The following is a 144,179-nucleotide window of genomic DNA, read 5'->3' as shown; positions in this document are numbered from 1 at the left end:
TGGCTGAAATCGGTCCATTATTTCACCTAGCCCCCATACAAATGTCCTCTCGAAATAGGACTTTATCGGTCATAAATCTTTAATTTATATATGTATCTAGACAAATTTCGCTCCAAATAAGTTTTATATATACAAAATTCATGTCACCAAATTTTGTTACGATCGGTCCATAATTAGTCATAGCTCCCATATAAGGCCCACTTCCGAAAATCATTCACGAATATAAATTATTGATATTTTAAAAGAAAAATATTTTTACTCATTTACTTGGTGTAGGGTATTATATGGTCGGGCTTGACCGACCATACTTTTTTACTTGTTATATGAATTAATATGAAAAAACGTACTTTTAATAACGGTTTTCTTTATAACTCCTGAACTAATCGAGTCTCCATCGAAATTCTTTTGCACGAATATAGTAGAGAGTTTAGGTGTTCTCATACAATGTTCTTTTTTGAATTTTTAATACCGCGATCTTCAATATTTTTACATTGAAATATATACTCCGACTATTGACCTTTAACCTTTTGGAAGTATACAATTTTATTCACACCATTTTAAGGACAATATCTTTGGCTTTAAAATGGAGTCAAAAATTATGCTGGTCTTTGAATAGATTCAAAAAATGGTAGAAACAAATTTTTCAATTTTCAAATCGAGATATTTTTACATCGGAATGAGTTTCCATTGAATGAGAAATATATTGGATATATTATGTGTGTTCATTAAAATCGGAGATGGTAAATCCGACAGCTGTCCGCTTTCACATGGATCTTCCCATATGTTTTATCTTTGATGAAATAATATTGTAAGTTTAAAAAGTAGACTTATAAAGAAATTTCGAAAATTTCCTGACAAAAATTTATTGGGAACTTTTAAAAAAATATTCGCCGGAAATCCAATAAATATTTGCCCGAGTATGAACCCTATTACGAACCTGCTCTGACTCTAAAAATATCCAAGAATCACGGATCTTGGTAGAAATTTGTTTTTTTTTTTTGGCAGGTACATACATACTTTTCCATGATTATTTTGCATAAATGTAGTAGTTGTGGACTTCTTGGCATAGACCTTTGACTTCAAATAACGCCATAAAATTAAATCCAATGGTGTTAATTAACACGATCTAAATGATCACCGGAATGAAAGAGAACTCCATCAGGAAATGCCTTGTGCAAAAATTGGTTGACTAGCCTAATGTGAAAATGTACTTCATCGCTTAACTGCACAAATTGCTGACAACTCCCTTTTATTTTTATCCATTACTTATAATGAACCGATTCGAAATATATTTATATTGAATTGGATATAATCGTGGTTGTCATAGAATCCAAACATTGTCGGAATCGGTTGGGAAAACAAGATGTATGTTAAAGTGATTTTCGGAAGAGGACCTTATATGGGAGCTATTGCCAAATATAAACTTACCGTTTATACTTTTTCACAAGTTTACATTCCAGCTAGACGGACGAACATTGTTAAATCGACACATAAAGTGATTCGGTATACTTCAAGGTGTTAGACTTATATTTTGGATGGTACAAACCTAAGCACAAACGCATAATACTCTCCCCATTACTATACACTATACTATCTCCATTATTTTGATTGTGGAGCTTATTGAGCTTTCAATATTCAGTGCTAATAACCGGATAACGTTATCTGAAATTGTTGAAAATAACACCAAACAGTTAATTTTAATCAAAACGTGTTTTTTCGTCGAAAGATCAATGATATTAAAATTTTAAAATGATTTCGGACATATGAACACCGCAGCAGTTCTTGACAAATCTAATTACGAACAATGTTGGCCTGCAAGGCGTCAATCGTTCCTGGTTTATCAGCATAAACTAGTGACTTCACGTCGCCCTACAGGAAATAATCTAGATGTGTCAAAACGCAAGACCTTGGAGGCCAATTAAGTTATCGACAAATTTTGATTTTAATCTATATCTGTATCTGTATATCTATATAATATACTAGGGGATACCCAGCGTGTGCTACTACGATAAAAATTCAATTCAAAAACAGGGACCACCTCGATTTTTTACCTATTTTTGATCTATATCTGGATTACTAAGTCATTAATATAGACAATATGGATATCTAATGATAGATATTTCAAAGTCCATTGCAACGATGTAGATAGGCTATAGTAAGTTGGACCTACAATGGGTCAAAATCGGGAAAAATATTTTTTAACCCGAATTTTTTTTTATCAAAAAAATTTTTTTGTCGTAAATTTTTTTCCCAAAAAAATTAAAAACTAAAAAAAAAATTTGAAAAAAATTAGAAAAAAAAAAAAAAATTTAAAAAATTAAAAAACAATTTCGAAAAAAAAAAAAATTTGAAAAACAATAAAAATATTAAATTTTGTTTACCTAAAAATATTTTAAAGTATAATTTGGTGAAGGGTATATAAGATTCGGCACAGCCGAATATAGCTCTCTTACTTGTTTTTAGAAGAATTGTAGTCCTACCTCAAACGATGTGTAGATGAACTAAGAAGGGATTTTTGAAAATTCGAATTTTAAGGCGGTAAAAATTGGTAAAACCGGGTAAAATCGGCATCTCTATATCTCCGGAACTAATAAAGCTAGCACTAAAAATCGAACTTAATCTAAATTTATGCAAAAAATAAGTGGACAGGTGTGTGGTACTTTTTTTAGCTCTTGTACTTTTAAGGGGATAAAACTGGCAAAATCCAAGTTTTAGTACTTTTTTGTATCCCATATAAAAAGAATTTAATTTAAATGGAATTGTATCCTACTAAAAAAATTCAAATGGATTTTGTAATTTTTTGGAAATTTGAACGTTTTTCTTTTTGGTACTTTTTCTACATTAATCTATCTTCTATATAAATAAAAATCAAATGTTGTTCGTTGGTAATTGCATCAGTAGAAAACGGCCATAGCCCAACTTAGGTTTTTACGGAATGAAAAATTCACCACGCCCACATTTACGCCCACTTTTTTCGATTTATTTAAAAACGGCTACACCGATTTGGATAATTTTTTGTTTAAATGTTCATAGTAATCCAATTTAAGTTTTTACTGAAAGAAAAATTGACCACGCCAATTTTTTTTTCGATATATCTAAAATCGCAGGACGTCTGGACCGATTTAACTAATTTTTTTTAATGTTCGCAATACATAGTCCGCAAAAGTTTTTACATAAATAAAAATTGTCCACGTCCACTAATACGCCCACTTATTAAATACATATGCAAAATACATCGGTCTGTGATCAATCATATTTCAGACCAAAATTCGATTACTTATATAAAAACTCAAAATATCTAAAATCGCTAATAACTTGGCCAATAAGCGTTTAATCAAGAAAAGGAGCTCGATCTGTGATCACTCATGTTTCTAGCCAAAAATCGATTTTTTATATAAAAACTCACAATATCTGAAATAGCTAATAACTTGGCCAATAAGCGTTTAATCAAGAAAATGAGCTCGATCTGTGATCACTCGTATTTCTGACCAAACATCGTTTTTTTTATATACAAACTCAAAATATCTAAATTCGCTAATAACTTGGCCAATAAGCGTTTAATCAAGAAAAGGAGCTCGATCTGTGATCACTCATATTTCTGACCAAAATTCGATTATTTATATAAAAACTCAAAATATGCACATTGATTTACATGTATGCTGTTGTTGCTTGGACATTACAACGTCTGTCGGGTGGGTTAGTATGGTATAAAAATGTTTATTATAAAACCCCTCTATTAATAATGAATTTTTAGCGATCGCCATATGGCACGTATCGCCATTTTGTTGAAACCATATCTCGCCTGGATCAATGTCATCCATATTTTCAAACAAAAAATCATTGATCGTGATGTGGTAACGATATCCATTGACCATAACATGAGCTCCGTCATTATTCGAGCTTAAAAAACACCCTTTATACGAATTTTTACAGTAAAAGAATAATTAATTGTAGAGGAACTTACGGACAAAATTCTTGTATTCATATTTTTGGGAGCTGTCTAGTGTATTTGCATTAAATACAGCCACTATGATAAAAAGTACCTAGAACTACTATTTCTATTAGCACTAGCAGTATTTACTACAACCACTAACTTGATAACTTGTAATAGAGACAACTTTGTTAATTCCAAACAGTCTAAATACAAAATATAAACATATTATGTACATAAGAACATATGTACATATGTACATTAGAGTGACAATCAGTTGTATGGAAAAAAATTTTGGTTAAAATTTTGAAGAGTGCCGGGTGGAATATTGTGACACTAGGCCTAAATGTTAAGTGCTAAAAATTTGAGCCAAATCGGGCAACGATTTCTGGACGCGCATCGAGGTCAAAGTTCAGATATATGCAAAATTTTACTGTTAATATGGAATAAATAGGTGAAACTCGTTAACTTTCTGCATTGTTTTCTAGAAATGTGTAGATTTATTTATATTAATGAATATTACATTAAAAATTTTTTTTTGGAAATTAACCCTGTATCTCCTTTGGTTCAAAATGACCCAAAAACTGTATTATCGCCAAAATTAGAGAAAAATGCAAATTTTTCAGTTTTTGAAAAAATTTTGCTACTAAATAAATACTTTTGCAATTGAATTCAAAAGAATCGAAATATGTACGTAATTATCGTTGTAATGAGATATAAATGACAAAATTTGATTAAAAAATTTTAAAGTTATTACAAATTCGCCAGCCCATTAACGTGTTTCAGGCCACTTGAACAAAAAATTTAGGAAAAAAATTAAGATATTTCGAGAAAAATTAAAATAAAAGCTCATTTTTACTTAAAATATGTCCATATTTACTTGTATATGAGTTTTTGTCTTCGTAGGATACCGTTAACCTATTCGAAGGTATGGCCAAAAAAAATAATTTTGTTTAACGGCTGTTTCAAAACTCCATTTTCAAATTTTTAAAAATTTTGTTAAACAAATTTCAGATTTTTTCGATCATCACATTGGGGTTTATTGAGATCAAAATAGGGAATAAAAATATGAAAAAATTGTGTCAATACCTCTTACAGTTTTTCCGTACCTGCGATTTAAATTTTGCGTTTTTCAAGAAAAACTAATTTTTTGTCCATATTTAGGCGAATGAGTCCAATTTCCTTAATGTTATAAATTTTAAGTAAAACCTATTCACAATATTATAGTCCTTGTAATTTTAAATATGTTCTGAAAGTTTTACTAAAATCGGAAAACGATAACCTTTGAATCGTGAAGGTCAAAAGTCAAATTTTTCAATATTTGGAATTTCTAATGAAAATATACTGAAATGTTATATATTTTTGGGCCGATTTTCATGAAACTTGAGGAAAATATAACATAAAGTCCAGAATTTAAAATAACAGCACAAAAATGGAAATTAACCCTTAGCAGCACTTGGGGTCCAAATTACCCTCAACTTTTAAAATCACGAAAAACACAACGATTTTGACCCCAAGTCCTCTTAAAGGTTAAAATCCATTTTTGCACTGTTGTTGTAAATGCTAGACACCAGTATATATTTTCCTCAAGTTTCATGAAAATCGGCCCAAAAATATATAACATTTCAGTATATTTTCATTAGAAATTCCAAATATTGAAAAATTTGACTTTTGACCTTCACGATTCAAAGGTTATCGTTTCCGATTTTAAATTTTTTTTTTTTGCCATACCTGCGAATAGGTTAACGGTATCCTACGAAGACAAAAACTCATATACAAGTAAATATGGACATATTTTAAGTAAAAATGAGCTTTTATTTTAATTTTTCTCGAAATATCTTAATTTTTTTCCTAAATTTTTTGTTCAAGTGGCCTGAAACACGTTAATGGGCTGGCGAATTTGTAATAACTTTAAAATTTTTTAATCAAATTTTGTCATTTATATCTCATTACAACGATAATTGCGTACATATTTCGATTCTTTTGCATTCAATTGCAAAAGTATTTATCTAGTAGCAAAATTTTTTCAAAAACTGAAAAATTTGCATTTTTCTCTAATTTTGGCGATAATACAGTTTTTGGGTCATTTTGAACCAAAGGAGATACAGGGTTAATTTCCAAAAAAATTTTTTTAATGTAATATTCATTAATATAAATAAATCTACACATTTCTAAAAACAATGCAGAAAGTTAACGAGTTTCACCTATTTATTCCATATTAACAGTAAAATTTTGCATATATCTGAACTTTGACCTCGATGCGCGTCCAGAAATCGTTGCCCGATTTGGCTCAAATTTTCAGCACTTAACATTTAGGCCTAGTGTCACAATATTCCACCCGGCACTCTTTGAAATCTAAAAAAAAAAAATCGGCTGTCACTCTAATGTACATATGTAGAGAAAAGAAACCAAACATGTATCGCAAATTCTGAAAACATTTTATGTAATTTCAACCGCAAAAACAATACAGAGGAAACTGACTACTGACATTACAAGACACATACACGGATCAGCAGACTTTTGTACTCCTTCGCAACGAGAATGTGTCAACACATGAAATTATATTTTCCTACATTTTTTGCTTTTAAGTTTTTCATTATTATTTCTTCTATTTTTGGAAAAAGGAACTACAACAGATAAAAGAAAACGAAATATAGAAACAACAGAGAAAACATAACGATGAGAATGCAAAGAAACTTTAACATCACTGCAACAGTTGTGGGGCCAAAATTAGGAAACTAGCAAGGCAACAAAGCCAATGATAGACAGACAGACTGACTTGCCAGCCTGACGATAACAAGCAAAACTGCATTCAACATTGTAGGTCCTCATCTTGAGAGCTGAGCAAAATTTAGACACGACAAACAAAAATGAATGCAAAACACAAAATTGTGTTGCCTGCTCTACAATTGAGTTGATTTGCATACAATTTTAAAGATTTAAAAGAAAAAGCTAAAACGTTAAAGGTCCTTTCTGGGGGGGAGGAAAATACTCAAATCTACTTTTACTCGTATGGTGACTAGTTGAGGGTGTTAAATCTTGTGACAACCATAGAAATATTTTAATGCACACACTTCTTCTACACACTCATGCATTCATAGAGATTACGGAAAATACAGTGAGCATTAAAATTGTGAGGGTAATATAAACCTGTGCTCAAAAAAAAATAGTTTTGAAGAGGTCCAAAGTTGTTTTATTTGTCTGTTTTATTTATTTGTATATTCTGGATCATTATAAATAGCGGAGTCGATTAAGCCACGTCTCACAGTTGGGGATTTTAAAAAAAGTGGAATTAATTCTGTAACATCTAAACGAATAGCCCGATTTTAATAAAATCCCATGGCTATAGAGGAAGTATTGGTAAGTTCTAATTTTGAATTTGGGCTTATAACACCAAGGGGCGCCCGAGCCACAATGCCCCAAATTTTGTATTCCCATATTTTTGAAAAAATTCTTTTATAATTTTTTTAATTCTTAAAAATTTTGTACATTTTTGAAAAGAGGACATAATTTCCTACACGTTGATATATAATATGTATATCTCTTCTTTTCCGCTAGTAAAATTAATGGCTTCCAAATACATAACTCACAGTACTTAGCTTCATAGCTGTTAAATAATGATTACTAATCATAATAATTACTAATTAGATTATTTTTTTTCAAAAGGTGAAGTAATGATTAAATTACGATTATATTGAGATTCGCACGATTACTAATTGATTACGATTACAAATAATCAAAAAATAATCAAGATTACTTGCGATTACGAGAAAATAATCAAAAATAATCTAAAGTAATCAAAAAATAATTCGACTATTTTCAAAGATTACTTTTGATTATTTTAGATTATTTTCCAAAAATTTTGCATTTACATCATTTTATTTTGAAAAATTTGCATTTAAAACGTGAAAAAATAAAAAAAGTAATAGGCCGCCAACATTCGGACTCGAACCTGGATTTCTAAAGCGATAGAGCAAGACACATACATTTCACCTATCGAAATAATTCGTATTGTCAGAGTTATATTCTGGAATTTTATGGGGATAATTTTTGTGGAAGATCTTAATCCTCTATCTCTTCCGTTAGCAAGTTGTTTTGATTTTATTCAGAATTTTATAGCAAAACTAGCTTATATTTTTAAAAAAATTCAGCACTCCATAGGCTCACCATTCTTACCATTGCAACAGAGTTTGTCATTTATATATAGATGTTGAGCGAAACGTGTAATGTTAACCAATTAAATCACACAGAAAACAGTTCGGTTGGAAATCGTTTACAATTATTAATATTTAATTAAAAGGACTAAAAGTTTATTATAACTATGGAAAATGTATTAATTCAACAGATTTTCCATATTTACAGCTAAAAATATACATTTGTAATTGTATTACGATTCCAACAATTGTTAAATTGGTTTATGTAATCAATTTGTGTGAGATTAAAATAAATTGAAGTTATTCGGTAACTTCAACCGATGTGAATTCGGGTTTTAATAGTAAATATGGTGGTTACAATCAAATTCTCGGTTGTATTAAAATATTTTCTCCTAAAAGTATGCTTCTAGTTAAAGTAACCAAAACTTATTCAAACTAATTTAGAAAATTCGGTGTTTACAACCGAAAAAATAAGTATATAATCCAATCGAACATTTGTTGACTTATTTGACAATGAAAAATATTTTATTAAAACAAACCAGAAAATAAAATATGCAAAAAATATTAAATTCAAAAACATAGCCAAAAATATTAAATAGACTGCATTTGCGGTTATAAATCTCTAGAATGGTAAGTTCATATGAAATTTTATTAGAAACATGGTTTAATAAGTATAAGGACGAGATCAAATTTTTGGTGAAATATTTTGAATCTCCTTGCTTTTCCATTCGATGCCTATTGAACTGTTACGTATTTGGTAATATTAATTCTACCGTTCCTGGTCTAACCGCCTATTTTAAAGATCAATCTTTGTATTTTGTATTACTTGTTTTTGGAAAATAAAATAAATTCGGTACTTGCAATCGATTTATGCATTGGTATAGTAACCGATTGAATTTGAAAAAAATCGGCTGTCATAACAAATTTATATTCTCTGTATACTAAAGTGTCATTAGGACCTCAAAAATTCGGTAATTGCAACTTATTTATTTGATAGTAGATGTAACCGACTAAATTCGATTGGCGACAAATTCGGTTGCCATAACGAATCTGTTTTCTCTGTGATATTGCTAACATCACACGTTTGGCTCAAAATATTTCCTTATTAACCTCAAGTGAAGAAACAGTGTATTAAAAAGGGTATACAAATATATTTAGACAAAGTTCAAAATTTTGCATATTAAAATGAGATATATGACAAGATTTTAATATATATTTGCGATTAATACATTTTCCTGATATGAGCAATAGTCAGAAAATCAAGTAGTATGATTTCTGTCTACTTGAAACTAATTTCTGTGGAATTTGTTAATGTTTATATGCGTTAATGTATTTCTGGATTGTGGGACTTGAGCTATGACCTATTGTGATTCGATTGTCATTAAAAATATTTTTAAGTGATGTCTATGTAATCGAATTTCATCTTTACAATAAAATATGAGTATTCTAGTTATTATCGCAAGTGGAACGTGATTTCTAAGTATTTGAGGGCTAATTTTGTAGAATTTCATTTAAATAACTCTATTATCAAGAGTGGACCATATATGGGAGTTATGGCATTATAGACCGATATTTAAAAAGCTTGAAGTATGATTCTTGAATACAAATTAATGATCGGTGTAAAATTTTGGTTCAGTACATATTTTTTTTGATATTTGTGTAGGTTAATGTGTATTCCGGAAGTTATTCTTTTATGGAGGCTATGGTCAATTATGGGCCGATCATCATAAAATTTGGTATAGCGATTTTTATATATGTATATTGAAATTTTTTGTTTCGAATTTCAACTTGATAACCATATTTTTAAGAAATTTATGCATGTTTAGGTGATTTTCTGAAATGAACTTTATATGGGGGCTATGGCCATATTATAAATTTTAAACAAAAATCTATGATTATTTTTTATCTTTTGGCTGATGCTGACTTAACGGTTCATGGTCTCTTTCGGTTCCTTGCAGGTCCTCCACAATATTAAAATTTTGTAAATAACTTCCTGAAGTCCTTATTTTCAATATTTCATAAAAAATATAAATCTTTTTTTAACGATTTAAAGCCTTGGTCAACAAGGGGTTAAGTTATACATTGGTGAAATATATATAAGATTCGGCACTGCCGAATATAGCTCTCCTACTTGTTATGAAAAAATATATAATTTTGTTTTATTTGTTTAGAATGCAAATTTTTGAAAATAAAATGATGTAAATGCAAAATTTTTGGAAAGTAATCTATAATAATCAAAAGTAATCTTTGAAAATAGTCGGATTATTTTTAGATTACTTTTGATTATTTTTAATTATTTTCTCGTAATCGCGAGTAATCTTGATTATTTGTAATCGTAATCAATTAGTAATCAGAAATTGTTCTAAAGAGAATTATATAATCAATTAAATTATTTTTGAAAAATAATCTAATTGATTACTAATCGTAATCCAAAATTAACAGCTATGCTTAGCTTCATCTTGTAGTTGTCTCGCATTTTTGTATACATATTTTATATCAATGTGTAGGAAATTATGTCCTCTTTTCAAAAATGTACAAAATATTTAAGAATTAGAAAAATTATAAAACACTTTTTTCAAAAATATGGGAATAAAATATTATAGCTGATTTTTTTGCAAAATTTTAATTTTTAAAATGCAATAACAGTTTTTTTATGAATCGTTTTTAATGAAATTTTGAAAAAGATATTTGTGAATTGTTAATGACAATCCCACTCCCAATTCCCAAAAAACTTTCCAAAAATCCCAAAATTGGGATTTTTTTGATTTATTGAAGGGACCAAGCTCAGGGCTATGAAAACCCCTTTGCACAATATTGAAGAACATATTGGGACATACAAAACAGGTCTTAATTTTATGAAATCAGCTATGCGATTTGAGAAAATGTTGTCTAAAGTTTAAATTTATGTAAAAAATAGGTCTACTTCGGAAGGCTCTGGACCACGTAATAATACGAATTTTGATATTATTTTGCTTTTATAATATTTCCCGAAGTTTTGTCTTTCAGAAAAATATAAATACACTATTTACCTTTTTCTTATTTTCTGTATAATTTAAAATTAATGTAAGTACTTTTTTCGAAAAAAAATGGCTAAACTTTTTTATTTTTTTTAAGTTTGAATACATAACTTTTGACTCAGGAGATGTTTTTAAACAATTCTTTCTTACTATTATTAATAGAGAAAGTTCGGGTAATGTGGTATACCTATTTTTTATTTGACCATAATTTTTAGAATCTTAACTCGATTGGTACAGTTCTCAGTTGCTGTTCTACTACAAGTGTTAGGTTTACATCCTTGAAAGTAAAAAAGTCTTTTAAGTTCAAGTTGCAGAGAAATTTGGGAAAAAGAGAAAAAACCCATAAACAAACCATTGAAAAAATTGGCGGATAATGTGGTATACCATGTTCTGTTCTTTTAATATTGTATAATAAACCACATACCCGATGAATAGTATTTTAATCATAAAACTGTTATGCTTGGTACCGTTACTCCTAGGCTCTTAGTTTTAGAGATAAGTAGCTATACCGCATTACCCGCCTATACCATATTACCCGAACTTACTCTACATGTCTTTTTAATTCAAAAAATTTCGGTTGCTATTTAAAATCGAAAAAATCGGTCCTGGAAAAAAACCAGGACAACCTCGATTTTTAACCTATAGACAATATGGATATCTAATGATAGATATTTCAAAGACCTTAGCAACGACGTATATAAGACGTAAGTTGGACCTACAATGGGTCAAAATCGGAAAAAATTTAACCTGAATTTTTTTTCATCAAAAATTTTTTCTTCCTAAATATTGAAAAACAAAAAAAAATATAATTTAAAAAAAATAAATTTTTAAATTTAAAAAAACAATTCGAAAAAATTTGTTTTACAAAAAATTTAAAAAAAAAAAAAAATACTTTGGAAAAAAAATTAATTTTGTTTACCTAAAAATATTAAAAACTTTTATAATTTGGTGAAAGGTATATAAGATTCGGCACAGCCGAATATAGCTCTCTTACTTGTTTTCAATTGCTTCGGCTGTAGAGACCTCAACTGGGGATCCAAAACGTTAGGCATCTTACGTGCTTGTACGGCCACAACGAAATTCAGTAAACCACTTCTTTACCATTGAAATTGATGGGGCGTCCAAAACGTTCGGCATCTTCCGTGCCGAAATTCCGAAATTCAGTAAACCACTTTTTTACCATTGAAATTGATGGTGCAGAGTTCCCATAGAATTTATCATGATTAGCCTTTATTAGAGTGCTAAATGGGCGATATCCTCAAGTCAGGAGGTAGTCTGCTATCAATGGCTGGCAAACACAAACTCAATGATGCAGCTTGTTCAAATTTTGACAGGAGTCAATTGACAGATGCCTGTTGAAAGAAGCAATGTTGCCCTTTCAGTTAAGAGCCGGGACTTATTGACCCACCTTAGTTATTTGACAGTGTGTAGTTGCTATATTGGAATTATTTTTCGATACAAAAGCTGAATCGATCACAACTGTGGTAATTAGGCCCAGTTCTTAATGTCCGTTTCCTTTTACAGTTCACTGTTCAAATGCTCGAGTACTCTCATTGTGGTGTATTGTAAGAGTACTTAGAACCATTATAAATGTCAACATATGTGTCACTGCAGGCAGGAAGACAAACATACACATTTGTTTCTATTTTTTTTTCTTTTTCGAAAAAGTTTTGTTTCTTTTTGTTTATAATTTTTTTTGTCTATTTTTAACTTGCCTCACCAACATATGGCAGTGGAAGGATATTTTTTTTTTTGAAACATTGTGTATTTTTGAATTCTGCACTACTGCATGTTTTTTTCAAAGTTTGTCCTTGTTTGTTTTTGTAATATTTGTAAAGCAGAAGACTGATTAGGTTTTCGCAAAAATATCTTTTGAATTCAATTAAATTTATGTTTTATATGGACATTATTGTGTAAATGGTAAATGTCGCAATGTCAATGATTTTATGGAATGCTTACAAGTTGCGGGGGAAATCTGATTAATTGCATTGATGCAGTCTTTCAATTCTCAAATATTTGAAGTTGAAATAATCTATCGCTTTAAAAAGATATAATGGGAAAAATAGTTTTGAATTCAATAGTTTTGTTCATAGAGAAATATACAAAGAGCGTAAACTCTGCTGTCATAGAAAAAAAGTGAAAATATCTTGAGAACTGCACTTGTCTCACGAATTTTTTTTAAATTTTTGAAACTGCTGATTTCTTCAATCCCGAATACTATAAGTATTTTCGTACTCTATGGACTCCAACTAAACAGAATTGATATATTAGAACATAGAGAAAAGACATAGAGCGGAAACTCTGCTATCATAGACCTAACTCAGTTGTCAAAAACCTAAGTGGTGCATTGTAGATGTAAGATAAAGGCCAATTGTTTCACTTTTAAGCTACGATTTTTGTACTTCGCAGATAAATAAAAGGTCTTTCATTAAGAGATTCCTATCTTTAAACTTAAATAAATATCATCAACATTTTGTATTCATTTGAAAGGCATTATTAGCATTATGTATGTAATATAATATCGTGCAAATGTCTACCACGGCATCGCTAGGTAGCGCGCATCCTAAATAACAAATTTTCCATTACTCAGGCTGAATTTGAACGATGGCATGGGTTATGTTGGCGTTGAGGGCCGTTGTGGTTTGTGGCTTATTTGCATAGACTTAAGTTCTCATAACCTCCACGTGAGATAACCATCCTCTCAAGTTGCTCGTAGAGAATGTCCAATGTGGCGTGAGCTGTATGGGACGTAGAGCCATACAGCTCAGCCATGTTGAAACCACATGTCATTGGTGTTCATATTATCCAATTTAGGCCAAAAGAAGTTGGTAATCATCGACCTATAGCTCTAGCCAGGGCACACTAAAAATGGTGATGAAACAGCTGATTATTTTTTTTATTCAGTTTGAACTGTCAATTCACTTGTGGTTGTTGTGGCGAAAAATACAACAAACCCAAAAGCAAAAACAACAACATGCAACTTTGACAGTTCACCTACTTTTTAACAAAAACAAAGTACCTGTTGTTTTTGCATTGTTGTATTTTTTATTTTTTTGCATTGTTGTATTTGTTGTAGTGATGCAGTCACCTTTCTAAGTGTACCCTGGCTCTAACCGCTAACGATGTTATCCACACTAAACAGTGACTTACTTTGGACTCTCTTGGATCTCATGTGGATTGTATCGTCCCAAATTCGACAATTTTGTTTGTTGATGTTCCCATTTATTCATAAATGTGACTTATCGCGTAAATTCGGCGTAGCGCGCGTTTTGTTGCCCAACCGAACATCAATTTTGATAAATCAATTTTATCATTTGCACATGTTGTTCAACGCTATATCAGTCCATTGTTATTTGGTAAAACAAACTGAATAAATGACAGCCAATACGACGTAGCTTCAATAGTATGACTGCTATCGAATGTCAAAATTTGGAAGACAATTTATAATTTCCCTATAAGAATATCACTCGTATTATCCTATCAGGTTACTCTTGTTCGTACATTTTTTCCTAATCCGTTTAATTTAATTAGGATCACACCAGCTTAAGGATTCTGTAGTCTTTTCTTCTCATTTCATATTTTCTTTTTCGTTTGAGAAGAGCTCCAAGTTTTTTCGATGACCTACTTACGTTCTATCATCATTTTGATATGTATCCAGGACTCAAAGACCAACAATTTGAACATTTTGTTTACGTTGACACTGCTCGTCTTCTGTGACTTTCAGATTTCTAACATCTGATAAGGCTCATTACCGATAAATGAAGTTTAATGAAGAACTGCAACTTTACCTAATGTTTATCAGTCCCAGAAGCAGCAGCTTTGGAGACATTTAAGAGCCTTGTTGGAAATTGTCGTATAGTTTACTTGTTGTAGATATTTTAAAGTTAAATTCCTCATCACATTTACATTATTCACTTATGAGTATCTAAAATGTTGTCTAAGGGATTCTACTTCAATATTCTTTACGTAATGATTTATAACATTTATCAAAATCAATAAAGACGAACGTGTAAAATTTTAATGTCTCCAGCAAAATTGAGAGCCGCATCTAATCAATATTTTTAAAAATATTGAGTGTGTGATTTAAAAAAGCGGGATTTTTTCAAATTCTTAGCTTTTCTTTTGAAACATGAGCTATGACCTTTTCCCACCTTTCTGGAAACATTTGGATACCCAGTCAAAAGAACTTCTCATCATTTGAGGCCAAGAACGAATAAAACCAATTTCGGATACCCCGTAACCCAGAGAGAGCGTTCTGCATCGATCGAAATAAATAGTAGTCCAACGGGACTATAAGGCGGGTGAGGCAAAACTTCACAACCTTACTTCTTTCTAAATAGTTTTTAACTGGTATTGCAACATGTCGCCGTGCGTTGTCATGATGAAATATAACGGTTTCATGTCTGGCCGCATATTCTCGGCGTTTTTCGGCTAATGATCGCTTCAAACGAATCAGTTGCGTTCGGTACAGGTTCCTTGTGATGGTCTGGCCAGAGTTGAGCAGCTCATAATAGATAGGACCCTTTTGATCTCATCAAATACAGATCATTACCTTAGCGCCATTGATATTTCACTTTGGTGTCAATTCGGCTGGTTTCCCGGGTTTTATTTTTCATTGCAAGTATTGATTCGATGCAAAAATTAGTTTCTTTTATAGCGTTCGAACTTCATTTCTGACATGCAAAATCATCTTTCAAGGTCTCTCGGCTTCAATTCGTATAGTACCCAATTTCCCTGCTTTTCGACGAATCCAGCTAACAAATGTTTTGAAATTGGTGCTTGAGTAGCTCCCAATAATTTTGCAAGCTCTTTGTTGAGTTTGACAACAATCTTCATGGAGTAATGCATCTAATTCTTGGTCTTCAAATCTTTTTGACTCGCCTGGGTGATCTTTGTCTTCCGTTTTAAAATCACCACTTCTGAACACATTCACCATAAGATTCGGTGAGCAATTGGTGTGCTTCTGCGCACTTTTTTTGTTCAAATTAAAGAAGTAAAGCAAAACTTCCCGCACATGGCGCTTTGTTGGTACAAAATTAATCATTTTGAAAGCAAAGAAAAACTTTGTTGTTTAAACTATAATGTTCGATAACTAAATGGAATAAATGACAGATATGTATCCTTCAAAATGATATATAAGTTATTAAAAACAAAAACCGTGTTCAAAAGATAAGCCATCTATTGTAAATCTCATATATCCAATATTTTTTAAAAAATTATCCTCTTTAGCCCTATTTGTATCCCTATAACATCAAGGAAATAAATACACTTTTTAACTGGATTTACTGAAAATTTTACATAATTTTACTCCGCATTAGAATTCAAGTACTTATGAACTAGAACTTTGACTGCGTACCGGATATGACTAATGTATTTTTTTACTTTGAAAATTGGGAAACTTGTTCATTCTTCAGCTCTATTATTCATATGTGAAACAAAAAGTACCCTTACTTATATGTATAATAGTAAGTTTACGAATCAATATCATGCCCGTTCCCATTTTTCAGAATGCATAATTAAACATCTTTCTTATTTGTGAGAATCGCAAAATAGCAACCGCGGAAAAGTTTTAGGAAGAAAAGTCGAGTACTGTGTAATACAAGGATAGTGTCACACCACTTAGAAGGTCTAAGCATTTAAATTAATGTACATATATACATGTTTACCTAATATGGAGGTCAATTCAAATAGCTCTATGTGAGCTGATAAATATAATACAGAAATCTCACTTAAGGTATTTATAGACGGCAATACTGAGTATTAACACTTTTCAAATTTAAAATATTATTGAAATCAGTCGGTATTTCAAAAAATTGTTTCGAAAAAACATTTATTGTTTACACGATAGTATTACAAATATTTTATTTCTTTGTTGATTGATATTTTTCTGAAAATTTTATTTTTATTTTATATTTTCTTGACATTTTTATTTGCCTTATTTATTTTTATAAATACATACCCGATACATATGAAAATAAAAAAGTTTTTGAATTGTTTTAAACAAATTTTCAATACCGACCGTAAGTCAAAAAAATCATTTGTATTTTTTGAAAATCTAATACAAATTTTGTTTAGACGATGAAATTTTATTATGATACTTGAGTTTTTGACAAATATTAATACTCAGTATTGCCGTCTATAAATACCTTTAGATGGGCTACAATGGTGAAATCGTGGCTTTCCTGAATGTTATGGGAGTTATTTTATAATATCATAGCTATTCGATGTGCGTGTTTCTAATATTGAAATTATAGGGTAGAAGGGGGACCATACGCCACATGGGCAGATTTGTCATTTTTAAAATAAGACAAAAAAAATATTAACGTATTTTACTGTTTTATTATACTAGATATTTATTGTTTATTTCACATAACTTAGCAACAAAAAAATTAAACATATTTTGACTGATTTTTTCTATATTTTATCAACATTTTGCTCTACATCACAGTGATTCCTTGTATCTGGCGTATGTGCCCCAGGGGGAGTTTTGAGGTTTAATATAATTTTTTTTCATACTTCAAATTAAATGACCGAAAAAATGATTGTCACTTATTGTTTAATACTATTGACATTCTATCACCAACCAATATCTTTTTTGTATCACAAAAACTTAATAAGTTAGCACAAAAAATTCGCACTCTGAAATATTTTCACAGCTTGTTGAAAAACCATTAATCGCGTCTGGCTCATATCATATGTAAAATTAAACTTTCCAACTTTCAGGGATGATAAATAATCGATAAAGGAATACATAACTTGATAATGTAACAAAATCGATTACTCGGTTTTTAAGTTATTGGGTGTTGCCAGATGTGCCCCTATGGCGAATGATCCACTTTTGCTGCTTCGATCTCTAAATTAGGTCTTGAATATCCAGTTTCAAAGAGATAAAAATTATTTGATTCTTCTTTCATCAGTCCTTGTATTTTTGCTCGGTGCACGGTGCTTTGTCTCATAGACAAAAATCAAAAAAAAGTTTTGTTCTCAAAATATAATAAAATATATGTTGATCGATAGCTAACAACACAGCTCAAATAAATTTGTAAGAATTGGTTTTATTTCACTCTCTTAGACTTCACCAGAGGTCGCTAAAGTCAGTCAAATTTAAGAAAAAATTAATGAATAAAAAATGAATTGAATAGCTTCAAGAAAATATTTCTCAAAAATTTATTTTTGTAAAAATTAGTTTAAATTTTTGTTTTTTAAGTTCTTTAGTGTTTTTCAAAATCGTCAGTAATAAAATTTTTATTAAAAATTTCGACTATAATTTTTTTTATCGCTCAAAAAAATACATTTTTAAAAAAAAATTCAAAAATTACAAAAGTTTGTTGGAATTTTTAAAAAAACGTATAAAATCGTACATTTTTTTATTTCGTTTTTTCTTAGTATATAGTTTTGTTAAAAAGGCTGTAAAAAGATTAGTACCAACTTTTTGCCACAACTTAAAAAAAAATGCATTTTAAAATAGGTCTAAATTCTCAATTTTTACTTACATTTTGTGTATTATAGAGTAATATTGTTAAAGTTATGTTTCAAGATATATGAAATAATATTAATATCTTAAATTTAATTAAAGAAATAGTCAAAATGTATTATATGAAAATCAAATTGTGCATCAAATGTTTCAAATCAAATCGAGAACAAAAATTTGGCATCAGATACCCCTTGAGGATCCGCCCTACCTTCAAATCTTAAACTCAGCTATACCTCCTCTATAGCCGTGGAATTTTATTAACTTCGGACTGTTGGTTTAGAAGTTACACTGTTGGTTCGAGAGGACTTTTGTATGAGGGCTAGGTGAAATCATAAACCGATTATGACCAAAATTAGCAAAGTTGTTCCTTGGCTCGAAAAAGTGATGTGGACCAAATATTATGGTAACATGTTTAAAATTGCGACATATATGTACATACCTTGATTAACAAATTTACTTGGACAGATGGACAGACAGATGAAGACGAACAGACTGGCGGATGGACAAAGCTTATTCAACCTAAAAGTTATTCGGTAAATACAAATAAACATACCAAGTTTCATTACAATCAGATCATTTTTGCAAAAGTTATAGAATTTTTACAATTAAGGATATATGGAAGGACCAATAGTCCTTGCTGCAATCACAATAAAAATTAACAGAAAGATTGGAAGCTTAGTGCGTATAACAAATGCAGATTTTCATGATTTTTAGATCAATTATGTAGCCAAAATTAAAAATTATATTTTTAGTGTATATGGGAGGTAGGCGTGTCCTTGGTCCGATTTTTTCCAAAAATTTAATTTTTCTTAACTAAGGTATTTTATATTGGCGTACCAAATTTCAAAACTCTACGACAACTCCTTCTATTTTTGTCCCATCGTTATATGGGGACAAAGCACTGTGGGTCGTCCACTTTTCCAGCTTCCTTGTAGATTCAATTTATTGAGCTTTGATCCTTTGAAAACAATTCCCTATGTTGGCCATAGGAAAGTTTAACTTTTTTGGTATTGGTTGTCACATCCTCTATTGAATCTACAATCGATGAAATTATACTGATGAAAGTTTGAAATAAACCAAAAGTATCGAAATTTTCGAGCTGTGAGATTTGTTACAGTGAGAAATATCTTTATATATATAATTCTTCTGTACGTGTGTTAGTAACTAAACTCCTCCTTAACGGCTGGGCCGATTTCGATGAAATTTGTTGTGTGTGTTTGAGTAGGTCCCTGGATGGTTTAGATCAGTGATGTTCAAAAATATAAATGAAGATGTATTGGTGAGAGAGCTACCCAGCAAACATAATGTCAAACACTTAAAATAAGAACAAAATAAAGAATGTTTAGATTTAGAATTTTTGCCAGATATAACCGATTTATTAAATGAATGTAATTTAAATTTTAAGGAAATAAAAGAATACACATTATACGACCGAAATTCTCTAAAATTTTTTATTTATTTCTGACTTTGTTGTTTTGTGTTCATTTGTAATTGAAACGCGTGTGTTTGCTTTGCTTCGTCCAAAAACCAACCAACAACAATGCTTAATGAATTTCTGAAAAAATGAGACATTTGTTACGCTCTTTTAAAGAGAACAAGAATATGTGTGTTGTTACTCAGCGCGAAAGCACAATGAAATGAACATCATTGGTTTAGATTCACAATTGACCTATATAGGAACAATGGGCATGGCACCTCCCATACAAAGTAAAAATTTATTATTGCATATGTGGAGTACTATTATAGTGGGAGTTTTCAAACTTTGTGTGAGCTATGGCAGAACAACGTTTGCCGGGACAGCTAGTAGGAATATAAAAATATATCTACATTTTGCTGCTTCGATTTCTATACCTTTAACTCTATTCAGTACGGAATCGACGATCAGGTAAAATATAAGTGGAGATAATGGACAACCTTGCGAATACATGGCTACGAATACTTTGTGGTATTCACGTAAACAGCATGTAAAGAGTTGTGAGTTTTTCAGGAATTACCTTATATCAAAATACTTTTCATTTAATAGAATCTTAGAGATAAAGTGGAGAACGCAATTTCATCAGTTATTTAACTATTACTCACGGTTGTTCGAGCAAGACTTCGTAACCAAGAACCCCGCTTATTCGTTGTGGATATCCTGGAGCAGATCGTCGAGTATTTTTTCAATTAGTTTATTTACCACAGTTAATACAGTGAAATCTCTACATTCCGCCATCTATCAATAGTGGCCTGAAAGAAAGACCACATAGTCCTATCCACATAACAACTGGACCACATAGTCCTATCCACATAGTCCTATCCACATAACAAACGGTTCGTCTTGCAAGTTTGTCGGATTTGAGAAGGGTATTTATAAGTTTTTCATTCCGTTTGTAATTTCCACAATATAATTTTCCGACCCTATCTTCTTCTTTATATATATAATTCTTCTGTGCGTGTATTAGTAACTGAACTCCTCCTTAACGGTTGGGCCGATTTCGATGAAATTTGTTGTGTGTGTTTGAGTGGGACCCTGGATGGTTTAGATTCACAATTGACATATATAGGAACAATGGGCATGGCACCTCCCATACAAAGTAAAAATTTATTATTGCATATCTAGAGTACTATTATAGCGGGAGTCTTCAAACTTTGTGTGAGCTATGGCAGAACAACGTTTGCCGGGACAGGTAGTAAATTATATATATTCTGGATCCTTATAGATATCGGAGTCGATTAAGCCATGTCTGTATGTCTGTTGAAATCAATTTTCTGAAGACCCCAGATATCTTCGGGATGCAAATCTTCAATAATTCTGTCATACAAGCTTTCGAGAAATTTCCTATTTAAAATCAGCAAAATCGGTCCACAAATGGCTGAAATATGAGGAAAAACCCCGGACAACCTAGATTTTTGACCTATATCTTGATTATTAAGACAATATCTAATAATGATGATCTAAAAAATGAAAAAACCTACTTTGGAAAAAAAATAAATTTCGTTTACCTAAAAATATTTCAAATTTGTATTTTAAAGTATAATTTGGTGAATGGTATATAAGATTCCGCACCGCCGAATATAGCTCTCTTACGTGTTGTAAGTATTTTTGTTTGTTTTTCAAATAATGAAAACCAGAAAAAATTAGCCACTTAAGACCGCTTTCAACTTGTCCCACTAATCATTTTAAGCAGGTCATTAAATATTCTTTATTGTTTCTTAATAGAAACATTGTATGTGCTTGTAACAGCGTCATGTCGTTAGCTAATCGCTAAATTCTATTTAAAATCCCTCAAAATTATGACATGTACTATGACAAAATGAATTGTTTTCAACTTTACCCAAGAGTAACTTCTTCCTAAATGAAATCTTACATAGTCGTGCTACATCCTTGTTATGACATTTATACACACGTTGTCACTTCACTTGTCATTTCTGATTTAACCTTAAAAATATCACAGAAAGTTTTTATAGATTTTACTTTCGCTGTTGTTGTTTTGTTGTTTCTTGTTTCAGACATCCTATTGCGTTTACGTTGGTGTCACTCATGTGGCAGGATATTGGCAATCCGCAATTTAACTTTGTTGATGTTCTGTTGCTGCTGCTGCTCCTGTAATTCAGTGCTGGTGTAATTCTGCACTTTTCTATTTTCTTTCTTTCTTAACATGACTTCCTATTCACAAAAGTACACCATCTATAGATGGTGTTTGTGAATAGAGTTGTTGTCATCTTAGCTGAAAAGGATGTTTACATAAAAGTTAACAAAAAGTTAAAACAGTATTTGGTCAAATTGGATTATACGAGATATATAGATATGTATTGGGTAGTTCTTCTTAATTTTGGTAGAAGACTAGATCATCAGGAAAAAACTAGAGCGATCAAGTAATCTTAAAAACATAATTTTGCCTAAAGCAGAGCGAACTTGTGGTGAAAAAGTCCCATGTTAATATCCAGCATATCTACAGATTTTGGAATTCACATCTGAACTTAAAATATTTAGAAGAACACGTCCTTAAGCTACCTTTGCATTGTCTAAGTATTCACATGATTTGAAAAACTGAAATGCGTTCAGAGATTTAATATATTCTTCATCTGATTCAGAAAAGCTTCTCAAATGCAAAGATAAAGTCTGCTATTCTTCATTGGACATATAAATTTTTCTAAACTAACTTTTTTAACATTGAACTTAAGTGGATCTCATGATGTCTACAACAATATTTTAGAAATATTTGCATCATTCCTTTTCCAATGACCAGCTTCTGTAACGTTGATGTGTTCATGTCATTCAACACTTTTTTTGTATTTATTTTCAGAGACTAAATGTTTTGTAAACATGCAGTTAATAGTTTATATTTCGTGTTTAGCTTTTTCACTGCGAGATACCGACTTACATATCTACGCATCTACACTGGGGGATTCCACTGAATTAAGCAACCAGCCACCAACCACTCCAGTTCTTAATCTACTCCTGTTGGTTTTGCAGAACTTCAAACATTTTAAAGGGTGATTCATTAAGAGCTTTTTTTAATTTTATATTAAACATCAGAATCTTTGTTATGGGCCAAAAGAACAATATGTAGCAGACAATTACTTCTTAAAATGAATGTTAGATATTTGGAAGGTCCAATTTTCGATCATTTCTACCGCTCTCTCACGAATAATGCGAGTAATGTTGGCTTACAAGTCTCGCCTCGTAGCTGAATTATAGACTAAGACTTTCAAGTTCTCATAACCCAAAAGAAAAAGGACAGATATATGATATCACACGATCTAGGTCCGGAACGCAAAATTAGATGTAGCTTGAAGTGCACGAAAAACATTTGGAGACGTTTTGTATGTCTTTACGTGATGAATTGTCAAATAATATCGAGAAAACCTCTAAATGAATCACCCTTTATTTACTACTATAATGTACATTTGCAACAATTGTATGTTTTTAAGCGTTCAACTTGGGAATTGAGACTAAATTTTTAATAATCTGTAGTCATAACATATTTGTTAGGAAAAAACGAAAAAAATAGGTTGAGTAGTGGAATATTGCCTCAATCACATTTTAACACATTCAGTTATGATCTAAGTTAATGTTTTATTTTGCAGTTAGAAGTTGGGTGTGAAACTGTAAAGTTTTATAACTACATATGTATGTATTCCAACAAACAGTAACGCAACTTATCGAATGGTGTAGATCCATATAATATTCAATGATCCAATTCAATGGATCTGTACTGAAGATTGAGATCGTAGAAAATAATCCAAAATTAAAAGAACCAGTATTTCTGTCAATAGAAATATATCAATCAGAGCTCTTTCAGGCGTGTTACGTCTATAAATTTCTGTCCGGAATGATACAGATGTTAGGTAGTTTAAGAGAGGTCAAAATTATTAGATAATCTCTGAAGTTCGTGATCGCATAGAACCGAAGACATTAAAATGTCTCTAAAATATTTAGATAGTAATCCAAAATTTCAAAATCACAAGCGAAAGACGGAATAAATCTTTTAGATGGATCAGCCCAGGGCACACTACAACAATACAAAAACAACAGGCACTTTGTTTTTGTTAAAAAGTAGGTGAACTGTCAAAGTTGCCTGTTGTTGTTTTTGCTTTTGGGTTTGTTGTATTTTTCGCCACAACAACCACAAACGAATTGACAATTCAAACTGAATAAAAAAAATAATCAGCTGTTTCATCGCAGTCACCTTTCTAAGTGTGCCCTGGATCAGCCTTAAAAAAGCGGGATATTCACAACAAATGCGAAATGCAAGTTCACAATTATTATCCCCTGGTATTGTCGTAAAACATGTGTTTCTCCCATGGCAGAACAAGCAAGGTACAATTACTAGAAAGTATGTTCTCTATTATACATTCCCTATAACGTCAAACAAAAGAAAATGAAAAATATCAAAAGGAAATGTCTAAAAATAATAATTGAATTTAAATTTTTGTTACGAAACAATTAAATTTCAATCATTAATTTACTAACAATTGCAGAAAACTAATAAAATATTAAATAAGTGTGTAAGTTTTAGTTAAATCGTTACAAATTTATATTAGTTGTGTTCGCGTACTTGATAATTTGTAATAATTTGTACAAATTATCAGTGGAAGTTACGGGATTCCGTTCGTTTGCTTTTATAAACTTGTAACGAGAGAGCAAGAGAGTGTTAAAAGTGACAGTTCGTAGATAGAGAACATGATATTTTTTACTGGACATTTTTTGTCCAGTAAAAAATATCAACATAAAAAATATGTTTAAACATATTAGGTCCGTTCATTTACTTTCCCAGTAAATACTTGCAACGAGGGAATAAAATCAAAATTTACAAAATTACTCTCTTAAATTCTCAAAAATAGTAAAAAGTAAATGAACGCTTTTCCAGTAACAGTTGTTTTATACACATAATTTTCTTATTTTATTCCTTTTAAAATGTATAAATACTCACATTTTCTTCAATTTTATTGATAATTCTTTTTTTTACATTTTTTCACCACAAAAATAAAATTGTAAATAAACAATAATACAAAACATTTGAAATATAAGCTGCTAACTATTACGAGTTCCAAATAGAACTTGTAATAGTTTGCAACGAGAGAACACTCTCTAAAATTTATACGCTCTTGATTTTTTCTCTACTTGCAAGTTTTTTGAGTTAATGAACGCTTTTCCAGTAACAATTGTTACTAGTAACAACTTTTAGTTATTGAACAGAGCTATTGTTGCAAATGTAAACAAAACAAAAAAGTTGAAAATTATGACAATTTATAAGTCTTGCAAAGAAATGAAGTAAAATAACACAAAACAAACGTTTTAAATTGATTTATAATAAAATACAAATTATTTTTACAAATTGTTGTTCGCGTAATTTTTTGGATATTTTTTTAGATTGAGAGTAAATGTATTTTTACGCTCTAAATTAAAGTTACTGGATATTTTTTATTAAACAATTTTAGACAATTGTATATCGGAATTAGATGGACTAGAGTGATGAACCGTGAGGATTATATTTTTGTTTTGTGGACTATGCTATTGTTTTGATACGTCCGTTGTTTCCAAGGTTTCCAAGATTCTCTGATGAAGAAGTAGATGCGTCTTAGATTCATCCTTAATAGCTATAAAAACGATGGGAATAGGGTTCTGAGAATACGTTCCCTCAAGTTTGTCAGAGCCGGGCATTGACAGAATACGGAGCAAGTCGACCTCGCGATAACACAGGTGGGTTAATCATCTGTTCTGTGCAGTCTCATATAATTAGTAACTGCTGTACAGCCATCTTACATTTAGCAAAGGAGACACCAGAAAAGGGATCGATCGCCTCCTCATTCATCATCGCACCCCTATTGGCCACTTCTAATACCCTTATTTCCATTGTGCCCAGAGACCCATATAAAAGTTTATTTTGTTTGAGGATACAATTTCTCATAATTTTTGTCCTGAGTTGAGTACTTACTAAGCTGGATAATAGGATAAAAGGGTCCTTTTTGAAGGTTGTTATAATTTTTTCATATTTCACGCAAAGGAAACATATAAAATATTGGTATCATATGAATGATCTTTGAGAAGCACACTATGTGAACTGGAACTATGTATTTCATATATATTTACCGATATGGTATTTTCAGTTTTTCAAAATTAAATTTAGTTCTAACTTTATATTGAATTTTTTGAATCCTATTTTCTTCCCCGATCTGAAGTTAACTATTGTTCCACACAATCACAATATGGATATCAAAATAGGCGTAATTTCATAAGATTTCTATTCCCAGTAAAAAATTATACAACAATGAAGTAGTTTAGGCAGGAGTTCAAGTGACAATTTCAAACAAAATTCATTGATTAGAGAATTGGTTCCAGAACCGTTCCAAGTAACAGGTACTGGCTTCGTTGTGTGCCGAAGGTGACAAAAACGAAAATCATTAGTCGCAACGCGAAACTAGAATGAGTACTTGCTATATGAATGTTAGAACGCACTAGTTGTGAAACTAATACAGATTTTCCTGGGAATATCCATAAAAAACCTGTTTATCATTGGATTCAGGTCATCAAATATTGACGCCAGGACAAACATGATTTTGTGCATGATTTTGACATGTAAGAAAAGAGGTCCATACTGGGGGGCAACGTAGTTGAGTAGTGAGCGAAAAATTGCCTTATATAATTGTCTGCTCATGCCCCAGGAGGTGCCATCAAGATCTTTTTGCACTTTATTTTGGAATTTCACTTTCTTCCTTAATCCATGAAATGAAAATTGACATTTCTTTGTCACGATTATCAGTCCAGCATTTGACATCGTTGAGCAGAGTGAAGTTCGAGATGTCTATAAGCAATCTGTTTAGCAATTGAGATCTAAGCCGTAGATATGCCATGCGTTTTCCAGATGTCATATTGGGATGTCAACAGCTGGGGTTCTACAGACTTTGCTACAGGACCAAGAGCTTTAGAGGGGTTAAATATGAAGATAATCTTGGTTCTCCCATAGCGACGAGGTTTTTGTTACCATTGAATCCAGATAGACTTGCAGTGGTTGAGGTGGTTTACCATTTATTGCAGATATGCTCATTCACAGTCCTCAATTGCACAATTCCCTTATTAGTGGGCTGCAGGCACGCAAGTGATCGGGTTTTTCTACCAGGCTTTCTGCTTGAGATGGTGGAATTCTGAACAAAAAGCCTGCCGCTTGAGAACAGTATGTCTAAAAACATGCTCATTCTTTCTGCAGCAATATTGTTTTAAAAGCTATTTCAGTTAGATTCGTTATAGTTTACAAACGAGCTCTACGAATTTGCTTGGTTTCTCTACAGTGATCAAGACGGGAATGTGTGCAGTTTGTGTTTGGCATCTGGTGCAACGGTCATACAATAGAAATGTCTGGAGATCTTAAAAATCTTCAAGTTACTCTAGTACATAAGTCATTATTGATCGCACTGATGTCAGAATCGTATATCTGGTCCGCAATGAAAATACCTCGGAGATCGTTTGGCAATTGAGAATACCAACTATCTTGATGTGCATTTAAATCGCCAAGTACATTTTGTTCAGCTTGTATATGCTTGGGTGATAACTACCCCGATGCAGACAACAGTTAAAAATGTGAAGATTTTAATTTTTACATGGAATACTGGAGTGGCCAGAGAGGTTTCAAGAAAATAAGCAGCAGTTTTATTTTATCACACAGCCAAAGAACAAGAAACAAATATATGTATTGGCAAAATAAAAGCAAATTATTTATTTAATAGGAGTAATATAAATTTTATTTAATAAAACCATTGCAATAATATGTTTTAGTATATAGTTTTTTTATAGCATTTTCCTTGTTTAATAATATAATAATTGTAATTGTAATAGTTTTAAAGAACAAATAAAATAATAATACAGAAATATCTCAAATACAAAATGTATTATCCTTAATTTCGATTCGTTTATTTAAAAAAAGGAATGATAAATATACGCGATAATAAAAAAAAAAATATAAAAGAAAACAAAAACCAAACTGAATTTAATAATAAAAATAAAACAGTGTGTGTAAATTAGTAAAACTTCAAAAGTTTAAGCATTTAATCGAAACTTATTAATTCAGCGGTAGCAGGTTCTTCGACTGCAGGTGGAGCTGCTGGTTCGGGATCATTTTGTGGGGGAGCTGGAGCTGATTGAACAGCTTGTATTTGAGATGAGGCCTGTGGTGTGGGTAAGGGAGCAGCTGGTTGAGCTTGTGGTATTTGTTGCGGTGCTGGAGGAGCGGCCTGTTGTTGTTGTTGTGGTGGCGGTTGTGGTGGTGCAGCTGTGGGACTAACAATGTTGGGTATGGGTGATTGTCCGTGCATAATGGTTTGTTGTTGTTGCAACATTACATGGGCTAATTGTGGTTGCTGTTGTGGTGGCATGTGTTGGTGTTGTTGTTGTTGCTGCTGCTGCTGTTGTTGTGTAGTAGGAGGTTGTTGGTGCTGAGTAACAGTTGTCTGCTGTTGATCTGTCATTTGTGGAGCTCTTGCCATCATATTATTCATTGGATTTCCCATTTGCTGCTGATTTATTGGTGGTTGTTGCAGCATCATTTGCGGTGGTTGTTGTGGCTGCCCAGGCATAGTAGCATGAGAGTACATGCCAGGCAATACACCCGTCATGCCCGCCTGTGTGGTATAGGGCGGCATACCAACAACACCGGCCCCTGCTGTAGTGGGATTAGGCGAGTATGGATTATAGACACCAGGCATTTGAGGTAAAGGTGAACCTTGAGGTGGCATACCCGCCATATTGGGCATGAAAGGAAATGCTGTCTGATTCATGCGATATTGGGCCATTTGCTGTTCCTGGCGCATTTGCATTTCACGCTCCTGCTCTTGAATGCGATGCAAAGCCAATTGTCGTTGATATTGTAAATATTCCTGTTTCTTTTTGCGCATTATCTCCAGTTTTTGGGCCATCTGGATTTGACGCTGGCGTTCCTGTTCCTCGGCCATGCGTCGTAATTTATCAGCATGCTCGTTGCGTAAATCATCTAATGCGGCACGAGAATCTTTGATCTGCACCAATTTGTCTTGCAATTGTTCATACCACATGCGCTTGTCATCCAATTCCTTGATGTAGGACAGCTGCTGGGAGTGCAGGCCGGTTAGGGTCATGAATAGCGTTTGCACTGAACTGTCATTGGAGATGCTGCGACCACGACTCGAATTCGATTTCATGCGATTCACAAATATCTCCACCTGAGTCCTCATATTGGCAGCAAATTCATCAATCTTTTGTTCATCCGTTGACTTGGGTCGAAAATCATTGGCGTTCAATGACATCTGCTGCTGTAGACCCTGCTGGGGTTGTGGTGTTGGCGGCATGGGACTGGGTGCCGAGGGACTAGCCATGGGTGATTCACTAACTTTGCGCTGCTCCCAATAAGAACGATTTAAATATTTGGCCAAATCGGGATTCGTTTCTTCGGGTTGTGGTTCCTTGGGTGCTGGTGGTGCTTCAGGACTGGGTGTACGTTGTGGCAAGCGATAAGACGAGGCCGTTAAAGACTAAATGTTTGTTGAAATAAAGAAAAATCCCAATGAAATACATTAAATTGATTTCAATAAGAAGCAAAACAAAATAAATCATAATTTGCTTTGTTTTCATTGCATTTACTAGAGAGAGAGATAAGATAAAATTGTGTAAGTAAATGTGTTTCGGAAGTGTGATAAGGTAATAACGAATTTAAATTCGCCTACACAGGTCAATATTTGTTGGAAAATCCTCAAATTTACAGACAACAAATTATATTCAAATTGTATGTATCCACCAAAGCTGGCGAGTACTGGAACAATTTGTTTTTGGTGAAAAAAATTTGAAATATAACATTAGAATTAAAAACAAGAGAGAGTATTCAGCTGTACCGAATCTTATACACCCTTCACCAAAGAAGTTAAGATAAAGATTGAACAACATTTTGGTGAAAAAACATTTTTCCCAATTTTGACAAATTATTAGTCCGAATTTCTATACGTCGTTGTAAATGTCTATCATTAAATATCCATACCATCTATGTTTATGACTGAGTAATCCAGGTATAGATAAAAAAAATAAGTCAAAAATCTAAGTTTTTCCTTATATCTGAGCCAATTGTGGGCCGATTTTCCCAAAACTGAATAACAACTGAACCAGCACTATTTGGAAACATTAAAATATCTTAGTTCTCCTAAAAGTAGATTTCATCTTACAAACACAACAACAAAACATAGAACGCCATCACTTCTGATGGTAGCGTACTCGTATAGTTAATAAAGATTATATGTATACATACATGTTGTTGTTGTTGCTGCTGTTGTTTTTTACTTTCTGCTTCGGACTGACTCAATGCCAAAGCCAATTGTAGTTCTTCTTCCTCTTTCAATTCTTGCTCCGTTTTACGGGGAGGCGTCTTTAAAAAACAAATCAAAACAAAAATAAATTTTTAACACAATCTCCAAACAAAACACAACAAAGAAATGTTAAAAAAAAAGAAACAAACTTAAATAAACAAGCTAAATTAAATAAATAAATAAACATATCTTACCTGCACTTGCTGAGCCAACGAACTGTTTAAATACTCCACCGGCAATTCACTGTCAGCTGTGCGTGCAGTGGCCGCTTTAACAGTAGTGGGACGTTGCAATTGCACAAAACAACCATCACAAACACGTACCTTAAACAAACACAGCCAGAACGAAATCAGTTAGTTTTTTTTCTACACCCACCCAGAAAACCAGTACATACCTCTTTTTCAATACCAAATTTAGGTAAAGGACACTGTTTACTGGTGCATTGACCGCAAAACACCTGACCACAATTGCGGCAGTGATGTTTGCGATTAGTGAATGAAAAATCATCACGACAACGATGACATTTTTTACCATCCGACCAGTTGGGTGCGGTGTCCATGGTGAACATGGCATCGGCTTCTTTTAGTTCGGGAAAGGGGTGACCTTTGGTTTTTAATATGGTCATAGTATCCTAAAATAAAATACAAATAAATGTTATTTGCAAAATTAAATGAAATAAAACAAAACAATAATATGCCACCTCATCGGACGACACATCATCTACAATAAAATCTTCTTCTTCAGAACTCATTGGAAAGTTTTTTTCATTAATTTAAATTTATTTAATCAAATAAATCACACACAATTTATGTTGCTTTTAGTTAAAGGTTAAATTAAATACTAATGTTTGTTTTTTTTTCTTTGCATTTGCCATAAGGTTCTTAATTAAATTAACTAATATTTAACAACCCTCAATGACTGACTGACCAGTGAGTGTCTTGTTATTATCGCTTCACCATGAGTGGCAATGGAATATATAAGTTTGTCATTCCGTTTGTAATTTACACATTTTTTCATTTGCGACCCGATAAAGTATGTATTCTGGATCATTATAGATGGCTATGTCCGCCGATCCGCCTGTCTGTTGAAATCAACTTTCCAAAGTCCCCAAATAACTTACAAACATAATTGATACATAAATGTGTCGTGTATATTCCTAGTTCAATTGTTATATAAAATCGTGAAAATCGGTTCACAAATGGCTGTGATATAAGCAAAAAACTACGATAATCTCAATTTTGTCTACTTATTTTTATAACCTTCAATATAAATGGTAAGGGTATATTCGTTTGCTATTTAAAATCTTGAAAAATGGCCCACAAATTGCCGTAAACTGTTTCGAATACCTCGATTTTTTAAATCTCTTTTTTACCAACAATTATTTTAACCAAACTTTCAGCTAAATTTTGTTTAATATTTATCTTAAAGTTTAGTTTGGTGTCGGGTATATAAGATTCGGTACAGCCGCTCTTGTTTTTTTTTTTTTTTTTGCTCTTTTGTATGTTACAAAGTATTGTAGAAATAGTTATACTGAAATGTTGTCTCTTCAATTGTCTATCGCGGAAAAAACACTAATTCTGCGTTAAAATATTAAAAACAATTTTTTGAATTCATAAGAGCCGTCATAGCGTCATTTCAATTGGGCAAACGACAGTCGAAAGGATATATTTAAACATATATTCGCGTAAATCAAAAACGGTTTAGTTTATTGAATAAATTGAAAGAACCGAAAATAAAATTACATTTTGAAAGATTTCTCGATCCGAGTTGAAAGATTTTTGTATACATATGTATCTAGTAGAGTTGGGCATAATCGTTCTTTTTACTGATTGGTCGTTTTTGTTCAGAACAAATAAATGAACAAGTTCGTTCTTTTTGTTCAGTTGTTCACTTCTATTCTGTGGTGTTTGACTGAACTAAGTGAATGAACAATTGCTGTCTTAATGTTTTAGCAGTGAACAAAACGAACAGGGCACTTTTGCTTTTGGAAAATGAATTTGATTTTAATAATAAAGAAAGGAAGAAGGAATTATATAAAATTCAAACAACATCAATCCCATTTAAATGCGTTTTCAAAATATAAGATTCATATAATGACAGATGACCAAAAGGAATAACGTGAATAAAAAGAACAATAAAGAACAATAAAGAACAAGATGATTGAACAACTTCACATTGTTCATTTGACTAAATTGTTCAATTGAACTTGTTCGTTCATGAACAAGCCAACTCTACTATCTACTAGAAGAGATCAACAAAAAACATCGCTATCGCATTTGAAAATTAAAATTGCAGTTGTAGTTCTTTACTTGTAGTTAAGCGTAGCTTAACTTGCTGTTAAGTTAAACATGAGAAAAATTTAACCGGGCTTTAACCAATGATTGTGTTTCTCACTAATGGATTTAATACTTTTAAATCAAATCATATATGCATTTCTCAAAATTTTTAATATAAATAGTGAAATACTTTAAATTTAAAAAAAATAAAAGTATCCACAACTTTTTGTTTGTAAATTTTAACTTTGTAAAAATTAAAAGTGAAAGTAAAGCGTGAAGATAAATTCGTATTTAACTAGCACAGACAAAAACCACATTTTTTAACATTGCTCATTTTCAACAGAGCACTCACTCACCGTAAATAAAAAAATACCTGAAATATTTTTTATATTTCTGAAATTATTTCTGATACATATTTCAGACGTATTTTTTATATTAAAATTCAAGTATCAAGACTGTTAAGTGATTAACAGTGCTCTATTGGGCATTTCGCGCCATGGCGATTTTGGTGTCAAAAAGTCAATTTTTCAAACAGTTAATTAATTAAAAATCAAATGATGCAGTTTTGTAGAGAAATGTTTAAAGATGAAATGTACACTTATAGTTTTAAGAAAAATTTAATTTTATTTTTATATTTTCACGCAATCCAGTGGTTTATAACATATTTGAAAAATATAACATTTCTACATCAATAAAAAAATTATACCATGAACCGTTAAGAAGATATGCCCAAATCTATAAGCCTCTAAAAATTATTTTATTTTTGATTTTCCATGGAGAAAAAAAATTTTGCCCCACTTTCCCCCAAGCTGTTTTTTTTAATAAAATTAAAGGTGGGAGTGTCTTTTTTGGATTAAAAAAAAAATATAGTTTTTGGAAGTTTTCGGAACATTTTTAACATTTTTGTCGAATAATAAACGAAATATCAAAAAAATTCTTATCTATGTATGGGTTTCGTGGGCGATGGGCGTGACCGATTTTATTGAAACTCGGTATGCGTTCCAAATTTCTAGAGTTTTGCTTAGATATAAACAATTTAATGCAAAAAAATCAATTTGGCGTTGGGCGTGGTCGATTTTGATAAAATTTTATTTTTTTCTTAGTTTGGTGCCAAATTTCAGCGCTCTACGACCACTCCTTATAATTTTTGCAAAAAAATGTATGAAGCCATCCCTCTGTGTGGCGTGACGTGACAATTGTGCGACGAAATGTTAAAAAAAAATAATGAAAAAGTTAAATTTGTAAAAAGTTTTTTTTTGTATTTGCGAAGTATGTAATTAAGTAACACTTTATTCAGACAAAATATTGCAACTAAGCAATATAATTTTTAGGTTAAGAAATAAGAAAAATAAAACAAGTAAGAAAGTATGGTCGGTCAAGCATGACCATATAATACCCTACTTAGTAACAATTTTTTTTAATTTCAATAATTTATTTTCGTAAATGATTTTCGGAAGTTGGTGTTATATGTCATATGAAACATATTTTTGTTGAATTTTATGTGGGTACCAACATTTTTAAGAGATTTATGCTCGTTAAAATGATTTTCGGAAGCGGGACTTATATTGGAGCTGTGACAAATTATGTACCGATCATCATAAAAGTACGGGAAATGACTTCCGTATATATAAATTTTATTCGTAGCGATATTTTATTTCAATTGATTAACTTTTAATTTTTTAGTCTGGGTGGAATTTTCAGTGGAAATGTCCATATATAGCCATGCTATGTTTTTTATACATCTCTTCTGGTCGATTCCGTATATCTTACAAAAATGTGAACAAAAATGTTGCCAAATTCAGGCCAAAAAATGTTGGTAATCATTGACAAACTTCATTCTCAAAGAAATATGGACCGATGCCGCCGCCTATATTTTTCGGGATGCATTGGACGCTCTTGGATCTCATGTGGATTGGTATCGTCCCAAATTCGGCAGCATTCAGCAAACATACGTCGTTGTTGTTGCACGCTATAAATATTTATGGTGATTTGACAAAAAGAAAAACTTTGACATGCAATTCGACAGCTTCAACAACATGGCCACTACCAAAGTTCGAAAGTCCCTATTGAATGTCCTTTTACTTTCAAAAATACAAATATGTATTCCCAAACACTTCATTATAGTTTTTAACTGGTATTGCAACATTTGGCCGAGTATTGTCATGATGGAATATTACAGTTTCATGTCTGGCCCAATATATATTTTATATATATGGGGGATTTCATGTCAAGTGAACCAACTTTTGAAATCGATGTCTTCCGATCGGGATGAAATTTGCACCAAGGTTAGCTCTATTGGATAGTAACTCAGACACAATTTTTCAACAACATCGGTCGAGAACTCTCTGAGTTATAGGGGTAAAATTTTGACAATTTGGTCAAACAGGGGTTTTTTCTTATCCATGTAACTTATTACCTATTGTTCTTAGCAAAATGTGTTCCAAATAGTATAGATAGCTATTTCTTCGATCTTTCGAAAAAAAATATTTAAAAAAAAAAATAAAAAATTTTTAATATTTTTTTTCCGAAATCAAAAACTTTTTTGACTTTTTTTTAAAATACGCTATTTTTTTTTTTTTTTTTTTTTTCTTAAAATAAAGTTTAGATATTTTCCTTGAACACCTACTTGGTCGCTTAGTGGGATGCGAGTGGGATATCTATCAAAATAAATATTTTGTAACTCAAAACATAAAATTTTTGACTTTTTTTGCAAAATCAAAAACTTTGTTGACTTTTTTTTTTCAAAATGGACCCTTTTTTAATCTTTTTTTTAGGTCAAACAAAAGCTTAGATATTATCCTTGAAGACCCTTTTAGTCGCTTAGTGGGATGCGAGTGGGATATCTATCAAAATAAATATTTTTTAACTCAAGACTTACAATTTTTGACTTTTTTTTTTGCAAATACGATTTTTTTTCCAAATGGGCCCTTTTTTTAAAATTTTTTTTGTAGTCAAAAGAAAGCTTAGGTCCATTCCTTTAAGATATTTTTAGTCCCTTAGTGGGATGCGAGTAGGATATCTATCAAAATAAATATTTTGTAACGCAAGACATACATTTTTTTAATTTTTTTTTGCAAAATCAAAATTTTTTTCCAATATGGGCCCTTTTTTAATTTTTTTTTTTGCTCAAAAGAAAGCCTAGGTCCATTCCTTTAAGATATTTTTAGTCCCTTAGTGGGATGCGAGTGGGATATCTATCAAAATAAATGTTTTAACACAAAAATTGTATGTCTTGAGTTACAAAACATTTATTTTGATATATATCCCACTCGCATCCCACTAAGCGATCAAAACCATCTTAAAGGAATAGGCCTAAGCTTTCTTTATAGCAAAAAAAAAATTACAAAAAGGGCCCATTTTAAAAAAAAGTCAAAAAAGTTTTTGATTTTGCCAAAAAATCAAAAATTGTATATCTTGAGTTACAAAATATTTATTTTGATAGATATCCCACTCGTATCCCACTAAGGGACCTAAAATATCTTAAAGGAATGGACCTAAGCTTTCTTTTGACTAAAAAAAAATTTTTAAAAAAGGGCCCATTTTGAAAAAAAATTCGAATTTGCAAAAAAAAAGTCAATAATTGAATGTCTTGAGTTACAACATTTTTATTTTAATAGATATCCTACTCGCATCCCACTAAGGGACTAAAAATATCTTAAAGGAATGGACCTAAGCTTTCTTTTGACTACAAAAAAAATTTGGAAAAAAAATCGTATTTGCAAAAAAAAAAGTCAAAAATTGTAAGTCTTGAGTTAAAAAATATTTATTTTGATAGATATCCCACTCGCATCCCACTAAGCGACCAAAAGGGTCTTCAAGGATAATATCTAAGCTTTTGTTTGACCTAAAAAAAAAGATTAAAAAAGGGTCCATTTTGAAAAAAAAAAGTCAACAAAGTTTTTGATTTTGCAAAAAAAGTCAAAAATTTTATGTTTTGAGTTACAAAATATTTATTTTGATAGATATCCCACTCGCATCCCACTAAGCGACCAAGTAGGTGTTCAAGGAAAATATCTAAACTTTATTTTAAGAAAAAAAAAAAAAAAAAAATAGCGTATTTTACAAAAAAGTCAAAAAAGTTTTTGATTTCGGAAAAAAAATATTAAAAATTTTTTATTTTTTTTTTTAAATATTTTTTTTCGAAAGATCGAAGAAATAGCTATCTATACTATTTGGAACACATTTTGCTAAGAACAATAGGTAATAAGTTACATGGATAAGAAAAAACCCCTGTTTGACCAAATTGTCAAAATTTTACCCCCTATAACTCAGAGGGTTCTCGACCGATGTTGTTGAAAAATTGTGTCTGAGTTACTATCCAATAGAGCTAACCTTGGTGCAAATTTCATCCCGATCGGAAGACATCGATTTCAAAAGTTGGTTCACTTGACATGAAATCCCCCATATATTTAATTTAAACAGAAATATGCTGTTTACTTTTAAAAAATCAGATATTTTGTTAGTTGTCTCTCAGATAAGATAATTTATGTCTACCCAGCTAAAAAAATTTAAAAGTATGTAGTTCAAAGTGAATGTAAGTAAAATCGAACAAATTTAAGTGTTTTTAAATTTAATATAAAAAATATATGAAATTAAATATTGTACTTTTGTTTAATATTGTTGTGAAAATTCAATGTGATTTGACTTTTTTCGAAAATCTTTTAAAATATCTTCCGCAGTCATAAAACAATAAATGGTTTTCACAAATGAAAAAACGTAATCAATTCATTGAACTTGCATAGGTTCTATGCAATCATTCAAATGAAAAGTCATATATTTAAATACTTGTATAAAAACATGATCTCCAAAGACACGCTTACGTAAAAATCATTCATGTTTCACCTAAATCGAACCACTTCGTAATCACTAAACTACTTATTTGTAATGTAATTTAGCTTCAAAATGATATACAGTGAGTGACAATACAATGGAAACTTTTGTTAAAAACTATCAGCTCAACTATGAACAAAAATCCCTGGGAGTTTTTTCCCTTTTCTCATTTTTCCTATTCGAATTCTGAGGGTATTCATTTCAAAAAAATCGATACTCTATACAAGAAAAAAAATTCCAAAAAAAGTTATATTTTTTTTGTGGAATTTGTTTATGTTTTTGTTGTGTAAAAGTATAAAAAATCAGAGTGTAATTTTCCCTTTTTTTAAATGAATAACCTTTCTATGTTAAAAAAAATGAAAAGGTAGACTCCCTGGGAATTTTTTTCATTATTGGGCTATATATTCCGTAATTACAATTTTCAAAAACATTACCTTTTAACAAATATATGTCTATTTCTAGGATAAATTAAAACTTACAAGATTTTCTAATAAAATATAGTAAATTTCAAAATTTATAAATTTTAACAAAAATACATTAATATACTTTTTAGCAGTGGAAACTTTTAAATTTCAGCGAGAATGAAAAAGCATCATGTTTTACCGTTATTTCAATCAATACTTATTTTATTTTGATAATTTTTTTATTTGAAATTTTTTCGTACAATAAGTTAATTAATTAGCAGATTCAAAAACTATAAACATATTTTGTGAAAAAATACTTTAAGGCAAGGTAATTTATTTATTTTTTTCAATAACCTAGCTTATTGGCCATAATCGGTTATAAATTTCTACTTAATAATAAAATAATAAAAAATCTCTTAAATTTAAAATTAGTTCTCAAACTGTTAACGGGAAAATGAAGCTGAACTTTTCTAAAATAAAAAAACCTAGCAGATTGACCTAAGATTTGTCATTGATATCAAACGGAAGTTTTTTTAACTTAATAAAATATAAAATTCTGTCATCTCTAAATTTGCTCTCTTTTTGTCACATATACCTACATAGTGCGATAGGGTTATCAAATAAAATGACTCAACTTACAAAGAATTATAAAAGATAGCAAACTTTGCACGGACATTTTGCTAACTAAACTAAGAATTATCATTTCAGAATGTGCCGCACAGTTATTACTACATTCCTCTTTATTTACAACTCACCTTAATCGCTTGATATTTATCAGAATTACGGAATGCATAGGCCCATGTCTGTACCAATTCCAACATTTTGCCACGAACATTCTCGTGGGTGGTTGACTCCAAAAATTGACTAAACATGGTGCAATTTTCCTTGGTGAAAACCTCATCATGCATGGGAGCACCACAGTTCTTAACAACACTCTCCAAAACCAATAGAGCATAGTAAGCCGTATGGGGATTTGTAGAGTTCATTTTCTTTTTAATGGCCATAAAGGCTGCCTTTGGACTAAAAATAAAACATAATTTATCAATAGATTAATAAATAAAAATAGTAATGAATTATTAGTGGAAATTACGTGGTGTCCTTTTGATTGATGGCATCGCAAATCAAAATTATGGAGGGCCATTGAGGCTCCAGTTGCAAGTGGCTGGTGGCAGTGTCTAGAAATTTATCAAAAATGTTTTTAACAATTTAAATAAAATGCATAATATATTGGCTGATAGATAGATACTAAAGAACAAAGTTATTGTTATTGTTTATTTTTTTGGTATAATTTGACCAATTTATTTGTATATAATTGATGAGTCACTTTCATTTTGCTCGTACTATAGGACATTTGGAATTTTTTGCAACAAAAACATTAAATTTCTTTTGTTGTTTTTTCGATTGTAAAAATTTACCTAGATTTTTATCAAATGCTGTACGAAACATTTTTAGTTGTTTTTAATTAGTTTATTCGTTAATTGTTATTATTTAAGACACTTTTTAAGGTGTTTAACAAATTCTAGGCAATTTTTAATGTTTAATAACTTTTTTTTCCACTTTTTTCACTATTGCACTGCAACTTTTCTCGATTTTCTTTTTATTTGTATGCTACGGAAGAAAAAATATATGAACCAAAAAAAATGCAGCTGTCAAATTAGATATTTAATGTCAAATGGGATTTTACTCGATTGCGTTACAGCGGTTGATTTGGTTTTAGTTTTATTCGTAGCACCCTGTTGTGTTGTAGTAGTGTTGGGTAAATTTGTATATAAGTGACGTGTAAAGTAAATTATGTAAAATATTTATAATAAATGATTTGAAATTCACATTTAGATCTATATAAATAGACCACACATTAAATCTTTATAACTAGACCACACGTTTTTTGTGGTACACTTTTAAGTATGTTATTGTCTACCAATATTGATGAAACATATGTGTTTTAAAAGGTTCTTTTCTCTATATATATACAATATAAAAAATTGTTTCAAAATTCTTTCCATAAAAGTGGTAGTAAACGTTTTAAAAGTAGTCGAATTTGGACGACCGGGCGATACTAGTATTATTAAAATCTTGTAAAAAGTTTAGAACAATTCATGATAGCCAGAGCATTGAATTTGAATAATTATGTTACTTCTGCAGGACTAGGGGACTTTCAATTATACGATATGTCCAACGCCGGCTTTGATAGGTCTACACATCATGAGTTTAATTACACATTTGAGTTTAATTAATTAAATTTAATTCACTAAAATCTTAATCCGTTGTCAGCCTTTCATTCCATAAATCCATTCCTAATATTTATTTTTTTAGATTCAACCTTTGTTTAAACTGAATTAATTTTAAAGTTAATTAATACCAGAATTTATTCAAACTTTCAATGATTACATTTTTGTTAAATCAAATCATTTACAAAATTAATTGAAAAAATTGTCTTAAGCCTTTTTGTACTAGATTTGAATTGAAGAAAAATTTAATCAAATAATAAATTTATGAAGCTATTTTGTTATGGATTTGAAGAAGAAATTTAAAGAAATAAGTATGTTCAATAAGAAATAAATTCTATAAATAATGAATTCATTTTTTAAATTTTCATACGAAAAACCCCAAATAAATAATAATAATAAGCGGTCTATTATTGCCGAGATATAAGGAAAAAATGTTCACTGTTTTTGGGGGAAAAACTAGAGTTCTATTTACGACTTAGGCACATATAGTAGTTGACAATACAATGGAAACTTTTCCAAATGTTTAACTATTATTATGTTTATTATATTTATATTTTATAAATACACTAGCTGAACCCGGTCCGCATTGCTGACCCTTAGAAAACATCTGTTTTATATTACATCTCGATCTCGATTTTGATATACAGTGTCGGACAAAGTTGGTGATTCAACCTTTAATGTTAATATATGTATGTGGTGGCATTTCGGCTGGTTCCAATGAATTCAAAAATTCAGTAGGATAATTGAAGGCTTGTTCTTCGTTCATTACTGTGTCAATCGATTTGTATTTCATTGTTTCGCCATGCAGTTTCAATTGAATTTGGTCATTGAGCATTTTAACATCATAATTATTTGGCCTTCTAAAAGGCATACTTACTCATTCTAAAAGATCCGATACTCATTCCACTCTGCCTGCTCTTAGAAGGTATTCAGGAAGCCCTATGAATCCCCTTCTAATAACAAGTGAGTAAATGAAAATAATCTATATCAAAAAATAAAATACTCTGCATCTCTGTGATTAATTCTCTTTGCAAATTTTCAACAATAAATTGCTTGTGGGCTACCAGTAGCCCATCATAAATAGGTTTTCTCTCAGCCCTCTAACAGCAGCGAGTACCCAAGGCCTTGGCTCGCAATGACACGCCGTGTAAATTTGAAATGATTTTGCCATGCGGCTAGAAGTCCTTGTGTCTGCAATATGAGGCATTTAGGAAGGCCTCTTTACTGCATATTTTTCCCGCTGGGACGTGAAAACAAAAACAACACTCGTATGTGTAACTTTTTTGAATAATATTTTTGTTTGAGTTTTTTTCTCTATGTTTTGAACCACTTGTAAACAATTGAGCGATATTAAATTTATAGAATCGCAAATTAACATTGTAGAAATTTGTCATGATAAAGGTTTTAATAGTATTGATTTTGACATTGCGTTTGTAACACATCGAAATACATATGTATTTGTCGTAGAACCAAAAAGTATAAACACCCAGCGGGAAAAAGATGCAGTAAAGAGGCCTTCCTAAATGCCTCATTTTGCAGACACAAGGACTTGCAAAATCATTTTGCCGCATTGCAAAATCATTTCAATTTTACACGGCGTGTCATTGCGAGCCAAGGCCTTGCATACTCGCTGCTGTTAGAGGGCTGAGAGAAGGCCGATAACGAAAACTGAAACTGAAAAACCTTGGAGTTCGTCACCGTCTCGTTTCTGAATTGTGTTCGTTTCAGTTGGATGCGTTGCAACTTAAAACAGAAACGAAATTATTTTTTAATTTTGGATGTCGCATTCCATTGTTTTTGACAAAATCTATTATTTTTTCCTCTCCCAATAAAGAAAATTTATGTATTTTTTTATTCATTTTGATTTTATTTAAATTTGAAATAAAAAAAATAATTAAAATAATTTCGTTCCTACAGCACCAAAAACAACCTACTTGAAGTTGTTTTCGTTCCGGCCCCAAATGACAGGTTTTTCCAAGGTCTATTAATAGACCTTGGGTTTTTCGTTACTGATCGGTACCGTTTCGTTTCCAATTTTCGTTGCCGATTTCTGAAACGAACTTTTTTTCGGTGCAAATGTATGGAATTTCGTTTTCGGTGCCGATTACGGTGTATGCGGAAACGTAGCTTTAAATAGACATAAATCTTTTGTAAATATCGGTATCAGGTTAAAATTAGACATAAATAATCCTAATATATTGTATGTATATAGAAATGGCAGAACCGAATTTTATGAAAATCGGTTTTCATATAAGGACCACTTCCTAAAATCACTTAAATAGGCATAAATCTTTTATATCACTTTGAAATTCTTAATTTTAATTTTATAAAAACAATTTTAATTAGTTTCGAGTGGGCAGAAATCTTACTAGTGGATTTTGTGACTATCGGTCCATAATTATACATAGATCCTATATATAAGGTCCACAACATTCTCCGATGTTACTGACTCATCGCACTGTTGACATTTTGTTGTATTATCTCTTACCCTTACTTGTTTTTAAACTATTGTATAATGAGCTATTCAATAAAATAACCAAATTTACAACAACATTTTGTAAATATAATTTATTCGATTGGTTCAATATTTTTTGTTTTTACTTCATAAGTACAATAAAAGCTAATCAAAAATATGTAACTTAAAACATTATCACACCATTATTTCATATAAAGTAACTTAGAAATACTTAGTAAATAATTGGGATATTCACACGGTCTACTATTAGGTCGTATTGTCATAATGTCCTAATATATTATAATAGTTGTTGTTGTGTTTTAAACAAAAAAATAATATTATTTTATGACAAAACAATAAACGTATGTAGTTCAAATAGTCTTATTAGTTTAGAACTGTTTTGTTTGAAACACAACAAAAAATTATTAAATATATTAGGACATTATGACAATACGACCAAATAGTAGACCGTGTAAATACCCCAAATAATAAAAATTAAAAAATAAAAATAATTAAATAAACCTTGTACTAAAGAGTTGTAAAAAATTAGGTTTTAAACTCATATTAGATTTTGAAAATATTTACTAAACTCTCCGATAAAAAGAAGAAAAAAACACCTTGTAAATTAACAGCCATAATAAAGAGATATGGAGGAGAGGATGGTTTAGTAGTATTGTAGTTAACATGATCTTTTTAAGATCTTGGCTGAGAATCAAGCAAATAATTCAATTATTTGTTTAACATTTTGTAAATATTTTTTTGAACTTATTGACATTATTATTATTATATTTTGTTCTTTAATAGATAATAAGTATGTACATAATAATGTACATATTTTATGTTAATATCTAGGCTTAAATTAAGGCACTTAACATAAAGCACATTCTCTATAACACACTGCTCTCTAAAATAACTATAACACTAAGCTAAATAACAAATGAATAGAATTAATAATATTTATACATATACTATATATTTTTGTTTAAATAAGAAGCTTAAACTATTTAATACTAATTTGTAAAATTCATATTCCAAACAGCCGTTTTATTTGTGTGTTGTTTATAATAACTTAAACTTTGTGCTTTCCTAAACTCAAGCCAAGTTTTATTCACGTTTAATTTGACGTCGTAGTGTAAAGTAGGCACAGCATTTATAGATCACCAGCTGTACAACTAATATGGATAAATTCATAGTAAAATTGCCATTTTCCATGCCAAAACTTTTTAGAACAGTAGCAGCATTTCTGCAAGCAAAACAAATTGAAAATTTTACAATTAAAATAAATAAAATGAAATTGACTTTGTAAAACTTACTTAAAATGACAATATAACACATTATCGGGACATATAGTATCGGCACGATTATTAGAATACATGGCCAGTATCATGTTTTCCAAACCGTAACGTATGGGCGATGTATACGATATGAGTCTCATAAAGTCGGACATGTGAGTCAGCAGTATCAAGAAGCCAGAGTAGATTAATGTGAAACAAGTTAAAATTGCCCCCACAAATGTGCCATTCTGTAATTAAATTGTTTCATGAATAATTCTTCAAATGAATGCATTAGTTTTCAAACACTTACCACCGGATTCAATATTGTACCCAATAGTACACCTAAACCATCAGCACATATTGTTACCATCATGCCGGTTAATATCATTTTAACATAACGTTCAAACTCTAAAGGCTGATCGGTCATTAGATACGTTATGGTTATATAAATGCTGGAAAAGATTATCTGCAATCATACATAAAATATGAAATTAATATTCGAAACAAATTCTCTAAATAAATTCCAAAACTTACATGCACCGGTGTTGAGGTAATTAAAGTGGCCAGATAAAATGTTTTCAATTTATACCAGTTATTAAATGATTCCTTCTTTATAATGCTAATTTCTTGGGGAACTGAAATTGTTAAAAAAATGTTTTCAATTATATCAGTTTTTGGAAAAAAAAAATTGTTTTCACTTACATCTCAATATGCCGGGCATAATGGTGGTATACCATAGATACAAAGTGTGCACCAGAAACGAACCAAAATTGGAGAATTGTTTATTGGCATTAGAACCAGAATCGCCGAACAGTAGGCCAATTAAAATGGCGCACAAAATATGAGTCAAGAGTTTTAAGTGTGTGAGAGTCTGAAAAGGAAAAATAATTAGTAAATAAATAGATTAATAATTAATAATAATAACAATAATAGGAAATCCAAAGAAATTGTTAATAAAAAATTCAAAAGTTCTGTAATTTTTATACCCTTCACCTTCGTGAGAAAGGTAAGGAAAGGATATATAAGGTTGCCATTCCGTTTGTAATTTCCACAATATAATTTCCCGACCCTATAAAGTATATATATTCTGGATCCTTATAGATAACGGAGTCCATTCAGGCATGTCCGTCTGCCTATCTATTGAAATCAATTTTCTGAAGACCCCAGATATCTTCGGGATCCAAATCTTCAATAATTCTGCCAGACATGCTTTCGATCGAATTTACTCGATATCAAATGTGGTAATTCGGCCCCAGGACAACCTTGATTTTTGACCAATATCTGGATTTAAGTCATTAATATAGACAATATAGATATCTAATGATATATATTTTAAAGACCTTTGCAACGACGTATATAAGACCATAGTAAGTTGGACATACAATGGGTCAAAGATTTAAAATTTAAAAAAATTAAACAAAAATTTTCCAAAAAATGAAGAAACTACTTTGGAAAAAAAATAAATTTTGTTTACCTAAAAATATTTAAAATTTGTATTTTGAAGTGTAATTTGGTGAAGGGTATATAAGATTCGGCACAGTCGAATATAGATCTCTTACTTGTTAAGCTTAAATTCACACATTTTTGAACTAGAAATACATACATAAATATTTGGTTTATTTTGAGGGAAAACGGTGCAAACAAAAATTGTGAAATTGTAGAATCCATAAATATAATATTCAAAAAAAGGTTTGTTCGTTAAAAATTTGAATTAAATCGGTGTAAATGTGTACGATGTTGAAATTTTAGCCAAAACCAGAGCATTAATAACATAATCAAATATTTGGAATCGGATGAAACAACTGGGAAATAGGTTTTCGATAACAGAGGTTGTTGTATCAATATCAGTGATCGGTAATCATCAAGGAGGAGGCGATTGTATCGTCTCTGAACTTGCACGGCTTCAGAGATTTCACCGATCGCCCTTCAATGATGTTCCAAACCCCGCAAACATACACTAAGCAGAGAGGAAGTTCGGCGAAACAGTCACAGCCGCTAGCTTCTTTCCAGCTGGTCGATTATTCGTAGTGTGGCTTCTCAGCAGAAGCAGCGGGACTCTCAGATGAGTTCCGAGGTGCCAACCCTGACTATCTAAGGATTGCGCTGTTGAATCGTGATAACATGTGTTCGGTACATCTGTTTGTATATCTGAAAGAACTGCAACTCAAGTTCAGGAGTTGGTAAGTTGCTCTCTAACTCGACGAAGAGGGTCACGATTAACTCTGCGGAGTAGAGTTAAACAAGTAGTTCCTCATGGCGGGGTCCTGTTTAACTACTACATATATAAACTCCCCGCATATTGAGACGGGACATAATATTGATGGCCTATGCGATCGTGTGAATGGTTAACTCGGAGAAATAAACAATTTTTTCACTGCACGTAGCCTGCAGCTATTTCCATTGAAGTCTTCAGCAAAACTCTTAACCACCTGGACGAAAGATGTAAATCTAAACCTTGGCGTCGTAGTCGATGAAGCCAAAATTCCGACTTTGAAAAAAACATTTTGAGAATCACCTTTGACAGCCAATTTAACAAGGTTCTCAAAGCGCTAGCCGGCAGCACATGTGGTAGGGATAAACAACCCTTGTTAGCTAGCTACAAGATGATTGGTCGGTCAGTTGGCCGAGTGAACTCGGGTCATTCCGGTGCGTAGAACCGGCTGTCGTGGGAATGTGGTCCGTCATCGTGGTCACCTACTCAACTAATCCTACTTCACGTAGTCCAATGGATTTATGAACCAACCCCGTTGAAGTAGCACAATTTCTTGGTCTGAAACTCGATGCAGAAACCCGAGATTAGAACATTGTATAGTTTTGGCTGTTACAACTACAACAACTCACCAACATGACAGGTTATTTATCAATAAACAACACGAATGTCAACGAAGTTGAAATTCGTAGGCCGACTACTGATCTATATCAATGGCTTCGGATATTCGTTGAGAAATAAGGACCATACTGAGGCAGCATATTTGAAACAAATATTTGATCAAATGCATTATATGTTGCTACTATCGCCTTCTTTTTCATCAGTTCCTCACCTTTTGATTGATATAGGTGGCGTGCAAGGAAACGTGAAGGAGGTTGTAGAAGAATTATCCCCAAAAACTTTCGGATTTTGCATCATAAAGATAAGTCTGCCTTCGATGGAGATGTTACGAATTGTTCTTACTTCCTTGGTCAAAGCGTGGAAAAGATGTAATGGTGGCCAGATATTGGATTATTTTGGCCCTACAATCATCTACGTATGAAACTATTGAGATATCTTGGGGGATATTTGTATTTTGATAGTTCGGAATCTAGAGTTTGACATCGAAGGAAAGAGTAGAATTCGTGATTTCATGTACAGCATGGAGTACTCTGGATTGACTGTATTAAAGGCTTTGGATAAGTTCAAAGCTCAAATAGTGCAAAAGCAACTTAATGCATTCTGGGTTCGCTAAGAAGAGCCTTATGTTTAGACTGTGGTCAGGGTAGCCCATATTCGCTCTATATTCATTGACATTATCTCTTAAATGCATTTTCGACCTTCGACTCCATTTAATTTTTTTTCCCCTTGTGTAAGTAAAGCTTCCTGAGACGGTTCATGTTTTACGTCGTTTGCATTTACCACGTGTCATTTAATTACATTCTACTATGATGAAGTTTAGCGTATACTTAAAGTATTTACTGTCGATTTATAACTCATTTGCGACCTTCGACACTTTTACATCTCTTTCCGCCACGTGTAACAATTCGCACTTCTAAAGCACAGCAGTACTCCATTAACTGATTAATTATAATGACTAATTTACGGGTTTTTGACTTTAAGATTAACGATTAAATTAAGTTTAATATACATACTCGTATGATGTTAATGAGTCGTCGATTATTTTATATTAATTTCCTAGTTGTTGTAAACAAACAAAAACAATACATTATTCAATTGCTGGCGAAGGAGTTAAATATACCCATTAAATAGTTTATATAGACATAGAGCTGTTCTTTCAATCTTAAAACATTTCTTATTTTAAATGTTTCATAAAGCATATTTCTAATTAGAAACCCCTAAACATGTAAATTTATCACTTTTTTATCAATTTCACCAATAAATCCCATTATCATAGGATAATTTCTACATATACGGTGAGCAAATTTAAGGTTATGAAGTTAATTGGCGTAAAAACAAACTGTTTTTTTTTTTTTGACAAATCCAGCTTTAGTGCTACCAATGTAAAGTAGAAATATGGTAATTAATAATGGAATATGATGTCGGGCAAATGCCTACCTCTAGCTCCTCGACAGGCGTCAGCACCAACAGAATTGTTTGGCTGGCTGTGTGTCTGGTTAGTGCCGACTTGCTGGAACCAAAGATAACTGATGGCAACATTAGCCAATCGTGTGCAAAAAAATCGTTAGTAAATTTTCACAATTTAAATTCGTTGTTCACGAGCATAGAATTCCATGCTTAAAATTTCCCAATTTTTAGTACAAACTTGGAAAATGTCAAGGAATGACAGCTCAATTTTTGATATTTCATAATTTGAAAGCCAATTTCCTTCATAACCTCAAATTTGCCCCATCAGACTGCAGTCAAAAACTTAAGTAAGAGAGTAATTTTTAATATTTTTATTCTTTCAACTTCGCCTCTAGTTCTTCCAAATGTCCCATATCATTCTTTAAGTTTGACTACAAATGCCAATTGATTGTATTTCCTTTGATCCTAATTGTAATAATAAAGTCTTCTAAATCTCGTGCAATACATACCCAATCTCGAAATATTTGCACATGACAACGGCCTATCAGCAACCATAGCCGCATCCATTCTGGCGGCGGATACATGTGCTTGTTCACCGCATGCGACAGTGATAAACGTTTTTTGCCATCAAATTGTCTCGTCGTATCAGACATTTTTACAATTTGTATATTATTTAAAGAGGATGATACCGATGATTCAATATCGTAATAGTCATTACGCCATTCTGGTAATAAGGCTGCCTTGGCCAAAGAATCTGTATAGTCGCCATAGTCACCATTAACGCATTCCAATACTGGCAGAGAAATATAAAAGATATTTACTTTTTTATATTTTATATAATTTATTATACTTACAATAATCGGCTGGATTATGATAAGATGGACATTCAAGACCCACTGATTTCAAATAGTCCACAGTTCTGCCGGGACTTCCTTGATAGGTGCAGTGGCCACGGCTCATAACATAAATTTGATTGAAGAGATTATAGATATTGCTGGAGGGTTGATGGATGGTACAGACAATGGTACGACCTTCATTGGCCAACAATTGCAACAGTTGGATGGTGTCAAAAGAGCTGGAGCTGTCGAGGCCTCTGTAAAATGGGCGCAAATAAAAATAGAGTTAAAAAAGGATTTATTTTAATTTCTGCTAATATTCTAATAAATCCAACTGGATATTAAAGGTCTGTGTTGATCGTACCTAACACCTACAGATTCTCTCTCAATTTTATTGTAAAATTTCAGCGGTCGTCAAGTAAACTGAGCATGTCTTGAGTTTATAGAAGAGAGAGGGAGAGGAAAATGATTCCAATCTCCTCTGCAAGCTCATGACTTGCGCAAGTAAACTTACACACGTCAATTTTACTTGCACAAGTCGTTAGTTTGTAGATGAGAGAGTAGAGGAGATTGGATATATTTTCCACTTTTTCTTCCTCTCTTAATATATGTAACTGAAATTTTGTAGATTGAAAAAACTTCCTAAAACCTCTCTTAAGTTTTTGTCAAATTTCAGCAGGTTTTTAATAAAACTAAGGTTGAAAATTTTGAATTTTGCAGAATATGCCGATTTTGTCTTGCTGATATTTTACAAAAATTATGAGAAATTCAGAAGGTAATCACTGATTTTTATTAGACTTAAGCTCTGTCTGTTTATTACACTTACGTGGTGGGTTCATCTAAAAACAATATGGCAGGATTATCAATCAATTCTAAAGCTATAGATAAACGTTTCTTTTGACCACCCGACAAACGATTACAGCGCGTATGTTTGGTGTTCGACAATTTCAAAGTCTCCAAAATTTGTTCTATCTGAAATTAGAATTATGAATTAAAACAATTAAAACAATTAAATATATTTGATGTGTTCCAGAACAAAATAAATTTTAGATTTTCTGTAAAACCTGTTAAATATTGGAATTACTTCCAACTCACCAATAATTTCTTCTCCTTTAAACTCATACACTCATTGGAGATTTTTAAACTAGTGGCCAGCATCATAGTTTCTTCGACGGTAAACAAGTTATAAAAATGATCATCTTGCATAATGTAACAGCACAATTTGCGGGCTTTGGGAGCATTGCCAAAATTAATGGTGCCACTGACACCAGTTTTTCTGCAAATTTAAAAAAAAATCAAGATATATTATTTAATTTCTTTGAATGCCCAGTAAATATTGAAAAACTTACGTAAATCCTGTTAAAATATTCATTAAACTTGATTTACCCGCACCCGATGGTCCCATAATGGCCGTCAATTGACCCGATGAGAATTTGCCCGAAATTCCCTTAAGTACAATTTTCTTTTCTAGAATGTAATAAAAAAAAAACATACAATAATATTAAACTTTTAACATTCTAGCTGCATGTGCTGTACATATTCAAAAGGTTAGTTGTTTAGATAAAGTGTTAATTGTTTAAATAAATATACAAATAAATAATACTACAATGTATTTACATACATACATATATTTTTTTTTTATTTTATACCAGTTTATAACATAGTAGGGTTAAAGAATGTTATTTAGGTATTGCTTATTGGAAACTTAAATAATTAATCTAAATAGAGATTGCACATTGGCTCTGATGATGGGTTTTAGAGAAAAGAAAATTAAAGGATGAAATAAGAGCTTTTGCTGCTAATGTTGACATTTATGATCTTTGGTTTCAGCAAGATGGCACCAGGAGAAACACAGCGGGCCAAACAACTCAATTGTAGCATGAGAAAATACCCTGTCCCTTAATTTCTCGCCTCTTTCATGCGATTTAACGCCGCTGGGCTATTTTCTCGGGGCATTTGAAAGGCGACGCTTACGTGAACAAACAACAAGCTCTGAATGATAAAATTCGGCAGTTTTGCAAAAGCTGGTTCAAAATTTGTTGAAAAGAGAGTACGTCTGCCGACAATCTAGAGTTGGATATTTGCCTGACATCATATTCCATTATTAATTCACATATTTCTACTTTACATTGGTATAAATAAAACTCAATTTGTTTATGAACAGTGTTTTTTTAAGCCAATTTACTTCATAACCTCAAATTTGCACCTATTAACGATTATGCCCTAATTTGTTCGTTCCGGAACGATGATCCAATTGTCGTTTAAACTTTAATTTCTAACAAATATATAATTGTTTGAGCAACATAATTTTGAGAATAAAAGAAACATTTCCAGCAGGAGTCAAAATCTAAACTCAGAAATTACAGTGGTTGACAATACAAAGGAAACTTTTCTATTGGATGTACGACTTAAAAATGCGGCGTATCTTTTGAACGCGGTTTTTGTTTTTAATAACTTATATACAATATCTGTAATTTTTTCTAACTTAGTTACCCCTGTCTATACTTCATAAATGGAGACTATACTTGATAATTTTTAATCTTGACAACCATTTTGACGTTTATCATGATAAAAATTTAGACAGGGATTATTGAACATTATAGTGTAAACAGCAAAGTTGTTTTTTGCTTCGAAAAGTTTTGAATTTTGTACCAACGAATCGTCATATGCGGGAAGTTTTGCTTTACTTCTTTAATTTGAGAAAAAAGTGACGCTGAGCACACCAATTTCTCTCCAAAGCTTATGGTTGATTTGTTACATGGGTTTCAACATGCGAGATGGTTTCTGCAGTACAGAAGTGGTGATTTTGACACGGAAGACAATGATCGCACAGGCCATCCAAAAACGTTTGAAGACCAACAATTGGTCTTCAAAGATTGTTGTAAAACTCAACAAGAGCTTGTAAAATCATTGGGAGCAGAGACCTGCGCCAAACGGCTGTAAGACGGCTGAGCCGAGCCGCCGAATAATTTCACAAGCCGCCGCCGAAATTTTTTCGGCTTAAATCGGCTTGAAAATAGCCGCCGTTTTTGATAAAAGTTCCTTAGGTCCCTTTCACACTAGGCAATTTAGTTGCGCAAGTCTCTTGCCCAACAACAAAACAGCATGCAAAATTTTCTTCTCCTTAACCCGAGATTACCTCTGGCATCTACAAACACAAGAGACTTGCGCAACTAAATTGCCTAATGTGAAAATTTTTGGAATTTCATTTCTTAAATTCTTTTACAATTTGAGTAATTATTTTTTTTGTCGGCTGACAGCCGGCTTTGAGCTGCCGCCGAGAATTTTTGGAGTCAGCCGCCACCGCCGTGAAATTTAGTCGGTGCAGGTCTCTGATTGGGAGCTACTCAAGCAGTAAGCGGCGAGCTGTAAGATTCATCCAAAAGCAGGAAATTGGGTACCATATGAATTGAAGCTAAGACACCTCGAATGTCGATTTTGCATGTCCAAAATGATGCTTGAACGCTATAAAAGAAAATAATTTTTGCACCGAATCATTACTTGCGCTTAAAACTGGATCCATTACAATAACACGAAGCGTAAGAGATCATATGTGAAGCCCGGCCAACCAGCCGAAACCACACAAAAGCCAAATATGGCTCTAAAGTTATTCTCTGTATTTGGTGGGAGCAAAAGCTGCTGAAATCTGACCAGACCATCACAGGAAACCCATACCGAAAGCAACTGATTCGTTTGAAGCGACCATTGGCCGAAAAAATGCGGCCAGACATGAAACCGTAATATTCCATCATGTGTTTGATGTCATTGTCGTGCTGGAACTCCAGTCACAGTATATTGTCTTATTTGTGTACTTGGGGTCGAATCTATTTCACTTCGGCTGTCTTACAAATGTTCTTTCATCACTGCCTCGTAAATTTTATTTTGATTCATCCGAAAAGAGAGCAGTATTCCAGTAATGTTAAAAATAATAGGTTTTTTTTTTCGCGGGGCGATAGCAACCAAGAATAAGAAATTATCACATATTCACATAGATTTAGTCTTCTTTCTTGCTGAAGTTTAAATGGTTCCATCGTTTTTTCAATGTCAAAAAGTGTAAACATGAGGTCTCTACACCTGAAACAATTGAAAACAATCACGATGGCCGATCGAAGATTGAAAGTGCGAGAGATTTTGAAAGCCATGGCTCAGTGGTTTTAATTTTGAATGATCACTTGGGTATGAGAAAGCTTTCCGTAGGATGGCTGCATTTGCTCACAATCGGGTGCACACATGTGCAGTTTCTATGGCAAAAATCCATGAATTAGGTTACGAAATGCTATTTCTCGAACGATTAAATCATCTCACAAACAAGTAAGAGTGCTATATTCGGCTGTGCCGAATCTTATATACCCTTCACCAAATTATACTTAAAAATTTTAAATATTTTAAGGTAAACAAAATTAAATTTTTTTTCCAGTTGTTTTTTTCATTTTTTGTAAAAAAAAATTTTTTGATTGTTATTTTAAATTTTTTTTTTTAAATTTAATTTTTTTTTTTTAGATTTAATTTTTTTTTTTAAATTTAAAAAATTTTTTTTGTGAAAAAAAAATTCGGGTTAAACATATTTTTTCCGATTTTGACCCATTGTAGGTCCAACTTACTATGGTTTTATATACGTCGTTGCAAATGTCTTTGAAATATCTATCATTAGATATCCATATTGTCTATATTAATGTCTTAGTAATCCAGATATAGGTCAAAAATCGAGGTTGTCTTGGTTTTTTCCTCATATCTCAGCCATCTGATTTTAAATAGCAAAATTCTCGAAAGCATGTCTGATAGAATTATTGAAGATTTGGATCCAGAAGATATCTGGGGTCTTCAGAAAATTTATTTCAACAGACAGACGGACATGGGTTAATCGACTCCGCTAACTATAAGGATCCAGAATATATATACTTTATAGGGTCGGAAATGAAAAATGTAGAAATTACAAACGGAATGACAAACTTATATATACCCTTCTCACGAAGGTGAAGGGTATAAAAATACTTATTTTGATGACCTCGACAAATCTTATTTTTTCAAAGGGATACAAAAATTGCAGAAACGTTGGACAAAGTGTATAGAGCTCGTAGTAGTAGTTGAAAAATAAAATGAATTTTTATCCAAAAACCTGTGTTTCATTCAAAAAGTCATGGACTTATTGACCCGCCCTCCTATTGTCACTCAATGTATATATAATGTGTAAATAGGACCAACTGACCAACAAAATATTTCCATCCGATTTTCAACTTTTATTCTATTTAAAATCTATCAAGCAGAGGATATAATTTATGATGTTTTGAAGTACTAAACCGAAATGATCGATAAAAACTACAAATATTTCCGTACTCTATGGACTCCAACAAAACAGAATTGCTACTTGAGAACCTCTGCATATTTTGTTCTTTCACTTTTTGTATCACTGTGTTATTAAATTGGTTAAATACACAATTCACGTGATTGTTCCCTAGAAAATCTAACACTATATATAACAGTTTTAATACTATTTAAACAAATGAATGAATGTATTTAACACCACGATTTAATAAAAAAAAAATTATAATTTTTTACAAACTGGTTTAAAGTGCAATAAATATAAACAAATATTTATCTTCATACTAATTGAAATTTAACTTGCAGTTAGAAAATAGCATTACATGTGTGTAAAATGCAAATACTCGTATTTCAATTTAGTTAGAAAAAGATTATTCAAATAAATTTAACTGTCATTTTATTGAGATAGTCCTACAAGTACCAGTATTATAATTAACTGTATATATAAAAAGTACCCACCCATTATTGTTTGAATACAAAAACCATCGGTCTAGCGTTTCTATACATGAGTTGTAATCAGCAAACCAATGGCCCAATAAACCAGTTTCCTTAGAAAGCATCTATTCTATTTCTATTAATATTTAATTAGTTGCATAATCAATATGATTTGTACATACATAAATATTTATTTTAATGTGTCTGATTTAGAAATCAGTAAATATGATTATTGGCTGCGACGTGAATATGACGGAAATTATTAGTGGGAGAAACCAAAGTCGGCATAAACGAATAAAGTAAACCGTATATAATAAATAAATATATCTTTCTTTTTATCCTAAAATACGAAAATTTCAAAAATAAATACAATCTGAAAAGAGACTAACTACACTTTTTGTTTAGTCTGATTCAAATAACATAAGATAGGGGCAGAATGGATATAAATCTGGCATTTCGGAATAAAATTTGTGTATTCGAGTTTAAGTTATTAAAATGGGCCCTACAAATGCACCAGGTGCGGCGCTAGGGAGCCTAAAAATTTGGGTACCTTGGACATGTAAAATTTTGAAACACGTGAAATTTTCTTGTTTCACATCCGATTTCAAAGATTTTTTCGTGTGCTATTTGTCTCTTATTATTTCCAAGTTATAGGCATTTCAAAATTGAAATTTTAAAATTTTGCCATACCTTGGTCCGCTTTTTTAAAAATGTAGGTCGTACTTTTGGACCGAATGGACTCGATTTTTTTTTTGTTAGACAACTAAATTATAAATAACACATTAATGATTTCTGTGCAATATCAATTATGGATCCAAAAATAAACGATTTTCAATTTAAATATTCAAAAAATAGTTGATTTTTGCTGTTTTTTGGGCGAAAAGTTAACTTAACTCTTTTTTATTAAAGAAAAAAATTCTTTAGAAGTACATAACAATTTTATGTTGTTCTGTAAGGTATCTTTACGGAGAACATTTTGGTATAAAAAATATGTCCTATTTTTCGAATATGTCGGTCCTACGCTCTTCAGAATTTGACCTATTTTTATCAAAATTTCAACTTTGGGCCACGTGTTCTAAAATCACAAAGCCTTGATGTGTTTCCCATTTTTTCCCAAAGTATTTTCCCAGCCCCGATGAAAATGTGGGCAAAATTGTAAAAAATATAATTTTTGGGATTTTCGGTCAAAATTTTAGGAATTGCGGGATTTTCTATGGCTTTTTGACAAGTTTTTTTTACACTTTGTTATTTAGAATGACAAATTTAAAAAACGTTGAAAATTTCATTGAGTTTCTAAAACTAAAATTTGCATTAACATTTTAATAGGATTGCAAATATTAGGAACAATTTGATCCACATTTATGCCGAACTACTGTTTTCAGTATCTCAATTAGATTCAAAAATAAGCCACTCCGTTTTTCAAAAAATATTACACTTTTTCGTACTAAAAAATTTGTATAAATTTTCTTAATACTATTTCATTCAACAACAAGTCAATGGTTCTGACTTAGTCACATTTTATAATAAAAGAAAAAATATAAAAATCTTTGAAATGAGCCTCCTAAGCGCCGACCCTGGAGCATTTGTAGGGCCCATTTTAATAATTTCCAAAAAATTTTGATTCTGTCCCATTGTGGAGTGTTAAAGTGAAGGAATTTCTGATGAACAAAATTAATAGTGTAGAAGGATTATAAGGGTTAATGTTACATTTACCCTCACTTACGAAAATGTTTAAATCAGTGGTCGGCATAAAGAGAACATGGAATATGAATTATAATAACCTGATATGCACTTTATTCCTGTGTTGTAATCTGACCAGTAATTGATGTTTGATTCTTTTTTGAAAATTTGTATAAACTTTGTTGACATTTATGTTGTTTACAGGTATATAAACGATCATGTTCATCCACTGGTGGCTATGAGTGCCGACCATTGGTTTAATAGATCTTTTGTGGATGGCAACTGAAATGAGGATGCGTTGTCAGTTTCCATTATGATATTACAGATGTCAACTGGCAACTATCATTTTCTGTTGCCAAAATTGGCAACGCAACTAAATTTCGGTTGCCAGCTGAGTATCGTAAGAAGACACCGGCCAAAGCTCAAATATGTTCCTTATGACTGGAAGCATACCATAGGCTGCTATGCATATCATTATACTAATCAACTTCAGTAGGACACCCCCAATAGAGACCCGGATAGAGAACAAGGTTAAGCGGTATTTACTAACAGATCGAAGAAGGAAAAGGGCATGTCTCCAATATGACCACTAGGATGTCTCTTAGACTTCCGGATGAATGGTTGTCTGGTTGGTTCTGGTTGTCTTGCTAGCTTCAGACCTTGTGTTGGCAACTGCCTCCTGGATATTAAGGTAATTTTCTATGTTCAGGCGGCGTTAAAAGATCTAAATGGCCAAAAGGTAAAATCAAAACATATACATGACTGGCTTAATAGAAGACTGTGAAGTCAGACTAGTTTGGGTACTAGGACACTGGGGGAAATTAGACTGCGAATGAGCCAGCAAGGCCAGTGCAAATATATTCTAGAAAATATGGGACACATTGATCAGGCGGCTTTAAAGGCTGTGAAAGGCCAAATGGTAAGATCAAAACTTATAGATAACCGTCTTAATAGAACACAATATTGAGGTCAACGAAACTGCAGATAAGGCAGGCACGAAGGTATCCTTAAGACTATAGGAGAAATGTGTGAAAACAACTCTGCTATAGGGTTATGGAATCCAACCAATCCTAGTTAGGTAGGTTGGACTACACAGTTTTAAGGGTGGAATATGGGAGGACCAGACTGTTATTCCATATTTACAGAAGTAGTACAAGGGTAATCACAGCAATGACAAGCAGAAAGGACGATAGCACTCACGCGATATCACCAGGTTGGTAAATGAGGACAAGCGAATTAAATGGTTGGATCATTTGAAGAACTGCAAATGATCCAACCTTCTTTGTCTTTCCCGACAAAGAAGGATGATAGGGTCGCGATTAAGTTTGCAGACACCATATCCGACCCTAAACGGTGCTTTTAGTCGACAATTTATTGAGCACCCCGTGAGAGACAAGGCGAATAGAAGTATTGTCCGCAAACTACATGATCTTTCAGTCTCGAACACACCACAACTTTACACGCCAACTGAAGTTAAGAAGCATTCAACACAGCTAAGCCTTCAAAGGCAATATGACCTCTTTTAGCATCAACATGGATGTAATATCCAGGCGAGCGTGGAGTCGAGTACATGACAATGGTTTTTAACCAGTCAGCAAGGAGCTTAACAATACCCGATATCTGAAAAATGAGTCGAGTGATCCCATTGTTTAAACCTGGGAAAATCGCGAGTGAGGGACAATCGTACAAGCCGATTTCCTCCAGTCACCTGTAGCTAAAACTACCAGCATTACCAGCATTATCCGCCATAGTCACTCAGATCTCACAGGGCTTAAATCAGCAGAGGACCCGTAGAGTTAAACAAGGAGTCTTCTACTTCTACCTCTTTAAACTCTCAGTGCCCCAACAGGGTGTGCAGGTAATCACCTATGCGGACGACTAGCCGGCAGCACTTGGGGTATGGACAAAGAAACCTACATACAAGACGATTGGCCGGTCAGTGGTTAACTATGCTGCTCCAGTGTGGTCGCCTTCGTTAAGTGATACTCAGTGGAGAAATATTCAAAACTGTCAAAATGCAGCCGTTACATGCTGCCTCCAAATTACCTCCGAACACCACCTTCACGAGGAAACTAAGGTTCTACCGTTCAGAGAACATTACGTCATGCTGACGCAAAAGTTCCTTCTGGGATGTCACCGGAGAAGTCATTTAAACTTCAACATCACACATTTGGAGTCTCCCCCGAGGCATGTCAGATAGGACCTTACAAAATACAGAGGTATATGCAGGATCCATTTGATCCCAGCTCGTATATGACAGCTTTGAACGACATTCACAGAGACGCTATCAATTCCGCGGTAGCAGGATACCGTATGAATGTCGTACTTGAGACATCAAAAACATGAGTCATTCTGGCATAACTAAGATCAGGATGGAGCAACAGGCTTAATGCCTTCTGGTCCCGCATAGACCGTGCCGTCCTAAACTTATGCCCAGCATGTGGTCAGGGTCCCCATGACACCCTCCACATTTTCAACTGTCCAGCCAGCCCTACTTCACTACATCCAGTGGATTTATGGACCCACTCAGCAGAAGTAGCACAATTTCTTGGACTTGATATTGCAGAACCACCAGATTAAATATTGTAAATTGTTCACGCTGCTACAACAACAACAAAGCACTCACGAAGCTATAGAGCAGACAGAATTACATATGTGGCCGGGTTCGAAAATTATACGAAAAATTAGAGGATATCGGTGGTTGGAAGCCAGAGGATCATCAGGGAAAAAAAAGTAACTTTAGGGCAGATAATATGAAACTAATGGAAGGGTAATTCTTTGGCTATATTCCCCTTTTACATATTCCCAAATTTTTTTTCATCGTTGAAGAGTTTCACAATGAACTCATTAGAGGTCTCCTAGTAGAAGTGGACCAAGTACACTAAGCTTGTGAACTAACTAACTGGCATGGAGGATCCGATTTCTTGCTATGGACTAGGTTTTTCCAAAATGTTCACTTTTATTTCAAAGTAATATGATTTCTATATTTTTTGTTTAGATCTCCACATTTCAAATTCAACAGTGTTTTTATAATTTAAAAAACATAGTTTTTCAAACTGACCTGTAACATAATCACATTACCACAATTACTGCTGTGTGGATCAGCGACTATAAACACAACGTTCACCAGGGCAGAATAACATTATTTTTTTTTTTTTTTGCAAAATTTATTGATTTATATTTTTACGTCAAATATAAATTTACTAAAGCGTAATAAAAACAAGATGCTACTTTTTACAACACAGACACAAGATTAGCAAAAACACGTGATCGAAACACAGTCATGGTAAATACATGTATAACTGATTATTTATTTGGATTTTTTAAACTAATATACAATCCATTATTTGTAGCAATTTTGTAAGCAAATCGGTAAGTGAGTCAAATTTCAAATTTTAAGATATTGCGCACAAAATTAATGTGGAAAACGTGGAAATTACGAAGAGTTAAAATTAATTTTGTAATTAGTTACTCCATGAAGTGGCTACAATCAACTGATTACGTTATGATGATTAGCTTATGATATAATATTCGAAAATCTTTAAATTCTAAAGTTATCGGGTTGCAATTAAAAATTTTAATTTTGTTTGATATTGATTTATATTTTTGTTGTTGTTGTTGCTTTTTAATTAAAAGTACACATTGAACAATTGCAAATATTGGCTTACATTAACGATGCATTTTAAAATCAAAATATTGACATAATAAAAAAAATAAATAGCATGAGAAAAACACTCAAGTCATAGAAAACAAATTGCAAATTAATTTATTTATTTATTTAAAAATGTTCAATACGACCTGTGTTAGGTAATTGATAAGAAAACAGAAATATTGCTAATAATAAATTAAAACGGTATGTTAATACAGTGGAATGTGGATGTAACGAACGTTGTATAACGCATTCAGAACAATTTTGTAGTCGATCAATATATCTTTCAATATCTGAACTGTTCAGCTTAAGTGGTTTACTAAATTCAAGGGTTGTGGGTAATGAGAATAAGAACGAGAGGTTTATTCAGTTAGTACGAGACTACTTTATTGTGTCCGAGGAAAATAGGTCACACAAGAATTTTATACCTTGCCAAAAGGTCAAAGAGAATCCCGCAATTCCTAAAAATTGGAGCGAAAATCTCAAAAATTGTATTTTATACAATTTTGCCTATAGGGTCCACATTTCCTTCGGGGCTGGTAAATACTTTGGGGATAAATAGGGAACACATCAAGGTTTCCAAAGCTGCTTTTTGTTTTCTGGTCGCAGCTTTGGGATTTTAGAACATGTGGCCCAAAGTTGAATTTTTGATAAAAAATAGGTCAAATTCCGAAGAAAAATTTTACATGTTTTTGATACCAAAATGTTTTCCGTAAAGTACCTTACAGAAAAACATAAATAAAAAACAGCAAAAATCTACTATTTTTTAATATTTAATGAAAATCGTTTATTTTTGGATCCATAATTGATATTGACCTCAAATCTTTTGTATATTATTGCTAATTTAGTTGTCTAACTAACAAAAAAAAATCGAGTCGATTCGGTCCAAAATTACGCCCAAATGCCTATAACTCGAAAATTAGAAGAGATAAATAGCATACGTACGCATGTTTTTTGAAGACCTAGCCGTGCGCTTTTCAAAAATATTAAAATCTTTGAAATCGGATGGGAACAAAAAAAATGGCACGTGTTTAAAAATTTTACATGTCGAAGATACCCTATTTTGAGACCCCATATCGACGCCACGGGAGCATTTGTATGTCCCATTTTAATAACTACTTGGCTACGCGTAAAATTTTATCCCAATCGAACCAGCCGTTTAAAAAAATTTCGATTCTGTCCACTGTACACTGTGATATTGAAGATAATGTGATTGCGGAGGAGCGTACAATGCAGGTCTCGGAATTATTATTATAAAGAGTTACAATTTTTAAACTAGAGTTACAATTTTTAAACTACTAAACGGCTTTTATTTGCAATCAAAAGTATCCGGTTTTTTTAAAAGGAAATAAACAAACGTTTTGAAAAGGTTAAAACGTAACAATACTATTCTGTAGTTTTACCAATACTATTGGTATTTGTTTATTTCCTTTTAAATAAACCGGATACTTTTGATTGCAAATAAAAGCCGTTTAGTAGTTTAAAAATTGTAACAACTCTTTATTTATTTAAAATTTACAACAACCGCAGAATTAAATAGTCATTTAATGTTTCATTATACACGTTTATAAATTCGCAGAAATACAGGCACACTTTATAATGCCACTATTTATAACACTGCCATCAGCACTCTAGATTGCTCTTTAACTGTCAAAGTTCGAATATTCTAGATCTTACTAATACATACGCTATCTGTGGTGTACTTTCTACAATGTTCTTTAACTGAATATTCCGTTGCCAACTTACGATCAATGGTCAATGTTAATAATGCCCACAGATATGTTACAGTTTGCTATTACAGCACTGTTATTTGAAAGAATTATGATACTTTTAAATCAGCCCTTAAAATCGTTACATTTGAATTCAAGTACAATTTCGTAACACTTTAGCATCAAACATTGAGAAGCAGACTATAATTTGGGATAACCCGGGTCCTGTGTCCCAAAGTGAATACATAAGTTACCAGACTGCTATTTTACCTCGACAAGAGTAGTGTTAGAGTGATAATAGGTATGATTACTGACCACTGATTTGTAAAGGCTAGGAATACTAGATGGGATAACGGCACTCTGAACTATTGTAGAGTGTACAGGGATGAAGAGAAGCAGGAAACTGTGAAGCATATTATATGGACTTCAACACCACAAGTTTAAGTGGTTAAATAGACAATTCGATGACAAATTAGAAGATGTTGGATGCTGTAGGTTAAAGAACATTTTTGGTATGTTTGGTAAATTCGGAAACCTTATATCTTCAAAACTAATAAAGATACAAACAAACTTAAAATTGCATGTTACTCAATTTAAAAAATAAGCTGACAGGTGTTTCGTACTTTTTCGAAATTCGAACCTTTTAGGGGAGAAAATGGGTAAAAACTGTATTTTGGTACTTTTTTCGAACCCTATGTATCTTTTAAACCAATAAACAAAATTTAAATCGTATTCTTTACTTGTCAAAAAATAAAAAACATAAGTTTGGTACTTTTTGGAAATTCGAACCCTTAAGGGATAAAAATTGTGTTTATTTTTGGCACTTTTTCATAATATATGTTTTTCTATAATTTGACATAGACATACGAATATATACTATGAGCTCCCACCACGATACAGAAATTTATTTGAATAAAATTTTACCACCGGGGATAAAAAAGGTACCAAAAAGGGGATAAAATCGGGAAAATACATTTTATTTGAAAATATTAAGCCAATTTTGATGATTTTTTTAACATTGGTTCCTGGATTCATACAAAAATTAACTAACAGTGTGTTATTTGGAACTCAAGCCAAGTTGTATATTGGGCCAAATCCGGGTAAACAGTTTGGTACTTATATTTAAATATATTTTTTCTTGATCACATTAACATAGATTTTAATCTATGTCATGTAGCATAAACAATTTTGGCAAAATGGAATATTTTTAAATTTTAAACTTGAGGGGAGTTCAAGGAGGAAAGGGGAAATGGGTACTTTTTTAATATTTTAAGTTATTTCACTTATCGACATTAAAGTTAGCTGATATGTATCTGAGTGAAGTTAGTATTAGGAATAGGGTATAATATTTAGGTACCAAAATGTGAGAACTGAACTATAGGTACTTTTTTATTCATCTAATGGTACTATTTTTTAATTTTCTATAACAATGGACTTAGGACCATGAAATTAAACATATATGGTCCTAAGTGAGTGAGAATTCTAGGGGGAGACTTTCTGGTACCTTTTCTTTATTCGAATGGTACTTTTTGTAATTTCTTCACCAATGAACCTAGAAACATGAAATAAAGCTTACATGGGCCCGAGTGGTTGGGAATCCACAAGTGGCTGCTTTTTGGTACTTTTTCTATATTATAATGGTACTTTTTGAATTTTCTATAATAATGGAACTAGAAATATGAAATTAAGCGTATATGGTCCTATGTGAATGAAAATTTAAGCGGATACTTCATGGTACGTTTTCTTTATTATAATGGTACTTTTTTTAATTTTCTATAACAATGGACTTAGAAACATGAAATTAAGCATACACGGTCCTAAGTCAGTAAGAATTCTAGGGGGAGACTTTTTAGTACTTTTTCTTTATTCTAATGGTACATTTTTGAATTTTCTATAACAATGAATTTAGAAACATGAGTACTTTTTAAGTACTTTTTGAATATTTTATAATAATAAACCTAAAAATTTAAAATTAGGCACACATGATTCCGAATGAATTTGAATTCACAAAAGGTGCCTTTAGTGATAACTTTCTTTTGCATTTTCTGTAATAATGGACCCAGAAATATGAAATTAAACATTTACAATTAGATTCACAAAGGAAGACTTAATAGTACTAATAGTACCGGGTCAGCTAGTGGTAGATAATTATGTTCGATTTGAAAGGCCAGTTTTCTTTATTATTTTCCTGGTGTTCTATATATGAAATTTCCTGGGATTGTCAGTTCTATTCTTTATATATTTCGATTCATCTTTCTTATCTTTTCTCTCCATGCTTTATTCTTTCTTGTAGCGAATCACAATGGACTCATGGGTCTCAGAGTGGAAGTGTACCTTTTATACTCTACACCTTCGAGAGAAGGGTATATATAAGTTTGTCATTCCGTTTGTAATTTCCACAATACAACCCTATAAAGTATATATATTCTGGATCCTTATAGATAGCGGAATCGATTAAGCCATGTCCGTCTGTCTGTCCTATTTTTGACCTATATCTGGATTACTATGTCATTAATGGCTATCTAATGATAGATATTTCAAAGACTTTTGCAATGGCGTATATAAACCATAGTAAGTTGGATCTACAATGGGTTAAAATCGGAAAAAATATTTTTAACCCGAATTTTTTTTTTTCACCAAATATTTTATTTCGCTGAACATTAATAAAAAAAATTGAAAAAAAAAATTTAAAAGAAAAATTCGAAATTTTTTTTTCAAAAAAATAAAAAAAAACACAAAAAATAAATTTTGTTTACCTAAAAATATTTAAACTTTTTATTTTGAAGTATAATTTGGTGAAGGGTATATAAGATTCGGCACTGACGAATATAGCTCTCTTACTTGTTAATATTACACTTCTAAACTAACAAACTCAAAAGCATTGGGTAGAATTAGAGGTAAATATAATATCGATATCCTACTATACACAGTCCATATTCGAAATCAAAACTTTTTGCCATTAACCCTTCAGTCAAATCTGACGCGACAATAGAAATTAATTAAAATTCAAGCTCAAGTTGAATAAACTGGCACAATATTGAATATATATTTCGCCCATTGACTGATGACTGTTTGTTCGTTATATGTAGCTTTGAATTTAAATCAATGACTTTATAAGAAATTTGCATTCAACAGTGTATGTGAAATACATTTATAATAAGCTATAATTGTTGTACAATAATTTATGTACTTATTTGCGATGATTTCTAACAATGATTTTAATTGAGTTTTCAAAGAAAACAAAAAAAAATTATACTAATTATATGGAAAATAGATGTCACCATTAACAACTATTGATGCAAATATATGTATTTAAAAAAAAAAAAAATATTGTAATAGAAAATACTTGTCAACAACTACAATAGTTAAAATAATTATTGACTTTGTTAAAAATTAAGATAATAAATTTAGAAAAATTAACTTAAGGTACGTTGACATCAATTAAATATTTAAATAGTTTGATATTTGACAGTATTCCGTAAATGTTTATGTACATATTTGATCTAACATGACTTGTAAGAGCTAGCAATGGCTTTTCGAAAACGTTTCAACAAAGTAAATGTACCTTTACTTGTTGTTGTAACAGCAGTTACAACAGTGCTGTGCCGATTGAACTCGGGTCATTCAAGTTCATAGAACTGACTATCGTTCGAATGACGTACCTTTTTTTGAGTTATTTGCGCAATTAATCATTAATTAAATTAAAATATATTTTCCAACTACATAATAGCAAATATTTAATAATCTATTGAAATTCAATATTTTCTCTTCTTTTTTTCAATAAACAAATTTATAAACTGATAAAGCCTTTAATTTAATCTCATTTAAATATACATATGTAATTCTATTCTATTTCACTTTTGTTTTATTCTATTCTAACAAATAAAATATGTAGTTACAGTAACCTACTGGCACACATTTTTCTCATTCGCTCATTTGTTTATATGTCATTTAACATTTAAACAGAATCGTACTTTAGTAGAATTTTAAATAAGAAAACAATATTTACTTTTATTGTTTATAATAAAAATAATAATAACTACATAAATACAATAAAATGCACACACTTCAGTTTAGCAATTCAAGTCAACTCTAAGCATCAGCTGAGTTTTATTGTCTTTTAGCACTAGAGCAATAGAATGAATTGTTTGACAAGTGATAATTTATGCACAAATTAATTGAGTAACACTGATGTGTCAATTTGACATTGAAAACGAAAGTGAATTGGTTTAAAATAAAGATATTTTGTTTTCAAGACTGTTACATAGTTTTCAAAATATAAATGAGTGAAATACATATCATGTTTTGTTATGATCATATAACGACTCAATCATTCATATCGATTCCTTGTTTGGTAAAAATTTCAGCCACAGCTGTTTAATAGATTCAATTGAAAAATAAATTTTAAGAAACATGTATCTTCAAAGTTAGTGAATTAGTGAGTTAAATGATGATGTTTACAAAAGATCTTGGACAACTGAAGACTGCTGTGGACGCTCCAACCGGAACTGAAAATGCTTTCCTGTATGTTAAGTGTTTAAATTACTTTGTCAATATATTCTTTGAATTATTTGAATTTGAGCTGAAACAATACATTTTTAGGTTTGTCCTACCCTCAACTTTGATTGGTTTTCTGCAAATAACTCTTGTATTAATAAATCCCTTTCTCAATACAAACTTTGCAATTTAATTAAGTTACCATATTCTGCCCAACTTTATTTAGTTTTATGCAATTAACTTTTGTATTAACAAATTCATTTCTCAATACAAACTTTGCAATTTAATTAAGTTACCATAATCTGCCCAACTTTGATAAATTCTCCTATAGTTTCTATAGGGAGGATCCATTTGAAAGCGGACAGCAGTGGGATTTACTATTAATGAAATTTACCAGATACTTAATATCCAATATGTTCCCCATATCAGTGACTTTTTCAATGGAAACTCATTTCGATGTAAAAATATTGTGATTTGAAAATTGAAAAATGTTTAAAATTGTCTAAAATTATATACAAACACCAGCATAATTTTTGACACCATTTTAAAGCTTAAATTGGTGTGAATAAAATTCTTTACTTTCAAAAGGTTAAAGTTCAATATGCGGATTATATATTTCTATGTAAAAAATACCAAAGATCGCGGTGTTAAAAATAAATGAAGAACACTCTACTATATTCGTGCAAAAAAATTCGAGGGAGACTCGATTAGTTCAGGAGTTATAAAGAAATTTGTCACGAAACAGATCCAAATATTTTGGTATTTCATTCTGGATTATAAATTAAGCTTCAAACCGAATGAAACACATTTAATTTTGGATACAATTCGGTAGCTCCGAACCCTTGGAGATTATCGAATATAAATAAATTTTTGGTAGACCTAAAGTGACCAAGTTTGGAAGGCCGCCCACTAGCCTCAATTTCAACTACGGAACCTTGAAAATCAACTCCGAAGCACATCAGACCTGACTGAGTGAAATTACATTAAGATATCGAGAATGGTTTAAGAGTTTCCGAATTATTCCCAAAATAAAATGTTTCTAGTTAAACCACTATGGGACGGAGGTAGTAGCTTTATATTACATTGAAAAGAATTTGGGGACTGTCCCCAAATAATTGGATCTACGCTGCAATTATTCAAACAGCATGCTGCAGCATGACAATACAAAATAATACCAAAATCATTGGATCTATAACTGTTTGTTAAGTTCTTCAGTACGGAATTATCGTTTGGTCGCCAGCACTGTTAATACACAACACATCAAGAATTCAGCTAAAGGTACAGAGAGTGCTATCAATGTGTCGTTCCACCACTCTCGATGTGTTTAATATAATCCTAAACCTACTGCCTGAGAATGTGGTAGAGAATGGGATGACAATGAGTTCGACAATTATTCTACATTGTACTTCGTAATAAAGTGGGACCATTGCAAGATTCCAGGTACTGAATGTTCAAAGTAGATGGTATATACATACAGTAGAGATACACTATGCTGATACAGTGAATAGATGATTTTCTAAATGGATATCCTGATCAGCGTTGCCGCTTTGGTCCAATTGGACCAAAATTGGTAGTTTTAAGTTAACAAATTGACTTTTGGTAGTTTAATTGGTTTGTTCCGATTTTTGTCGCATTTTGGTAGGTTTTTTTAAATAGGTATTTTTAAGAACAAAATAATAAAAATCATAACAAAAACACTATGTTAATCCAAAATATTAAAATTGTTTATAACATATGAAGACAGAATTATCTTAAATTTTTAGTTTAGTCAGGTAAATTTGTACGTAGTTAGTAGAGTTCAGTTCAGAAAATGCCAAAGGACTCGCAATACTTTTATTTTCTAATAATATTTTGTTCTGCTGTTTCAAAATTTTAGTTTCATCTGAAGCTTTTAACGTATTATACATTTGATTTACATATTCTAAATCATTCAAAATTATAACACATATTATATAAATTGTGAAGTAATAAGTAATAGTCTGCCCTGAACAAAGTGGGCAGCTATGACCAGTTATGTACCGATCGCCATGAAATTAGAACGCGTAATTTATTTCTATATGAAACTTATTTATGTTGAGTTTTGTTAAAGTAATTTTTAGAAGTGGGCCCTATATGGGAGCTACGGTCAATTTAGAAACGATCCACACACAATTTTTTGGTGTGACATATTTATGATTGTAGTGTTATTAAATAATATTCCTAATTTTAATGTAACTATTAATTTTGAAACGAATCCAAATAGCATTTCTCAAATATTTAAAATTTGGTAGGTTTTGGTAGTTTTTAATCAGAAATCTGGTAGGAAAAATATTTTATGAGTGGCAACGCTGATCCTGATCTCAGATTGGTCCAGTATAATTTTAATGTGTTTTCAGTCAAAGATTCTTGCGATTAAGGAAGATGGGATTAGAAGTAGACGTGATGAATTGAAATCTACGTTGCCGTGGAGGAAAACAGCCTCTTTTATAACATGTCCTCTGAAATGGAAGCTATTTTACATAGCTTCCATATTTAAGTAAATTAAAAAGATTTTGAATGAGCGGTAACTTGATGGTGGATATGCGTATACTCAAAGTATTTGGGACCAACACCATAGTGGATGACTTTAGGCGGTCTGCTTTAATATTGCTCAAACTTGGTCGCATGAAGTGACTAATCAAGTACGGTTCGCAGACGGATCCAACAAGTGAAATTAAATCGGGCTTTGGTAATTCATATTTTCAAAGGCTAATTTCCATGGAAATTTAATCCAACTACACTTTGCTCTAGAGAGTGTATGAGGAGAGAGTTATGAAGGACAGTTTTAGATTGAAACCAACACCAGATTGACTCACTTTCGATATCTTTATAGCAAATAAGGACCTTCGGTCAAACTTGAAATGGCTAATCTAGTATGGTTAGCAGACGTACCCAACAATAAATTGAAGCGGGCTTTTTTGGTTCATATTTTCAAAGGCTAAATTGAAGGAGAGAGTTTAGGTGGATAGTATTATATTACCGATATTTCAGAAGGAAATGCATGACATCTTTATGACATCCTCGTATAAAATATAATTGAAAGTTGTTATAGAGTGTATTGCATAAAGGGTTTCGAGTTTATTTGTAGTTTGTTTGCCGTCGATGAATGCCAAAATATTAATCAATCTTTCAGATTTATGTCACCTTTATTTCAGCATGAAATAATTTAATGATAAAGTTGTGGACCTTATAATCATTCAATATTTCTTATGGATTATGTTACAAATCTTAGTGATCTAAGAAAGCACAGCAGGTGGAGAAAAAGCGAGATCTTGTGTAAAATCGGAGTTTGTTCACCTCTGGGCAGCCGTATATAGATTCAGGAAGTTAAACATGTTCTTATCACTAGATAAGAAAGACCTTAAGGTTACTTACTTGTTTCTATACATTGCAGCCTAAGAGTAAACAAGTACGTTCTGGATAATACTGAAGGTATGTACTTTACGATTCCCCTTCCAACTCTGGGAATTAACACTTCTGGGATTCTTGTGTAAACCATTTCTCATCATAGTGGGTAAACTAAAAGTCTGTAACAAGAAATATTTGGGTACCGGGAAATGTCAGGGAGGATAAGCTTGCCATACTAGACACTATTTTATGGGTTCGATCAGAAATGAAATGCGAGGATGTGCGCCTATTCTCTTGCAAACTTCGTCTACGTAATAGGACTGAAGAGTTGCTAAATAAAATATGCAACTATGATTACATCTGAGCAAACGGCATCTCTCTGTGCTAGCGCCTGTGATAACTGAAAACAATCTCATCGATCGTAATGAAATACGAGGAAATCTCGGGTATGATGACATTCAGATAGGGAATATGTGGATTTGCTCCTAATCCCTTGCTAATTTAGACTTCGTAGTAGGACTGAAGAGTTGTTGAATATAAGATGGGTCACCAGGAGTGGTATGCAACTGTGAAACACACACCTTAGTAAAGGGCACATCTATTGGGTGTGATAACTGTCTCATTATACAGCCAATAGATGTCGGCGTTAGGTAGCTAATAAAGGAGAGCGTTGTATACTGTCTTCAAGAACTACTTAATCTCTACCTCATTTAATTGGGGGTACTATGAGATGTTTTACACTTAAGGAAATAATATTTTCTAGATTTTTATAATCAAGAACCTAACAACATGCCAAGGTTTGTAACTGTACAACCAGTATTGTTCCCACTATGCGTGTTAAGTTTCAAAGTTGGGGTATATCAAGGTTTTAGAGCACAGAAAGTGGCTTTGATTAATAGCCTTCTTAGCACACATCTTAAACAATTTCTACTATTTATTGTACTCATTAACATAAATAAATTTACATAAAAATTATAAAATTATTTTTAATTGCCAAGCATTTAAATCAATCAAATGCAGTAATAAATTAAAATTCTTTTTTTTTGTAGAACTAGGAAATGTTTGCGGATTTAATTGCACATTTATAATTTGTGACTAGTATTAGTTTAACTAATTACAATAAATAATAAAAATGAATTGCAATTGTCAGCAATTAAAAAACAAGAAGCATTAACTAAACCACTGTGCATCATGACAAGAAAATTACATTCCAGTAATTGAAAAAAAAAAAAACACCGCCATTGGAATTAAATACAGCATCCAGTTAAACAATAATGATTAACAAATGAATGATTTCAATGCAAACTATAGAATTTCCCAAAAATGACTAATATTACAATTTAATTATTGCTTACAAACTAGCAAATAAACAAACAATTTTGTTATAAAATTTAGAAGTTATTTTTTCTAGAACTTACCTTTTTGCTTTGGCACTTTGACCCTATAGGTGAGATCCTTAAATTCTATATCAATGTTGCGTGCTATTGTGTTGTGTTTCAACATTTTCGAATTTTCCAATTCCAACTCCATTGTGATTCAAATTTGTTTTGCTTTCTAGCTTTTATTTCAAATTTTAAACAGTTGGAATTTTTGTTTGCACAATTATATATTTTAAAAACAAAATATTTTCAACACCAATGGCGGTTTTATTGTATTTTACTGACAAAAATATACAAACATATTTTTATGGATTTTAAACGGCCAAATAAAAACGTTGATTAACTGTAAAGAGATTAAAAGAAATAATAAAACTGAGTTAATAATTTCAATATTTAACTGTTTTTAAGGTTTTTTAATAAACAAATAATAATAATAATAATGTTAATTAAATAATTTTAAAAAATAATAAAAACTGTTCGTACATTGACAGTAAATAGGGCCTTGACTTTGAAAATTTCGAAAAAAATATATAAAAATGATTAATTAAATACTAAACATGCTCATAGTGCAATCAACGATTCTTTTGTTTGTTTTTTAATTTTAATATAATTTTATTTTATTACCGACAATTGTTGTTGGTTTTCTTAATACAATGTAATAAACAAAACAATTTGAATTACAACTTTTGTTTATCATTAAGTATTTGTTCAAGATCTGACTCACTCATTACTTAGATGACACACCATTTCAACAATATTTTTTAGGGTTTAATTATTGTTTAACAAAAAAAAATAAAACTAAGAAATTAACAAATACCCGTTAACTTGAATATTGGGTTACTTTTATGATTAATGCCAACATTTCTTAATAATTAAAACCGGTTGACATAATCAGCTGTTTAATTGGTTAAGCTTTAAGCAATTTTAACTAGACTGACAATTAAGTTGAAGGCTAAAAAATTGGGTATGTTTGCTAGAATTACTAAGAGAAATGTATTAAAAAATAGACAATATAACGAAAAGCTTATAATTAGTTTCAAGGTTTTCTTTGAGCAATAACTAGGACTAACTTTTTAGCTATCAAAACTGAAGATGTTTGTTAAGATGAGATCTGAGTCCTGTCCTGTTAGCTACACAATACCTTCCCGTCTTCGATCCAGATTTTATGTCGAATAGACAGATAAATGTGAGAGAATGTCAACCGAATATTTGAATGACATTCTCTCAATTTTATCTATGTATATATTCGTCATATAACCTGGATCACATGGAGAGATCTTAATCCGTGTAGTAAATATTCGGACCAGTTGAATCTGGGCTTGAATCTGTCCAATAGTCTACCAGATTGCGGTGGCGTAATATAAGACGAAATTATGGCTATAAAAGTAGGCACGGAACAGGGGATATCAAGATATCCACACTCATGAGATCCCTAGAGAGAGAGAGGCCGACAATTGTCCAAATATGCTGACTGTTTAGACCTGATATTTGAATTTCTCTCTTGTGGGAAAACAATCAAAGAATTGTCACAAATGTCTTATCACTTGGCTGACACCATCTTATATATTTTGGTCATTTGACACGTAAGTGCTCTTTGTAGTGCAGAGAGAAGACAATTGGTTACTTTATATATCCCAAGTAATCTAGCGTAAAGACAATTGCCACTAAAGTGCCTCTAAGTAATCTGGAGTGTAGTCACTTTAAACATTTCGTACAAATAGTTTTATACAAATTGTGTTAATATAATTCTCATACAGTTTATTTTTATTTTTGCTTAAGTATACTGATATCCCATGTAACATAGCATGAAGACAATAGTCACTTTAGTGTCTCTTAGTAACCTATAGTGAAGTCACTTTAAACGTTTATTTTGTACTGCACTTTTGAAAGCAATCCATTGGAGAGTTGTCGAAGGAAGCTTTGTTTACAAGCAATCCTTTATTGGACTGTCTATGATATGTCTTTTAAGCTGACTATTTGAGGGGTCAATTAGCACCCGTACATGTTAAAATAACTAGTTATAACTGACGCTATGCGACCAGTATGTGAATCCAATGCATTGACTACTTTGGGCCAGTTATCAGACAGTATCAATGTAATCGAAAAGGGTCAATTGACCCCCTGCTCTGCCTCGATTCCATACAAAACCTTATGGCGGTCCTTACTGGTCATTGGCCTCCAGGTGCACATGTTGCGAATCCCTTACAACGAAGCTTTAACGACTAGAAAGAACATCTTCTATGTCACTGTTCGGCTCAACCCTTTAGAGCATGTTTGTACATCTTGGTGAAGCTCCACACCTTGATATATGGGGAAATGAAAGGGAAATATGGGACGACACCGGGGTCCCTGAGGTGCACGGACCTCATACCTAGTAAGAATTTAATTATTTTAAATTAGCAGCTGACTAGAGTCTTTATCTAGTACAGCGATGATCCATTGGCCCCAGGAGTTGTTCTGTTGGATCGTTTGTGGTTAAAACCCAAAGCTGGTTTGTGCTAGTGGCAAATTTCGGGACACCAACTGTATCTTACTAGATGCTGTTTGCCGAAGAAATAGAGCCATTGAAAGAAGCAGGTAGCAATTTGCGTTGCGCTCAGGAAATGTATTGGGTGGTGGCATTCGTGATATATTGATGGGCTTGGATCTCGGTTGAGGTCAAATGTGTGTGGTGTCAGAATATACACTTGGAGTTTTATCGGCCGGATCTTTCGAAGTCAGAGATCATATATCGGACTGGTTTTCTAGGCCGGTTATTGCTGATTTGATAATTGTCCTGACCTTGCTAATTGACTAGCTAGCTATGGATGTCAGGGATTAGATAGCCCGAGCTCTCGAGCGAGAGTTTTGTTCATTGATCTGTGCAGTCACTGTACAAGAAGTTGCCAACTATGTGGTGCTTGCAAGCTCATTAACAACTTCATTACAACAACAGGATGTCTGGAGAATGCGATAGATAAAGGGTGTTACAATGGTATATCTACTTGGACCCAAGTGAGCTATGTTTCACGTGTTGAACCTAAACTAACATGAACTATGCATTTGGTAAAGCCGGCAAAGACCAAATTATTCCGGAATTCAGACAGCCACGCAAAAACAGTCTCGGACTCCAAACTTTCGTAGAAACGTAATGCTGAGAGTAAATCCAAACCTTACATTAGTCCTAGGAATGGGGAAATATAAGTTCATAGTTCATTATCTAATAAAAGCATCTGCGACCTTGGAAAATCTTTATTTGAAAAAAAAGGTTACTACAAAACATATTCTAGGTCACTGGTTGAAATTCTATGAGATATGATTGTGTTTTTTTAGTTTTCGCATGAAACATATTTCATTTTCAAAACTAAAGAGCAAACAGAGTTTAAAAAAGTTACGTTAATTATAACCAAAAGGCAACATTGTTGTGTAAAGTTTTGTTGTGATTACGCCTCCAATTATATTTTTGTGAAGACGATCGTCTTCACGATATTATATAAATTTGTTGAGGGTATCAAGAATATTAAAAAAAATTAAAAGACTGACGGGCTCCAGAGGAATATCGATTCACAGAAATATGTCCATATGCCTTTGCTGGAACTGTCAAATTTGATCGAGGAGTAGGCCTTTCAAGAGACAGTCTACCATTATCACTTCCAGGATATCTAAACTAACTATATCGGATATCGATTCACAGAAAAATGTCCATATGCCTTTGCTGGAACTGTCAAATGTGATCGAGGATTAGGCCCTTCAAGATACGGTCTACGATTACCACTTCCAGGATATCTAAACCAACTATATCGTCTATCACTTAAGACGACCTTGCGGAACTTTATTGGAATTCGGGACACTGTGATGATGTTCCTATATTACATGTCAAAATCCATCGCAAATTTCGGTAATTTTTTAATTATTTCATTAAGATATATACTACGAATGGAAAACCTTATTCGGGCTAAACACTATACACATACACATCCATGATTTATAAATATGTCCATAAACCATCATAGATCTTATTGGAAAATAACGATTGAAGTATTATATAAAAATTAAAACTTTTCCTTTAAAAAATAGTATTCATTAATTGTCATATGTATATTATGTTAAATGTTCCCTTACTTGAATATTTCTGGTATGAGTTACAAATAAATTTCTTAATAACATTTCTTTATTATTCAAACAAATTACTGTAAACCATTAATAAAACATATGAAAAACTGTTGAAACAATTACTTTTATTAACAATTTGTAATACTGTTATAAAAAAAATAAACAAACACACATAATAATTAACAAAATGACATTTTATTAAATCATTAAACTTAACCTTAACTTTGAAAACAATTGCTATTATTAAGTTGCAACAACTATTACATATGTTGGAATATATAGTGTTTTTCGCTGACATAAACAAATGACTTAACAGCAATTTTGTAAAAAAAATTTAGTGATTTCGAGACTATTTTCATAATACTCTAGGCTGGAAGTTTAACTAATTTTTTATTTATATAATTAAACACTTATGATAACATGTTTCTAAAAGAAATGAAAATTTTCTTCCCCAGTTGTAGAAAAACCGAAAAACTCTTCTGCTGTCATTAGCTGGGGAAAAAATGTCAGTTAAGTCAATTGCTCAAATAAGTCAAACACAATATGTGCAATTAAAATGTAGAGGTGATTTCTATAGTTTGTTGTAAATGTGAACATTGTTTTTGTTTTATTACAACCAAATTTAACAATTTAATTGTTGAAAAAACATAGACATTAAACTGTTAAATACAAAAACATGATAACCAAGATGATAGACTGGCAATTAAATGTTTTGTTATTTGAATTTTTAGAAAAGTTTTTGTTTTGTAACAAAATCTTAAAGTATGTGAACTATAGTTGTCTTTTTTGTACAGAACAATAAAGGAGAGTATTCTTTGTGTTATGGAGAAGTATATTTCGCCACCTAAAATACATCATCACATTTCAAAATTTTACAGGACTAAAAAAAAACTAATTAAAATTAAAAGTGTTTTGGTTACAAATATGATTTTCTTTCTTTAATAAAGTCGTTATTTTTAAAAATAGAAAAATAGAAATCATGCGCTTTACCAAAATCCATTAAAATTCAATTTTTAATTTTTTGATTGTTACGCACTTTTGCATTTCAGGTGACGATTTGTATAAGTATTTCACAAACTAATATTTATTTAATATTTTAGGAACTGAAGACGAAATTTGATCCTGTTTTAATGCAAAATTCGATCAGCCACAAATTTAGTTATCACAAAAATCCTGGTTTAATCAGAAGTGCAAAATTGCAATCAGACTCAGCATCTGGCGTGATAACAAAAATATCGAAACTGACTCGCACCTACGAGACAAAGTTCTTACTGCTCCCCGGGGCAGTAAATGATTTTGGCCATTCGTTAAAAGAATAAATGATAATGTTTGTTCATCAATTCCTACTCTTTTAAAGAATGACCAAAATCATTGACTGACCCCGTTGATACAGCTAACCTTTTACCGGAAAGCAATCAACCACTACACGAGCTCGAAAGAGTATCAGTTACTATGCCGAATAAATTATTTCGCGATTGCGCAGTAATAAAGGTTTTAGCGGATCTCAACATAAACAAGTCTCCTGGGCCTGATGGTATACCGTGCCGGCAAATTTCCTGTATAGTGGAAGGTTGCTAATGAAACGCCAATTCCTAAAAAAGGAGACCCTGAAAATTATCGACTAATAGAAATTTGTTCTGCACTTTCCAAAGCTATGGAGAGTATGTTTAATTATCAGCTTGTTAAATATTTAGAGTCCAACAATCAGCGACTCGGCTTTCATAAAGGGAGCTATATCGGAAAAATGGTGTCTTTTCATTCACCGTTTTGGAGAAAGTAAAGAGGTAGCTCTAGATATTTCTTAGACTCTCTCAGACTCTCTCTCAAGAGCTCTCTCAGAGAACGCACTATACGAGTTGTTATAGATGGGATCACATCAACGAGTTCAAGATAAATTCAGGGGTACCTCTAGCTCCGACCTTTCTGCTACTCTATTTCTTATTTTTCTAAACGACCTTTTACTTCAAACTCCCTATCTATTCTTTTGCGGATGGCAGAAACATTTGTCATTCACATTCATTCAGTTATAGACCAAGCCTATCGGAGATTGTGGCAATGAGGGAAAACATGATCCAAGGTCTTCTGACAATCTCCGACACAAGTGTCGGAAAAACCATTCAGGAGAGGGCAAAGTTGCTTATCGATGACAGTAAAATATCCAGCTCTATTGACACACTGGAACATCGTCGCAATATGGGTTGTGTTTCACTGTTCTACCGCTACTACAATGTAATGTGCTCTGCTGAAATTAGGCAACTTGTTCAGCAAGGGCTGATCAATTCGTTGTCACTGGATAGTGGATCGCACAACACATTATAGGGATAAGTCGTTCTTTAGCCTTACTGTCTGTATGTGGAATAAGCTTCCTGCAGAAGTCTTTCCTGTCACTTTCAATATTGGAAAATTCAAATCAAATGTCCACAAACAATACTCCCTCTATCCTCCTTCCTATAACGTATTTTCCTACTTCCAGGTCATCTCTAGAATGCTGGTCCAAGAAGAAAAAAATCAGTTTAGATTCAATCGAAGGTCTTTATTTAGTCCCAATTTAGAATCAATCGTAGGAATTCAGTTTGCACCATCAATCGTTGATCTTTATTGAGTCACAGTCCCAGTCCCAGTTTAGATTCAATCGAAGGTCTTTATATAAATAGCTCCAATTTAGCATCAATTGTAGGTCCCAGTATAGATGTGTAAGTCCCAGTATAGATTTAATCGATTAATCGAATCTGAGTCAAATGTCTTTATTTGGTCATAGTTTAAAATCAATCATATACTAAATTCAGTCACAGTTTAGCTTCCATCCTAGGTCTTTATTTATTCCCAAATTAGCTTCATCTTATAGTAGCTATTCAGCTTTAACTATAATGACCAGCATTTTAAGAAATATGAAATAAAAAACCTAATAATATCGTATTATTTAATTATAAATGAATGAATTCTTTATAATATCTACTTAAATATTTAGTTACATATTGAGATTTTCACATTTAAATTTTCCTATTAACAGAAACATACATTTTATACTATAAAAGCAGTTTAATTACTGATTATGTCAGTATTATTTTGCTTATTTTATTTTGATTACAATTTACTTGTGTTTTCCTCATTTCTAGTAAATTGTCGGCAGTTTACAGGGTTAAGGAAAAACATTGGAATGATTGATCATTAAAGTTCCCTTAACCTAGATATTGCAGAAAACATTTGTCATGCTGCTCTTAACCTAGATGTGGCATTAAACTTGTATATTACGAGGGTAAGTTTAAAAGTCTTTAGAAATTTAAAGGAAATTTAATTGAATACTAAATAACACTTTTTTTGTTTTACTGATTTTTCCCATTTTCAATAGCAAACATTTTTGGGAATATTTGGGAAAAATTTTGTCTCGGTCCTTCCCTCTAGAGCCTAACATGACTTAAGATAGCTAGACCGTCTTAGAATTATACATTTATATATATAGCATTATAATAATACAGACGCGGATCCAGGGGGGTTAAAAAGTAAATCCCCCCAAAAAACCGAAAAGATTTAATATAAAAATGGAAAAAATGGAAAATTAATTTTACTTTATTACAACACCGCAACTAACACCCTCCCACCCCTTGAAAGTGGACATGAATCCGAGCCTGTTATAATATATTTATAGCTTTATCTCCATTTTAAATATAATTCCATCAAAATTCTTAGAATGAAAGGCAAAACTAAACGAAATTAAAAGAATCATTGACGGATATACAAGTTAATGAATCATTTAGAAAAACAATATAAATATTTTAACAAAAAAACAATAATAATTTAATTCAAATTTATATAAATAAATAAAATAAGTTATCAATATTGAACTTTACACTTTGTCTAGACAACTACAATTGCATAAAGAAACAACATGATCAGATTATGTGATCAAACATAATAATCTCTATCGTTGGCATGTTTAGCAACTTGTTTCAAATTCTTATACATAAATTCCCATACATATTTGTTTATTTTTAATTTTTCACAAAATTGTCATTTAAACACGTGCCAATTTTAAAGATTCTCATTTTTTGAGGCAATTTATTATTATAATTTGATATTATTTTAGGCATTTATTATAACTAAACAGAAATACGTGTTTATTTATTTATTTGGCAGATTTCTATCGGATTCTGTCTGTCACATAAATATTTAATTAATGATATTGAATTTTTAATGTGCTGAGCTTCAAAATATTGTTTACAATTTTGCTACTAAAGTTACGAGTAGAAAGCAAGTGGTCAGATAAATAAGAATGAGGGTTATATTCGGTTGTGCCGAATTTTATATACCCACTACCCATGATACAATAATTGTAGAAGGTAGAATCACTAGGGAGAGTTTTCAATATTTAGCACTATAACGTCAAACATTAATTTTGATTTTTTTCATATTTTTTATATTTTCTTTTGTTTGACGTTACAAGAATTGTATAATTGAGAATTTATTTTCTACTGGGTGTAACTTATGTTGTTGTATCATGCCCACTACCAATATAATACGAGCACCGATTTTTGAACATTTTGTAGGAAAACCTTTAGCTGGTTCAACCGATTTGGTAAATTTCACCTTGCTAGAGTTATGAATTTAATTATGTTCTTAATTATTTTGGTTGGAATGATTTTGGACATTTTCAATACCAAGCATTTCGCACCAACAAAGAATATTTGGTGCCAATTTCATCGCCCTAGATCCTTTGCTCTAGGCACTATCGTGCCTTTAAGAGACACTCGGGCAGATATACCTTGATGGTCTTGGAATTTTATAAGGAACCACAATTGGGGTATTCACATGGTCTGCTATTAGTCATATTGTCATAATGTCCTAATATATTATAATAGTTGTTGTTGTGTTTTAAACAAAAAAAAAGTGTTATTTTATAACAAAACAATAAACATAGTTCAAATAGTGTTATTAGTTTAGAAATTTTTTATTTGAAACACAACAAAAATTTGTTTAAACTATCATAATATATTAGGATATTATGACAATATGACTTACTTTTGCACATATATATTTTGATGTGTTACCAACTGAATGACAAAATCAATATACCCTCCATCTTTTTGATGGCAGTATTTAAAAAAAGGTTCGAATGTTTACGTAAAATTATTTAGTTGACTTTGGGAAAGTAAACAAAGTCGTCATATTATTCCCAGAACCTACAGATTTGCATTGATGATTTGAAGGAGATAAAGTCCAATTTGTGATTACTTGTTTACGATTTAGTTTAAAAAATATGGAACTGATAGTTATTTCATGTACTTAATTGGACAGCGATAAGCTTAATCTATGTAAAGAAATCCCAATGTAGTCTCAGTTTAGCATCAAACATAGAACTTTTGTTTGTTATTGTTGTAGCAGGGGGTTCTGCAAGCTCAAGTCCAAGAAATTGTGCTACTTCTACTGGGTGGGTCCTTAAATCTACTGGACGTAGTGAAGTAGGCTTGGCTGAACAGTTGAATATGTGGTGGGTATCATGGGGACCCTGACCACATGCTGGGCATATGTTGAGGACGGCACGGTCTATGCGGGATCAGAAGGCAATAAGCCTGTTGCTCCATCCTGATCTTAGTTGTGCCAGAATGACTCTTTGTTTACGCTGCAGAATCTTCTCGACGTCTGCTATTGGTGGTGGGCGACCTCCAAGTACAATATTCATAAGGTATCCTGCTACCCCGGAAATGATGGCGTCTCTATGAATGACGTTCAAAGCTGTCATACATGAGCTGCGATCAAATGTATCCTGCACATACCTCTGTATGCTCTCCAGGTATTTTCTGACATGCCTCGGGGTAGACTCCAACTGTGTGATGTTGAAGTTTGGATGACTCCTCCGGTGTGATCCCAGAAGGAACTGTTGCGTCTGCATGACGTAATGTTCCCTTTTTCTTTTGTTTGTGCTTAGCATCAATGTAGGCCTTTCAGTAGTCCCAGTTAATTAAGTCCTACAATCAATCATAGGTCTAATTGTAGTCCTAATTTAACATCAAATTTAGTTCCAGACTGGTACCATTCATAGGTCTTTTTAAAGTCCCATTTTAGCATCAATAACAGGTCTCTATATAATCCCGGTATATCATTAATCGCAGATCTTTTTGAAGTTCCAGTTAAGCATTAATCGTTAATTCTTTCAATCACTGTTCATTATGTAATCCCACACAGAGAAAACAGATTCGTGATAGCAACCGAATTTGTTGCCAATCGAATGATTCTGTCTTAGTGACAGAATTTTACAGTTGTGTCTACAATATATTGGAAGGGGTAACTAAAGTTTGGTTGCCCCAACTGAAATTCTTCTTTATCAACTGACTTTGTGTTGTTATAACTGAAAAATTCTATGTGTGCAACCGAATCATTCGATTGGCAACAAATTCGGTTGCTATCACGAATCTGTTTTCTCTGTGCAGTTTATTATCAAGAGTAGGTATCTACGTAGTCCCAGCACCAATCGTGGGTCTTTTTAACTTCGCAGTTAGTTGCATTCGTAAGTATTTATGTCTTCAAGCAATTTAAATATGTAGTCCAAGTTAAGTATATCTTTATATACTCCTAGTTTAACATTAATCGTAGATCTTTATGTCGTCCCAATTTAGCATCAATCATAGGCCCTTGTTAAGTCTCAGTACAACATCAATCGTATGCTTTGGTTTATTCCCAGTTTGGCTTCAATGATAGGACCTTTTGTAGTCCCAGTCGCAATATAACTTTAATCATTGGTTGTCTTAAGCATATATTTTTATGTAGTCCCAGTTTAACATCAATCGAGGACCTTTGGTTAGTCCCAGATTGCCATCAATCATAGGTCTCCATGTAGTCCCAGTTTAGCTTCAATCGTAACTGTTTAAGTTGTCTTATTTTACCTTCAATCATAGGACTTTATTCAGTATCAGTTTAGCTTTCATTGTAGGTATTTGTTTAGTCCCAGCATAACTCAGTCCAAGTTTGGCTTCCCTCGTAAGTCTTTTTGGTTCCAGTTTAGCATCTATCGTAGGTCTTTATTTAGTCCCGGTTTAGCTTTAATCGAGGGACTTCATGTAATCCCAATTTAGCTTCAATATAGGACATTATCTAGTTCTAGATTATCTCAATCCTAGTTCCAAGATTGGTTAGTCCCAGATTGACATTAATCATAGGTCCCAGTTAAGATTCAATCATAGCTATTTATGTTGTCTTAGTTTACCATTAATCGTAGGTCTTTATTCAGTCCCAATTTAGCTTTCATTTTAGGTATATATTTAGACCCAGCATAACTCCATCGTAAGTTTATATTCATTCGAAGTTTGGCTTCCATCGCGATGGAAGCCAAACTTCGAATGATGCATCGTAGATCTTTATATAGTCCAGGTTTAGCTTATAGGACTTTATCTAGTTCCAGATTAATTCAATCGTAGGTCTTTATTCATAGTTTAGCTGCAATCGTAAGTATTTATGAAGTTCCAGTTTAGCATTAATTTATGAAGTCCCAGTATATTACTAATCTTAGTTATTTAATTAGTCCTAATTTAGCTCAATTGATTGCAATATTCACTCACAGTTTAGCTTCAATCGTAAGTACAATTTATGAAGTTCCATTTTAGCATCAATCGTTAGTCTCTATGTAATTTTAAACAAGTTAACCACTTAAAAACATTGCATAAAATTGATTATCGAATACCAATTTTATATTACAAACTTAATAACCAATTAAAAATACTTACAAAATCTCATTTATGTATAAAAATCTAATTTTATACTTACTTAAGAATAATATAGAAACAAACAGATGATAAACACCAATTAAATTCGAATATAATTATTAATGAAAACTCTTTATATGTGTTTACAAAGATGTATTTGAAAAATAGTCGTTCATTTAAAGTGTAATTGATAAATAAAAAGTTATTAAAACATAGTAATTGTAGGTTTTGTTACTATAATTATTGTGTTAATTGTTTTGATTAAATGTAGGAAAATTTTCTAAAGTTACGGTAAAAACAATATTTAAAATGAATTTATTAATGTCAAACCCTTGCAACATTGAAATGCAATAAATTACTAGCAATTACTTAATCATTTTAACTAATTAATAAACATGTATAACAAATAATTTGTTAAATATTTGAATGCCATTTCTAGAGCTATAATTTTTAACTATTTAACTTGTCTATCAATTAGTAATATTATGATTGATTTTTTTAATGCAAATAAAACACTCTCTCGTCAACTTCAAAATTTACAATATAAAAGTACGTCACTTGAAAATAACAATTTTAAATGAATTTGTATTTTGTACATCATTGAACTTAGTAGTAGAAATGTACTCAATATTTAAGAGTACTTAAAGTTTTACAATAAACACAAATACTCTTGATTTCAATCACTTGATTTTTTATTTATTTAATTTATTTTTGTTATTTATTAACAAACACTAACGTTTGAATTACAACTTGAATTTGCCAAAAGCAAGAAACTACCAAAAGACGTCTTAGCCGGTAATCGTCGTGTTAAAAACTGCGGAAACAACTGAAGACTGTGCGCGATGCAGTACATAATAAAACCGGACTAGACCCATAGTAGACAACAAATTATAGTTTACACATATTTCTACATATGGGAAGTATAACTAAAGCTTAACACTGAGTACCTACAAGTAGAAAAAAATACTAGAAATATTTAAAAACTTATGCATCATTCCATAAGTTTCAAAGTTAACATGATAAGATTTTTCCATATAAATTCAAGTAAAGTAACGCGCCAAAATATATTTTGATATGAACTGTTCTTATATAAAGCCACATTTTTAGTCAGCTAAACATGTTTGAAGACCCAGAATTGTAGGCATTATTCCATGAAGATTGTTGTAAAACTCAACAAGATCCTGTAAAATCATTGGGAGCTACTCAAGCAGCAATTTCAAAACGTTTACAAGCAGCAGGATTCATCCAAAAGCAGGGAAATTGGATACCATACGAATTGAAGCCGAGAGACCTAGAAAGACGATTTTGTATGTCTGAAATGCAGCTTGAACGCTATAAAAGAAAGAATCATTACTTGTTATAAAAAATGGATCCATTACAATAACCCGAAGCGTAAGAGATCGTATGTGAAGTCCGGCCAACCAGCCGAATCGACTCCAAAGCCAAATATCCATGGCTCTAGATTAATTCCCTGTATTTGGTGCGAGCAAAAGGGTCCTATCTATTATGAGCTGCTGAAATCTGGTCAGACCATCACAGGGAACCTGGACCGAACGCAACTGATTCGTTTGAAGCGAGCATTGAATGATAACCGCCCAGAATATGCCACCAGACATGAAACTGTAATATTCCATCACGACAACACTCGGCCACATGTTGCAATACCTTCTAAAAAGCATTTAGAATGAAGTGGTTGGGAAGTTTTGCCTCATCCGCTTTATAGTCCAGACCATGCCCCTTCCGACTACTATTTGTTTCGATCGATGCAAAATGCTCTCTCTGGGATACACTTCACTTTAGAACAGAGTATCTGATTTCTGCTTGATTCGTTTTTAGCCTCAAAAAATTGAGCAGTTCTTTTCGGCAACATGTTGCAATACCTTCTAAAAAGCATTTAGAATGAAGTGGTTGGGAAGTTTTGCCTCATTCGCTTAATAGTCCAGACCGTGCCCCGTCCGACTACTATTTGTTTCGATCGATGCATAACGCTCACTCTGGGATACACTTCACTTTAGAACAGAGTATCTGATTTCTGCTTGATTCGTTCTTAGCCTCAAAAAATTGAGCAGTTCTTTGGGCCCGGAATCCATATGTTGGCAGAAAGATGAGAAAAAGTCATAGCTAACATGGGCAAATCCTTTAAATATTGTACAAGTGTTTCAAAATAAACGCTAAACATTTGAAATAATTACGCATTTTTAAGTCATACACCCAATAGTTCCAGTTTAGCTTCTATAATAGGACTCTAAACTGTCTCAATTTTACTTTCATCGTAGGTTTTAGTCCCAGTTACACAGAGAAAACAGATTCGTAATGGCAACCGAATTTGTTGCCAATCGAATGATTCGGTTGCATACATAGAATTTTTCGGTTTTAGCAACTGAAAATCAACTGATAAAGAAGAATTTCAGTTGAAGCAACCAAATTTTTGTTACAAGTTCTAAAATTTTGTATCCACAACTGTACAATTCGGTAACCAAGGCAGAATCATTCGATTGGCAACAAATTCGGTTGCCATTACGAATCTGTTTTCTATGTGTAAGAATCGTTCATAGATCTAAATGTAGTCCAAGTTTATCATCGATCGTAGATATTTTTAGTCAACTATTTAACTATTATCGTAGGACTTTATTGAGACCCAGTTTAGTATCTATCGCGGGTCTCCATTTAGTCACAGTTTAGCTTTTATCGTATTGCTTTATGTATTCATTGTTTAGTTTCTGTTTCATGTTTTTAATTCGTTTCAGATAAGCATCAATCGTAGGTTATTATTTAGTCTCAGTTTAGCTGCAATCGAGGTCTTCATGTAGTCCAAATTTAGCTTCAGTCATAGGTCTGAATTTCTTACTAGTTTAACATCTATGGTAGGTCTTTATTTAGTCCCTGCTTAACATACATCGTAGAGTTCTAAACAGATATAGTTTAGCTTCCAGCAAAGGTCTTAATTTAGTCCCGGTTTAGCTTCAAACGAAGCTCTTTATTTAGTCTCTGTTTAGATCTTTATTTAGCCCTATTTCAGTCACAATTTTGCTTCAATCGTAGAGAGACTAGATAATAGTATGATGGACTATCATTGTGAAGGTTGCGGGTTCGATTCCCGCCAAAAACTCTGGATCTTTTCTGCAGACAAGTCAAAAAGCTTCGACGTAGTGTTTGTTTAAAATAAGGTTTTAGGGCCAGTTTAGCTGTAATCCCAGTTAAGTATAAATCTTTTGTCCCAGTTTAGCATCAATCGTATTTGATTTAGTTCTAGTTTAATTTGGATTATTTCTATAACGGTGTTTTAGAGGAATTCAATCATTTTATTTTGCCATAATTACAAAACTATTACACTGACCACCACAATGCGGATATACTTAAGTCTTCAACAATTTCTCATAATTCCCACAAGCCAACTGTGGACACCTTCCCCTACTCCCATCGCTCAATTGTAAAATGTAAACAAAATTGCAAACAAAAGTAATCACGCACTCAAAAGATTAGGTCTACAAACCAACTTTATTTTATTTAGTATTTAGTGGTTAATGGAAAAACGAAAAAAGACAAAACAACATAAAATTAAAACTAAAAATTGCCGATGCAAAACACGTTAGCACATATTTTATATTTTTTTTTAATTTTTAATTTTGTTTACTAAGCTGCCAATAGCACAACTATCAGCACATTTAATAATATTTGGAGGCCCAATTATAATATGACGAGTAGATAAAAAAAAACACAAAAACATACATAAAAACGCAGAAAAATATTTCAAAAAGAACGTAAAAAAATATAAACGTTACTACGCAGAATTTCAAGTTTAAGCATTACAATTTACCCCCTCTTCTTCATCTTTATCTGATTCAGTTCCATTGTGGTTTTGTTTACGTAGACACCAACGATACGCACAGAAATAACTACATACACCCTGACATAGAGAACAAAGCCTCAGAAAATCAAACTAAAACTATTTTATGTTTGGGATTCACTCATCAGTTCTGTTGGTTTACTAAAGTAAATACACTGAAGTCTGGCTACAGCGAAGTTTAAAGAACAAAGGGGAATTGCTATAGAGCTACTATTTTTGACATTTCATTATGGAAGACTTAACCCACCATAATGACTAATAGGAACGTGTTTTGAAATACGCTTAGATCATTTTATGATCCACATAATCTAAGTCTTGATGATATAATATTGAAGACCGTGAGACGAACGATACTTTATTCTAAGAGGCCGGCTTTCCTTTCTTTTTACCCCTTAACAATGCGTTAATGTGAGAACATTTCGGTAAACATTTCATAACGACTGCATCATCAAAAATTGGATGCTCAGAAAGGACCATAAAGAACAACATTTTAATGAAATTGATTATTTGGTATGACTTTGAAGATAGTTCAATTCGTTTACTCCGGATCGAAACTCATTAAATTCATGTTCTAGGACAAAGTCAATTAACTGTTAGCTGAACCAAAAGAGTGCCTCACCACTTGGTTACTTGACTAGGTATTGCACCGAATCATTACATGCGATGAAAACTGGATACATTACGATAACCCGAAGAGTAAGAGATCGTATGTGAATCCCGGCCAACCAGCCGAACATAATTGGCTCTAAGGTAATGCTCTGTATTTGGTGGGACCAAAAGGGTGCTATTATGAGCTGCTGAAATCTGGCTAGACCATCACAGGGAACCTGTACCACGAGCATTGGCCAAAAAACTCCCAGAATATGCCAGACATGAAACCGTAAGATTCCACCATGACAACGCTAGGCCACATGTTTCAGTGTTAAAAACTATTTAGAATGAAATGGTTGGGAGGTTTTGCCTCATCCGCCTTATAGTCCAGACCTTGTCCCGACCGACTAATATTTGTTTCGATTGATGCAGAACGCTCTCTCTGAAATACGCTTCACTTTGCAACAGAGTAGTTCTTTTGAGCAGTTCTTTTGGCTCGTAATCCATATGTTGCCAGAAAGATGGAAAAAGGTCATAGCTAGCAATGGCCAATACTTTAAATAAATTTATATTGTACAAATGTTTCAAAATAAAATCTAAAAAATCCCGCATTTCCATACATACACCCAGTATTTTAATAGTTATTTTAACATATCGTCGTCTTGTATTTGAAAACGTTTAGACTATTTTGTACCATTTGAGAGTCTCACTTAAGCTTAAATATTAGATCTTTATGTTATTTCATTATATCTTCAATAGTAAAATAGATCATATTTAGTCAAACTTTATTTTCAATCAAGGTCTTCATGTAGCCCCAAATTTAGCTTCAATTGTAGGTCTTTACGAAGTCTCAGTTTAGCATAACTCCTCAGTCTTTATATATGTCTAGTTTAGTTTCCACCATAGGTCTTTATTAGTTCCCAGTTTAAGCAATTGTAGGTATTTATTAAGTCTTAGGTTTATATACAGATCCAGTTTAGCTTTCACCTTTATTTTAGTCCCATTTTATCATAAATCTTTGGTATTTATAAAGTTCAGCATTCGAGGGTTTTTTAGCCCCAATCACAAGTCCCACAGTTTGTGCACATAAGCCTGAAACTAAATATCAGACAGTTAAGTAGTCCCTTGAAGATGATCCAACAAACTAGGTTGGATCCAACAAACTAGGTTGTCCTGATGTGTTACCAGGTGACTTTTATTTATTCTCTCACGTCAAAAATACATTTCAAAGACAATTTTTATGATTATCTGTAACAAAGGCTGAAACAATCTGCAGTATGGTTACAGGGTTGGAATGAACAATGATTCAACGTTTGATCAGTGTTTTCTGGAATTAGATATTGTTTTGATATACATAGAATGAAACAATACAATTCTATGTTTATTTGGACCTCGAAGAGTTTCCATTACATTTTGTAGATAATAATGGTCATGTGGATGCCACCAATATTTATGAATATTTTTACTCTTTTTGACGCTTGTTTACGTAGAGCCATCAAAAACTCCCAATGAAAGAAGTCTGGATGAGCCAAATCGGCGATGTTGCCGCCCATTGTAAAACGACAAGTCGTTCGAAATCTCCATTGTCGTGAGATCTAACCAGCTCACTGATGGAACTATAGTTCATCAATTTACGTCAATTTCTCATAGATCATGGTTTTATATCAGTCACGACAAAATAAAGCCAGATGACATTTCCTGCGAAACATGACTTTGAATGGATATAATAGTTCCTTGTGAATTTTATATAGATTCTCAGAGTCCCAAAAGTGATAATTTTGTTTGTTTATTTTGTTTATATATTCGTTTACATGAAGCCACAATGTATACAGAGGTGTCAAATTTGACAGTTCAAAAACACTAAAATCAGCTTTTTTTGAAATTATAGAAAGAGAAAACAAATTTGCGTTTTAATACAGACAGTGCGTTAAAACAAACAACTATATAAATAAGCACAAAACCAAACCAGTTGAAATTGTTTCGAGCGAAAGAGACAAATACATTTTTTTGCCGTGTCGCCTCTGTATAGTTTGTGATGAAGCTCCCAGCAGTTAAGCAAGTAGTAAATGTATCCCTTATAGGCAGTAATTGTCACTAATGTCCTCTCTCTTGGCTGACTCCAATTTATATATTTTGGTTCATTTGGCACGTATGTGCTCTTTGTAGTGCAGAAAGAAGACAGTTGATTACTTTATACATCCCAGGTAATCTAGAGTGTAGTCACTTTAAACGTTTTGTGAGTAATTCGTATAAACTGGTTTTATACAAATTGTGCTGATATAATTCTCATAGAGTTTATTTTTATTTTTGCTTAAGTATACTGATATCCCATGTGAAAAGCGTGAAATAGACACTTAAGTGTCTCCTAGTAACCTATAGTGACTTTTATTTTGTACTGCACTTTAAAAATTAGTTATTTTACCCACCAGAAGCAATCTATTGGAGAGTTGTCCCAGGAAGGTTTGTTTACAAGCAATCGTTTATTGGACTGTCTATGATGTCTTTTTAGCTGACTATTTGAGGTCAATTAGCACCCGTATATGTTAAAATAACAAATTATGTAGCTGACCAAATTACCAGTTAGGTAGCTAATAAGGTAACTGATGTTATTTAACCAGTATGCGAATCTAATGCGTTGACTACTTTGGACCAGCTATTAGACGGTCTCATTGTAATCAAAATGGTTCAATTGACCCCAAGCTTAGGACATGTACGTTTTAAAATAACTAGTCATGTAGCTAGTTATGTAATTAGTTGTCACCCTAAATGATGGTTAAAATCACTAGTTCGGGACTGTCTCCTAGAACTGCTGGGATAAGCCTCATTGTTCAGAAAAATACTGATTGGAAATGGATGATTGCTTATAATACAGACAGTAACTAAATGGTAACGAGTTTTCCGAGTTTCTGATAATTTTCGGGGCATCTTGGCCACTTTGCCCTAATAGTAGAAAAAATATCAGTCGTGTGGGAAACCGAAGTCTATTTTGAAGAATTAAACAAATTGTAATACGTATTTCAAAGAAATGATTTCGTTATAGTACCTTTGAGAGAATTATACAATTTAACATGAAGATTATGTTTAAGACTAAAAATTATTTTTAAACCAAATCACAATGTCTGTCACCTGTCTTTCATTATAATCAAATTCCACTGTATTTCACCATACATTAACACTTATTGCAGCTCTTCTAGCTTTCAATCTTCTTATTCACGCTTAATAATATTTTCGTATTATTATTGGACATGCTAAGTCACCATACAATATTTATTTAAGTTCAACCTTCAACTGGTATATTTTGTTTTGTTTTTTTTATATTTTATATCGACAAGGTGATTTCCAAACTAATATTCTACATGGAAGTTTATTTAACTTGGTACGACTATTAAACACGTACTGTATACTTTACTGTAATGTATATTGTCATTTCAAAAAAAAATAAAAAAAATATATCAAAAAGAAAAGAAAATTAAATAGAAAAAAAAAATAATATTAAACAATCAGCAAAACTTTATGCCGAATCATGAGTATTTTACAAAAAAAAAAACGAATAAATAAGTTTTAAAATACCTTAAAAAGAACCTTTGAAATTAAACAGAAAAAAGTAAAATACGAGTACGTAAACATTAATTTTTTTGTTTAATTTAGTAATCAAATATTCAAAATCTAAAAGTTTTACAGCGAAAATATGTACATGAACCCATTAGGGGCTAAATGAGAATTTAATTTTTGAAATTAAAAAACAATCAAAATAAATTATAAAACAAGTAAGAAAGTATGATTGGTCAAGTCCGATCACTTAATACCCTATACTAAATATTTGAAAACAGCTTATTTCTTTTTAAATTTCAATAATTTTCATTTCGGCAATGGACCTTATATAGGAACGAATTATAAAAAAATAGTTGGTTTGATTTCTTGCTATATGAAAGTAGTTTTCGGAAGGGGGCCTTGTATGGGAGCTATGTTCAATTATGGGTTGATCCGCAAAAAATGTTTAAATGTGATTTCCTTTTGTATTAAACTATATATCAGATATTTATGTATAACAAAATGTTAATATTTCGGACTATGTGAAATAATAGCTGATTTCAATAGGGTTCGGCCCAAGGACTAAATATTGAAATATTTTAATACTTTCGACTTGTAATTTGCGCACAAGTTTTATTTTGACAGATAGACGGACGGACGGACATCGTTAAATCGGCTCAGAAAGTGAATACTTTTATTTTTGGGCGTTACAAACATCAGCAAAAACCCAATATCCCTACTTTGGTGGTTTAGGGTATAATAAATATAAGTGTCACGTATAAAAATGTGGAACATGTAAAACATAAGTAATTACATAGAGATTATTTGTAGATTATTTGTATGGTTCAGAAAGACTATTTAAAATTAAGCTAAAAAATGCTACAATAAATTTTTGAATATAAAAATCAAAACAAAAATGTTCTTAATGCTTTAAACACATAGAGTACAGCATGCTACACAGCTACACAACTTGTAGCTGTCAAAAATCGTCGCTTTGTAGTCAGTTACTTAGTTATAATGAAATCGACAGCAACGTCGCACAGTGGTATGAGAATAAAAAAAGAGTGAAATAAATCTGTAACTTCTAAACCCTTACGCCGATTTGAATGAAATTTCACATGCGTAAAGAGGAAGTGTAGTCGAGTTTAAGTTTTGAATTTCGACCTCATGAGCCCACCAGGAGCGGGACCAGGGGTTCCCAAAGTAGGGAACCTCGGGTATGTTCAATTTTTAAAATAATCCTATTTCTTCGTTTGTATTCCGATTTAAAAAAAATTACACATATAGAATCTCCTTGTCGAGCACTACATAAAACGTAGCTATCAATTATCTCTTATAGCTTAGGAGATATTCGCATTTGAAAATTTAATTTTCAACATTTTTACCCACCCTACTCCAGTTTTTTGGTGACCGCGGTTCCAAATATTCCCCGATTTTATCCATTTTTCTTTTATAGGATTAACAATAGATGTATATATCAAATAAAGAAAAAAGAGTTTAAAAATCATTGCTGAGTCCAAAGTTACATGCATTTGAATTTAAAAAAATTAAATTGTGATTTTTCGCAATTTTATTGGGAAAAAAGTACTTTTATTCTTTTTAAGTTATCTAAAAAATTTCTAAGAGGATGTATAATGAATTTGTACTTTTTGAAAAGGTAACTTTACGCCAAATATTTTCAATGAAAAAAACATTTATAATTTTTCATACCGACGGGATCAGGTCCATTCAAAAATTTTTTATGTAAAATTCAACTTTAGGGCAAAAATTCTCAAATCGCATATTCGATATCAAAATATAGTGACCTATTTTAGATGGCCCAATAAGTTCTTAATTATTTTGTAAAGGGTTCCGATAACCCCGCCCCTGGTATGGATATTATAGCCAAAAAACGAAAAAATCCCATTTTTGGGATTTTTTCAAGATTTGTTTGGGAATTGTGGGATATTTGATAACAAATTTCAAAATTTGTTTTTATTTTTCTATTTTAAATAGAAAAATCTACATAACTGTGAAATTTCATTAAAAACATTCATAAATAAAAATTTTATTTCAATTTAAAAAATGTGTATCTATGCAAAATTCAATAAAAAGCATTTTTTGTCATATTTTTCAAAAAAGTATTCCATGAATTTTTTAATTGTCAACAGGATTATACATTTCTGAAAAGTAGATAAAATCCTCTATCCATTGATATATAACATGTCTACCTTATATTTTTTACGTGTCAAATAAATTAGGGAAAACTTAACAACTTGCTGAGAATTTACGCGTCGTTGAAGTACATATTTCAGTGGTCCGACTTTCAAATATTTCAGTTTTATATACAATAATTTATTTCTTCAAACCTCCATTGATTGTTAATTCATTTAAAATATTAAACGTTTTTGGTGTTATTGTTTTGTTAAATAAAATATTTTTCAGCTCTCATTTATTTAATATTTATTATTATGTTGGCAGCACTAGATCTGTTCAGTGTAGCCTACGAAAATAGAAATTCACTTAAGTTGGCTACAGCGGCAACGGTAGCCGTGTAGCTGTGTTGGCGTCAAAATAATCGCTTTCGTATAAAAGTGTGTATTTTAATATTGACAGATTGTAGTCGTACCCTATTGTAGTTAATGTGTTTAATGCATAACGTGTCTTCTGTGAACTATATATGAGACAACTCTGCTTTTGTATTTTGTGTCTCAATATTGCCTCGTCTCAGCAAGGGTTAATGTTCAGAATTTATGTACTTAAATGTAAGTAATTACATATTTATTTACTTATTACAAAACCAAGCTAATAAATAAATATATTTAAATAAAAATACTGATTAATTATACGCTGGCCATCAAATGCTTTTAACAGTTTATTTACAATTTTTTACAAAAATTGTACGTGCCCTAAGTCATGTCACTAAATATAGCTGAACATGTAGGAAAACTCAAGAGTGTGGTGATTTTATCACATTTTGATCTACTTAGAATACCTACAACAGATTATTAAATGAAATTTCCAAAGAACTACTTTTGAAATATTGTATTACACTTGTAATATTTAATATTAATTTCAAATGACTTTTTATACAAAACTCAGCTCGGCTACTTTATATTGGTGGTCGGCACTCAAAGTCACTAGGGGCCGAATACGATCTGTCAATAGCTGGTCAGATTACAACAGAAAAAGAATGAGTTTATCATGTTATTTCGTGATCTCTTTATGCCGACCACTGCTATGACAAATCACGAACATAAATCGTTTCAAAGTTTATTATAGTTACATATATAGTGGCTCTTCGGAAATCTTGGTTGTATGACTTAAAAATGCGGGATTTACAATAGATGGTGTATTTTTTGAACGCTGCTTTTGTTTTTAATAACTTATATGTCAATTTAAAGGGTACATATCTGTCATTTATTCTCACTTATTTATTGAATCATATGGTGTAACAACAAAGTTTTTTTTAGCTACGAAAATTTCGAAGTTTTGATTTACTTAGAAGAAAAACAAAGATCGCCTAGGCCAGCCAACAAAGTTTTAAGCTCAACAAGCGCTTGAAAAATAATTGGAAGCTACTCAAGCAGCTTTTGGATGAGCAACAGGATTCATCCAAAAGCAGGGAATTTTGGTACCATGCGAATTGAAGCCCAGAGACCTTGAAAGACGATTTAGCATGTCCGAAATTATGTTTGAACGCAAGAAAATCATTTTTGCGCCGAGTCTTTACTTGCAATGAAAAATAGATCCATTACGATAACCCGAAGCGTAAGAAATCGTACGTGAATCCCGGCCAACCAGCTGAATCGACTCCAAAGCCAAATATCCATGGCGATATGGTAATACTCTGTATATTTTGGGGCAAACAGATAGGACTATTAAGAACTTCTGAAGTCAGTGTGTTTGGAACAGGTTCCATGTGATGGTCTGACATGGAACCTATTTCAAACGCAACTGATTCTTTTGAAGCAACCATTGGCCGAAAAACTGCTAGACATGAAACCGTTATATTCCATCATGACAACGCTCGGTCACATTATGCAATATCTGTTAAAAACTATTTAGAATAAAGTGGTCATCTTGACCTCAAAACATAAGCAGTTCTTTTGGCTCTGGATCCATATGTTGCCAGAAAGATGGGAAATGGTCATAGCTAACAATGGCAAATATTTTGATTAAATTTATATTGTACAAATGTTTCAAAATAAAAGCTAAAAGTTTATAAAAAAAATTTCGCATTTTAAGAGTTTGAGCCAAAAAAAAATGTAAAGTTATCCAATTCAAAGTCCAATGCTTTGATTTATTATTATAATTATTCATATTCTGCCAAATACCATTTTTATTCTTTACAGCTCATCAAAGGCATTAACTCCGTTGTCTAAGTATCTCGTTCTTTTCCTTTTGTACTCTACAAATCAGATTATCCGAGAGTATTATGAGTGCTGGGTGTTATCTTAATTCGTATGGCGTTAATCTTAGAACCGATATATTTTACTTCAAAACTGCGTTCCCAATACAACTGGATCTACGTTCCGGAACGAACCCAGCCTCATTCGGCCAAATATTGTCAACGCAGCGTTAGCTATATCAAATAAAAGTTTTTTCTCCAGGAAAGAATTCTAGACAAGAGTGGAACTGTTACAATTAAATCTTTGATATCATACCATTAATATTTAACTTCAGAACTGAGTTCCCACGACAATTTTTATCTACGCTCCGGAACTACCGCAATCTCATTCTGCCAAAGATTGTCAAACCAGCGACAGCAGTATCAACAAAACGCTTTCTCCCCAGGAAAGAACTATCCAATAAAATTACAAATAGTGTTCCGTTCTTGAAAATTTGAAATTTTGTTAAGGTATTGACTCTAAACTTGATCCACTTTCCGCCCAAATGTGATCCTTCTTAGATGATCTCCAGTTGATAATAATCAACAAACCAAAATATTCATATACATTTATAGCTTAAGATGGAATGTTCTTAGGAACTAACACTATCGGACAGCGCAAAATACTTGGGTGTAATTCAGGACAGTAAACTATCCTGGAAACCCAATAGCCTAGCAAGGACATCGCAAGCCTTGGCGGCAATGTATGTATGTCTGCAGCTATGCCATAGATACGCAATCGGGTATTGGAATCCGGTATGTGAACAGTCGTACTCATATGGGTACGTGGACACAGAAATATTTTAGGAAACTGTGTTGCTGATGAACTGATGCCGAATTACCGCATTCTATATCGAGTAAAATCGATCGTAATTTTCTTATTTGAGATCGATCATGAAATTTAGTACATTTTGTTATAATTACGATATCGAAATTATTTTTCGATGCGATAGTTCATTCGATCACGAGTGCGGTAATTCAGCCCCTGGCTGATGCCTGACGGAGACTTCCTATTCCGCTGTCCAACTGCAAGCAGCGAATTCGTTACTTTTACTTTGAGCTCGTTCAGACAAGATGGGGGTGTGAGCCTACCTGTATGATTTCCAAAAAGATATGGCATCGACTAAGCCAAGTGGTACAACATATCTTCTTGGCCTAACACGCTAACAACTAAGTAATGCAGTGGCGGTAATAACCGAACACCGCATGTTTGGCAACCAAGCAAGGAGACTTGATTATAATTACTTCTGTAGAAGATGTCAGAATGAAGAGGAGGATGAGACCATTTTTCATATTCTTTGTCACTGTCCAGAATTAGGAGATCTACGCATCAGATTTCTATATACATCGTTCCTTCAATAGTCTTTCTCGGACATGAAGTTACAATGTCAAATACGGAAATCTCCTAGGGAGTATCCGCCATATATCTACTAATCTCCATATTTCTCCTCATCTGAACTCTTCCTATATATTTCTTCTACACCTTTATTCTATCTCACTTTCATCTCCACTTTTCATCTCTATCTGGCCTTCCTTATTTCTCTATTTTCAGGTAACACAAAGGGACCTTCTGTATGGACACAAGTGAGCTATTCTTTCCTGCTTCTACTAGACGGCTGCCTGATAACCTGATAACTCAACTAAGGAAGTGTGGTTCCGTATGCACGCTACGGAATTTACTCCAAAAAAAAACAAACCATTAAGTACTTACTTTAGTTAGAAATTTCCTACAAGGCCATCAATACATTAATTTCTTTGGCATATGCCTACTAAGTAATTTGTTTTTGTAGCCTTATCTATCGATCTTGACCAATAATTACTTTTCTAAGTCACCCCAGAATACGTATATACATATGTATATACCGAAATAATCTAACCTACTACATATTATTTGAATAAAATATTTAAATTTCTTTTTTTTCACACAAAAATTCCGTGTGTTTAACAGCACGTTGGCTAAATTCAATTGTACAAATAAATAAACAAAAAATAAAATAAATAAATACATATTTATACATATGTATACAATCTATTTATTTTATTTAATTAAATTTGTGACAAAAACTAGAGCAAATAATTGAAAAAAATTAAAAGTAAACGTTACTAGCAAATAGATCCATTTATGTTTGTAGATAGGTAGGTTGAACGTTTTAAATAAAATAAAATACTACTGGCTGTTTAAAAATAGAGCTGATAATAATTGATGACACAAATTTAAATAAGAAAAAAAACCATCTAGTGAAATACATATACAAATTTAGTTCAATGTATAAAACAGGGATTAAAAAGGGATTTTATTTGGTACATTTTAAATCCAAGTTTTTTTCTGAAATGTAATATAATAAGAAAGCGAAATCTTAATTTCAATCAAATGTCAGTGTGAAAATTAGATGGCACATCCAGTGGTTGACAACACAATGGAAACTTTTCGAAACAATCTTAAGAAATTTGTACTTTTTTAGTATTTCATTAATATAATGGTAATTCGGTAATTCGGCAATAATTGGTAATTCGGCAATACAAACTGAATAAATTACAGCCAATTCGATAAATGTAGCTTCAATAATATGAACGCTTTAACCCTCCGTTAGTCGCAATCATTTTCAATCGAGACTAGTCGCAATGTATCAAATTGATATCAATAAAAAAAGGCGCGTTTGAAAATAATCTCTTCACTTTTTATTTCGAAAACATAAAAACAATATTAAATGCAATGTATTTAAAAGAGTAATACAAAAAAAATTTAGGGTGTTTAAAAAAATTTACAATAAAAAAATGTTTGCATGTATCAACCAGATCAGTTGCGAGTAACGAAGGGTTAAACTGTCAAAGTTCGGAAGTCCCTATTGGATCCTAAGAACATAATTATTAAAAATCTAAAAATAGAAAACAAGCTAAGCCATGTTTTTATAAAACTTTTAGCTCATTCAATTAGTCACAGTAACGAAATAAATTCCATCGGAAGACAAATATCGGCCAGGCCAGCTAAAAATGTTTGAAGACCACGACTTAGAGGCATTACATCATGAAGATTGTTGTAAAACTCAACAAGAGCTTGCAAAATCATTGGGAGCAACACAAGCTGAAAATTCAAAACATTTGCAAGCAACAGGATTCATCCAAAAGCAGGGAAATTGGGTACCATTTGAATTGAAGCCGATAGACCTCGAAAGACGATTTTGCATGTCTGAAATTATGCTTGAACGCAATAAACAAAAATCATTTTTGCACTGAATCATTACTTGCGATGACAAATGGATTCAATACGATCGAAACAAAAGAGATCGTTTGTAAAGCCCGGCCAACCAGCCGAATCGACACCAAAGTCAAATATTCATGGCACTAAGGTAATTTCTTGTATTTGAGCTGCTGAAATCTGACCAGACCATCACAGGCAACCTGTACCTAACGCAACTGATTTGTTTGAAGCGAGTATTTGGCCCAGAACATGAAACCGTAATATTCCATCATGACTACGCTAGGCCACATGTTGCTATACCAGTTAAAAACTATTTAGAAAGAAGTGATTGGGAAGTTTTGCTTCATCCGCTTTATAGTGCAGACCGTGATTATCTCTCTTCGATACGCTTCACTTTGGAACAGAGTATCCGATACTGGCTTGATTCGTGTTTGGCCTCAAAAGATGAGAAAAGGTCATAGCTAACAATGGCCAATACTTTTAATAAATTTATACAAATGTTTCAAAATATGTAAAAGCATTTCTAAATATAAGGCCTGTCACACATTTCGTTCGGAATAGTTTCAATTCCGTGGTTTTTATTCCGATCGATTTCGTTTTAGGTTCTTCAGATTCCGTGTAATTTGTTAATTCAAAAAATATTTAATAATTCTGTATTTCAGATTTTAATTTGACAGCCCTTTTTTTTATTTTAAAACTAAAGTGAAGTTTTTGGTACAGAAATTGATAAAAATTTTAAGAAAATCAAATAAATACAAACAAATATCAATTCCACTTTTAAAACTGAAAGTGATTTCATTCCGAAAGAAATTTTCGTTTTACTTTTTGTGAAGAAGCAAATTACGGAATTAATTCCACTTTCGATCGGAATGGAATTCTGTGACAGGCGTGATTATGCAAGTGGAATTTATAGCCTCGACCTTGGTACCGTCAAGACAACCAAAAAGTAGCCGGCAATGCAGTAATCAAAAATATATTAAACAAGTAAGAGAGCTATATTCGGCTGTGCCGAATCTTATATACCCCTCACCAAATTATACTTCAAAATTTTTAATATTTTTAGGTAAACAAATTTTTTTTTTTTTGCAAAGTAGTTTTTTTAATTTTTAAATATAAAAACAAAATTTTTTAAAGAAAAAAATAGTAATCCAGATATAGTTAAAAAATCGAGGTTGTCCTGGTTTTTTCCTTATATCTCAGCCATTAGTGGACCGATTTTGCTGATTTTAAATGTCTGTCTGATTTCAACAGACAGACGGACATGGCTTAATCGACTCCGCTATCTATAAGAATCCAGATTACATATACTTTATAGGGTCGAAAATGAAAAATATAGAAATTACAAACGGAATGACAAACTTATATATACCCTTCTCACGAAGGTGAAGGGTATAAAAATGGCAAGATTCTGTAAATTTTCTGTATGTTGTTGATTTTGAATCCATTTCCATACCCAACATATTGGTACAATTAAGCTAAATATAGTACTATTATAAAAGTAGACATTATCAACTTGTTATAATTCATATTCATACATCTCTGATGTATGTAAATTAACAGACCACGACAGCATGTAAAGTAAAATATGTATTATTTTGTAAATTTCCAACTACAATAATATTGTGTTGTGCACTATTTTTAAACTCAATTCACATTCCCATAATGTACATATTCATGTACATTGTACAAACAACAATATGCAATAATAATAAAAACACAAAAAATTCGCACGATAAAAAAAAATCACTTGACTTTTGTTTAACATCAAAAGATTACCAACGAGAATTGTACACTTGAGTGAACTTACTGTGTACCCGACCGACCAATCGACCGACCGACCAACAAACCAACAGACCGAATGCATGTAATTTCCTTGAACTTGTTGCGCCAAACAGCAACAATGTGAAACTATTACACAAGACAAGTGATAAAAACAAAAGGCAACCACTACCTACTTGTGTTTTTTGTTTTGTTTATTTATTTGTTGCTTTTATTTTTGATGTTTTGTTTTAAGCAACAAATTTTGAGCAACAGAGCAAATGAACAATGAGTAATAAATTATAATAGGGGTATTAATGGTGTGAAGTAAATTATAACAACGCTAAAGCTCCGCTAATTTCTTCTAGGATATAGAAATGCAAGAATACCTATTATTCCTATTGTTATTAATAATATTACCTATTAACTTATATAAATCTGTAGCATTCTTTGGAAAGGAAATATGCAGAGAAAACAGAAGTATAAATATACATACATAGAGAAAAGACCGAAGAATTTCAAAACCGCGGTTTCGGTTTTAAAAAATTGAAAACCGATCGGTTTCGGTCGGTCTTGTGATAATTTATTAAATATCAAATGTTATAGAAACAAAAAGGAACAAATTCAAAATTCAAACTTGAGGGTGTTCAAGATGATAAGGAAAATTGGTACATTTTCTTTTAATGGTACTTTTTTAATATATTAAATTACTTAGCTTATATACATTAAAGTTGAATAATATGCTTCTCAGTAAAGAAATAATCAAGAATAGGGGGCTAAATTGTATTATGATACCAAAAAAGGAGAACTAAACTAAACTAAGGAGTACTTTTTCGTTCTTCAAAATGGTACTTTTTGAATTTTCTATAATACTGAACCTATAATCATGTAATTACTTTGATTTCAAACTTGACGTGGGTTCAATTATGGAAAATTAGTACTTTATCTTCTAATTGTACGTTTTATTATATTAAATTATTTTACTTGTGTATATAATAGTTGGCAATAGTAAAATCTGGGTCTTTATGGTACTTTTTTAACCCGCCAATGGTGACCTATATGTCTATGAGACCGGGTGTGTTAAAAAATCGAATACATTTATTCTCCGTTATTGTTTTTGAAAAATTTTATGAATTTTAAAATTGAAGGAAAAGATCTTAAATTGATTAAACATCTGTGTTTTATTGTCAAAAAACATAAATTTAAAAAAAAAATTAACTATTAGTGCATTAGACCGGGGTCACCATTTATGAAAGTAAAATTAGCGTCACCACTGGCTGGTTAATTCTTATAATACGTTTCGAATGAGCTAGAATCCACATTACAATGAACCAATAAACTTGAAACTAGAGACATGTTATCCTGAAATATTATTAATTCACAAAGGGAGACTTAATAGTACTATTTTTGTTTTCTTCTAAATGGGGGTGGCGAAGCGTACCGGGTCAGCCAGTACTCCATACTTTTATTGCATATTTTAAAATTACTAAGTATTTTTTAAAAACACTTTGCATTCTTTTTTTAAATTAAATAAATGAAATGTCATTTAAATTTTAATTGTCAGGAAATACTTGGAATAATCTTTGGATAAGAAAGTTTCTTTCTAATTTCTAAATTTTTAATTTTTCTACTGAAAATAGATTAAAAGTAAAAACCTAAAAATAATTATCGGTTTCGGTTGTAGGCCTTGAAAAACCGCGGTTTCGATTAAAACCGTACAAGATACTCTAGATATACATACAATTTTGTACCACTGTAACAAAAATTTTGTAAATATAGGGCAATATTTAACCCTTTGTCGACCGACGGTACTTATAAGTACCATATCAATAATAAGCTTACAAAATGAAAACAAAACATATATTGACCCTTTTTGCCCAAAAGTACTTTGAAGTTCACTATCATCTTTGGAATATCTTTTTTTTGCCTATTGGCAAACACGCATACCCAGAATAACGGTGAATTATTTCATGTTCTCATTGAGAAGTTTATTTATGTAGTAATGGTAAAAAATACTTTTTCGTAAAATACCATAAAATCGACTTGTAATAAAAAATTTTATAAAAAAAATCAATATATTAATAAAATTTAAACAAAAATCCAGGAGTTTTTTTTATCTTTTGACTAATGCTCACCTAACGGTACCAGGTCCCTTTCGGATCCTTACAGGTCCCTTTCGGTTCCTTGCAGGTCCTCCACAAAGTTAAAATTTTGTAAATAACTTCCTGAAGTCCTTATTTTCAATATTTAATAAAAAAATAAAACTTTTTCAACGATTTAAAGCCTTAGTCCACAAGGGGTTAAGTTTTTCTTTATTATACACTTCACCTTCGTGAGAAGGGTATATATAAGTTTGTCATTCCGTTTGTAATTTCTACATTTTTCATTTCCGACCCTATAAAGATATATATTCTGGATCCTTATAGATAGCGGAGTCGATAAAGCCATGTCCGTCTGTCTGTCCGTCTGTCTGTTGAAATCAATTTTCTGAAGACCCCAGATATCTTCGGGATCCAAATCTTCATTAATTCTGTCAGACATGCTTTCGAGAAGTTTCCTATTTAAAATCAGCAAAATCAGGACAACCTCGATTTTTGACATATATCTGGATTTCTAAGTCATTAATTAATATAGACAATATGGATATCTTCTGATAGATATTTCAAAGACCTTTGCAATGACGTATATAAAACCATAGTAAGTTGGACATACAATGCGTCAAAATCGAAAAAAATATTTTTTAACCCGATTTTTTTTTCCACCAATAGTTTTTTTTTAAAATATTAAAAAAAAAATTAAAAACAAAAAAAAATTTTTTTTAAATTTTAAAAATTTTATAAAAATAAAACAATTTTTTTTCCAAAAAATTAAAAAACTGCAAAATTTAGTTTACCTAAAAATATTTAAAATTTTTATTTTAAAGTATAATTTGGTGAAGGGTATATAAGATTCGGCAAAGCGGAATATAGTTCTCTTACTTGTTAATGATCACTTGGGTATGAGAAAGCTTTCCACAGAAGGGTACACATAGTATGTGCAGTTTGCATGGTAAAACTCCATGAATTAGACTATGAGTTGGTCCCTCATCAGCCCTATTCTCCAGATTTAGATCCTACTACTACTTAGCTCCTATTACCTACTATTTATTGTTTCCAAACCTAAAGAAATGGTTCGGCGGAAAGAGATATGACTCCAACAATGAAATCATCTCACAAAAAATACCTATTTTGATGTCACGAACTTTCTGACCCGCCCTAGATCGTCTTAGAATCTTATGAGGACCCAGAATATATATACTAATGTCGGCAAATATACTATCGATGTGTTACAAACATATTGACAAAATCAATAAACCCCCTTCTTTTTTGATGGTTGGTATAAAAATAACCCAACTTTTATACTTTGCGCTAAAACTGTATTTAACTGCAGCTTTCAGACACAGATGATGCGAAAGTATTGTATGTGTTTGGGCCTTAAGACGGCCGTTATGTTTGTTGATTTTACTTTTGCACTTAACAATGAACGTCCATAATTGGAATAATAAAATTAAAAGAGCAATGTAAACAATCAACAAAAAACACTTTGTTTTTTTAACGAAAATAATATTATTGAAAAGAATAACAACCGTATGTATAATGATGGCTAAAACGTGTTTGAAATATAAATTTACATATTTTGTACTAGAAAAACAAATAAAATTATACCGGAATGGGTTAAAATTTATAAATTCACTCACCTGCAGCTTTAAAAGAATACAAACATAATTGTTTGTTTACCTTTTATCGCCAAAAAAAAAAACAGCCGAAAAGGAATTTGAACTATTATTGATTTGTTGGATGATTAATAATATTTCTTATTATGCATTTATTATGTAATTGTTATAAACATTCTTAACTGTGCACTGCACTTTCAAATAAAAAAAAATACAAAAATTTCCAATTGTTATCACGAAATGTTTAATATTTTAATTCTATTACGCGTTTAATTAATAAATAATGCACATACGGACATACAACATACATAATAATACAGATTAGAAAATGCAAGTGTGAGGAACAGGCTGGTTGGCTGTTTTTAACTATAAATAAATGAAAAATTACATATAAAAATAGTTTTAATGCAAATGATAGACGAAGTATCAAAGTACATGCGATGCGATTAATTTTTAAACTAAACACATTTTCATTTCATAATGAATCACTGTAATATACTTATTTATTTGTTGTTTCACTTAATAATAGTTTATTATCGTACATAATTAAAACACTTTGCAGCAATTGTTGCTATTTTTATTTTTATATTTATACAAAATTATTACGAGAAGTCAGCCGCTGTCAATTGCGGAAAATTCATGTTTTTTTTTATTAACTTGCTGTATGTATATTTTTTTTTTGTTGTTTTTTTTATTTACTACACACTATTATATGACAGTTGATATTTTTGTTGCTACTTTAGCTGTTGTGTTTCTATGTTGTTGTTTTTTTGTTTATATTATTCTGTTATTATTGTCGTTGTTGTTAGTTCATAGAGAGTCGTTAGTGAACTACTCTTATTTACAGCGAAATATCCGCAAAATAGTCAAACACTAAATGACACTCAAGAGTTGCCAACTAAATACTCGTACACATGCACTTATGTATTTAAGAGAAAACTTTCAGTTGTAGGTTAAACTAACTCTTATGTATAGGTACTTATCGAGTCAAATATTCGAGTGTTTATTTTAATCGATGGATTAATTTTTAAAATTTCCTCTATTAACAGTCATTTATACTAATAATTTGTTAACAATGTAAAACATTACAAAATTAATAATATATAGATGGAAATAATAATAATTTAATTACTATATAACGACTCATTAAATATTTTATGAATTAATTGTTGATTGAAAGACTATAGATTTCACAGTTTATTTAAATAAGGCTTTCAGTAAAAAAAGGATTGCAAATTATATATATATTGTTTATTATTAATTGGAAAATCATTCTAACTCCTCTGCAAATACTTTAACCTTTCCTAGGTCTTAAGTAGTTTTCGTTTTCAAGTTAGGTTTCATATTATACCAAAAATGAATGTAGAAAGTCGTTTCTAATATTTTCAATGTAACCAACTTGGAATAAATCAAGTATGAGAGCTATATTCGGATTTGCCGAATCTGATACCCTTCACCAATTTATACTTCAAAATAAACATTTTAAATATTTTTGGGCAAACAAAATTTTTTTTTTTTTCCAAAGTAGTTTTTTTTTAATTTTTTGGACAAAAAATTGTTTCGAGTTGTTTTTTTTAAATTTAAATTTTTTTTTTTTAAATTCGGGTTTAAAAATATTTTTTCCTATGTTGACCCATTGTAGGTCCAACTTACTATGGTCTTATATACGTCGATGCAAAGGTCTTGAAGTATCTATCATTAGATATCCATATTGTCTATATTAATGACTTAGTAATCCAGATATAGGTCAAAAATCGAGATTGTCCTGGTTTTTTCCTTATTTTTGGACCGATATTCTCGATTTTTAATAGCAACCGAGCCGGAAGAATTCCGGAGATATTGATGTATGAATCGTGTATGAAGGTGAATGGTATAATTATAAACTATTGGTCATAGAGAATTATACATAGAGTCGAGACACCCCAATTTGTCAAATAAAAATACAACAAATCATATGTATGATACAACAACAAAATACACTGACTAGCAAGAGTTAGGTTTTTGATAACAGACTTAGGATTTTGACAATTACGTCTCGTCTTTATGTTACCCTATGCTATTAGTCTTGTTTCTTTGCGATACTAGTTTTGTCAAAATGTTTGTTTAAATAAACTTTTTTTTATATTTTTACTTGAAAATAAATTTATTCGACTATTCAATTAATCGAATAAATTTATTTTCAAGTATAGATGGCGTATCTTTTGAACACGGTTTTTATTTTTAATAACTTATCTATCATTTATTCTTACTTAATTATTGAACATTATAGAGTAAACAACAAAGTTTTTTTTTTTTTTCTTCGAAAATGTCGAATTTTGTACCGACAAAGCGTCATATGCGGGAATTTTTGCTTCACTTCTTTAATTTGAAAAAAAAAGTGCTTACCAAAGCTTATGGTGAACGTGTTCCATCAATTTCAACGTGCGAGATATGTATTGTGCAGTTCAGAAGTGGTGATTTTGACACGGAAGACAAAGATCGCCCAGGCCAGCCCAAAATGTTTGAAGGCCAAGAATTGGAGGCATTACTCCATGAAGATTCGTGTCAAACTCAACAAGAGCTTGCAAAATCATTGAGAGCTACTGAAGCAGCAATTTCAAAACGTTTGCGAGAAGCTGGATTCATCCAAAACTAGGAAAATTTGGTACAATACGAATACAATAAGAAAGACAATTATCTATGTCCGAAATGATGCTTGAACGCTGTAAAAGAAAATAATTTTTGCACCGAATCTTTACATGAAAAATTTATCCATTATGATAACAAGAAGCGTAAGAAATCGTAAGTGAAGCTCGAAGCCAAATATCCACGGCAATATGGTAATTCTTTGTATTTGGTGGGAGCAAAAGGGTCCTATATATTATGAGCTGCTGAACTTGTACCGAACGAAACTGATTCATTTGAAGCGAGCATTGGCCGAAAAACGGCCAGAATTTGCGGCCAGACATGAAACCATAATATTTCATCATGACAACGTTTACGGCCCTATGCTCTTTATAGGAACAACAGGAATTAATATATGACAACGTTCGGCCAAATGTTGCAATACTTGTTAAAAATTATTTAGAATAAAATGTGGTTGGGAAGTTTTGCCTCACCCGCCTTATAGTCCAGACCTTGCCCCGTTTGAATACTATTTGTTTTTATCGATACAGAATGCTCTCTCTGGGATACGCTTCACTTTGGAACAGAGTATCCGATATTGGCTTGATTCGTTATTGGCCTCAAAAGATGAGCAGTTCTTTTGGCTCGGAATACGTATGTTGCGAGAAAGGTGGAAAGGTCATGGCTAACATAGGCCAATACTTTAAATAAATTTATATTGTACAAATATTTCAAAATAAAAGCTACACATTTTTAACAATCCCGCATTTTTAAATCATACACTCAATATTTTGTTACGAAGTTGTATTAACGATTTTAATTTAACGGTCTGTAACGACTGCTAGCAACATTCATCATCATGTTTATAAACATGTCCATCAGTAGAAACTTCTACTTATCAACAATGTTGATAACACGCAGTTATTAACAGTGTTTGTAAGTATGGTAACATTAACGTTGAAGCTGCTAAAAGCTTTAGAAATAGAACATTCTAGCTTTGTCCGTTAGATAGACAATTCATGAAACCACTAGAAGATAACACTGTATATAAATAGTGGCAGCGGTTGCAGTCAGGTGAGTTTATCGTAGGTACTGTTAACTCTAACATCATTTGTATTACCAGTGAATTTTTGTAAATTATAAAGTGTGTAATATTAGTGTGTGTATTAAAAGAAAGTGACTACATAAATTGTTGTGTAAATCGTTAATTGAATAAGGTGTTGTTACAAATTTTAAATTACTAAATTGCTTTTATTTGCAGTCAAAAGTATCTGGTTTATTTAAAGGAAATAAACCACCGTTTTTAAAAGGTAAAAACGCAACAATATTAATATTTATGATGGTTTTATATTAATTTAAAAGTCATAATAAATTTCAACTTTGAGCAGTGTTTACCAGATATCCTGTTTATTATTTTGTAATTTCATTCTAAATTAGGATCACTGTTCTGATATCCCCGCAATAGAGGAATTGTTTAGAGTAATTGTTTAGAGTCCCACTATTATAGTTCTCCAAATATTAAATAATAAATATTTTAGTAGCAACAAACACTGTTCCGATCCGTTTATTTTTTGACAAAACAGCGGGCTAGTATCAAAATAATTTACACAGTTTGAAGACTGCCACACTTAGAGTTTTTTAGATATTCGAAAATAACTCTTTCTTTGGTATGGGAGGTGTCACGTCAATCCTAAAGATCACAAACATTTGCATCCGAATTATGTACAATGGTTTCAAAATATCTCACACCAAATATTGAGTATTAAACCATTATAATTCTTCATATACTATATTCAATATAACATATTTACATTATAATTATCATTTGAATGTCCTAATAATAGCTCTCACATTTATTATTCCAAGAAAGTAGGGAATTTTGGCTGTTATTCTTGCTAAATGTGTAATCTGTTGAATTCGATTTTGGAAACTTTCTTTCGTAATTTTCTTTCTATTACTTATGCAGCAATCTTCTTTAAATAGTCTGGGAAATATACAGGTTTTTTTGCAATGAAAATAGAAATATAGTATGATGTCATAATGGAAATAAAATGTTTGTGCGGTTTTCTCAGTTTCATTTTCTCATTTCAAGGACTTTTTCTACAGTAATGTCAAATAAGTATTTCAAAATAAATCGCCTAACAGGTATTTTAAATTTAAAACGCATTTGAAATATGGCCGGAAATCAAACAACAGTTAAATCAATTAATTTTCTATATCAATAACTTGTAAATATTCAAATTAATTGCAATACATATAAATGTTAGTTAATTAATTTAAGTATATTTTTTTTTTGTATTAAAGTAACCCCTCATGACACACACTTCCTCATCGATGATGATGGGCACCAGCTGTTCAATGGCAGACAATTTAGTATAAATAATAAAATTGTTATTTATAATTAAATTTTAATGGACTGAGGTGAGGAGCAGAATAAGGTTTGTGCGGCAATAACTAAACCGTAATGATTGGGTATACAGTGAGTGATAATGCAATGGAAACTTTTTTTAAAACAATATTCCGTAACTAAGACTAAAACTAATCTAACGTGAATCCACTTTGATGTTTTTGGATTCTAGTTTAATCTTCATAGTATTGCCACAACGTCCGAACATTTTGATATCAAAACAATAAGTACTTTATTAATAAGAAGAAGAAAATAGTATCAGACTAGGGTTCTAAGCTGAAACAAAAAGTCGACTTTTCGACCTTTCGACTTTTTCCGTTTTTTAAAAAGTCGACTTTTCGAACTTTCGACTTTTGGTAGTTTATGAAAAATCGACTTTTCGAATTTTTAGTTAATCGACTTTTCGACTTTTTTCGACTATTTTCGACTTTCCGACTTTTTTTAACTTTTAACCATTTCTTGTAAAAAATACATGGTTTCTACATTTATTGATGCGCCTTTTGTAATGTTTAGCAATAAAAATTAAATTTATCTAGGCGATAATAGTTAGAATAATGTAAGAATTTTGTGTAGAAAAAAGCTTTATTTTATAAACATTTATTTATTATTTACATATATTAGCATACACTACAAAAAATGCAAGTGCAATATTTTTTTTAACAATCTAAAAAGTCGACTTTTATCGACTATTTTCGACTATTCGACTTTTGAGATAACATAATCGAGTGTTCGACTTTTTTCCAACCAAAAAGTCGATTTCGACTTTTCGACTTTTTTCAGGAAATAGACGATTGTTCGAACAATCGACTTATAGAACCCTATAGCAGACTGTGTGTATTGAGAAAATAAATTGGAAACATTTTGAAAAATCAAAGTTTCTTAAACGACTATCCAAAAACTAAATTCGTAGATTAAACTTAATTTAATCTCCAATCTTCAAGTCAAAAACTCGCCCTAAAAGGGTCAGACAATTTTTGAAAAAATTAAACCTAAGATTCTATTGTTTTCCCATCATCATAATAAACTTCTTAGTTTTTTTTTTATATTTTCAGAATTATTTTGTTGTGAAATAGACATAGTAAAAATATAATCAATTTCTTAAGAGCTTTTAGTTGAATATTGAAAATTGTTTCCATTGTATTGTCACTCACTGTATTATTTTATTTATTTAATCTGTTATACTTTTAAAATTTAACTTCTATTGACCCCCAAACAAAAGTTCTATCGGAATAAATGCTTATCGCTAATAAATCTCTTAAATAATTCGTTAACGATATGAAAACTTGAATCACCTAATTTTGATATTATACAAAGCGACACACTATTATTGTATAATGCATATTTTGATAACATTATCTAAAAATAGATTATAGTTTTTAAGTGTTTCATAATAGTCAACCAAAATACATATCGTGCAATATAATAACAGTGCAATTTAATGGCTTAAAGTTTCTAGTTTATCAAAAAACTATAAAACATTTTTAAAAATTCGTTTACCTATTTATTTGATTATTAACATCTTATTTAAACATTTCGAGGAAAATCTAAATTAGTTATACTCATAGCTTCGATTTAACTAATTCAATTTAAGTTTAATTCTCTAAAATAATAATTCAGAATTAAAAAAAAAAAAGTTGGAACTTGTTCTGATGAAACCCGTTCTAGAACTAGTGATATTGGCTAACTGACTCAGTTATAACAAGATATCAGGCAGGGATATTCGTATATATACTGATAGTCAATCCGCAATAAAATCTCTGACAGGTGTGTATACAACATTGAACTTAGTCCAGGAATTCCGGGCATTCTTAAATAGGATGGCGAGACATTCAACAGTCGTGCTCATGTGTGTACGTGGACATGGAGATATTTCGGGCAACTGTGTTGCTAATGTTTTGGCGAAAAAAGTCGCCTTCCTTTGTGGGATCCCACTATCTAATTGCAAGCTACAAATTAGTAACTTTTACAAGATGGGGATGTGAACCCACCTGTACGATAACCAGAATTATATGGCCCCGACTAAACCCAGGGATGGGTTATTAGACCCTGGAACATGAATTGGCTAGTTTACACGGTTACTAAACCTATATTATGGTAGAGGGCATAATATACTCTTTGAAAGGGTATTAAGAAGCATGGCAATCCTGATAACAGCAGCATTGCGAACTACAGCGACGTAGTCGTGGACACAGGGACAATGAGGGCAATTGTATTGCTGATTACTTGGCGGGAATAGGAGCCTTGATGTCGGAGACTGATACATAACGCATATTGCGAACTTTCCCAAGCAAGGTGGGGTAATGAATCCACTTGTGCCATTACGAGGATGATAAACACACGTCGTATCTACTTCGACTACAACGAATACGACTCAGCAACATGGTGGCGATGATCACCGGGCACTGCACTTTCAGTACTCATGCCGCAAGTCTTGGGTTACCTTATCACGACTTCTGCAGAAGTTGTCAGAATGAGGAAGAAACCATCCTCCACTTCTTTTGTGGTGAGAGCGATCCTTCCGGGTTATCTGTGAAGGAACTAAGGTACATAGACGCCTTTATCAGAGAAAGCAGATGGTTGATAAAACCGAACATGCAAATTGCACCTCTTAGGGACCTATCAACTATACCATGATGGTCTGCGTTAGTTGAATTCTTTGAATTCTCAACCTCTTCTCCTCCTATTTCAATCTAAACTCTACTCTTGCAAATTTTCTTTTTAACTCAATCTATAGACTTCCCTTTTCTCCAACTTCTTTCAGTTTTCATTTACTCTTCAGATATCACAAAGATTACGATTATTGGACCCAAGTGAGCTGTACGAGACGAAGGTTTTGGACGGCTGCCTGATTACTATATCATACCAAAAAGGAGAATGATCTTATTTGTCATTGCCCGGCATTTGGAAATCTACGCATCAAGTTTCTGGGACATCATTTCTCATCATTCTTTTTGAGATTTCGGATATTGAGTGCATTAATGCCTTTATTAGGAATAGCAATTGGCATACTATTCTGATACAAATGATTGATGCATACTATTCATCTCACCTCTCTTCTTCTCACCTCCTTCCTCTTTTCATCTTCTACTCCTTTATTCTATCTGTCTTTCCCTTTCTCTTTTCTTCACTATCCGGCCTTCTATTATTTATATTTTCAGGTAACACAAAGGGACCTACTGTTTGGACCCAAGTGAGCTGATCTCTCTACCATGCTCTCTCTGATATGCGGCTGCCTGTTAACCTAACCTAGACCAGTCTCATTTTCCCTGCAGCTAACAGTTAGAAAACTAATTTCCAATTTTAAACTATCTTGCTATTAATTGATCATGTCTTGGAATAGTTTTAAGAGATCTTTCTTTCAAATTTTTGAAGCAGCTGATTTATTAAATAAATATTTATCACAGATAGTTGTTGGCTTCAAATCAGCATTAAAATCGTTTATTGTTTTGATTGTTTGGAATCTAGCCATTTTTAATAACTATTAATATTGAATGAAGTCACGGTTAAAAATTATGATATTAGCTTATTGCTGAAGTTTAAAAGTTTCCATTATTTGTCCAATACTAGGAAGTATAACCACATTCTATAAATGTATTTTTGTTAAACTTGAATTATTAAAAATGCTGAAATTTACTATAATTATATTTTAATAGCAAATCTAATAAATTAAAATTTATCTTAGAAATATGAAAGTACGGAATAACACATCCAATATTTGGATATGTTATAAATCGAATTACAAAAAAATCCCCTATATTTTTGGTGGTGGGTATTAAACAGGTGTTGGATTTTTTATTAAAATTGTAATGTTTAAGTGAAAAAAAAACTGAGATGTATTAATTAAGTCAGTACTTAAACGGTTCTGAGTAATATCGAAAATTAAAAAAGATATCGCAATTTTAAATACTAAATGATTTGCAATTTCATTACATGGACTATTATAACATGCACACAGTCAAATCATTATTTTTATTTGTTGAATATATTTCATTTGTTATTTCCGTTTAGAAAGCTTTAATTATTTCACATTCTTTTAATTGTAGGTAATTTCCACTAACTTATTTATTATAAACACCAACGAAATCCATCAAGAGTCGTACAACATTACAGCATTTCTTATAAATTGGTCAAATAATTACAAATACATGTATTTTAAATGTTGTTCTATAGGTGATAATAAATATTTAATTGATGTAGGTCTTTAATTATTTAATTGTTTGTTTCTATTAAAATTGTTATTAGAAAAATCAATATTTAATAGCTATTTATTTATCTAAACTTAACATTGAAATCCCACTTAATTGCGAAGGCTAAAATATTTACACCAAACTAATTAATCAGGGTTATTGTAGAGAAATTTAAAAAATTTTAGCTACTGTATTGAAGAATTTTGCAATTATAACCTAACAAAATCGTTTAGATTTTGTACTCAGAATAATTTAACAAACAATATAAAACGAAAAGGAATGAATAAAATAAAAAGATTTGGAATTTTCCAATTATTTATTAAATTATTTGCAAGATGGATTCTTACCAATAAGGAGTAGTACACAGTTGTAAATTAGATTTGTATCTCTAGCCGAAAAGAAATATTTGCGACTCTTTACGTTTAATTTCGAAGTTAGTCCTTTAATACAAAGTTGTCATATTCTTACAAAATTGTCAGAAAATGTTTAATAAATGGTTAACAACCATATGTTTCAACATAAGTTCTTATGGTTGTGTTAACCATTTTCTGAGCATGTTTCTGACAATCTGACAACAGTGTATACGTAGCTTTAATGACAAGTGGATGTATACTGCAACACATAGCATTCTGCATTAATATATATTGAGAATAAATAGGAATTGCAGGGAAATTAGGAAAATCGCTAAGTGTTGTTTTTGGCGTAATGTCCTACCGAATTAGGACTTTTTCTCATAAATATTTGAAATAACAAATACAAATACCAAGAACCAATTTAAGAACTTAATTAAATGCATAAAAATACGGTCCATAATTCAAGATAGACTATATATAAGAATTAGAAAAACAAAAAGAAAATCCAGTGTTAAAAACGTAATTACAGTGTAACGAACAAATTTACGTATCTACATATGTATAATTACATGACGCGTGTTTAATTGACGGGCATTTACATGAATGTATGTATATGAACTGGCAAGTAAAAATGCAATATGTAAAGAAAATTACATGACATTGAAATATGCGAATACAAATGCTCAATTAAAAACAATTGATGTTTTATTTATAAAAATTAATATAATAAAATAGGTTAAAATCTTATTTCGCAATCTAATGTGATATTGCGTATTGTTGCCCTACATAGTGCAGTTTAGCACTGTCATCAAACATGCGATTTTGTTATGCTCTTCATCGTCATTTTTACAATTTTTCATTAGCAATCCTATATATTGGAGTGGATATTCTGGATAACTTATAGATGCTCCTACGAACGGACTTACTATATTTGAAGGTTATAATAAACATGAATTGTGGAAAAACTTAGAGATTTGGCACTTCATAGCTTTGGAAATGAGTAATTACTACGAATCGGAGATGTGAGCATCTTTTAACAATGTAAATAACATTGTTTAATAAAGAATTTTGCGTTGTAAAATTAAAATGAATTTCAGAGTAGAACATTTTTACTTACAAATGTCAAATTTTCCATGACTCTGGCGTATAAGGCAGGCGGAATTTAGCCGATGGCCTGGATTATATTGGCAATGAGGGCCGCTGTGGTTTGTGGATTTTTCGCATATACCTGCAACTTCAGAAAATCCCACAAAAAAATCTAAAAAGTCACCTCCACGTGAGATAACCATGCCCTTAAATTGATCGTGCAGAATGTTCAATGTGGTAGGAGCAGTTGAAACCACATGTTGTTTGGGTCCACATAATTTAACTTAGACCAAAAGAAGTTGGAAATCAACGAAGACATCGCACATAGTTGACGCGGATGACCTGACATATGGACCTATGACGCCGCCAGTCCAAAATCCACACCAAACAGTGACTTTTTCGGGATGTATTGATCGCTTTTGGATCTCATGTGGATTGGTATCCTGCCAAATTAAAAAAAATTTAGATTGTTAACGTTCTCATTCATACAAAAATGGTACTGATTATTTCAAATGGACGAAGAGCGCGGAACGTTACCCGAATACCCATTTTGATAAAACAATTTCATCATTTGCAAGAGTTTTTGATCGCTATATCCGTCTATGATGATTTTACAAAACAAACTGAATAAAATACAGCGAATTCGGCAGATGTAGCTTTAACAATATGGTCGCTATCAACTGTCAAAGTTCGGAAGTTCTTATGGGAAGACCCTGCTAATATTTAACAACCAAAATAATAAACGATTTAATGCAGTAGTTTTAAAAATTATAAGAAAAATATTCGTTAGAAAGTTACTGTAAAAACTCAACATTTGGATGGAAGACTCCCAAAAAAGATAATTTATAGCAATAGAGTTTAAGAATTTACCAAAAATTAAACCCCGGAAGGTTATTAATAATCTAAAATAAAATATTAGTTCTAGAACTGTAAGCCTCAGGGCAAATTAAGCGAAAAAACCTCTTATATTTAAACTGATCGAGACAGAAGTGGAATACTGTTCTCATTTCGAATGAATCCAGATATAATTTCAGAGGCAGTGATGGGAGAATACTTGAAAGACGACCCCAAGTGCACAAATAAAACAGTCAAGTAATATTATGGAGTGGGGCTGTTTTCCAAAGCAAGGTATGGGTCCAATTAATATAAAAAATATACGATTATTGGATACAGATCTATTTTAATAGATGTCATGTACTCTGAGGAAAATATGTCCCTAGTTTGAATATTCCAGCATGACACTTCTAAGGTTTTAACCAGTGGTACGTGGTTTGAAGTGGCCTATCACATCTCCAGATCTCAATCTCATAGAAAACCTATTGAAAATTATGGATAGCAAAATACGGACACAAAATTATACCACGAGGGAAGTTTTTCCAGGAAACGAATTAATATTTAATTGGTTCAATATATCCAACAAAATGCTAAGAACTAAAAGGGGTTTGGACAAATGAAACCCAAGTTTCCATTATTTTGTCAATGCTAGTGTTCCTACTAGGGTGATCGATTCTTCGACATTTTTAGAAACCGGTTTTCGGTTTCTTCGAAAACTGGTAATTTAATATAAACCGGTTTCGGTTTGGTTTTTTTTATAATAACCGTTTAACCGGTTTTTTGGAAAAATATTAAAACGCCTAGAAATAAGAAGAAAAAAAGTTTTATTTATTAAAATGATAGTGATTACTTCTTTTATCCTTCACAATGTTTTCGGTTCAAATTTGATGTGTGTGAAGTTAAATTCGAATTTAACTAGCACAGACAAAAACCACATTTTTAACATTGATCATTTTACAGTCAACATAGCACTGTTAAGCACTTAACAGTCATCATAAATAAATTGTAGTACATGAAATATATCTGAAATATGTATCTGAAATAATTTCAGAACTATAAAAAATAAAAAAAATAATAAAAAAATAAATTTCTGACGTGAAATAAAAGTAAGATAGTAAGAATTAATATTGGAATTTAAATAAAATTGAGTTTTTTGAAAACAAAAGCTGGAGAGGATTAGTGACCATTTTGGGAACTGGGTGAAAGGTTCGCATACTACACTATATAGAAATGTTGGTGCAATGAGCACTTGTTGGAACTGTTATAGTGGGATACCTGAAATAATCTTGGGATTTGAGAAAACTTAAGTTTTTTAAAAAAAAAGCTCGAGATGATTTGTGACCATTTTGGAAACTGGGTGAATGGTTCGCATACTATACTATATGGAAGTGTTGGTGCAAGGAGCACTTGTTGGAACTGTGGTAGTGGGATATCTGAAATAATCTTGGGATTTGAGAAAATTTGATTTGAAAAATAGTATTTTTTTGAAAAATTTTCTGGAGAGGATTTTTGTCCATTTTGGGAATTGTGTGGAAGGTTCGCATATTACACTATATAGATATGGTGGACCAAGAGGTACTTGTTGGAACTGTGGTAGTGGGATATCTGATATAATCTTGGGATTTGAGAAATTTCGACTTGAATAATTTTATTTTTTTTTTGAAAAATTTTCTGGAGAGGATTTTTGTCCATTTTGGGAATAGGTTCGCATATTACACTATATAGATATGGTGGTCCAAGATGTACTTGTTGGAACTGTGGTAGTGGGATATATGAAATAATCTTGGGATTTGAGAAATTTCGACTTTAAAAATTTAATTTTTTTAAAAATTTTCTGGAGAGGACTTTTGTCCATTTTGGGAATTGTGTGGAAGGTTCGCATATTACACTATATAGATATGGTGGAGCAAGAGGTACTTGTTGGAACTGTGGTAGTGGGATATCTGAAATAATCTTGGGATTTGAGAAATTTTGACTTGAAAAATGTAATATTGCTGGAGAGGATTAGTGTCCATTTTGGGAATTGTGTGGAAGGTTCGCATATTACACTATATAGATATGGTGGTCCAAGAGGTACTTGTTGGAACTGTGGTAGTGGGATATCTGAAATAATCTTGGGATTTGAGAAATTTCGACATGAATAATTTTATTTTTTTTTTTGAAAAATTTTCTGTAGAGGAGTTTTGTCCATTTTGGGAATTGTGGGGAAGGTTCGCATATTACACTATATAGATATGGTGGTCCAAGAGGTACTTGTTGGAACTGTATTAATGGGATATCTGAAATAATCTTGGGATTTGAGAAATTTTGACTTGAAAAATGTAATATTGCTGGAGAGGATTAGTGTCCATTTTGGGAATTGTGTGGAAAGTTCGCATATTACACTATATAGATATGGTGGACCAAGAGGTACTTATTGGAACTGTGGTAGTGGGATATCTGAAATAATCTTGGGATTTGAGAAATTTCGACTTGAATAATTTAATTTTTTTTTTGAAAAATTTTCTGGAGAAGATTAGTGTCCATTTTGGGAATTGTGTGGAAGGTTCGCATATTACACTATATAGATATGGTGGACCAAGAGGTACTTGTTGGAACTGTTTTAGTGGGATATCTGAAATAATCTTGGGATTTGAGAAATTTCGACTTGAAATTTTTTTTTTTTTTTTTGAAACATTTTCTGGAGATGACTTTTGTCCATTTTGGGAATTGTGAATAATATAGTGTAATATGCGAACCTTCCACACAATTCCCAAAATGGACAAAAGTCCTCTCCAGAAAATGTTTAAAAAAAAAAAAAAAATTTCAAGTCGAAATTTCTCAAATCCCAAGATTATTTCAGATATCCCATTAATACAGTTCCAACAAGTACCTCTTGGACCACCATATCTATATAGTGTAATATGCGAACCTTCCACACAATTCCCAAAATGGACAAAAATCCTCTCTATAAAATTTTTAAAAAAATTTTATTTTTCAAGTCGAAATTTCTCAAATCCCAAGATTATTTCAGATGTCCCACTAATACAGTTCCAACAGGTACCTCTTGGACCACCATATCTATATAGTGTAATATGCGAACCTTCCACACAATTCCCAAAATGGACAAAAATCCTCTCCAGAAAATTTTTCAAAAAATAACATTTTCAAGTCGAAATTTCTCAAATCCCAAGATTATTTCAGATATCCCACTATTAAAGTTCCAACAAGTACCTCTTGGACCACCATATCTATATAGTGTAATATGCGAACCTTCCACACAATTCCCAAAATGGACACTAATCCTCTCCAGCAATATTACATTTTTCAAGTCAAAATTTCTCAAATCCCAAGATTATTTCAGATATCCCACTACCACAGTTCCAACAAGTACCTCTTGGACCACCATATCTATATAGTGTAATATGCGAACCTTCCACACAATTCCCAAAATGGACAAAACTCCTCTACAGAAAATTTTTCAAAAAAAAAATAAAATTATTCATGTCGAAATTTCTCAAATCCCAAGATTATTTCAGGTATCCCACTATAACAGTTCCAACAAGTGCTCATTGCACCAACATTTCTATATAGTGTAGTATGCGAACCTTTCACCCAGTTCCCAAAATGGTCACTAATCCTCTCCAACTTTTGTTTTCAAAAAACTCAATTTTATTTAAATTCCAATATTAATTCTTACTATCTTACTTTTATTTCACGTCAGAAATTTATTTTTTATTATTTATAGTTCTGAAATTATTTCAGATACATATTTCAGATATATTTCATGTACTACAATTTATTTATGATGAATGTTAAGTGCTTAACAGTGCTATGTTGACTGTAAAATGATCAATGTTAAAAAATGTGGTTTTTGTCTGTGCTAGTTAAATTCGAATTTAACTTCACACACATTCAAATTTGACCCATTTTGAAATTAATATTTAATTTTTTCTAAAAGTGAGTGGTTGATATTTTATGAATTTTATTTAATTTCAAATCTCAACAACTACGTTAGGTTTTTAGAAAAACAAATTGGCAAAAAAAATATCTATGAACTTAAGGACTTTTGTTATAGACAATTAAGTTATAAGGCTTTGGTGGCACTACAATATATCTATACGATTTAATTTGAAACATTACAGCTTATAAGGATATTCACATTTAGAAAATATAATGAATGAATAATATTGGAAAAAGTACAAGAAATTAGAAACCCTAGTCAATACCATAACAATGAATAATTTTCAGTTTGTTTTCTACTTTCAGCATATAATTAATTATGTTCTTATTTGTTATGTAAATGTACATAAGTATATATCAAAGAAATACTAAAAAAATACAAATTACTTTTTAATTTGTCTGGATTGGGATCTATTAATTAAATATTTGGAAAAGTTTCCATTGTATCAACCACAGCAGTGGTACTAAGCAGTGCACTTTGAGGCAATTTAATTTTAGGCTTTGGGGCTTTTTTATTTTCCATTATATTGATATCAAATGTTTGACTTTTCAGAAAGTCACAGGACATCATATATATTTCATTAAATATTTATACATATTACTAAACCCCTGTCTATACTTGACAAATATTTATTATAACAATTAATGACGCTTGTTGACAAGACAAAGTTGTCTGAACAAAACAACTAGCAATTTTGTCATAACGATGCAAGAATACTAATAATAAATGGGGACCATACCTGAATTCTATCTTGATAACCATTTTAACGTTTATCATGATAAAAATGTATTAGGTATAGACAGGGGGTTATAAATTATAATCTATTATGTACATATGTATATATTTTAATTGTCTTTTATAATTTATGATTTTGTTAAAAATGTATTGATTCTTCAAAAGTCCACTACAGACCTCAAATGTTTATGATTTTGTGAATTCTTTGAAATAGCGGCCTTCAATTCAGCAAAGCACCACAACAAACTGAAATGACATCTTCAAACTTCATTTTCAAATCACTACAAAAACGCACAAACTTGTTTTTCAGCATAAGCTACTCCAAAAACCGGAAAACTAATTCTTCCGACTTCTACACGATCAGGCTAAACAAACGTTATAAGTACTCCCACAAAGTCGTTGGAAATTTACAATAATTTGCACAGATTTTACGAGTGAATGAATGTCAAACTGGAAAAATACTATAATACGTTGTAGTAGTTGTCAATTTTATTATGAAAAATGTCGATCAAATTAGATCTAGTAAACAAACTGACGTACATACGTTATTTGTTTATTGCGTTTGTGTAAAATAACAAACTCTAAATATTTGTTTAAAAACAAAAAACCAGTTTATATTTTTATATGTTTTTTTCTTCGAGTTAATACAAAACAAATCAAACTAATTTATATTAATTACACTGGATTTTTATATTTATGTATAATTAATTAAATATCATTTGATATTTACGAGGATTTTTAACAAAGAGATTTTGGGTTTTGAGGTGAAAGGGCATAATAAACTGGTATTGTATTAAGAATATTCTTTTAATAGCCTCAAATTATATATCTGCTTTAAGTGAATTATAATATTGAAAACAAATACAGCATTGCAATTAATAACATTTTATTATTTTATAATTTTTTTAACTTTTTGGGTTTTAACAAATAAATTTTTGCACAGTGTTGAGGGTAAATATTTTGTTGGAGAATTTTAATATGCATGGAAAAGGAACAAAATGGAATTATATATTTGGGGGATTCAAACGGTCTGCTATTAGGTTATACATAATGTTCTAATATTTCACAAATCGGCGGCTCGGCTTAACCGACTTTTAGGCGTTCGGCGCAGGTCTCTGCGGGTTGGTTACGATAACACAATAAACATACTTACATATAATAAAATGTACTACTTAATCTCGAATAAGAAAATTATAATCAGTTTTACTCAATATCGAATGCGGTAATTCGGCCTCAGGACATATTGCTTTTATAAGTTTGTATTGTTTATTGCTATTTTTAGATTATACATATTTTAAAGGAGAATTTTGAAATAAAAACAAAAAGAACAATAAAACAATAAATAAAAATTTTTAATATTTTTAGGTAAACAAAAAAAAAATTTTTTGCGAAGTTGTTTTTTTTAATTTTTTGGAAAAAAAAATTTTCCAATTGTTTGTTTTAAATTTTAAACAAATATTATAGCTTTTTTCAATATTTTTTTTTAATATTTAGCGAAAAAAAAACTTCGAGTTAAAAATATTTTTTCCGATTTTGACTTATTGTAGATCCAACTTACTTTGGTCTTATATACGTCGTTGCAAAGGTCTGTGAAATATCTATTATTAGATATCTATATTGTCTATATTAATGACTTAGTAATCCAGATATAGTAGGTCAAAAAACGATGTTGTCCTGGTTTTTTCCTTATATATCAGCCATTTGTGGACCGATTTTCTCGATTTTAAATAGCAACCCTTCTCTCGAAGGTGAATGGTATAAAAATAGGCATTTTGTTTGTGTAAAACTATAATGAGCTTGTCAAAAACAGCTGATTACAATACCAAGCCAAACGTACATTTCAAGGCGAATTCACAATAAAGTGGTGTCGAAAGCACAGCTGATCACTTGTTTAGAGGTTCAAGCTGTCAAATTCACTAAAGTTTGTTGTTGCGAATACCACAACAAACCCAAAAGAAACAATAACAAAAGGCAGACTTTGACAGCGCCAGCCAAGGCGAATTTATACAATTTTTTTTTGCTTTTTGGTTCTAACAACTGTCAAAGCTTATTTTTATATTTAAATATCTACATATTCTAAGCTTATTAACAAAATATTTATTGTTTACATAAATAAGTAAAGCCCTTAATATAGTGTAGATAATTGAATAGTGACAATTATCTACACTATATTAAGTTTAAATAATTATTTGTTTTTGGTTTTTTGACATTTGTTAAGACCAATCGTTGTTTTTGTAGAACTGACACCACCTTGTATAAACTCGCCTTGGCGCCAGCCAACATAAACAAAAATTTTGACAAGCTCACGCCAATTTTCTCAATATCTGGTTATCGTTTTTCATAAAGGTTTTTGCCTAATTTTGTACGGATGGAAAACATAAAATATAATTTAAAAAATAGCAATAGACAATACAAACTTAAAATTGCAATATATCCTGATATTGACCTGATCTTTTAAAACGGAGTATTTCACTGGATGTTACGACTCAATATTAACCCTTTATGTGCGATTATGTTTACGTGAATCGCCGTTTTGGGATGTCAATTTCACTTAATTACAATGTAGCTATCGAAATTACAAACGATATTTTACATGAGCCCTGAATGGTACATAATTATTTAAGGAAATTTCATGATTTTGAATTTGAATTTGTTGATAAATCTTAATACTCTTAACAAAATATGAGAAACGATAAATTTTTACAGCCTTAATTAAAAACTAACTTAGTTTACTTGATTCTTAGTTTAATAATAATTTAATAAAAAAACTAAACTCACCGTATATTGAAACTTTATTTAGCTTCAAGCGTTTCGAATAATGTTACACAAATATATTATACTTGTAATTTAAATTTCAACACTTTATTAAATTCTTTTAATTTTACCTTCACTTCAAAACACTTATGTATGTATTTTCTTTTATTTTTTAATAATATTTTTTCGAAATCTTTGTTTTAACAATAAATTTCTATGAATTTAAAATTTTTTCCCCAGCTATAAGTATTAATTAATTAATTACACTTTCAAACAGTTGCTTTAATTTCTCAATAAATTAATATATTTATTTTCTTATTATTTCTTTATCTATTAAGCTAGAATTTATTTAAAACAAATTATTTTTTCTCCCCACAATTTGAATTTATATTAATTTTTTATTATTTATCAGAAATTATTTCAGTTTACCGCTTTTCAATTTACGAAGTCACTCACTCACGACCGTTTAACTCGAAGCTTTTGCAAAGACTGTTTTAAAATATTGTTTTGAACAAATATTTTGAAGCCACTGGTTGCTGGTTTATAATTGTTGTTGCTTATTTTGTTTTTATACATACATATGTATTTATTTTTTATTGTATAAAAAAAAAATCCAAGCGGCAAAAACAGTTTTTTAATTTAGAATCATTTTAATCTAAATAAACGCAACAACAGCAATAACTAATTATGAAATATTATATATTAGTATATTAATTTATTTACAATAATATTCTTTTTTTAGTTTAAGTTTAACGTACGTTTAATTTCGTTAATAATTAGCAAATTGATTACGGAACATTTAACAGTACATTTGATTAGAGATGATAAAATAATCAGTAGAATTTATCGATTGTGAGTGAGGGTAATCGATACTAATGTTAATCACTAACAGGGAGGGATGATAGCATAATTATAAGGCTCTATTAGTTGATTGTTCGGATAATCAATTTTTTGCTGAAAAAAAAATTTTTTTTCGGAAAAAATCGAACAATCGATTTACTAAAAAAAATTTAATTTTTTAGATTGTTTAAAAAATATTTAATTGCAACAGTATTGCAAAAATATGTGCATATGCACTCAGGGGTATTGCTGGAGGGAACTTGTGTTATATTGTTAAGTTTTTACCTTTTAAAAACGGTTGTTTATTTCCTTTAAATAAACCGGATACTTTTGATTGCAAATAAAACCAGTTTAATATTTTAAAATTGTAACAACAACAGTAGAGTATTCAAAACCGAACCGAAAACCGGTCAACCGGTTTTTTCATTTTTGTAAACTCCACCGGTTTCGGTTTTTTTAAGTTTTCGGTTTTTTGTCAAACCGGTTTTTGTAAGACGGTAACCCGGTTTCAATGAAAAATATTTTCTAAAGCTCATTCAAACATATTCATAAAAAACTCTGATATTTTATAGAAAATTATAGCATTTGACAATATTTCTTAAAAGCTATAAAATAATTGCTTAAAGATAGAGCCTTAAGAATTCAAAAATGCGTCCACAATAAAAAGAAATTTAAGGATACCTTTTTCATATTAAATAAAAATTTAATATAAACCGGTTAACCGGTATTTTTGAAGACAAAAACCGAAACCGTTTAACCAGTTTTTTTTAGAAGACAATAATCCAAACCGGCTTTTTCAAAAACACACTTTTTCGGTTAAACAGGAAACAACAGTCACTATTTGTTTTTTTTATAATTTACACATTTATAATTTACAACTTATACAGCAGGCAGTTAACTTATCTTTACTTAACGATGCTTCCAATTAGACTGATTGGTTGATGTTTTCATGACCACCTTATATAGACTGCATTACCATCCAGAAGTTTTCAGCACCATCTGTCGATGATTCTTGAAAGTCTCCAGTAATAGAAATGTTGAGAAACATGATGCAACTTGAAACCAAGCCTTATAAATTTCGAAACACTGTCCCCGCTTAAGCCTGTTCGAACCGAATAGGGACAGATTCACTTCTCCCATAGGCAGCTAGTCGTTCTAAATGTACAACCTTCATTTTGTACCTCGAGTTCTTGTATTTCTGTATTCTATAGACCACGTCGTTTAATTTCTTAACCACATACGGTCCTTCCCAGTGTGCTTGTAGAAAAACCCGTTCTTGCATTGCGGGCTAGATAGTAGTACTAGCTGACCTTCATTAAACCCTTCAGAATTTACTGCACGATCATATCTGGCCTTTATTTTGTCACAGGTCATTTAAAACTAGGGTTTTTAATTTCCCGACCTTTTTTGATTCCCGGGAATCGGGAAATTTTTTTTTACATTCCCGGATACCAGGCTATTCCGAAATATATGTAAGCGTCTTTGTAATCCATTTAAATTGAAGAACAATTTAATCATTCAATATATTTTTAAAGCTATTTTGTTATGGATTTGAAGAAATTAATTTTATAAATAATGAATTCTCAAATGAATAAATTCACTAAGGAATGAATTCAATACATTTTACAGAATCGTTAAGAGACACAATTTATTTTGTTCTCGAAAATAATTCTTTCTATCCTTTGTTAAGTATATATGTACTATTTCCGTTTTTTGGATAAAACAAATTATCTCCAAACTTTACCGCGTTTTGTGGGTGAACTTTTTTGACAAAATCAAGACGATTATGAATTTTGATAACTAATAAAATGTCTGCAAAACACACTCATTATAAAGCTTTCATTGCTACCAACACATATTTATTGCGGGAGCAGTTTCTTCAGTTTTTAATTCCCGGTATTCCCGACTAAAAATCCCGGGAATCGGGTTGTGAAAAAGTGGCAAAATTCCCGGGAAATTTGTCCCGGGAATTCCCGGGATAAAAACCCTATTTAAAACTCATGAAGTTCGTTAAGGTCATCTTGCTCTTGAGAAATGTTTTCATTAGTTGATGTTGTTGGCTTAATACCGAATTCTTAATCACCCGGCAACTTGAGTTCTGTCTCAAAGACAATTTTTGCAGGTGTTTGAGAGGTTAAGTCGTGAACAGCTGATCTGTATGCCAATAGAAATTTTGATTTTGGCATTTTTAATGCAAAGACGGATGCATGTTTCCTCAGAAGGCTTTTACAGTCAATAAATGATTGCCTCTGCTGAAGCATATTCACCTAATACGGAATTTGGCCTGACGACTTTTGCATAGCTGGGCAAGTTAAGCACTCTTACGGGAACTATTCTGTCGTTGCAGGGTTTGACGAGGACTTATGCTATTATAAGGTCACTTTTTATTTCTACTAGTTAAATCACCCACAAACTGTTGTCCACACAATCTCCGTTCACACGGACCCACACCAAAACCTCTGACAGCGGTGGCAACTTTTGCTGTTTAACAGCAAATAACTTTCTTACTTGAGCTTTGCTTTCATATCCGACGACCAGGGGTATTTCGACATATCGCCAAATCATAACTTTTTGTCCTATATCCAAAGTAATGCCGTGACTAATCATGATTATTTCGTCCACAATATGGGCAACAATAAATACATGATTGACTCTAATGTTGGCAATGGTTACTTATTCATTTGCTTTACCATGGACAGTGGCAGACTCTTCAGTAGCGGTGTGTAGACTTACCCCGCAAGTCGTGTCGCCGTGAAGTTGTGCTGCCGTCAAAAGAATCGTCTTCATATAAACGTGTGTATTTTATTTTTGACAGATTGAAGTCGGTAGCCTGTGTTTAATGCATAAGTCAGGTCTGATGATAGACTGTGGCGCTCCTGTGTCTAGCCGTAAGATGGCTATTTTTCTGCTGCATTACTGATATCGAGATTGTAGGGCCCTCAGATGTGGGAACTAGTTCTTGCCCCGTATTACTAGCTCGTTTTAGCTTAAAGGTAACTCTTGTGATGATTGATGATTCGCCTGCTGCAGACCTGGTTCGTTTTCTCGGTGCTTTGCAGTTTCTCTGAATATGACCTTGGCTTTACATTTTTACTCATTTAAAGCCTCTGAAACTGCATCTTTTATTTCATTGACCATATTGCACTCATTTTCAGCTATAATCTCGATATTCGGCACCTTACATATTTGCGGCTTTGAAATTATTTTCGCCGTTTCTTGTGCCGCTGCGAATGAAACGGTTTCAGCAAATGTTTTATTTCCGGATCGCGAATGCCATTAACAAATGCCTCTATCTTGATATGGTCCAAAAACGGGTTGTTTTCCCCTGGATAAGTAAGCTGTTGCAAACGCTCGATTTCCAATATAGTAGTGTCTCATTGGCCTTCTGCACTCTACCACGCAATTCCATTCCTTTTTATGTTCGCCACCGTACTTACGTTGTAGCGCCTCCATTATGTCATCATAACAATTTCTGTTGCTCGCTGGCACGCTATCAACAACTACTGCCGCATTTCCTTTTCAGGCCAATATTAACTCTATAGCTTTTTCTTCGTTGTTCCACATGATTCTAATAGTAACTGCCATCAAAACTAGGAGCCTTTATTCTACTAGATGCTTCTGGAATAATTCGTACCGGTCCATCTTCGCATTGAAGATTATTAATTTTTATTTCCTGATCGAGTAATTTATTATCAACACCTTTGGCTATCTCATTCTCTAAATCGGACAGCTTGCATTTCTATGCCATTCTCTAGGTCGGAAAGCTTTTTGTCAAAGTTGCTGACTTGTGTTTCAATATTATAAACCTTGCTGTTTATAACTTCCGAAATTTCTCGTTTGTGGCTAGAGAAATTTCTTGAACTTCTATAGAATTTTCTTGAATTTCAGCTGACAGCTTCTCGTTGTTTACTCTAGAAGTTTCTTGAAGTTTCGTTTACATTCCTTCCAATTTTTCCATTGTGCTTAACTCCATGCTGCGGACTTCCATTTCTTTTTTATACTCAAATTTGTAGGTCAATATTACCCCACTTGAATTCATCAATCAGGCTCTTTTGCAATTCTGCTTTATTACCTGCTGTCGGCAACTCCAACTTACACAATTCTCTCTTGAGTTGTTCCACTTTAAGTTCTTCAAACTTCATGCTTATTATTTTGCATTCCCACTTCTGACACCAATTGTTACGTTTTTACTTTTTAAAAACGGTGGTTTAATTCCTTTAAATAAACCAGATACTTTTTATTGCAAATAAAAGCAGTTTAGTAGTTTAAAATTGTAACAACTCTTTATTATACCCTTCACCTACCTGAGAAGGGTATATATAAGGTTGCCATTCCGTTTGTAATTTCCACAATATAATTTTCCGACCCTATAAAGTATATATATTCTGGATCCTTATATATAGCGGAGTCGATTAAGCCATGTCCGTCTGTCTGTTGAAATCAATTTTCTGAAGACCCCAGGTATCTTCCGGATCCAAATCTTCAATAATTCTGTCAAACATGCTTTCGAGAAGTTTCCTACTTAAAATCAGCAAAATCGGTCCACATATGGCTGAGATATGAGAAAAAAAACCAGGACAACCTCGATTTTTGACATATTCTTGACCTATATCTAGATTACTAAGTCATGGATATCTAATGATAGATATTTCAAAGACCTTTGCAACGACGTATATAATACCATAGTAAGATGGACCTACAATGGGTCAAAATTGGAAAAAATATTTTTTAATGCGAATTTTTTTTCACAAAAAAAAAATTGAAAAACAAAAAAAATTTAAAATTAAAAAAAAAAATTTTGAATTAAAAAAAAATTTGAAATTTTAAATAACAATTTGAAATTTTTTTTCCAAAAAATGAAAAAAACTACATTGGAAAAAAAATAAATTTTGTTTACCTAAAAGTATTTAAAATTTGTATTTTGAAGTATAATTTGGTGAAGGGTAGCCGAATATAGCTCTCTTACTTGTTTATTTATTAAAATTTACCCAACAATTTCAATAGTCTTCGAATGTACACACTTTAAAAACACTCTTTATAATGTACAAGTATACACTGGCAATACAGTTGATGTGACTTCTAAAAGCGCTATCATAAACTAAACAACGACAGTCACCACTGCCACTGTTTATGCACAATGCCATCTTCCCTCCAGTAGCTTCATGAAAGTTCTATTTCTACAATGATCAACTCAAAGCTTTTTTTCAATGTTGTATGTTCCACAGCTTCGATTGTTGATTAGACGATTATAGGATGGACATTACTCTTTGTAGACTGAGAGATTAGGTAACTTAATGAAGATTGAATTAGTAGATTGCTTGTTTCCTACATATTCTTATTTCCTATTAAAATGTTAAATTATTATCCCTTGCTTTCCTTTTCTTTATCGATTTTGTCTTTCTGAAATATTTATTTATTTGAGGGTCTTTGAGTTGATGTGTACAGTTTTCCTTTCCACGATCGCAATTGGATGAGCACTAAATATTTGGAAAGGAAAAGTGGAACATGTCATAAAAAACATTGAGAAGCACTATTGTAGTGATTAAATGTATAGAGGATGGGGATGTACTTTGTACTGAAATTCATAGAGTTCTCACATGAACAATACACACTTTTGTACCCCTATACTGAATTGATGAAAAAACACGCGGTTATAGTCAAAGCCAGTTCCTCGAAATAATGAATATTAATACAGTTAATTACGAGTATAACACTCATCTTTTCTGGGAAATGTAAATTTAGAATATAAGATAAAAAAAAAGCTTACCCCATTTTCAATGAAGAGGCAAGTCTAATTTGTTAAATCTATTCTAGACAGGAAAACATGCCACAATATGTATTTTTAACAAGGTGGTAAAGTGGATTATATTAATAGTCTACAACATCCACTAATTAACTGTATATTTCATTTATACATATTAAATAGATTTAACTTTTTAATTGACGCATTAAATACGTGCAGTTTAACAGCTTGTAATAAGTTTGTTTCTAAGAAAGGGCATGTAAAAAAAAACTATTGTGATGAGCAAAATTAGTAGGTTATATACGCAGAGAAAACAGATTCGAAGTAGCAACCGAATTTGTTGCCAATCGAATGATTCTGCCGTAGTGACCAAATTTTTCGATTGTGGCTACAAAATTTTAGAAAAGTTTGGCAACAAATTCGGTTGCTACTATGAATCAGTGATCTCTGTGTACATATATTAGGGGTATAACTAAATATTGGTTCTAGCACCATGCGATTTAGGAAAACATTTATTTCGGATCCTCCACAAAACCATTTCTCACACTGTTCAAAAAATTATAAATTTGAAATATTTTTTCTATTAAAAAGGCGAATCAGGTAGTTTATGATAAAATACAGACAATTAGCGTTTTTATTCTTACGTAAAAATGGAACCAAAGTTCTGTTCGTCTTGTGGGTTAACTTTTTCAAAAATGTTTTCTTAACAATTGTTAAACCCCTCACAATGGTTTAAAAACTTTTTTTTTTGGAAATAATTAGGTATCTTGGGAACTATTGGAGATATTGTTACCAAATTTCACATAGTTTTAGCTGAGGTGTTTTCGAGTTGATTTACGTTTGTTCAGCTTCCTAGGGGGGCAAGTACGTAGCCCCTCAAAGATGGTCACCTCGGGTCTCAAATTTTTTTTAAAAAAATCGATACGTGGAACTTCTGAGGAGTAAATAAAGGCTTTTTGTATAAGTATTTGATATTGTTGAAAACATTATGACTTGTGGATTGATATTTTAGTAAAATTAAATAATTTTATAAAATTTTGAGACTTCATTTACCTTAAAAACTAAAAAAAAATCAAATGGTGATTTTCCACGAATAAAAATATAAAATTTGAATTAATGTAAAATTTTAACAATTAAAGATAACATAACAAAATTTGGAACCAATATAGACTAAAATGCCCTTAAATCAATGGCATTCGAATTTTTGAAATTTTTTATTTTCAAATATTGAAATTCCTAAAACGGGAAAATGTGTTCCAATAACTGAGTTTTTTTTAGAGAAGTGCCTACTGTGACGTTATTTACCGTGTTATAGTAAAATCACTTAGTAGGTATTTAAGAAACATATGGGGTTATACAAATATGGAGTTATTTCGTGGATCGGTGCTTTGCCTTTTTAGAATTTTTTACTCAAACTGAATTTTTTTTTTAAAATTGGCCAAGTTTGGATAGGACTGGGGGGTGACATGTCCGCTTAAGTGAGCCAATTTTTTCTTTACACGCTTTTGCATTAAGTTATCTTTCCGAATCATATAAAAATTCTATATAGTCCCGAAGAAATTTTTTTTCTACAAAAGAAAATATATATGGGCTTTTTTGAGAAAAAACGTAAAAAATAAAGCCCTTTTTACAAGTTCAAACTTTGGATGCGTATAACTTTTTATAGTGAAAAGATAACTGTTAGCAAGTTTCTTTTATTTTATTTAAAATTTTATAGTCAATATAGCTTATATTTTAAAAATAAATGTTGATCCTCCGTAGGCCAGCATTTTTTAAAAACCATAAAAGATCGAGCAAAATTAAAAAAATAAATCAATAAACCTGAATATCTCTTCAACTAATAGAGATAACCTACACTTGTAAGTATTTTTGTAGATCTTCTCAAGGACTATTTATATTCAAAATTTCAGCTCATTCGGATCATAAATGGATTTTTGGCGATTTTTTAAAAAAAAATTGAGACCCGATGTAAACAACTTTGAGGGGCTACGTACTGGCCCCCATTAGCGCTAGAAAGCTGAACAAACGTAAATCAACTCGAAAACACCTCAGCTCAAACCATGTGAAATTTCGTAACAATAATAGTTCCCAAGATACCGAATTATTTCCAAAAAAAAGTTTCTAAACCACTGTGCCCCTGGTCTATACCAGATAAATTTTTATCATGATGAACGTCAAAATGGTTGTCAAGATAAAAAATTATCAGGTATAGTCCCCATTTATTAGTATTATTGCTTCGTTATGACAAAATTGTTAGAGCTTTTGCTTAGACAACTTTGTCTTGACAACAAACGTCATTAATTGTTATGACAATTATTTGTCAAGTATAGACAGGTGGTAATTTCGAGGGTTAGATTTGTTTACCCTAAAACGCCCAAATTCCCTTAACTCCTTTCAAAATATTTCGTGCCAAAAGCGAACAATTACCATATTATTGGATATATGACTTAAAAATGCAGGATTATTTCTTTAAATTTTTAGCTTTTATTTTCAAAGATTTGTATAAAGTGAAGCGTACCACAGAGAGAGCATTCTGCATCGATCGAAACAAATAGTTATCGGACGGGACAGGGTCTGGACTATAGGTCGGGTTAGGCAAAACTTCCCAAGCACACTTCATTCTAAACACATTTTAACAGGTATTGCAATAGGTGGCCGAGCTTTGTCATAATGGAATATTATGGTTTCATGTCTGGCCGTTGCTTGGTCAATGCTCGCTTCAAACGAATCAGTTGCGTTCGGCTCAGGTGGTCTGGACAGATTTTAGGAGCTCATAATAAATATGACCCTCTAGCTCGCACCAAATACAGAGAATTACCCTAGGTTATGAAGGCAGCTAGTAAGTATTAACCAGCTCACTTGGGTCCATAAATTGGTACCTTTGTGATAAATAATTATATTATAGATTACCCTAGCTCCATGGATATTTGGCGTAGATTCGCAAGCAATGATTTGGTGCAAAAATGATTTTTTTTATAGTGTTCAAGTATCGTTTCGGACATGCAAAATCGTATTTTAAGATCTCTCGGCATCAATTCAATTTCCCTGCTTTTGGATGAATCCTGCTGCTTGGAAACGTTTTGAAATTGCTGCTTGAGTAGCTCCCAATGATTTTGCAAGCTCTTGCTGAGTTTTACAACAATCATCATGGAGTAATACCTACAATTCTTGGTCTTCAAACATTTTTGTCTGGCCTGGGCAATCTTTGTCTTCCGTGTCAACTTCTAAACCGCATGTTGAAAACGATGGAACACATTCACTATAAACTTTGGTTAGCAATCGGTGTACTGCAGTGGCACTTTTTTTTCTAATTGTAGAAGTAAAGCAAAACTTCCCGCTTATCGTCATAAGCGGGTACAATATTCGACATTTTAATTTTGTTGTTTACACTATAATGTTCAATAGCTAAGTGAGAATAAATGACAGATATGTACCCTTCAAAATGACATACATATAAATTATTAAAAACAATAACGGCTTTCAAAAGATACGTCATCTATGTAAATCCCGTATTTCGAAGTTATACCCAATAATTACCATTTAATTTCTATTATAATTAAAATTTATAATCTTGACATATTTTATATAGTTTTATTTTATTCTATTTATGTGTTAGAGTGCTTAACACTTATCACACAACCTTCCAACATGCAGTTTAACTTTTAAAATCATTTAATTTGGATTTGCAATTCTAATGAAGATATTAAAATTGTTTCAAGTTAAAATTTAAAAATTAAAATTAATAGCGTGTCTATAAAATGGACCTATGTCACTGCAGATAGAGTACTTTTTTATAGAGTTAACTATAAATCACTGCATTTTATTTTTCCACTTGGCCGACATTTAAAGTTTCAAAGTTAAGTTTTTGTAATGAAACAAGCAGTAATTTATTTACTGTTAAAATTTCTAAAATAACACAATAGTGCAATAATTTTTTTATTTTGAAGCTGGGAGATATTCAATATTGTTTCAAATTGATAAAAAAAAATGTTCATTAAATCCTTCTAAAGGTTTAAAATGTAAATATTAATAATAGATTTGAATAACAGATTGATGATGAAGTAAAATTTTGGAAATTTCTTACAAAAGTTATCTGTATGCCTAAAAGATTATAATTGCACACATTACACATTTTAAATTCAGCAGAGTCGGGCCAACGGGTTCGCTTAGTCCCATAAATAAAATAGAGTCCGTATAAGCCAGGGCAGGGTTATACCGCCCTGAACGCTGTATTAAACCATTAGTATTATATTTATACTAAGAACTCTAACAAAAAGTCCGTTACTCACATTTATATCAATTATTCATACTTCTATTATAAAACAATCGAACTTTTTGAAATTGTACTTTTAAAGTGCAAATGGAACAAAATTTGTCATCCATGTGCAGTTGTGAACAAATAACTGCCGTTCAAAATTGATACATTAAACTGCTGTAATTAAAACAATTAAAACATGAGAATTTATTTGCTCAATTAAAACTGTTTCTTATATTTATGACCAATTGTAGTTCTTGTCACAGTAAATGGATTTATAAACTTGTATAAAACTATATGTGGCCCAAAATCTATCACTCTAACAGAGTTGCTATAAATGTCGGAAACAACTTTGGGGTAAGAATAAAAAAACTTTGTTAGCTTCCTCAAGGACCGTAACGAAATTTCTCAAGGTTGGAGCTGATGTATTTTTAAGTTGATTTATATACATATGTTCAGCTTTGTAGGCGAAATGAGGGCCAGTGGAAGGGCCCCTCAAAGTAGGTCACCTCGGGTCTCACATTTAAAAAAAAAAATCGCCAAAAATCCATTTATAATCCGATATAATACGAATCATATGATGGAAAAAATGGAATTAAAATTCAATAAAGCCAACGAATCTTCTTGCTGAAGTTCAAGAAACTTCTAAAGTCAACAACGAGAAACTTCTTGCTGAAGTTCGAGAGAATTTCAAGAAACTTATAAAGCAAACAACGAGGAACTTCTTGCTAAAGTCAAGGAAGAATTTCAAGAAATTTCTAGAGCTACCAACGAGATACTTCAGGAAATTATAAACAGCAGGATTGATAATCTATAAACGCAAGTCAGCAACTAAGACAAAAAGCTTTCCCACCTAGAGAATACCATAGAAATACAAGCAAGAAATATAAGTGGATAAAAATCAGCCATATTTAGAGAATGAGATAGCCAAAGGTGGATTAATAATAAATTGCTCGATCTGCAAATGAAAATTAATAATCTTCAATGCCAATATGGACCGTTGCAAATTATTCCAGAAGCATTTAATAGAATAAAGGCTCCTACTTTGGATGGCAGCGCAACATTTAATGTTTTCAAGTTCTAGTTTGATACAGTTTCCAACTGAAACTTATGGAGCAATGAAAAAAAGGTTATAGAATTAATTTAGGCCTTGAAAGGAAAGGCAGCAATAGTTCTTGAAAACATACCAATTTTGAAGACATAATGGCTGCTCTTCAATGTAAGTATAGTACGGAACACATGATAGAAATATACCGAATGGGATTACGGAGTAGAGTGCAGAAAACCAATGAGACGCTGCAGGACTTCGCAATGGATATTGAACGTTTGGTACACCTGTCTTATCCAGGCGAAAACCATCCGTTGATGGATCAATTGAAGCATTTGTGATGGACATTCATGAACTTGACGTAAAACCAGCGGCATGGGACGAGTACACCTTATATGAATTCGCCTTGAGTCTGTATATTTGCTGGCTAGTTGTCCATGTAAACCTTTTTAATCACACTACAATTTTGAAGAACCAGTATGAAACCTAGCCATAGGTCATTATATCATCTACCCTATACAAATATTCGCCCGTGCTAGGGCTTTGACGTTTTCTAAATATGGCTTGACCGAATAATCTAGGTGTAAGAGAGTTACTTTTAAATTATCAAAGATATGTAATTAAACATATTGTTACGAATTTGCCACAGCAACATTCATCATGTTTATAAACATGTCCATCAGTAGAAGGTTCTACTTATCAACAATGTTGATAGCATGCGGTTGATTAGCATTGTTTAAGCAGTTTACATTAAAATCGAAAGCTCTAGAATTCGAATATACGAGTTTTGACCGTTTAGAACAATCTAAGCTACTCAGAAGCAGATGGCATTGTATATAAATAGTGGCAGAGGTTGCAGTCATGAGTGAGTTTATTATAAGCGCTGTTAGAGTTAACATCAAATGTAAAGTGTGTCTGCATTCCTGCGAATTTATAAACGTCTATAAAAACACTGAGTGACTATTTACACTTTTGTTGTTCTACATTTTAAATAAATAATGAGTCGTTACAATTTTAAACTACTAAATGGCTTTTATTTGCAATGAAAAGTATCCGGTTTATTTAAAGGAAATAAACCACGTTTTTAAAAGGTAAAAATGTAACAATATTTTTTTATTCAGAAAATTTCTTTCATAATACGAATTTATTACAAGATTGAGTTTTTATATTGCATAAATAGACTTACGGTACCGGGTAAGTTTTGAAGATCCCGCCATTTTTCAAATATTTTTAAAATTGTCCTTTTTGTTAAACTAAAACTACTGACACAGAATGTTACAATTTCATTTACGGATGTGATTAGTTTTTCTCTAGGTGTATACATAAAATGTTACCCCCTGTCTATACTTGATAAATTCTTATCATGATAAACGTCAAAATGGTTGTTAAGGTAAAAAATTATCAGGTAAATTCTCCATTTATTAGTATTATTGCTTCGTTATGACAAGATTGAACATCATTTATTATTATGATAAATATTTGTCAAGTATAGACAGGGGGTTAGAACATTAATAACCACACATTCGATATTGATAGGTTAGGTTAGGTTAGGTTAGGTTATAAAGGCAGCTAGTTATCAACCAGCTCACTTGGGTCCATGAAATTGGTCCCTTTGTGTTACCCTAAGGATCATGCTCAGGACCTCAAGAGATCCTTCACATGTCAGAACTGGGTTCAATGCCGAACCAACCTGACGCACGAATGAACGAATCCATCCTCCTGACATCCAGAGTAGATAGATCCGCTAGGCCGTGCAAAAATGGACTACCTATTGTCGCAGTCCGCACCCCTGCTAAGGCAGGGCAAAGACAGAGGAGATGTTCAATCGTCTCATTCTCGTCTTCATCATGGCAACTTCTACAGAAGTCATTATATGGAGTATTCATTCTCCTAGCATGCTCACCTATCAAGCAATGCCCCGTGAGCACTGACATCAGAGCTCGTAGCCTAGCCCGAGGTAGCCCCGTGAGGGACATTGACCTATGATATTCATAAACGGGCCAGGTGAGTCTCGATATCGTGCAGTTTGTCAAGTTAGACCATCTGAGTTGAGCAGACTCAAATAATTTACGCTGTATGATTGACTTACAGCAAGACAGCGGTGAACCGACCAAGTTATCGATCTCGTCAATTTGTAGACGTGAGCCTCTTTTGGCCAGTTCATCCGCAATAGCACTGCCAGATACACCAGAGTGACCAGGCACCCAGAATAGCTCCAGGTTAGAATGTCTCGCCGTCTCATTAAGAGATACCCGGCATTCATGTACCAATCTGGATGTCGAGTAGACGCCAGATAGGGATTTGATAGCAGGCTTACTGTCGGTACAGATTCGGATATTCACACCAAATAGCCTATAGTACTTCATCCAGTGTACCGCCCTTTTGATCGCTGAAATCTCAGCTTGAATTACACTACATTGATCATGTAGCCTGAAACACACCCTCTTCTGAAGATGGGGAATATAAAAGCCTCCACCCACCCCATCCGCAGACTTAGAGCCATCTGTGTATATGACAATCGTGTCCATGGAAGGAGACCCGTCCGTCAATGACACAGAGAAGCGTCTGTCAATAAAGGGTAAGAGAGTGCAGTAGTCAATATTAACAGGGAGATAAGATATACTGCCCAAAATAGACGCATGGCCAGTACAACTAGACCTCCATGCTCCAACAGTACTTAACCTAACCGCCGAATTTATGGCCAATTGTTTTGCCATCAGATCAGCCGGTAGCCAGTGCATCATTACAAACAAAGCACGAGACGGAGTACTGCGCAGCGCACCCGTGATCATTAGTGCAGATATTCGCAGGATTCTCTCAATTATCCCACAGTAGGTGGATTTACTTAGAGCCTTCCACCAAACTAGTGCTCCATACATTAGTATGGGCTTAACCACCATATCGAAAAGCCATTTCGCATTCCTAGGGCTTATTCCCCAGGTACTCCCAATGGCCCTTCTGCAGGCATAGACAGCGACAGCCGCCTTGGACGCTCTCGCATGAATATTAAGGCTCCTGGATAGCTTAGAGTCTAGTATAATTCCCAGATACTTAGCACTGTCCGAGAGTTTAAGTTCCACACCGTTAAGGCGCTGTAATGGGAACGGAGGGATTTTGTACCTTCTGGAGAACAGCACAAGCTCCGTTTTCCCAGGGTTCACACCTAGTCCACTTGCAGTGCTCCACTGGCTGAGTGTACTAAGTGAAGTTTGCAGGCATTGTGATAATGTGTCCAAGTGTTTCCCAGAAACAGTTTTGCACATCATGGAATCTAATTTCATGAGTAACATATTAATGGCAAGATTTCACAAGAGTGGAGATAAAACCCCTCCCTGTGGAGTGCCCCGGTTCGCTAATCTAAAAATAGTAGCAGTTCCCATAGAAGAGATAATGACTCTATTAGTCAGGAGTCTACCTATGAAGCAGATAATAGATTGATCTATATCCAGACCGCCTAGAGCCGAAAGGATCGTCTCTGGCGTCACATTGTTAAAGGCCCCCTCAATATCCAAGAAGGCCAATAATGCATATGCCTTATGCTCGAGTGATTTTTCTACGAACCCCACAAGCGAATGTAAAGCAGTCTCAACAGATCTACCCTTCATATAGGCATGTTGAGACAAGGATAGTCGGTTCGGGTTAATCGATAAACGAAGGTGTAGATCAATCAACCTTTCCATAGTTTTCAAGACGAAGGACGATAGGCTAATAGGCCTAAAGTCCTTGGGTCTAGTATGAGATGCCTTCCCTCCCTTGGGAATGAAGGCCACAGTACATCTGGTCCACGACTCCGGAATATATGACCAAGCCAAGCAGGCCGAGTATATACGAGTCAACCAGGGAATAATTAAATCCTCATTCCGTCGATATTGATAATTCCAACCTAAATATTGTAAAAGCGTAGGTCTAGATTTTTTTTCAAAGTACCTAACTAAATACATTGATTTCTAACTACAAAGTAAAACAAATTAAAACACATTTCGATTCATTATTTTAGTTAACTGACCTATGCTATTAGAAAATTTCATACATACCTATACAAAAACAAAATTTTTTTTTAAAATAGTTAAAAACCAGTTTATTTTGAGCTAGAAACTAACAAAATGTTGGTATTAGAATTAAAAACATTTATGTGTATTTCAAATTCAATGAATATTTCAGCTATTCAAAGTCAAGGTCAAAATTACATGCATGTTTCTTGGTGGCCGGCTGGCTGACGGGCAATAGCCATATACATAATATATTGTATACGTACGTACATATGTATATAAATTATCGAAACTTATAAATACAAGTAACTAAGTAATAAATTTATAATCTATACACAACACAACTGTTATAAATATTGGTATTAATCATATGCTAAAATTGGACATAAGCTAATATTATTAGCTGAAATGTTTGATACAAATTTATTTCTAACACGTGTGAACAATACGTGAGTAATCTGGAAAAACTTTTCAAAATCTTAAAAAAGCGTGAGCATATCAGTTTTTCCAGTGAATTGCTATTCAACTGAAAAGCAGCTTCTCAGAGAATGGATGAAGAAACGGGGAAAGTAAAATAAAATCAATTTTAATAATAGGTGATATGAATCAGAAGCTATAGAAATCGGTATGCTTTAAAAACTATAAAATTTTCTAATCTAGTGGATTTAAATCAATGTCTAGGCTAATAGGGAATTGTGCTGCCTCTACTGGGTTAATCTATAAATCCATTGACCGATACAACTGTGCAGCCAGTGAGGTTGGAGTGTCATGAGGAGCCAGATCACAAGCTTGTCATAATACTATTCGGAACCAGTCGAAATTAAGCCTCTTCCGCCATCCTTATCTCAGTAGTGCCAGAACTCTTCCAAGTTCTTCTTCGTGTTTGCTAAGGGCTCAGAGTGGGGGAATTTCTTAACGGATAGTCCGATTTTAATAAAATTCCCCATGACTATAGAAGAGGTGTAGTTGTGTTTAAGACTTTAAATACTGTTTGGAGGGTGATGTGTGTGAAGTCTCAAGTACCAATTGTGGGGAACCTCGGGTATAAGAAAACTGGAAAACGATGCCAATTTGTTGGTTCTCGATCCGATTTGAAAGTTTTTTATATATATTTGAAATCTACTAGAAAAGATCTTGTTTTCGAGATTTTCAGCATTTGAAAATTAAAATGTATGGTTTTTTGCTAATAGCTGATCCAAATATTTCCCAATTTTTATACCCTACACCACCATAGTAGGGAGGCTGTCATTTATTAATTCTATTTTGCCAAATTACCATGAACGGACATAGCTTTCAATAAGACCTGCATATGATAAAATTGTTCCATAAAAATGGGTGTTCTGTTCGGGCAACGTTCCGCGCACTTCGCCCATTTTTCGATGAGATCCATTTCTGGATGAATGGGTACGTCAACAAACAAAATTTTTGTATTCGGAATGATGCTAATCCACATGAGATCCAAGAGCGACTAATGCATCCCGAAGAAGTCACTGTTGGGTTTGGATTTTGGGCTGGTGTCACCATCACCGTAAATGGCGAGCGCTATTGGTCGGCGATTACCAAATTATTTTGGCCTTAATTGGATGAAATGGACACCAATGACATGTGGTTTCAACAGGACGGTTCTACGTGTTACATTGGACGTTCTGCACGACCGTTTTGAGTGTATGGTAATCTCACGTGGAGATGATGTGAACTATGACATTTTCTTGTCGGCTTTTCTTAACCCTTTGCCTGTCCCCATACAAAAACAAAGTTTATGCCGTACGTCCAAAGTTTTTTTGTTAATTAAAAAATAATATAATTTGTGAATCATATGTGATCCACGGCCGTGTGAAAAAAACTTGCTGGGAAAGGGTTAAGTCGCATGTCTATGCATGTCTATGCGACATTTAGGATGAGCGCCAACTAGCAAAGACACATCATGTTATATTTTATACTGTTACGAAATTGTATTTGAATGCAAATTATCGGCTGGTTTAAAGTTGCATCATGTTCTCCACCTTTCTATTTCTGGAGACTTCTAACAGAAATTAACATAAATGTGAAAATTATTAACATACCTCTGGATAATATTAACATAATTGTGGAACATACAACATTGAATAAAAGCTTTGAGTTGATCATTGCATAAATAGAACTTTCAAGAAGCATCGATAGTTGGAGCTGGAAAGTTCTAGAATCTAGATGGTAATGCAGTGTACATAAGTTGGCCGTGAGAACAGCGAGTCAGGCTAATTTGAAGCATCGTTAAGTAAAAACATGTAAGAGAGCTATATTTGGCTGTGCCGAATCTTATATATCCTTCAACAAATTATACTTCAAAATACAAATTTTAAATATTTTTAGGTAAACAAAATTTATTTATTTTTTTCCAAAGTAGTTTTTTCTTTTTTTGTAAAAAAAAAATTTCGAATTGTTATTTTAAAATTTAAAAAACTTTTTTTTTTGTTTTTTTATTTATTTTTTTTTTTGGTAAAAAAAAATTCTGGTTAAAAAATATTTTTTCCGATTTTGACCCATTGTAGGTCCAACATACTATGGTCTTATATACGTCGTTGCAAAGGTTTTTTGAAATATCGATCATTAGATATCTATATTGTCTATATTAATGATTAAGTAATCCAGATATAGGTCAAAAATCGAGGTTGTCCTGGTTTTGTCCTGGTTATTTCCTCCATTTGTGGACCGATTTTGCTGATTTTAAATAGGAAACTTCTAGACTCCGCTATCTATAATGATCCAGATAATTGGATAACATTGAATTTGAATTATTCGAAAAAGTTCTAAAGCGTGATGTTGCATACTTCAGCCGTTTGCATCAAATTTTAAGGGATGAAATGGTTTTGGACTTGTCTTTATTTGCTGAAAAAGATGAAAAAAATTCAACATAGAATTTTGTATTATTAAATTATTGACATTTTATGGTAAATTGATAAAAAAAATATCCTTAATGAGCACAGACAAAACTATTTCCTAAACAGTTTAAATTCAAATATTTATCACATAGTGAACTGCTTTCAATTATTTTATAATTGAATCAAGTATTCATCTACTCTAAAACAAAATTTTCTAATATTTTGTACTGAATTTTGAGTTTTGAATTTGATAATTGAATATACAATTTTGGTAAGGATAACTGGCGCTATGGAATGAACCAAACGTAATATTCGGTGCAGAAAATAAATTCAAGTGATATTAAAGTAATATTACTTGAATTTGTTGTCTCGTATTCCCAAGTTTTTTAGATTTCTTACATTATTACATAAAATTAAAGTCAAAAATAATTCTTTTTTGTAAGCGCGAAAAAAATACAAAAAAAAAACATTATCAAAATAAAATAAATATTGAAATATCAATAAAACATGATTCTTTTAGGTAACAATAATATTAAAACACATGATTTATTTTTAAACTCTGTCAAATATTTATAAAATATTTTTATTATTTGCTTTACACGTGTACATTTTCTTATCACTATATGCAGTAATTCAATCTTTATTTGTTTACATATTATTTTAATTATAATGAAATTAAAGTTCAATTAGGGTTAGCTTGGCAGCTTGTAATTATTATTTTGTTAAGATAGATGTAATAAGTTAATAAATTAAAACTACATGTGGTCATCATAGATGCATCTTTAGTGTGTTTATGATCATAATTAACACTTCATTTATATATCGTAATACAATAAAATATACTAAAAGTGCTATTGGCTGCATTTTAAATAACAATTAATTGTTATTTGTGAATAGACATTATTTTGTTAAGTAAAAATATTATCAATTATTTTAAATTACATACCTTATTATAGTAATATTAAATAATAAAACTTTGTGTAAACCCAAAAAAAAACAATAAATTAAATTATCATTGTAACTACATATTTACTGTTATTTTATTTATGTTTACTTGAGACACCCTGTTTTAGTTATGGCAATTAAACACAACTCCAAAACATATACAACTAAATTTACTGTTACATATGTATGTAAGTATATATGAAAATCATGTTTTTAGCTACAGCAATAGCGAAATAATAATGAAAAGTTCTATAAATTCGATTTCTTTCTAGTTAAGTTCGACTTTAATTTATTAAGATGTGAAAGATATGGTATCCTACAAATTAATTGTTGGAAGTACAGTATCATCCGTTTGTTTTTAATTATCTTTAAAATTTTCTAAAAATTCCATTAAATTAGATTTACACCTATTAATAAATTGACACTTTGGCGTATTTTGTGGATTCATATTAAGAAAACTTTTTTTTAATTTATTATTTAAATTACATGTTGCTGCAGAGACGAAAGGAAAAATATCGGTCAAAAAAATTGATTTTCAAAAATTCAATTGCCATATAAAATGTAAAGTTATCCAGAATTTTGCAATTCCCATTAGGTTGGTTTTATTCAGGTTAAATTGTATATTAGTCACTAGATGTTACTAGATATCTGAAATAAAACTGTTAAAACATTATAACTGTTAGGCCGGGTAACTTATCAAAATTTTAAACATAGTTAAGCTTAATCAATGTTTAAATATTTTTTTTGTATGAAAAAAATATATTTAAAAAATTCAATTGCCATATCAAATGTAAAGTTATCCAGAATTTTGCAATTCCCATTAGGTTGGTTTTATTCAGGTTAAATTGTATATTAGTCACTAGATGTTACTAGATATCTGAAATAAAACTGTTAAAACATTATAACTGTTAGGCCGGGTAACTTATCAAAATTTTAAACATAGTTAAGCTTAATCAATGTTTAAATATTTTTTTTTGTATGAAAAAAATATATTTAAACATTGTTTATGCCTTAACTATGTTTAAAATATTGATAAGTTTCCCCCGGCGTTAGTCAGATTTTAAATTTTTGTATCTCATATTAAAACCAATAAATACAAGTTTTAAAAGTTTAATCCGTTTCTCATCAAAACAAGACCTTGAACAAAGCATATCTCAAACTAGATATCTTCCATTTTCCAAAGATTTCATTTCAATTCGAAATGTTTCTAGTATAACATTTCGAATTGAAATGAAATAAGTTTAGAGATTTGTGATTGCAAATTCTAGAAATCCCAAAAAACATATAAAAAATTCCAAAAATGCGGTTTTTAATATTTGCCTTTTCAAAACAATTCAGAACATATTGCAGGCATACAAATCAATATTTTTTGTTTGATCCTAGCTATGTGATTAGATAAAATTTTGTTTTAATTTTAAATTTACCTCAAAACTAAAAATCCGCTATTAGTAAAAAACCAGAAGTGGATAGGTCCAAAAAATTTAATTTTAGTTTATGAATGCGAAAATTTTTCTTAAAATACCAGTTGCTATTTTTGTGTTTTTTTCATTCTACTCTCCTAACTATTACACAAATTAATGGTTTCTAACTGATATTGCAAATGTTTTGTTATTTGAGAAAATCTGAAAGTTAGGTTTGATTCAGATAATGGTCACATTGGATAAGTCAATTGCTTGACTTTATGGCAAAAACTTAGTTAATATATCATCTACTATTTTTTGTGTTTTTAAAATAACGTATTTTTTAAATTTCTAAACATATTTTAAAAGCTTTATTTATTTACATTTGAATCAGCCTGTTTTAATTATGTTAAATAAACACAGCTGCAAAGGTAATATTAATAATTGTTA

General features: G+C 31.7%; 2 protein-coding genes across 2 annotated transcripts; both read right to left on the bottom strand.

The window, feature by feature from the left end:
* Positions 1–27,768: 27,768 nt before the first annotated feature.
* Hrs (Hepatocyte growth factor regulated tyrosine kinase substrate) lies at positions 27,769–39,486 on the bottom strand. The gene is made up of 7 exons (XM_065499350.1): positions 39,307–39,486; positions 38,982–39,066; positions 38,647–38,911; positions 30,776–31,012; positions 30,576–30,704; positions 30,324–30,440; positions 27,769–29,559 (listed from the first exon to the last, which is right to left on the bottom strand). The coding sequence occupies exons 1-7, from the start codon at positions 39,335–39,337 to the stop codon at positions 28,102–28,104; spliced, it is 2,322 nt and encodes a 773-aa protein (XP_065355422.1). The 5' UTR covers positions 39,338–39,486; the 3' UTR covers positions 27,769–28,101.
* Positions 39,487–42,669: 3,183 nt separating this feature from the next.
* On the bottom strand, positions 42,670–123,127 carry LOC135951797 (ATP-binding cassette sub-family G member 1). The gene is made up of 12 exons (XM_065501521.1): positions 122,676–123,127; positions 70,995–71,298; positions 50,271–50,388; positions 50,017–50,197; positions 49,748–49,893; positions 48,940–49,178; positions 48,595–48,878; positions 44,551–44,719; positions 44,383–44,483; positions 44,159–44,314; positions 43,888–44,096; positions 42,670–43,817 (listed from the first exon to the last, which is right to left on the bottom strand). Exons 2-12 carry the CDS (start codon positions 71,104–71,106, stop codon positions 43,679–43,681), a joined length of 1,854 nt encoding a protein of 617 aa, XP_065357593.1. The 5' UTR covers positions 71,107–71,298; positions 122,676–123,127; the 3' UTR covers positions 42,670–43,678.
* Positions 123,128–144,179: the final 21,052 nt, after the last annotated feature.

The sequence above is a fragment of the Calliphora vicina genome, chromosome 2 (assembly GCF_958450345.1).
Source record: "Calliphora vicina chromosome 2, idCalVici1.1, whole genome shotgun sequence".
Taxonomy (NCBI): Eukaryota; Metazoa; Arthropoda; class Insecta; order Diptera; family Calliphoridae; genus Calliphora; species Calliphora vicina.
This window is presented reverse-complemented; position numbering and strand designations above follow the sequence as displayed.

What these genes read in the sequence shown, in the direction of transcription:
- Hrs (XM_065499350.1), bottom strand. Translation starts at nt 39,337, where the DNA reads ATGTTTCGTACAGCATTTGATAAAAATCTAG. An exon ending in ATAAATATCAAGCGATTAAG is followed by an intron (nt 31,013 to 38,646) that starts GTGAGTTGTAAA and finishes ATTTTATTTTAG; the next exon opens with GATACTATGACCATATTAAA. An exon ending in AGCAGCAACAACAACAACAT is followed by an intron (nt 29,560 to 30,323) that starts GTATGTATACAT and finishes ACAAACATTTAG; the next exon opens with TCTTTAACGGCCTCGTCTTA.
- LOC135951797 (XM_065501521.1), bottom strand. Translation starts at nt 71,106, where the DNA reads ATGGAGTTGGAATTGGAAAATTCGAAAATGTTGAAACACAACACAATA. An exon ending in TAAAGGAGAAGAAATTATTG is followed by an intron (nt 49,894 to 50,016) that starts GTGAGTTGGAAG and finishes TTCTAATTTCAG; the next exon opens with ATAGAACAAATTTTGGAGAC. An exon ending in TTTTTAGATGAACCCACCAC is followed by an intron (nt 49,179 to 49,747) that starts GTAAGTGTAATA and finishes CCCATTTTACAG; the next exon opens with AGGCCTCGACAGCTCCAGCT.